Below are 144179 nucleotides of genomic sequence, written 5' to 3' on the forward strand. Positions count from 1 at the left end.
GTGATTGTTGAAATTCATATTTCTTACACAGGCACACACATGTCTGGAATTCTGAAGAATCCTTGTATAAGGCACATCTACTCTACAAACTAATATAATCCTAGATAGGAATTGGAGCAAGTGAGTCTGAAACCAGAGTTTTGACCCTTTGTGAAAACTGGTGTGCACCAAAGAAGTAGATTTTCAAAAATCCCTGTTAATTTTGGAAGAGAGACTGTCATAAGAGCATGGTTGAAAGTGTCACAGTCAGACAGAGACCCATTACAGAGAGAGATGGACATGGAAAGACTGCAACTTCAAAATATCGAGCCACTGAAAGCATTGAATCTCTTCTTAAATATGGAATGCCATATCATCTGGGATGAGAAGAATGGAGATCTGGGGCATAAAGGGAGTGTTTTTGCTTTGAAGGGGGGGATTATACCCCATAATTAGGCAAGGAAAAGATCTTAAAGCTAGGAGTCAGGACATTAAAATGGGTTTGGGAGATCTGTGGATATCCACATAGGGACCAAAAAGTAGAAAACCTTTGACTTTTTCTGCCTGAGGCAACAAACAAAGGTGACCACACCTTAGAGACCCAGTGACTCTCGGGAGGAAGAGGGAATGGTAAGAGGTTGGGTTGGTGTTTCACCTAAGACTTCTCTCTGCCTTTAGGTAAAGACTTGTCCACTGCCTGAAGCCATTTCAACATTTGGGGCTGAACAAGTTGGGTAGGATAGTAGTAAGTGAGGTCAGTAATGTTGGGTATAAGGAGAGCATCCTGAAAAAACAAATAGTGATTCTCTTTTAGGAAAACATGAGTACTCCACTAGGATTTAGGTCCAACCTACATGCTCTTGGGAGCCTAGTATTCTGAAGAAACAAATTCCAGATGTTAACTTTGTTCCTATGTTCTGGGAAGGGAAGTTGTATGGGGTGCATTAAGATGTTAGCAAATGTCATTTATAGGGATGCAAAGCTTTATGGGGGGACAAGTGAAGCAGGGCAGCACACACAAACACACACACACCAGGAAAGAAAACAGATGAAGAGCCTTGGCAGACTAGACTGGGGTGGTCAGCGTTGCAGGGTGGTGCTGGAGGAGTATGCATGGATCATGATATGCGAGGTCAGTGGGCCGTGTGATGAGAACAGACTTGAAGGGACCACATAGAGAAAAGCAGTGGAGCCCTGAGATGCTGTCTGGCTTCTGCCATGTGAACACGATTGAGGGCATGGTAGTCCAGTCGATGTCTGCCCATCCCCACCTAAGTGACCTGTGCCAGCAGCTTGTGCAGAGGAGCAATGTTTTTCTAGTGGATGTCTGGTGAGGAGCTTCATCAATAGCTGATGTAATGGGCTATGAGAATGCCTGTTCAGCTCTGTCTGAAACCCCCAGTATAAATCTCTCCCTTTTAAGGATCCAGACACTTACCAGTCCAACTCTCCAACCTCATCTACAGAATACAAACAAAAATGGACATTTAAGTCCTTGATACCCAGGGGATGGGGAACGTAGGTGAGCAAATCCCCATATCGTTACTTGGGTGACTGAAGGGAAACAACTTGAGATTCTTCCCCAGAGATGGGACATGTGGAAGCATGGACACGTGTACCACTGTTAGATGAGCAACATCTGATGTCACTTCCCTATCCTATAACTCACATTGCCATTTTAGTGAAACTCAATTAATATTCTACTTAAGTTTGCTTTTCCCCAAATATGAGTGTCACCAAAATTTTTATCATTTGCATTTCTCTTTGACACTATAGTCCACATTACCTTCATGATCTAAGTATCAGCAAATGTTATCTAGAGTTCATAGGTGTTGCTAAAACTCTACACTTTCCTCTCCTACAGTCAGGCTTGAGGTGGGATTGGTAAGTTCTCTCTAAAAGACCAGGTAGACTGCTTCTTGACAGGGCTTGTCCTGATTGGAATGATTCAGAAGTATAGGCAGAAAGTCAAAGGTTTTGTAATTATTAGCAATTTATAAATATTTAACATAATACCATATCAGATATAGATTTACTTTGCTGTTTTAAAAGTGCTTTCAACTGCAAGTCTAGAAATACATTCAGCCCAACTCTGGAAAATTTACATTGAAGACATTAGAGCAGATAGCTTGGCAGTTGCTTAATGTAAGTCCTGTCTTGGGCCGGGAAGGGAGAAAACCCAGGCTTTCTGGTATGATCCAATATAGAAAGGCAAGTGGAAATCTTTTCTGAGTGATTCCACAGGGGACTCACTTTCTCTGTGCATGTTCGAGTGTCCTGTGGTAACCTCTTAGGCTGGTGATGAAAACATTAGGGAAATGCTGAGTTTGGAAAATGCCAGAGGTTCTCCATATCCATTTGTTTTGCTGTTTAAGTAGAATAAACAATTTGGATGCTATTAGAGGTAACTGGCTTGCCAATTTCAATTTGTCAGAATTAATCTGTTTTGAGTTATATGAACACACACAAATATAAACTTGTCAGAAATATTTTTAACTAGTTTAAAAATTAATTAACCAATTTTAACTAATATTTTAAGCTTAAAGTCCCCCAAGAGTTAATGTAAACCTTCAAATTAGGTCTTAAGCAAAGTGTAAAGGAAAATCTCAGTGAAGTCTCAAACCAGAAGATATAATTTTTTAAGTCTCCAAACTCTCCTGGATTTACAAGCATTTGAAAAAAGGAATGACCTTTTGGGAGTTACCACCTGAGGCACGACTATTCTCATATTTCATCTCGCTTGTGTTTTAGACATGGTAGAGCAGATTTGGTAAAGTATAAAAGGAACTAAATGTTTTAAATTTTTGCATGAAAATTTTTTGAGGGAGTAGGGGGTATTTGTACTTTTAAGACTGCTTTCAGATTTCTGTCAAATGTAGCTTCATGACTATAGAGAGAAATGAACAAGACTGGAAAATGAGAAGTGAGACCCTATTAACTTAGTGGTAAACTACTCTCTATCCCCATGTTAGGGCACATTGGCTGCTAGCAACAGAGATCAACTCTTTCCAACTTGAGCATATGAGGACTTTGTTGGAGGCATTCTGGATAGTGAACAGATGCCAAAGAATTGCTGAATCACTGTGCTGCTGGAAGGAGAGCTCCAGGGAACTGTCAGGAATTCACTGACAATCATGTCTTCTTCGGACTCTGCCCCTGGAAACACTCAGCCCTAATGGCGTCCATCTGTTCTTCATCCTGCTATAGATAGATGCAGTCTCCCGGGAAAGTCCAATTGGTCTAGCCTGGGTCACATGCCCTCCCTTCAGGCCCCTTGAGACAGACAGGAGCAGAGGGATGGGAAGAGGTATGGTCCTCTGAAGGAAAAGCTGGGGCTGTTACTGAGAGAAGATGGGAAGGGAGTCCTGTGGCAAAGTAGAACCATCAAATGGAATTTTATTTCCTGCTGCCCCTTGAGCCATATCACACCAAGTCAACACAAATGCAGTAGAAAGACCATATTAAGATTAACAATCTACTTCTTAGACATGTTTTTAGGGTTCTTTTTCTGATGTTTTTGTATGGATTCTCAGTGAAAAATTCTGGAAGAAAAGGCACTGAGCTGATAAAAAGGGATAGATTAGGAAAGTTCAATGGTCAAAGCAGACTGTCAAACACATTCCTCATTGTTAGTAGAATTTTTTTTTTTTAAAGTCCAGTTTACATTCAGACAGAGCTGAACAGGCATTCCTATAGCCCATTACATCAGCTACTGATGAAGCTCCTCACCAGACATCCACTAGGAAAACAGCTGCCATTGCTCCTCTATTCTATTTTCTCCCATAATTATAATAATAATGTGCTGTATAATTCATGCAGATTCTTGGTAAATCTTAATAAGAGTAACTGGAAACCAGTGCAATCAGTGTTCTAAATATACTCACCTTGACATTGGGAATTACCATGCATTTAAATGTAATGACATAAACTGTTCCTATCTGATTATAGTAACATAATGAGATGGTTTCCATATCGGATATGCATTTAATTAAAAGAATGTGTCAATGATGAGCATATAGGAAATGATTTAATTAATGATAAACATTGACTTTATAAATAACTTTATTTTTAATATTCCCATCCCTTCTCCCCTCTATCCAGAGTTCTGAGGTTCTCTTATGTGAAGAAAGTCTTGCCCAACATTTGTATTTCTCTTTTTTTTTTTTTTTTTTTTTGAGACACAGTCTCACTCTGTCGCCAGGCTGTAGTACAGCGGTGCGATCTCGGCTCACTGCAACCTCTGCATCCTGGGTTCAAGCAGTACTCCTGCCTCAGCCTCCCGAGTACCTGGGACTATAGGAGCACACCAACAGGCCCAGCTAGTTGTTGTATTTTTAGTAGGGACAGGGTTTCACCATGTTAGCTAGGATGGTCTCTATCTCTTGACCTCATGATCCGCCCACTTTGGCCTCCCAAAGTGCTGGGATTACAGGCGTGAGTCCCTGTGCCTGGTTGCATTTGTATTTCTTTTAGGAAAAGTTTCAACAATTTTCCTGATAAACAGGCAGATGATCATTTACTTTGATGCCAATGAAGCTTTCATTTCAGTATCCCTCACTTCTGTGGGCCTCTTCCAAGTCCCTGTAGCTAACTATATTTTTGTGGAATTTTTCTTAAAGATAATACCTCAAATTGTGTTAGCTTTAGGCCCTACAAACCTGGATTTGTCCTGCTGTAGATTTTGTACATGTAACCAACCCAGCGTCGGCTATCCTCCCTGCCACACCCCGATCGTTCAGCCTGCATCAGCCCAGATTTGGAACCTTGTACATTCAGTGGTTTTGTTAAGAAATCCAATAAACAGTTAGGATTTTGCAAGGTCATTTTTTCCCTTTTAAAATATTTTGTGAATATATGGTGGAGAATGGGTTAGGAATCATGTAGACATGGGAGACCTACCTTATAAAACATAGAACATTTAGAAAAAATATCATGTTAGACACATATGTCCACTGAACTTCTTTCTTAGCCTCACTTCTACCCAGATTCTCACTCTTCTTCTTTTGGTCTCTTGCTCTCCTTTCTCTGGATCCTCCTCCTGACTTTTCCCTGAGGTCTCCAAGCTCCTTTGCCTTCTGTTACGCAGTGTGATATGACTCCTACCCCTGGCTTGCTTGCTTGCTTGCTTGTCCACAATAGGACCTGGGGACATTTAACTGGCCTCTGATCCTTAGAAAGTGCTTTAATAAAAAATTTTTAATAAGTTTATTCTCCAATCATTGAAGTGCCTTAAATATCACTAACATGACTCTTCAAACTATTTTGTTTTCTAAAAATGTGCAGTGCTTCAATTCACAATTGCAAGGATATGGAATCAACCTAAGTGCCTATCAACCAACAAGTGGATAAATAAAATATGATATATGTGTATATATATAACGGAATACTACTCAGCCATAAAAAGGAATGAAATAATGTCTTTTGTAGCAACCTGAATGGAGCTGGAGGTCATTCTTCTAAGTGAAAGAACTCAGGAATAGGAAAGTAAATATCATATGTTCTTACTTATAAGTGAGAGCTAAGCTATGAGGATACAAAGGCATAAGAATGATGTAATGGACTTTGGGGACTCAGGGTGGGAGGACAGGCTGGGAGGGGGATGAGGGATAAAAGACTACATATGGGGGCTAGGTGCGGTGGCTCACGCCTGTAATCCCAGCACTTTGGGAGGCCGAGGCAGGTGGATCATGAGGTCAGGAGTTCGAGACCAGCCTGACCAATACGGTGAAATCCTATTTCTACTAAAAATATAAAATTAGCCAGTCATGGTGGTGCACACCTGTAGTCCCAGCTACTTGGGAGGCTGAGGCAGGAGAATTGTTTGAACCTGGGAGGCAGAGGTTGTAGTGAGCCGAGACCACACCACTGCACTCCAGCCTGGGAGACAGAGCAAGACTCTGTCTCAAAAAAAGAAAAAAAAAATGACTATAGTGTATACTGCTTGGGTGACGAGTGCACTAAAATCTCAGAAATCACCATTAAAGAACTTAGCCATGTAACCAAAAAACACCGGTACACCAAAAACTATTGAGATAAAAATAAATGTTAATAAAAAATAAAAATAAATAAAAGTGTGCAATTCTTGCACCAAGGATAATTTTAGAAATTGAAATATTCTCAACCTCCATATTTTCACAAGCATGATTTCATGTTTGAACTGTATGTAATTTAAAAACATTTGGAATTGCATAATTTTCTGCCAGGTTACTGTCATGTGTCATCGTCTAGACTAGGAGTAGTAGCACATAGTAGAGGTTCAATATATGAATGTTGAATGCTTATTGATGAAATTACTATTTATATAAGAGGTGGCATATTGGTATCCATATTTAACATGACTTGATATAAGAAGCTGCAGGAAACACACACACTGACTGGGCCCTTCCCCAGAGGGCTTACAGAGTCTCTATAGATTGGAAGAACAAAGAAATGGAAAGAAAATAAAACCAAACCAAATTAATGTATCTATTTACAATTTAAATGATTCATAATGAGGACATTTTGAACTAATTTCAACTATTGACATTTGTGTGCCTTCATAATATAAACAATGCTTTACAGGCTTTGAATTTTCACAAAAGGAAACATTCTTTTTTTTAAGGTTCATTTTCTTTATTATTAAAAAAAAAAAACAAACTCAGAAATCAATAATGGAAACTTCAAGACCATGATAGATAATGTGCAAAAATCATTACCAGAAAATCATAAAAGATACATTCTTTTTCTGTGAAAAATAATTTCACTTTTCAGACACCATTTAAAAAGATATTGCACCCAAGAAAAGACAGCGATGAATATGTAAAATGACAAAGAATGGATTTTATGATATAGAAAAGAGCTAACAAGGGCTTTTTGTTCCTTTCAAATATTCTGAATCCTACTGAATATTATCATACAGGGAAAAGCAATTTTCAAAATAGCAACTGAAGAAATAAAGTATTTTTAGGGCTCTGAAATGGTTTCTACTTCCTAGGACTCCTTGCTTGTACCAAATTGTAATTTATATTTCCCTTTGATTAGTGCCAATTCTTTTCTCAAAAAGGAGACGTATTTTCTGATTCAACCCAAGTGTCCCCTTGCTGCCATCTGTTATTATTGTCTATCCTTGGAGTTGACTTGTACCAATTTTTTGATTCAGATAGTAAGAAAGCAGTAGTCAGGGGAAAAGTTTCTGGCTGATGTGCCAGCATATCCTATCAGGTATTTCTTAGGTTTTGTCACAGTGCCACTTGACTAGGATGAAGAGGATAACAGCCACGGAGGTGTTATCATCATGCTGCTGGAAGGCTGAGAGTCCCTCACTGAGTAGGTTGAAGGGATGTGTAAATGAACCAACTTGGTATTTTAGTGGAGCTCTTACTATCAACCATTTCCTCAAATAAGCTTTAAAAACGATAGTTACATCAACTCTTACAGCCCAATATCTTTATTTCTAAGAGAAAACATTCAACCAGAATTTTCCATGGTAAGTCATAACTTGGGAACACGGTTCAGCGTATCTTATAAGGCACAAAATTTAATAGAATAAAATAGAGATTAAATTTTAACATTTTAAAACATGTTTTTATTTTGCTTGTTCCCGTGACTCTATGTCCTGTAACCCCATCTCCTGTTCCCTCTCAATCAGTTTAGTTATCACACATTTTCTTAGCGCCAGACATAAACTGAAAAATCTAAACCTAAAATATTTTTATGGGCAGATTGACAGGAACTGCATTTCATATTAGGAGACATTGTTAGTTTGGGACAATATGTTCTTTTAAAAAGTACAAATGGCTAAGGACTTCTGTCAAAATTCATTTTGAAAATTAGAAAGTAAATAAGGCAAACGTAAGAAAAATTTCCCTTTAGCTTTTTTTTCTCTGTTATTACAATATATATTTTTAAATGACAGCAGCCTCCATTTGTCGCTTCACCTATTGATGTAACCATAGTGGTATCATTGATTTCCAATTTTCAGGCAATGTTTTTCTTGCTGTTGGAAGCCCAAGTCTATTCATTTATTATTGTGTGTACTCAGGGGAGGGAGATGAGCCCATTGATCTAGTGGTGCACCAGCTGGTAAATATTTAATGTTTATTCCCATCATTAAAATTATTTTAGGTTGGGATATTGACAGTTATTCACATGCACAGATTGGTATAGCCTGCAATATATAACATACTCTTCTGTCGGTTATAGTTCATTGCAGCTTTGCAGATTGGCTTACTTGCTGTGTAGTAGTTTTGCAGCGTTATTTTCCACATGGTTGTCCTATTGTTTAGATTTGAATTTCAGTTAAGCTTGATGTCTTCTGGTGGATGTAAAAGACACTTCATCCCTACACTTGAACATTGTTACAAGTTTAACATCCTCGAATGTACTTAAGAATCATCAACCTTTATAATAATCCTAACACCTATGTTTTCTCATGTTATTTCTTACTAGAGATCCTTTGCTGCACCAAGAGAAATTCTGCTTTCACATTTTCATCATGCAATGAGTACTTTGCTTCTTGCCATGCTAGTTATTTACATTTAAACCTTCACTTTTATTTTGGGATCCTTCGTGGTCTGCCCAGCCTCAGTCTTGGAAGCCATTGTCATCTTCCCAGGTGTCATATACCTGCTGGTCCTTGCAGGGGATCATGAAGGCCCAGACATATCTGAGACAGTTCTTCTAGAAACCCATTTCCTGCTGGGTTGGCTCTGATCAGCTCAAATTTTGACATCAAGGTCACAGGGCTTTTTGATCCTTGCATTGATTCTTGCCTTTTTTTCTTGGATTTGACACTTGGCTTCTATCTTTTGGGCCTTTGAGCTTCCTTTTTTCCCCAAAGGTTTTTGGTCTGGCTGTCCCCCTGGCTCTGAGTAGTCACAGCTTCTTTTGTTTCTCATCCAGGCCTAACGTATCCAGTCCTGATCCTAGCCAAGTACTTGATCATCAACCCAGTTGAGTCAGACCAGCAGCCCCTTCAAGAGGAAAAATTTCCAAATTGTTTGATCTTTTCTGTCTCCTTTACAACAAAACAGGTATAAGACTCCTGCTTTCTGGTTAGAGGCTTCAGAGGTTCTGTGCTATTATCGCAGTATTTCTAGTTCCATTTTAAAAACTGTGAATTAACTATAGCTTATTCATTAAAAATTACACATTCACTGGCTTCTCTACAGAATTAGCTCTATAATTTCTCTCATCTTTGGGGAAGCTCGTGAGAGTCTGAGATAAGTAGGATCTCTAAACAAACTTTTGACTAGTCATATTTGTGAAGTAAACAGGAAATTGGAAAATGATGAAATATTCTACCTATTATATGTTTAATTCAGGAAGTGCATTTTTTTTTTTTTTTTTTGGAGATGGAGTTTTGCTCTTGTTGCCCAGGCTGGACAATGGCGTGATCTCAGCTCACCACAACCTCCACCTCCCAGGTTCAAGCAGTTCTCCTGCCTCAGCCTCTCGAGTAGCTGGGATTACAGGAATGCACTACCACTCCTGGCTAATTTTGTATTTTTAGTAGAGATGGAGTTTCTCTATGTTGGTCAGGCTTGTCTCGAACTCCTCGCCTCAGGTGATCTGCCCACCTCGGCCTCCTAAAGTGCTGGGATTACAGGTGTGAGCCACCACACCCAGCCCCATCAAGTGCATTTTTAAAAGGGAAGTTTCTTTCTGCATAGTTCTAATAAGGGATTAATCAAATATGCTAAAAGATAATGTTTTGTTAAAAAAAAATTATGGGTGTTGAAGGAGGCAGGCTGCCTGGGTTCCACAACTGGCTTTGTGTGATTTTGGATGAATCATTCAATCTTTTGGTCTTTGGTTTCCTCATCTCTGAATGATAATGTTTTGAGGATAAAATAAAATAACATATGAAGTATTTAGCATGGGGGCCTTCTTCACATTAAGAGCTAAATAAATGTTATGATATGTATATTAGTTGACTGCTTTCATCTAAAAGTAACAAATTCTGATTCAAACTGGCTCAAACACTAAGGATTTTTTTTTCTCATGTAACAGGCAGATCAATGGTAGGGCATTGGTTACCTCCCTTAAGGGGTGGTTCAGTCCACAGCTCCATGATGTTATAGAGATTCAGGTTTTTTCCATCTGCAATCTCCAATTTTTAGTGTCAGCTTCATGCATAGGTAGTAACATGACCATAGCAGATTCTACATATGAAAAAACCCAGAAGAACAAGGGATGCTATTTGTGGACTGAATGTTTGTGTCACCCCAGAATTCATGTTAAAACCCTATTCCCCAATGTGACAGCATTGGGAGTTGGGCCTTTGGGAGGTTAGTAGGATTAGATGAAGTCATAATGGTGGAGCCCTCATAAATGGGATTAGTGCCCTTATAAGAGTCACAAGAGAGTTTATTTCCCTTCTCTGCTGTTCACTATGTGAGGATGAAATGAGAAGTTAGCAGTCTGGAGCCCGGAAGAGAACGCTTCCTCAGAAACTGACCACGCTGGCACCCTAAAACTTGGACTTCCAGCCTCCAGAACTGTAGGAAATATACTTCTGTTGTTTATAAGCCACCTGGTTTAGGATATTTTGTTATAGCAGCCTAAACTAACTAAGATATTATTCCATTTTGCAGCTTTCTCTTAAACACGGGGAGTGGGAACCCTCATGAAAACATCTTTGTACTTTTCTTTGACCATTACCGAATCAATCACTAACAAAGGAAGTGAAATTCCCCTCAGGCTCATCAGGTACATCTTCTGAATTTGAAAACGGAGTTTTTTTGTGGGTGATGGGGGATGGGGGAGTGGATATTCCAAAATTATGCAAACAACTCTGATGGCATAAGAACATCTTCAGGGCCTGGTGTTACAAGTAATTGAGTTCTCTGCACCTTTGGAGATGTATCATATTGACATCACTGAGGAAAAAGCACCAGGAAATAGGTTTTCTTTGCTAGCCATTAGGATGATTTTAAAGATCCTAATTTTTTTTTTTTTTTTTTTTTTTTTTTTTTTTTTGAGACGGAGTCTGGCTCTGCCGCCCAGGCTGGAGTGCAGTGGCCGGATCTCAGCTCACTGCAAGCCCCGCCTCCTGGGTTTACGCCATTCTCCTGCCTCAGCCTCCCAAGTAGCTGGGACTACAGGCGCCCGCCTGGTTGCCCGGCTAGTTTTTGGTAGTTTTTAGTAGAGACGGGGTTTCACCGTATTAGCCAGGATGGTCTCGATCTCCTGACCTCGTGGTCCGCCCGTCTTGGCCTAAAGATCCTAATTTTTATAGAATAAGGAAGTTAAATGTAGAAATTTTGGTAATTCTCACATTTATAATAGGATAGTAAAATACCGATTATTCAGTATCAATTTTTAAATGAAATCCTTACAACAACTTAATTTGCTTGGGCATTTCACATTCTTGTGGTTTGAGCCTTAATGTACCCATGGATGAAGGTAGGGCAAACATAAATGTGTTTATTTCACAGATGTAACCAGAGATAGAAAGGTAAAGTGATTGCACTTTATGTCACTCTTCTGACTAACCCTAACCCCAGGCCTTTTCGTTTTACCATGCACCATGTGGCTATTGTTTCCCTTGATGTTCTGTCTCTTCAACTAGGGGATATGCTCTTTAAGGCAAGGGATGTATTTTCTATGTATTCTAGTGTCTAGTATGTTCGATTTGGGAAATGTTTGTTGATTACAAATGAGTTGCTGAACTAAAACAAGATTAAAAATCTTGAGTTTGAATCTTTCCTTGACAATGATACACTTCTAGGCAAAACAATTAATCTCCTGCCTGTGTCAGTCATAGAGGGCACAAGGAAACTCGTTATCCTTATGAAGCTAAAAAAAAAAGGCAGTTTGGGTCTTAATTTCCTCTTCTTGGCTTTTCATGGCTACTTCATAGAATTTTTCACAGATTAGACTATATTTTAAGACACAAAGCCACTCGCGCACCAGAAAACCTGAGGATTATAAAGTAAGCCAAAGACAGATGTAAACAAAGCCAAAATCAAACCCAACCAAAAAAAAAAAAAAAAAAAAAAAAAAAAAAAAACACCGAAACCATTCTCTGGAAGCAAACAGAATTATCAGCTTCTAAATAGGGCTTTTTCCAGGAGAGAAGAGCACAATCAATTAGAAATTGATCGAACTAATATATGCAGTTCAGGATAAGATAACAGCACTAGAATCAGCAAAATCCACCATGATTAATTAGTCTAGGATATATGATATGGTTTGGCTCTGTGTCCTCAGGTGGGCCAAATCTCATCTCGAATTGTAATCTTCACGTGTCAGGGGAGGGAGGTGATTGAATCCTGGGGGCGGACTTCCCCCTTGCTGTTCTCGTGATAGTAAGTCTTCACGAGATCTGATGGTTTAAAAGTGTGTAGCTCTTTACTTCTGTCTCTCCTGCCACTATGAGAGGAAATTCCTTGCTTCCCCTTTGCCTTTTGCCATGACTGCAAGTTTCCTGAGACCGCCCCCCAGGTCATGCTTCCTGTAAGCTTGTGGAACTGTGAGTCAAACCTCTTTTCTTCATAAATTACTCAGGTAGTTATTTATAGCAGTATGAAAATGGACTAATAGAACATACGAGACCACTTTCTGGCATAAAAAAATAGTTTTTATTAAGTTATATTATTATAAACTAAGAAGAACTTTCTAAATGAATTAAATAGTACTGAGTTTTCTGATAGCCTCTCTTTTTGATTTGTGCTCTGTTGATTCCATTGGAAACGCCTGTATGGGTCATTTCTATCCTTGGGCTTAGTTGGGAGGATTCCTCCCTGAAAGGGCCAGGCCAGGGTGATGAGTGCAAGGCTAGAATCTAAACCCAGATGGAGAAATATGTGGCATTATTCCAGTGGTTATCTGCTTGAAGTCATTTAAAAAGCAGGCTAATTAAATTTTTTTTTTTTCTATTTTCACCTGATGAACTCTGGAACATTCCAAAATCACTTTGTATTTTACCAGTGCTTTCATAAGAAAATTAATAGGATCATCTGAATGGACTGTTACTGCAAAGGCTTTTAGAGGCAACAAAGGTCTTTATTCTGTGGTGTGTGGTTTGCGCAAATCCACAGGAAGGAAAATACATAAAAATGCATATTAGCATTTATGATATGAATGATTTCCAATATGATGATTATGGGATGATGATTCCCAATAATGTGTGAATAAACAAAATAATTTTAAAAATTCTAATTATTACAGTTGGTCATTAAATACAGCATATTTATTTTATGAATGCTATTTGTAAGCAAACGTGATTTCTTTCATCTTTGATGAATGAGAGATTTCAGAGCTATGTAAAATAGTTTTTGATGTCGCACCTATGGCTCTGGTTGTCATTTAAAAATAAGCATTTTTTAAAACCAACAAACAGGCTGGACTTGGTAGCTCACGCCTGTAATCCCAGCACTTTGGGAGGCTGAGGTGGGCGGATCACTTGAGGTCAGGAGTTCGAGAACAGCTTGGCCAACATGTCAAAACCCCGTCTCTACTAAAAAAAAAAAAAAAAAGAAAAAAGAAAAAAAGAAAAATTAGCCAGGCATGGTGGTGCTTGCCTGGAATCCCAGCTACTCAGGAGGCTGAGGCACCAGAGTCACTTGAACCTGGGAGGCAGAGCTTGCAGTGAGCTGAGATGGCACCACTGCACTCCAGCCTAGGTGACAGAGTGAGACCGTGTCTCAACAAAACAAACAACAACAAACAGGCTATTTCAGTATTATGGTAAATGTTGCACTTTTCAACAGATGCACCCCGAGTTCATGGATTATCTAGTTCCTTTATGTTCTCTCCTTTTAAAAACTGGCCTGCATTTTAGTCACTTCATCAGAGAAGTTAAAGAACGATACTACTTTCTTTCCTTTGATACTCTACTAAAAAGAGAAAAAAGAAAAAAGAAAAATTAGCCAGGCATGGTGACGCATGCCTGTAATTCCAGCTACTCGCGAGGCTGAGGTGAGAGGATCCCGTGAGCCCAGGTGTTCTCGGTTGCAGTGAGCTATGATCATGCTACCACACTCCAGCCTGGGCAGCAGAGTGAGATCCTGCCTCTTAAAAAAGTGAACTAACTGTGATGGCTAAATGGAATTACCTTGTTTAAAATATCTTTCAGACACTCATCTTGGCCTTGTCTTCTCATTTATTAAAGCCACTTCCAACCCTGAGATTCACTGAGTTTTAATGATGGGCTGAATTGTTTGTAAGCCTCTTAGCTGTTTTGGTTTAGTAAAGCATGGCAGCTCCATTTTAATTGACAGCGGCTGTATTCCAGTTAACTGCCAATGATCCTGACAAGTTACTTTTCGGCCAGTATATTTCCATAAAATATTTCTACATGCTAGGTGAAACCAGATTTGAAATTAGAGTTCAGGTAAAGAGAAAAGGCTTTTGAAAGTCCTGATATAACTGCAGATTCCTTGTTGGAAACACATTTAGCTGTAGTTTCAGCAATACTTTCTATTAATCTTATTGCTAAATTACTAAAATACTACTTAGGAAAAAGGATTAATTCATTAAATCTGACAAGTTCCGTCGATTTTAGATGGTAGGTACCTCTGTAGGCACTAGAGCGTCACTCAGTTATGTAGATCCTCAGTACTCATTGCCCTGAACTATGACAGCTAAGGGAAATTGCTGAAAGAGGCATTGGGTTCTTGTATAAGGCAGTGCGTGAAGGAATATTGTTTGCTTGTAAAATAGTTTGAATATGTCCAAGTTGTAATCTGGGGAATGGACTAAATGACTTCATGAATTTCTTCTAGACCAAAGAGTCGATGGCATTTCCCTACAATTAAGTCTAATTGACCTTAAATTTCAATATTGTGTTCAGACCCCATATGCTCCATTGCTTATTTTCATATGTAACCTAGATGCAAAATAAATCCTTTCATGCTCCTGATAGCTAAATATTGTTTTATAAGACCCTTGTTAAATCCATGCCTTATGATTTATTTTAATTTTAAGAAGCTTTTACTCATAGTCTATTTTTCTGCATCTCTTTTATCCTTCAACCAGAGTTCAAAATTATTTTTCTGCTTTTTTCAGAGTAGGTCTCAAATGCCTCTCCTCCCCTAAACTTGCATACCTAAACTCATAAAAGTACCAAGAGAACAAAGGAGGTTTCATCTCCTTATATCAGTTGGGGGCCATTGCTAGCAAAAAAGAAAAAATAGAGATGATATGGGGAGAATGGAAGGTCACTGGTCTACAGTGTTTTTCCCTGCATATTTTTTAATCAAAATTTATTTAAGTGATAACAGCTGGTCAAATGTTTTTCTAGTCTAATTCAAAGAGGATTACCTCCTAGGGTGCCCAGTCACTTTGGCAAGACAGCAATTTATTAAGCATATGTCACATTTGATTCCGTTAGCTCTCCTTTCCCAAATATCAGCTGCAAAATAATCTTTCTAGTTCCTTTTCTAACCTCTCTCCCTTCCCAATCATCTTAAAAACTTTATTCCATGTCCTAACAACCTGTCTGAAACTCTTTCAAAGTAGTCGGCCCCTGTCTGTTTGTTAGCACTCATCTCTGGGCATAATCTCTGTAACTTCTCCCCTTAGATTAGGATACGTCCTGGGAAAACGGGGCAAAAGTAAAATTCCAACACAGTTGTGTCCAGTTGATGCTGACAAGCTCTGCTATTTCAGCCTGGTCTCTGTTAGGACTATAGACGCAGCTTTAGCTAAAACGTAGCACATTGAGATAAGTTGGAAAATCCAGAATAAAGACATTCCCATTGTAATATTTTTCTTTGTATTTATAATCAAATTGTCATTAAGCTTATAGGACCACCTGGTACTATTACATCGAATAACGAATTCAGGACCGATAATGCATCCAGCTGGGAATACTTAAGAAAACTCAATTGAAAACTGATGTTTTTAATAAAAATAGATTTTGATAAATGAAAAATTGCAAGATGTAGGTTTCACTGGATGCTGGTCTAAATTAGAATAAACCATAGTTGAATATTATCACTTGAGAAATGCTTTGAATGTCTTTTGATTGTTAGCCACAGCTGAGTGTAGCAATTTTTTTCTGAACATATTTGAGAGTTTGCAAAACTGCTTACAATAGACACTTAAACAATTATATGTCTGAATTTAGTTAGTAGGACTCTGAAGTAATTATATATTTAAATCTACAGAATGCGGCTCTGGTATTTGTTAAGTTGTAAGCTTCAGCAATGTGGCGAATCTATACATTTATCTCTCTACCTATTAAGCTTGCAGTTACCTGCATGATACACTTTTTTTTCCTTGGAAGATATCTGTTTTCATTGTATCCTGAAATTTGTTTCATCTTCCTTTCATGTTTTTTCATTTAATTCAAGGACTAACTTTATTATCTCCTCTTCTCCCCGCCCACCTCCACCCCCCCCACCAACCAACAGCTACAACGTTTTCATGATGTTCTAAATCTTGCAGCACGGAATAGAATATAAATGGAATTCCAAACAAGCAAATGCATAATAATCCATCATCTTTTTCTAGGGCGGACAGATGTCAAAGGAAGTTTATGCTTTGCTTTCAGGGTTTTTACATTCACATATTATTTTCACTGAGGCATTTAAAATACTTTATTAAGTTTTAGTGTTTTCTGAGGATCTTCTTATTTTATATAAACTGATATGTTGAGTAAGCAAAATATCTTTCTGTAGTTCTGCTATTGGGCTATTCCAAAGAAATATGTTCTTTTCTCAGGAAGGCTACACAAGTGTGCTTGATTTGTAGTTCCAGGGCCAGCAGGAGACTACTGAACATCAGTTTCAAATAAGACCAATGCCCTTATTCTACAGAAGAGCAGATATCTCTAGAAGAAAAGTGAGATAGCTAAGTTAACAGTGGAGCTTGATATACCTTCAAGTATAACATTGTTGCTTCTCATATAGGAGTTTTCCCATATTTATTGGGCACTGACTGCATGCAAAGACTGTGTAGATGACATTTTTATATGGTATACATTTCTTCTTAATTTTTATGACTTTGCAAACTTCATATACCCGTATCGTCTCTATATAATACATATAACTATGAAAAGCACATTAATAGTTACTGTTTACATACATTTTAAGAAATATTGGACCTAAGCAAACCAAACAAATAATACTAATTCACCTAAAAGAAGGACACTAACATAATTAATAGAATTTGTTATCCCAGAAGTAATGATTCCAGATAATTTGACACAATTTTCATATATATTTTCAGATAAGTTACAATGTAAAAATCAAGAGATCATAGGCTCTGATATCAGAAAGGCCCAGGTTCAAATCCCATCTCTATCATCTATTGGTTGTGACTCTTGGCCATGTTACTTGGACCTGGGGAAAATCAACATACAAATAGAAATGTGTATGATTTAGCAAGTACTCTGAGACATGGCCAGGATGCTATAAGAACATGGAGAAGGGGCCCCTAGCAAGGCCGAGAAGTGTTGGAGAAGCCATACCTGACCCTCTACAATTGAAAAGCTAACATTCAGATCTTTGGGATGATCTGAAAGATGCAGGAAAGGTCTCTTGTTCAAAAAGTATCCTTCCATTATCAACCCTTTCTCTCAGTAACATAAAGCTAGGATAGACTTGCTATTGTTATAACTTCTATGGAATCAGGCTTTCTCCATAAAATACAAACATGTCCAAAGAGTAGGCTAGTATATCCAGAACATATATCCCTGCTCTCTTCTCTCCTCTTACATGACAGGAGGGGCAGGGATTTGGGGAAATGAACAAGGATAAAGGGTTGTGCATATAATGGAACATTATCCAGTCTCAAAAAAAGGGAATTCTGCGCTTTGTGACAATACAGGTGAACTGCGAGGAATATTATGTTAGACTAATCACTGAAGGGCAAATACTGCAGGATTCAAGAGTTACCCAAAATAACCAAACACAGAGAGACACAGAGTAGGTGGTTGCCAGGGGTTGGGGGAAGGGGAAATGGGAAGTTGCTGTTAAGGGGCTTAAAGTGTCAGTTATGCAAGACGATCTAGAGACCTGTTATACATCATTGTGCCTATAGTTAGCAATACAGATTATACACTGAAAATTTTGTTGAGATCTCATGTTAAGTGTTCTTGTCAGGATAATAAGGGTTGTGAGGAAGAGGCTGGAAGGGATTTGGTGAAAGTGGTGAGCCCAGTTGTCTGGAAGGGCACTTCTCTGTAGCAGGAAGGGAGTGGGCAGTGGGTGTGGGTGAATGCTAAGGAAGAATTCCACTGAGCCAATTATTTTTCTTAGGCCCAGATGAGTTCCTGAATTATTTAAACAACAGTGTAGACAAATTTTGGTACTGTGACCATATAAAACACTGACAGTTGGAACCTGATAGTGTAGAGGAAGGGTTTTTCTTCATCTGCAGTTTCAGCTTATACATTTTATGTAAACCACCATGAGAGGGGAGTAAGCCTATCTACAAATGTGGCAGGTGCAGTAAAATAACTACTACAAAGGAATTACCTTTCATATGAATAGTTTTATGTATTTGTCAAAGCCTGAAGCCATGGTTGCCTGAGAGCTAGAATAGGAAGAGAATCTTTGGGAAAGGTCTCTAACCAATCCCAAAGCTGCAGTTTTCAATCCTGTGTCCCTTGTTACACTGGCCTGCTGACTGTGCTAGGAAATGGTAGGATTTCCCTTACATCTCCTAAGTGCACCATTGGGCAATTTGGACCACAGCATTTGGTTCAAATATCCTCTGAGGCTTCCATTTTAACCCTTGGGAAACCAAATAACTTAAGGTTTACTTCATTTCTGGTTCCCAGCTTATGTGCTTTTAATAAGGTAGATTTCCACCATATCTTGTCAACACAAAAAGTCAGTGACATGAGCAAGGCATGCGTTTGGAGTAGTTTTTAGTATATTTATTTTTAAATATAGGTATGCACATTAAATATGACCCAGAAAAACATAATATCTTCAGGTGCTTTGTATGTCAAATGTTATCAGATGTTTGAAGACAAATGAGTAATAATTAAAGATGAATTTAAAAGTTGTTTTATACAGAATAAGTGAGATTTCTTTTTTTTTTTTTTGAGATGGAGTCTCACTCTGTTGCCCAGGCTGGAGTGCAGTGGCGCAATCTTGGCTCACTGCAAGCTCCACCTCCCAGGTTCACGCCATTCTCCTGCCTCAGCCTCCTGAGTAGCTGGGACTACAGGTGCCTGCCATTGTGCCCAGCTAATTTTTTTTTTATTTTTAGTAGAGACAGGGTTTCACTGTGGTCTCTATCTCCTGACCTCGTGATCTGCCTGTCTCAGCCTCCCAAAGTGCTGGGATTACAGGTGTGAGCCACTGTGACCGGCCAGTGAGAATTCTTAAATAGCTAAATAGGGAAACAGATTGACAGTTATTAAAATATGAAGAGTATTTTAACTCAATGCCTTTAGAAAGAATACTATATGCAGTTAGACATATGTTTATAGAAATACAATAGAGAGTAGATATAATTCTAAACTTCGTGAATTTTTTAGTGAGTTAACACTAAAAATGAAAACAAAATAACCTTTAAAACTTTAATTTTTATTTGTTTTTATTTAAGGCTTAAGCATTTCAAAAAATCCTTTTAAAGAATTCATATTTGTGAGGAACAATTCAAAGCAGAATGTCAACTCAAGATTTAAAAGGAGAAAACATCTTTATGTACAACAGCAATGAAAATCATCACTGATCCAGATATAATGAAGGCTATAAAGAATACAAGCAAGAAGTGATTAGATGTTGTTAGGCAGAGTAGCTATGATGACAACCAAACATTCGCAAGAAAATTGATAAGCTGCAAATTTAGGAATTTCAGAAGTGATGCTGAAGTTTGCATTTGACTGGCCTTCTGAAGGCCAAGGCTGAAGCTAATTAGCAGATTTTGGAAAATTCTGTGGCTGAATTTGAGCTACTGTACATCTCCACATTTGGAGGGAATAAGGACTGCCTTAGACAGTAGCATATCATTAGAATGAATAATGGTAAGTCATATGATAAGTGTGTGCCTGCCATTCAGAGTGAGTGTGAACAGTGCTAACACAGGAACCCATCAAAGCCACTTGTAGGACAGAACATTACTATACCCAGGTACACAGAGGCAAAGACTCAACATACTTCGGGACAAAAGGTCTTGGTTTTCTTTGATGCCACAAAGTAATTACCTAGGTAAACATCAGGGTCTTAGCTTCCGCAGTGTGATTTACCATACTCCAAACATAAATGTTTTCTTAACATTATTTCCCTTACCTGTTCTAATAGACTGAAGTCATCAAAATCTAGACAGATCTCCAAGTCATTTTGGCAGGAAGAAAGGAAAGAATGGAAGATAGTATTGTCTGAAGAGGACGAAAGATCCTATGAAAACCTCTTTGAGGTTGAAAGAGATAGGGTTTCCAACCCACATTTACCTTCTTTCATTAATTTCTTCCATTTGGTTAAGGAGAAAATGATCTAAAATAGCAATGTGTGGAAAACTAGATACGTTGCAAACACATATTAGACACCACTGGGATTGCCTCTGTGTTGGAGATCCTTGTTTCTATGATCTTATTGAATCATTAGTGTAAGCTGGCCAGTAAATTCTGCAGTTGGAAATTCTCTACTGTTGGATGAAAGAAGCAGGAAACGTGAGCTGGGCGGTAGTAATTGGGGTTTGCAGAATATTTTCTATACTACTACTGACAAAGGAGATGGGATAGATGAACCACACTATAGATGAGTATTTTAAAAATATTTTTCATCTTTTTTGAGATAACCAAATAAAAATTATAGTCAAGATACACAGAATGATATTTTGAAATACATACACATTGTGAAATGAATGATGACTGCATTCAAGTGAATTAATGTATTTATCACTTACATTGTTATCTTTTTGTGATAAGAATACATAAGATCTGCCTGGCAAGGTGGCTCATGCCTGTAATCTCTGTACTTTGGGAAGCCGAAATGGGCAGATCACCTGAGGTCAGGAGTTCTAGACAAGCCTGGCCGACATGGCAAAACCCCATCTCTACTTAAAAAAAATAGCTGGGCATGGTGGTGCACCCCGGTAATCCCAGCTACTTGGGAGGCTGAGGTAGGAGAATCACTCTGAACCCAGGAGGCAGAGGTTGCAGTGAGCCAAGATCATGCCACTGCACTCCAGCCTGGGTGACAGAGTGAGACTCCATTTAAGAAAAAAAAAAGATATACTTTCAGCAAACTTCAAGTGTACAATATTAAGTATAGTAATAAAGCTGTACATTAGGTCTCCAGAACTTATTCATTTTGTGACTATATATTTACACCCTTTAACCAACATCTCCTCATTCTTTACTCCCCTCACCCCTAGGACCCTTCTATTCTGTTTCTATGAGTTTAATTTTTAGAGAGTCTACAGCCAAGTAAATTCGTGCAGTATTTATCTTGCAGTATCTGACTTGTTTCACTTAATGTCTTCTGGATTCATTCATATTGTCACAAATGGCAGGGTTACCTTTTTCAAGGCTGAAATAATCTACTATATATAATTTTAGATTGAGGCTGGTGCAATAAGCTCTGCATATGGCTAAAGCCCTTTAGTTATATCTTCTTGCAGGCATGTATATCAGGACAGTTAGCACCACTTGTGTCTTTAGCAAGGTAGGGCAAAGTTATTAGTGTGAGCCATATCATTCCCTAGATATAATCAACTCCAGGTCTACTGCCATGGCTTCTGTCAGATCTTAGTTGAAGATGTTGGGGACCATGACTTTTCAAATGCCCTGTTCGCTCTTTAAGTGCTTGACAGAACTTTAGGAGGAGCAGTAACTTTGGTGGCTGGCCTGGGTTGGAGCTGGGAAACCTATGATGGCAGGTCTTTTCTTCAGGCCACAATTTATGGAGCTGAGCCAAAAGGCTGCATCTAGGATGGAAAACAATGAATAGCAAGACTGTCCAGTAGCATTTTCATCCAAAGTCAATATTCAGAGACAGGAATCCAAGCATGAAGCCACAAATACTTATTGCATCCCCATGTGCTAGGTATACTAGGCACTGGGGATATATAAGTGGACAAAACCTGACAAAAGTCACTCCGTCATGGAGGGTACAGTAGGCCTGAAGGGGTCTCTGAGCTGGACCTGTAATCTCAGCTGCTTTGCATAGTACATTTGAGGCCCTGGGCACAGCACCTTGGGATTACAAGGTCTGATCGATGACTGTGCCACATTTTCTCTTGCTCCGAGAAGTGTGAACCTAGTTTTCCCTGTTTTGAATACTTTTACCCATTCCCTTCCTCCACCATGGATACCAATTTCCTGGATAACTCCTACTTATTTATTCTAAGTCATTTGGCACTTCTCCTGGGAAGTTGTTCCCAATTCCCAGGCCTAGGTAATATGTCTATTCCAAGTGCTTCCAATACTTACCATCGTTAACATACAAAACACATTGAATTATAATTTCCTGCTTACTTTCTATGTTACACGTAAACCTGTAGCTCATTAAGGGGAGGGATTCTGTAATGTTACCAATATTTCTCCAGACCCTAGTGCAGTGACTGGAACATGGACTCTAAAATATTTGTAGAATATGGGAGTAGTTGACAATATATGGGACGAGCAACCATTGATCAACCAATTGGGACAGAGAAATGTACTGTACTAAATTATTCTGAGTTAACCAGGTGAAGTCTGTTTACCTATCTGTCTGTTTTTATAGCCAAACTTGGAAGCCACAAAGTTTATTTATAAGAAACATAAAGGATTGTTTCAGATGTATCTGGTAATCTGGCAAATTGTATTTTGTAAATATGGCTTCACCAATATATATCCCATCCCATATGCTTGTCAAATAATATGACATTGACAATGTTGTCTCCTCATTAAAACTGAATACACATTTGGAACTGCCTTGACCAATAGGACGTGGTAGAAGTGATGCTGCGTGACTTTCAAGTCCAGGTTGTAATTAGGCAGTATGGATTCCTCTTTTTTCCTCTTAACTTGCTTACTTTTAGAACACAGCCACCAGGCTGTGTGGAAGCCCAAACCACGTGGTGAGGCCATATGTGTGTGTTCTGGCCCATAGCCCCAGCTCGGACCTCAGCTGACAGCTGGACTCAAATGATTTCAACAAGCCTTCAGCGAGCAGCCTTTGGATGATTCTAGGCACAAGATTTTAAGCCTTCCAGCTGAGGTCCAAACATAATGAAGTACAGACAAGCTGCTCTGTGGTCCCAGTATGAATTCCTGACTCACTGATATCATGGAGATACAATAAATGACTATTGTTTTCAGCCACTACATTTTGGAGTGATTTTATGCAGCAATAGCTAATAATACAAGCAGGAAAGTAATTTTCCCAGCTTTCATATTCGTGATGCTGGCTTTCTCACTGTAGTTAGAACATACTTCATAAACCAGTCAATACTTGTTATAAACAAAACAAATTTGTATAAAAGAAGGGAATACTGTAGAAATGGTAATTTAAAAAAAGAAGTGACTGAAAATTAATGTAAATTAAAACTATAAAGATTAATAATAAAAGTTTAAAAGTTTTAAAAACTAGACTATAATAGAATTATAAAAGTTTGGACTAATATAAGTAAAATGAATTAAAATTGTTAAAATGGGAAATCCACTTCCTGTTTCAGCATGTCCTTCCTTCATTTTTTCCTTTTCTTTCCTTTTTTCTTTCTTTCCTTCCTTCTGATAAATAACCAATTTGCAAAAAATTCTGTCCTTATAAAAAAAATACATGAAAATATGCTCAATTTTACTTGCAATTAAATATTCAAATTAAAATTCTATGTATAAGTACATATATGTGCACACATATAATTAGTATATTTTATACTGAAGCCCACAATTTATTCAGATCCCCTTTGTTTTTACCTAATATCCTATTTCTGTTCTAGAAGTTCACAGGATTCCACATTACATTAATTGTCATGTCTCCTTATGCGTCTCATACTATGGCACATTTTCAGACTTTCCTTGTTTTTGATGACCTTGACAGTTTTGAGGAGTACTGTTCAGGTAATTTTAGAAAGTCTCACAATTGAGATTTTGTTGTTGTTTTTCTTATGATTAAATTAAGGTTATGAGTTTTGGGGAAGAATACCAAAGTGGCAAAGTGCCATTCTCATCACATCACATTGATGGTAACGTGGCTTATTCCTGCTGATGCTAGGCTTGATGAGGACTAACAAGACATCATGTTGGATGTCACAGATTATTGAAAGATTTCTCCACTGTAAAGTTATTTTCCCCACTTTCCACATTACTCTTTGCAATGAAGTCACTGTGAGCCCACACTTATGGGACGTTATACTCTACCTCCTTGAGAGCTATATATCTGTATCAATTTGAGCCTTTTTAAAATTAAAAAGTCTAAGGATTTATTTAGTTGTATATATTTATTATGTACAGCATGATATGCTCCCATTTATTTAATCATTTATTTGTGAGTTCTTTCTTTCCTCTTTAATTGAGCATTTCATATGATCCCATTTTATCTCTTTTTTAGTGTGACAATTATACTTTAAAAAAATTTAGTGGCTGTCCTTGAGTTTATAGTATACATCTTAAAGTAATATACATTTATTTTCAAATAAGCCTATAGCACATCACAGGTAGTGCAAGTAATTTATGATGGACTATTTCCAATTCTACCCTATGATCCCTTGTGACAATATTGTTGTCATTCATTTCATTCAATACATCGTGACTGTATTTTTAATAGTCAACCATTTTTTGGGTTAATTAAATAAGAACAGTTTAAAAAATTATTCTAACTCTGTATGAGTCAAGATTCAACCAGAAAAAACAACAGTAGAAGATACAGAACTTTTTTTGTAAGGAATTGGCTTATGCAAAAAAAGCTGGCTAGACAATCCCCAAATCTGTAGGACAAGCTGTCGGAAAGGGCAGGCTGGAACTTTGGCTGCTAAATTTGAAGCTGCAACTGCTGTCCACAGGTAGAATTTCTATTTTAGGAAAAGCTTGACTCTACTCTTAAGAATTTTTAACTGACTGGATTAAGCCCATTTGAATTATCTGGTATAACCTCCCTTACTTAAAGTCAACTGATTATAAACTGTGATCACTTCTGCAAAACGCCTTTACAGCAGTACCTTATTTTTTATTTTTCCATAAGTTCTTGGGGTACAGGGATATTTGGTTACATGAATACGTTCTTTAGTGGCGATTTGTGAGATCCTGGTACACCCATCACCCAAGCAGCATACACTGCACCATATATGTTATCTTTTATCCCTTGCCCCCCTCTCACTTTACCCCCCAAATCCCCAAAGTCCATTGTATCGTTCTTATGCCTTTGTGTCCTCATCGCTTAGCTCCCACATATCAGTGAGAACATGCGATGTTCGGTTTTCCATCCTGTGTTACTTCACTTAGAATAATAGTCTCCAGTCTCATCCAGGTCATTGCAAATGCTGTTAATTCATTCCTTTTTATGGATGATCAGTATTCCATCATATATATCTCACAGTTTCTTTATCCACTTGTTGATTGATGGCCGTTTACCTCAAGATCAGCATTTGATTAAATAACTGAACTGTAGCTAGCTAAGTGGATGCGTAAAACTGACCATCATGCCTCCATTTATTTCTTCTCTGATACTTTCTTAATGTAGATCCAAGCTTCTCACCAATGTTATTTTCCTTCAGCCTAAAGTTTTAAAAACATTTCTTAAAGGGAACTTCTCTTGGCGATGCTTTCCATGCTTTTTTTGTTTGTTTTTGTTTGTTTTTGTTTTTGGCAACATTCTTATTTCTCTTTCAATTCTAATAATTTTGATGTGCATACAATTCCACATTGGCGGGAGTTTGTGCTTATTTCACTTTTTCTTTTTTTCTTATATGGTTTTTGGCAAGAAGTGTACTGTAACTCCTATTTTTGTCTGTCTAAAGGTAAGGTGTCCCCACATGCCCCACACCAGTCTGGCTTCTTTAAAGATTTTCTTTGTCCTTGATTTTCTGCAGTTTAAATATGACATACCCAGGGATGGGTTTTGTTTGTATGTATTTTACTTGGTGTTTTCTGAACTTCCTAAATCTGTGGTGTGATGTCTGTCATTAATTTTGGGAAGTTCTTGGCCATTTTTATTTCTGTTAAAAGATAAACTTAGGCACATTAAAATTTTAAAGAGTTTATTTGTGCATTCAGCAATTCATGAGTTGGGCAGTGCAAGGCACAAGTACTTCAGGGCTCCACTGAGGGGCCTCAAGGGGAAACTTTTGTTTCCAGAAGAAAGATTAAAAAAGAATTTGACTGGTTTTAAAATTGGAAGTCCTTAGAGGTTAGTTGGTGATTTCTGATTGGTCAAGTCTAGCTGGAAACCATTATTCTTAGCAAACTATCACAAGAACAGAAAACCAAACCAAACACCGCATGTTCTCACTCATAGGTGGGAACTGAACAATGAGATCGCTTGGACTCGGGAAGGGGAACATCACACATCGGGGCCTATCATGGGGAGGGGGGAGGGGGGAGGGATTGCATTGGGAGTTATACCTGATATAAATGACGAATTGATGGGTGCTGACGAGTTGATGGGTGCAGCACACCAACATGGCACAAGTATACATATGTAACAAACCTGCACGTTACGCACATGTACCCTAGAACTTAAAGTATAATAATTAAAAAAGAAAAAAAGAGAGGAAAGTAGAAAAAGTTTTACTTTCTTGCAGCAACACAGACTAGGGAAACTTATCTTTATTCACTTTGCTATGTATTTTTAATGTATTGGAAGAGCTGTTACTCTACTTTGAAAATTATAGAATTTACTATTTTTTTTACTATTTATTTTTACTTTATTTTACTATATTACTACTATTTTATACTATATTTACTATATTTTTTACTATACTTACTAATTTACTATATTTACTACTATTTTTTACTATATTTTTACTATTACTTAATTCATTCAACAAGTATTTATTAGGTTACTATTGAATTATGTGAAGGAAAAAGGCATAAGAAAACATGATCCCTGCAGGAAGAAAGGGTAAGATATTGGTGGCAATGACTGTAAAATACGCCATTCTGATAGGTATATATTATATCATTTCAATTTCTGTTTACCTGATCGCTAATGATGTGCAATATATTTTCATGTGCTTATTTTCCATTTGTATATCTTCTTGAATAATCTCTCTTCATGTCTTTACTTATTTATTAAAGATAGTTTGTTTCACACTGTTAAAAAAAAAAAGTCAGAGGTTTCTGATTGGTTAAGCATCAATTTTGTTTGACAGTTTTGTTTCTATGTTAGGAAAGTTTCTATTGATCTATCTTCAAGTCCACTAATTCTTTAGCTGTGTCCAGTCTACTGATGAACTTATCAGTGGCATTATTTGTTAGTGTTTTTGATTTGTTAGTATTTCCATTTGATTCCATTTCTCTGCTTACCTAATCCTTCTATCCTTGCTTGTCGTTTACTTTTTCTATGGAGCCCTTAATAAACTAGTCATACTTAGTTCTTTAATTTTCTGCCTAATATTTTAATTTAATTTATTTTTTATTTTACTTTTATTTTGTTTTCATTTATTTTTTGAGATGGAGTCTCTGTCGCCCAGGCTGGAGTGCAGTGGCACAATCTCAGCTCACTGCAACCTCCACCCCTCCAGGTTTAAGCAATTCTCTGCCTCAGCCTCCAGAGTAGCTGGGATTACAGGTGCGTGCCACAATGCCCGTCTAATTTTTTTGTATTTTTAGTAGAGGTGGAGTTTCACCATCTCGGCCAGGCGGGTCTTGAACTCCTGACCTCATGATCCACCCGCCTCGGCCTCCCAAAGTGCTGGGACTACAGGCACCTGCCACCACGCCTGGCTAACTTTTTGTATTTTCAGTAGAGATGGGGTTTCACTGTGTTAGCCAGGTTGGTCTCCATCTCCTGACCTTGTGATCCGCTGGCCTCGGCCTCCCAAAGTGCTAGGATTACAGATGTGAGCCACCACGTCCGGCCACTGCCTAATATTTTAAAACTCTTTGTTTTATCTGAGTCAGCTGACTGTTTGGCACAATGTAGCCACTCAAGTCTTAGTGAAAAGAGTAAATGAATGAATACCAAAATAAATAAGGATTACAGAAAGCTCAATTATTGAGGTTCAAAGGTATAGACGTTTTAAAAACACATTAAATATGTTTAGTAAAACAAGTTAAAAAATGGATGGTAACATACTGTGATAGGTTGAATAACGCCTCTCAAGATATTCAGATCCTTATCTCAAAACTGTGAATGTTATCTCAAGATATTCAGATCCTTATCTCTTAAAACTGAATGTTATCTCATGTAAAAACTAGACTTTTCAGATGTGATTTAGTTAAGGACTTTGAGAAGGGGAAGTTATCCTGGATTATCCTGGAGGACCTTAAATGTAATCACAAGTGTTCTTACAGAAGGGAAGCAGTACAAAGAAGGCAATGTGACCACTGGAGTAGGATTCTATGCTGCTGGTTTTGAAGATAAAAGATGGGGCCAGGATGCAAGAAATGCAGCTCTAGAAGCTGGAAAAGGCAAGTACATTAATCTTCCTCTAGCGTACAGTACTGCCAACACTTGGTTTGGTCTAGTGAAAACATTTCCGACTTGTGATCTCCAGAAGCATGATGGAATAAATACCTGTTCAGGCTACCAAATTTGTGTTAATTTATGACAGAGGTCATAGGGAACTAATACACACTGTGAAGTCCTTAACAGATATGTGAGTTGGCCCTGGCTTTCTACAGACTTGAAGACCCCTGTTGGAATGGAAGCTGTCTTGGTGGTGGAACCCCACATAAAGGGAGAGGATAGGATAGAATCCCATCGGTGCCATCTCTTCTCAGTCATTGCCTCACTAACAACTTTAACTACATGCCAGAACATCTGTTTTCAGTGGAGTTTACCTGCCAACTAATGAGAGATTACTAGGCAAAAAAGAATGATTCATGTCTCTCTGGCTGTGTAACTTCAAAGTCTCCAAGGTTGAGCCTCTTGGCAAGCCACAGCACTGAATACTCAACAAACGTTTAGAATGAAATGAAAATTGTCTTAGATAAATTGGCCAAAAAAATCCTGAATATGAACAAAAATAGAAAAGTAAACCTTTGAAAGTATAAAAAAGGTTAAAGAGGCCAAAAACATGCCAGCATATACAGAATGCTACTGATTCGTTCTTTTTTTTTTAGAAATAAGAAACTAAAACAGATGTGTCTCCAAGTTGACTTGACATTTTTGAAGTAGTTTCTCGAAATAGAAAAAACCTAAAGGAATAGAAAAAATCTAAAATTAAACTGATAGAACATAAATAAAACAATAAATTTTGAGGATTAAAGAATATCAGGTAAATATACCATTAAAGACATTAATAAGGAGTCCATATAAGTAATTCTTATATTTCAAAGACTGTAAATGTCTATAGTACATACCACTCTACTAAGTGCAACCTATGAAAGACCCCTATTTTATTTCAGTGAGTCACTAAAATACCTTCATCAAAAATACACTGTTGGGCCACTAAATTCCTTTTTTAATATCTACCCTAGCAATCACAAGTCTGCTCCAGTGATTTACAATGTACAAATCATTACACGCCATCCTTTCAAGTCAGTAAACATTCGTTATCTACTATGTAGTGGGCACTACTGAAGTTTCTGTCTCCAAAGAGTTCCATGAATTTGAGGATTTGCGGACATAATCTGATCTATCATCATTACTTATTAATTTTCACATTCTTATTACCTTAAAGCAAATGGGTCAAATTGAAAAGATGATTCTGTTTTCAAAGGATGCCCCTAAGCAGGTGACTGAAAACATTTCACCACAATTTGGTATTTTTTTTTTTTTTTTTTTTTGGTTTATGCACATATTTCTTAACAGTCAGTATTAGGAGCAATTTTCATTCTCAAGTTTCCTATTTTGTACTGAATAAAAATTTAAGGATAACTTAACCATTATATAAACATAATGGGTCTACATGCCTTCCCCTTTATATTTTAGCTTTAAAAATTATTTATTAAATTTTATTTTAAAATTATATAAATTTTGTTTTTAGAGACAGGGTCTTGCTCTGTTACCCAGGCTGGAGCGCAGTAGCACACCAGTGAGCACAGCTCACTGTAACCTCAAACTTCTGGGTTCAAGCAGTCTTCTTGCCTCAGCCTCCTTAGTAGTTGGGCATGGGCTCAGGCCACCATGCCTGGCTGATTTTTTGTTTTATTTATTTATTTATTTATTTATTTATTTATTTATTTTGTAGTGATGGGGTCTCACTATGTTGTCAAGACTGGTTTCAAACTTCTGGCCTCAAGCAATCCTCTAGCTTCGGCTTCCCAAAATGCTGAGATGACAGATGTGAGCAACTGTGCTGGTCTTACTTTAGCTTTTATCTGATATACATCCCTTATGTGTCAATTCATGCTGTTCTCTTTTTCTTGTTATTAATTTAACTTTTACCACACTAGTTGGTTTTTGCTAAAAATCACTAAACTGGATCAAGATAGGGAATTTGTGTCACATAAAAATGAGAGTGTAATGGGGATGGTGTGGCCTCATTATGTGAATTAATTGCAATGGCATCTGACTTTTTTTTTAACTAGTTCATAGCAAGAAAGATTATAATTCAGAGTGTGTAATAATTGCTGAAGTGAAATTACATGTAATAAACTTCCTTGGCCCATTGTCCCTTAAGAATTTCAGTCCTAGCAGCCAGATCATCTTTGTTCCTGTGGAACTGGTAGGGACACAGCAGAGGCCCTGGGCATTTGGCAAGCTCAGGTAGAGGCTCGTGGTCAGGCCAGCTGTGCTGCTTGGTCTTCTCTAACCTTGGCCTAGTTAATTGGGCTTTCATCTTTTAGTTTCAAGAAGTGAGCCTTGGTCTTACCTGTCCATATTATTTTACATTTGGGGATCCTGCTAGGATCCCAATTCCTTCATGACTAAAGTTTCCCTGTATTCTTGGTAATCTTCTCAGGTTTGGACTCCACTTCTGTCTGCAAAGTCCAGGTATCAGGACCAGATGGACTTTAGTTCTTTGTTATCTGACTTTACTGCTTAGTTTATTCCATTTTCTTTATCCCCACCTGGTACCAGAGCTACCCAAAGTCTGCCAGGAAATATTCTCTAAGAACTGACTCTTGGCTGTTCATATCACTCATTGTTTGAGCAACTCTTGACTTTTCTCTATAGATTGTGGTTAAGGACCTTTCCTCGTTACCTACTATACCTATCCCATTGCCAAGCCTCAAGGACAACATCAACTGCTTTTTCTATATCCATAAGTAAATGACAGAGAAAACCTTGAAAAATATTTGTTTTCTTTAAATTTGGTATATTACTTCATGAAAGAAATGTATACTTGTATCAAACACATTATGTAGTAAAAAGTGAATGGCCCACCTTCTGTATCCTCTCATATTACCCCTTAAAGAAACCAGAGTTAACTGTGTACCAGGAGTAGTTAGTTATCAACCCCACTGCCATGTTAGAATCGGCAGAATTTAAAAATAAGGATAACTAGGTCGGGTGCAGTGACTCAGTCCTATAATCCCAGAACTTTGGGAGGCCGAGGTGGGTGGATCACTTGAGGTCAGGAGTTTGAGAGCAGCCTGACCAACATGGTGAAACCTTGTCTCTACTGAAAATATAAAAAAATAAGCTGAGCATGGTGGCGCACACCTGTAGTCCCTGCTACTCTGGAGGCTGAGGCAGGAGAACGGCTTGAACCAGGAGGTGGAGGTTGCAGTGAGCAGAAGTCACGCCACTGCACTCCAGCCTGAGTGACAGAGTGAAACTCGGTCTCAAAAAGTAATAATTAGTCTCTGCTTGGTGGTGTTTAACAACCAGTTGTGTGAGGGTAGGGGAAAGAGGAAGGGTCTAGCTTGTAGCAATTGTTGGTTACTCATAACTACTCCCATTATGAACAATTTCAAGCAACCAACATGAAATTGTGAAGTTAACTGGCTGATTGAATTTTTGAAAATCTTACAATTGCTTCTTCTGAACCTGAATGAGCTAGCTTTTGTAGACAGCTGCCTCCAGCCCCATCTCATCCCATCCCATCCCACTGTAAATGAATCAGAATCTCTGGGCATCAGTTCAAGGTAAATCTTTCTCATGTAGAGCTCTTGTAAGGCCATATTAGGAACCTGGGTTTGTAACTTGTCTCTGTCACTTAATATCTGTAACTTTGGGAAGCTTACTACACCTTAATTTTCTCCAAGGATAACATGGTGGTCTTAATTGTCCCTATTTCACAGGGTCATTACAAGATTAAATGAGTTGATGTAAGGCCTGGCATGTTAGCTATTACTAGTTTGTCAGAGCTCAGTTTCTTCCTTATAACTAGGCTGCTTAAAGAAGACTACTTAAACTTGAATAGTAATTCTTGGTTATTGAGTTATTCAAAGCAGCTTAAGGATCTGTGTTGCAAAGAATTTAAGATGAGCCTAGATTAAGAATTGAGACTGAGGTCAAATAAGAATTCCAGTTAAAATGAGAACTAAAATTCACAGGACATTGAATTTCTTTCCTTGCTCCAGGCTGGGATGAAAAGGTTAGGGAACATTTGTTCAGCTTGAAACGTTTCCTATGGACTTACCCCAATATTGTGAAACTAGTTAAAAAATGCATGCTGCTTTGGCTGTGCACATCACACAAAGGGGCACATTCCTTTAAAGAAACTCACCTCCACAGAGTAATAACAGGCTTGGGCTTTGAATACTGAAAGCATAAACCACTGCCTTGAAATGAATTTCTAAAAAAGAGCTTAAGGGTTCGGATCCACTTCTCATATCATTAAAATACTTGCTCTCTTAAGGAAACCTTGTCCACTTTAACGCATAGAAATTTAGAGCTTGAAGGCACCTTAGAGATCATTCCTTATTCACTTAACGGGAAACAAACTGTTGCTAGGTAGGTCTGGGGTTTAATAAGAAAGTTCTGAACAAGCCTCTGGCATTTCCTCAAATGTTTATAGGTTCTCAATTTTTCCCTTTTCAACTGAGCCTTCTAATGGATTTTTCAACTTTTGTGGAAAGTCCTGTTAACCACACTTTGCCAGGTCACTCTAAACAAAGGGAGAGCTATTAAACAAGAAGATAAAGGAACCATAATAGGAGTTATTTCTAAGTAATAGCATTGGATCAGTTCAGAAATAAGTCCCTTTGCAGCAACAAGTATTGGCAAACATGTGGGATTCAACTCCAAACCAAGTTGTGGTCAGTGTTAAGCAATAATGAAAGGTCTAACTTTCACAGATAATCCACATTCCCACAGCTCTTTGCTTCTGGAAAACTGTTTACAGTGGAAGAAGTAAGATACCAGTAAGGTACAATTACCGTGGAGGCTGCCCCATAGAGTAGCAATTATGTTCCCAGCTTTGAGCATTTTCCTCTGTGGTTCAGAAATCTGGAATTCGTCTTTTAAAAACACGTTTTGAAATTTGACAGATGACATGAGATGTCAAAGAGGAAAGAGAAAGGAGCCCGTATTTTTTTGAAGTTCTTTTTTCACACAAGACACAGTAAGTAGTGGTTTCCATATGTTTTCCCATGGAGCTTCATGACAACTGTAAAGTTGGGTGTCATAATGTGGTTGAGTCTTAGGATGAATGTTTACCAAAATAGTTTTGTGCATCTCTATCTGACTCCAAACCTCTCGGTCAATCTTAGACACATGCTGCTTATGGAAGTCAAGGACTAATGCAGTATTGTTGTAAGGGCATTGACCTGTTTAGGTGTCTTTGTGTATTCTTCTAAAGCTCCACTGAGAGTAGAAACACTGTTATTCATCTTTACATCTATGACCAAGGATTGCCCCCGGTGCATAGAGGAAAACTCTTGCTCTGCAATAACGAGAAAGATTTCAACATTAACATATGATTATATAATTATAGACCCTACCAGACTTTCCATGATTAGATTTTCACATGCCTTTTAATAGGAAATTAAGTAGGACTTAACATACTACTTCATTTTGGCACTTAGTAGTTGCTAAGGAAGCATTAGTTTTCTTCTCCCACTGAAAATGGTCCAGTAGTCCCATAGAGAGTTGTTTTTGGATAAACAAAGAAATGGACCTTTCTACTGTTAAAACTTGAAACTTGCATTTGTATTATCTGAGTTCCTTCCTCAGGAAAGAACCTTCAGGCCTCTCAAAGTATCAAAGAACTGAAACTCACCAGATCAGGGTACCAGATGCCTCCTTGTTCCTCATTAGTTCCTGCTTTCTTACACGTTACTACATTTCTTTCCTGCTGTATAAACCCCTAGTTTTAGTCAGAGATGAATTTCAGGCTGAGCTCCCATCTCAGCTGTAGTAACTGAATAAAGTCTTCTCACTTGGCAATACTCATTGTCTAAATGATTGGTTTTCTGTGCAGCGAGCAGCAGGACTTACACTAAACTCACCAGTTTTTTTTGGTAACACACACAATCCTGGAAGTGGAAGAAGAGTTTGTGTGAGGAGGAGGCATGTTGAAGTAGTTTGTGTTTGGGGGTTCTCGAGTATACATGGAGGTTTAGGTTTACTACAATGGAAATAATTCAATGAGTGTCAAATGCCAATGTCTTAGGAATCAAATGTGCTAATGAAGATTGATATCTGTCATTTAAGTACCACGTATCATTTTCTTTATGAAAAAACTCACTGAATCTCAAATAATTTACAATGAACTTTCAGACCAACACTAGTCCATATGTTATCTGAACTATACAGGACTCATAACTTCAAGTATTTTCAGTTAAATATGCTGAAATGTTTTAAGAAGTTAAAAGTTTTCTGAAAAAGTCCTAATTTTATTTTTTGTTCACTAATATTCATCAGGTGATGTTTTCATGGTACAAGTTTACATAAGAAATCTTATCTATCGTGTTGAACAATTAGTAAGGTTTCAGTTGGGAAGCATACTGCAAGATAACAGTCTGAATGATGTCTGAAAACATTGCATCTTGTGTGAGAAGCCGGTCTGGTGAACTTGCCCTTATATATACCTAATCTTAAATACATGCTCAAAAAACAGGTAGAAAGTTCCTGCCCAAAGATGTTTCAGTTTTTAAAAAGGCATGAAGTAACCAGTCAAGGGCCTAAAACAAAGACTTAGTTTCTTCCACAGCAAGAACCTAGGTTGTGTGTTTCACAGGTCAGGCTGAAATAGGAAGTCTGTAGAAGGCAGGTCCCACCTCAGAGTTTCAGCTGGGGAGATTTTAGACCCACAGAGAAGCTAGAAAATATACACAGGGAAGGTTCCCACTGACACCCCTTTGAAGCTGCAGGGATTTCTTTACAGCATGTGAAGCTGGAAAACCTCTTTCTGTGAAGTGCCAACATAGAATATTGGGACTTAACTGAACTCAGACGGAACCAGAACACTTACCTTTTTCTTCCCACTCAGTTCTGCCAGACAGAACTCTTGGTGTTCTAAGTATGGGTTGAAGTGGCTAAATGTAGCCTCTGGATGATGAGAAAACTATAGATTTCCTTTTGGATGACCAAGATGTGGGAAAGGAGCTATTGGAGTTATTTAAAACAAAAATAAAACTCCAACAAAAACCCCAAATCAGGAGAAAAGAAATCAACCAGCTGACCTTGAAAACCCCTGTGAAAGTCTGCCTAGTCAGACTTTGTGATTCTATTTAAAATCTTGTTTCTGCCCTGTCTTAATAGGCTTAGACTCTTTTTACTATCTTTTATTTCTGTTTTTGACAGATTTCATGTTCCTAAGCTTTTGCTGTCGTTTTATTTGTGTTAATATCTGTTATTGTTTGGGGGTGAACAGCAGGAGATGCTTTTGGGCTCCCTGAACACGTAGTGATTGATTCTGGTTCTAGATTCTAAAGTGAATTCCAGCAACCATATGGATGTTTAGAGATGAGAGTGAGAAATTAGTCTCTAAGAATGGGAGGAACTGGCCGGTGGGAACAGTCACGGGGAAGAGGTCTTGGGACAGGCAAAGAAGTTGGAGATTAGATTAGGTATATATACCTCAAGGCATGCCTAAGTGAGCTAGATTTCCTAGCCTATGGAAAAGTTAAGAGTAGCTACCATGGCCTTCAGGTTCATGGAAGAAGGAAAAAGAAATAAAAAAACCCAAGCAGAGCAGAGTAGGCATACCTGATTAAATTAACCCCTTGGTTTCAATGCTAACCTACTTCTACCCCACCCCCCAATACCATGATGTTTCAGTGCCTGCAACATGTGGGCACTGAAATATTTGTTGAAATAAAATGCTGCACTGGTGTGAGCGTGTTGTTGAAATTGAGCTATAACCTCTGAAAGGAAAATCAAGACCTTGGATAAAGACAGGAAGAGAATATGATGTGACTTCTCCCATTTCTTCTAAACATAACGTGATTTTACTTACCTTCCTTTATAAACGTGGAGGCTTTTCTCAGACTATAATTGGATATTCTTTTATTTAAGGTATGATTGGAAATGTAAGCTCTGAAGATGGAAATGTAGTTGAGGAAATGTTCCCAAGGGTGGGTACAAAGGAAGTCCCCAAAGTATTTATACAGCAGTTTATCAGACATGGATGCTAAGTGTTTAGAAACAGGTGGTACCTGCAGCTGACTAAAACGTGTAGTCAATAAATTAAAAACCGGGTGGGGGTGGTACAGAAAGTGGTTTTACAGGTGTCAGAAAAGCAAAAGGCATGCCAGATTTAATGGCACTTGATTTTATTCTAGTTGGGTAATCTCAAGACTTATTGGTGAAAACATTTGGGCAACCTATATACTGTTTATATACCTATAAATGTTTAATATATAATATTAAACATTTCTCAGTAATTATCTAACAGAGTTGATAGGATCACTGCAGTTATTTCTGTAGCTGTTGTGATAAGAACATTGATTTTTTTCACTATCATAATTTTAGAATATAATAGTTACTTCCTTTTCCCAGGAAAATAAAATACTCTTTAAAAATTCAAACCTAAGAACTGTATTGATGAAAGGTATTTATGTGCATTAAAAATTAATTTCAGAGTTTTTTAAAATAGCAAATCTCCTTTGTGTATTTAAAGTGGCATTTCTATTGTACAAATATTCAGAAAGATCTTAATTTGTCCAGAAATGCTACAAATATTTGCTTGCAGCTTTTTCAAAGGATTTATATTACAGAGGTAGAATTATAGAGAGGAATGACAACTTAGTAGCTATGAGATCTTAAACATATTTAACTGCTCTGACCTAATTTGTAAAAGGAGGAAGCTGAGATACACATTTCTAACAGTTTCCAGTTAATCTACCCTATAGGTGTATAATTCCACTACATATGAGACAGTTTTCCTAATAACAAAATTCTCATTGTATTATTGTGCAGGCATATTTCTATTTACTAGAAAATTAGCCAAAGAGCAGAAGCTTATTTACCTGATTGTTACCCATTCTCCCCTTTCTCTGTTTGCTGTTTCTGTAGCAGTCATACTGTTGTGCAACGAGGAGAAACTAGCAGAGCTATTACAGAATTCTTCCAGGTTTTCTCTTGCTCCAACAGCACAGTTGCAAGTAACAGTCGTTTTAAATGCTTCCTCCCACTCCACTCTCCAATTCAAACACCTTCATTTCTCCTAAAAGGAAAACAACCAGTCAGCTTAAGAAAAAAAAACCTACTCCCTAACAAATTATGAGAACCAACTTACGTAGCAAAATATTTTATAATCATTTAACCAATCTAACAAAAGAATTAAAGTGTATGCATGACCAGAGCATGCTGTGCTTTATTTTCCCACTTATGGTGCCCACGAGTATGGGTGTTCATTCTTTTTTTTTTTTTTTTGAGACGGAGTCTGGCTCTGTCGCCGGGACTGGAGTGCAGTGGCCGGATCTCAGCTCACTGCAAGCTCCGCCTCCCGGGTTTACGCCATTCTCTTGCCTCAGCCTCCCGAGTAGCTGGGACTACAGGCGCCCGCCACCTCGCCCGGCTAGTTTTTGTATTTTTAGTAGAGACGGGGTTTCACCGTGTTAGCCAGGATGGTCTCGATCTCCTGACCTCGTGATCCGCCCGTCTCGGCCTCCCAAAGTGCTGGGATTACAGGCTTGAGCCACCGCGCCCGGCCGGGTGTTCATTCTTATTATTGACTGTTCTTAGTAACTATGCAATATGTTTACTTCTCTAGTTTTCAGAGGAGGAAGTTTTTTTAGCACAATTTTAGTCCAACACGTACTCCTCTACAATTCATGTGGTTTGTCAAAAAAAGTTAATATTGCTGGAAGAAAGAATGAATGCCAACACAAAAACATGGTTTTCAGTGTCTGGAGTACTGGCCCTCCTCTTTGTCCATCTGGCAAAGCCACGTTTTCTTCAGCACTCTGCTCCAAAGGTTTAGCCCCAGGTGGCTGGTTACTTTTTAGTGTTTTAAAATGTACTTTTGCACACCTACCTCTAGGGATTCAGTATATATTACATTCTAAGATTATCTCACCCACTTTAATTTTTTGATTTTCATCTCTGTCTCCTACACTTGTCTGAATTTGTAGGGGGATTCAGTACCATGAGTAGGTGAATAAGTGAATTCTTTCCCATGAATGCAAGGGAAGGAAATAACTATGAGAAGGAATTTGCAGAGATTTTTTTTTTCCCCCAAGAATGAATGAGGACATGGTACTAACAAGAGAGACAGAGAAGGAATAGAAAGAGGACAAAAGGAAATCCAGGAAAGAAGATTGATAGAGAAGTTAGAGAAAGGGTTTATATTAGAATGTACGTCAAGTTAATAGGGTTAAATACCCATTTTCAGATGAGATCAGATGTGTTAAGGGTGGTATGGCCATAGATGAAAAGTGTATTTTCAATCAATAAGTATTCTATAAAAAGTAGTTTAGTACAATAATTAAGAAATATGTGTTCATTGTAATTGGTAAAACAATGCAGAGATGTATTTAAAAGATATTTTTTCCTCGTTCCTCTATTCCCAGTTGTTCCAAACTAATATTAAATGTACGTTGGATGTTAAAACTTGTATGACTTTCTCAGCGCTTATGCAAGCAAACATATATACATATAGAGGTATCGTTTGCTCTTTTACAAAAATTTAATTGTACTATACCCATTCATGGGCAGATTAGCAACACATCATGGACATCCTGCAGAAGACTAGATAGTGATCTAAGTCTTTTCCTTTCCTTCCTTTTCCCTTTATTTTTCTCATCCCTTTCTTTTCTTTTCCTTTGTTCAAAGTTTACATCTGTAGAATGGATACTCCACAATCTATTTCTGTATCAATGATAATCATTTGCTTCTAGAGGTTTTTTCTTTTTCTTTTGTCTCTGCAAAAATGTTGCAATAGTCATCCCATTACACACAGGTGCTTTTGTATGTATGGGATGGATTCTCCAAAGTGAAATTGCCTGGCCAAAAGGTATGTATATTCTGAATGTTAACAATGACCAGATCTCTTAATGTTAGCTTATTATGAGAAGCTTAGGCAACTTGTAGCTCCAGAAATAAAATTGAAGTGCCCATTTTCCCGCATCTTCATCAGTTCCAAATGTCATAAATCTTTTTGGTTTTGCTGATGTGGGTGAAAAATGCTATTTTATTTTTATGTCTCTGCACAATGAGGCTAAGCATCTTTTCATATTTATTGACCAACTGAATTTTATCTTCTGTAAAAAACCATTTCGTCCATTTTTCTTTCATTGTTTCATTTTTTTTCCTAATTGGAGGCATTCTTTTTGCTTACTATATGTAGTGAACTTTGGTCATATCCAAATGTTTTCATAGTTAATCATTTTTATTTTGACTTTGTTTATAGTGAATTTCCCATATAGTGTTTTAATTTTATGACGTCAAAATATGTCTCTTAAAATTTATGGCTTGAGACAATTCTTTTTCGCATAGGAAGTTTTTCTCTGCCTCAAGATTGTGAAAACATCTTAATTTTCTAATTTTTATAAACCTATAAAATATTTTTGCATTTAAATTTTATCCATCTGGGATTCATTTTGGCATATGGTGTGAGGTAGATGATCTAGCTTGTTTTCTTCTATACAGATAGCCAACTATGTCAGGATCATTTATTAATAAACCAATTATTTCCCACTGAATCAAAATGCCATTTTTGTGGATTTATTTCTGAATTCTATTTTGTTCCATAAATCTACTTGTCTGTTTTTGTGTTGGTGCCAGAGTGTTTTGATTAAAGTGACTTTGTAGTAAATTTAAATATCTCATAAGGTATATAATCCCCTTACCACTTTTCTTTGTTCATAATTTTCTATCATATACACTTTTTATTTTTATTTTTTTTAACAAGAGAAAAGAATACAAGTTTATTTAGTGTAAGTTTTGCAAGACATGGGAGCCTTCATAAAGCAAAGAAGACCCAAAGAAATGATGTATGGTTAATTTTTAAAAATATTACTATTTCCCTTTTTTAAAAAATGTCAACTTTTAATTTCAAAGGATACATGTGCAGGATTGTTACGTGGATGTATTGTGTGACACTGAGGGTACAAATGAGCCTGTCAGCCGGGTACTTAGCATAGTACTCAATAGGTAGTTTTCAAGCCCTTGCCTCCCTCCTCTGTAGCCCCCCTCTAGTAGATCACAAGATCTGTTGTTCCTATCTTTATATCCATGTGTACTCAATGCTTAACTCCCACTTATAAGTGAGAACATGCAGTATTTGGTTTTGTTTCTTTATCAATTTGTTTAGGATAATGGTCTCCAGCTGCATCCAAGAAAGGATAATTTCATTCTTTTTTTATGGTTGAATAGTATTCCATAGATAGAAAGTTTTTAAATCTCATCAACTTTAATACAATTTTATTCATTTTTCTTAAAAACAACAGAATCATCATTGAAATTGTATAAAATTAAGAAATTAATATTGGTTGAATTGAATTTTTGACAAAGCTACTATTTTTGTTTTCCCGAGATGGAGTCTTGCTCTGTCACCCATGCTAGAGTGCGGTGGTGCAATCTCAGCTCACTATAACGTTTGTCTCCTGAGTTTAAGCAGTTCTCCTGCCTCAGCCTCTGGAGTGGCTGGGATTACAGGTGCGTACCACCACACCCACCTATTTTTTGTATTTTTAGTAGAGATGGGGTTTTACTATGTTGGCCAGGCTGGTCTCCAACTCCTGACCTCGTGATCCACCTGTCTCGGCCTCCCAAAGTGCTAGGATTACAGGCATGAGCCACTGCGCCCGGCCGCTTCTACTTGTTATAAGCATTTTTTTGGACATTTGTGCATTCATTAGAATATTTTTTTCTTAAATGACTTTCTAATATTCCCCTCAATTTTTAAATTGTTTTAGTTTTTATTATAGTTTTAATTTTTATTATGAAGGACATTATACATATAAATCATAATTTTTAATTTTTGTCATTCTGGTGGGTTAATAGTGATACTGATTTATGATCTTAGCTTGCATTTCCTTGCTTACTATTGGGGCTGGGCAGTTTTCATAACTTTTTTGGCCAGGTTATAATCTTTTTTTGGTGAAATGATTGTTCAAGTCTATTGTATTGTCTTTTCAACATTGATTTGTAGTAGCTCTGTAGTCTGTGTATGAGTCTTTTGCTGGTTATAAATGTTGCAGATACTGTCTCCAATTCTGTAACTTGCTTCTTGTTCTTTTTTTGTCAATATAGGTATTTCAATAGAGTCTTGATTTCATTATAATCTAGCTTATGATTCTCTTAATTTTGTTTTGTTTCTTTTTGTTTTTGTTTTGAGACAGAGTTTTGCTCTGTCACCCAGGCTGGAGTGCAGTGGCACGATCTCTGCTCCCTGCAACCTCCGCCTCTTGATTAAGTGATTCTCCTGTCTCAGCCTCCCAAGTAGCTGGGACTACAGGCATGTGCCACCACACCCAGCTAAGTTTTGTATTTTTTAGTAGAGACGGTTTCACCATGTTGGTCAGGCTGGTCTCGAACTCCTGACCCCAAGTGATTCACCCGCCTCGGCCTCCCAAGGTGCTGGGATTACAGGTGTGAGCCACCGTGCCTGGCCTCATTCTTTTTTGCTATCAGCAGAACTTTTTATGTTCTGTTGAAACTACTTCAAGGTCCTGAAGAATTATGCAAACATTCTCGTCTAGGAATTTTGGTGTTTCTCATTGAAATCTTCAATCCACCTAAAATTTTTAAAATATTATGTAGGGACCTAGTTTCTTTTCTTTTTTCTTTTTTTTCTAATTATCCATCTGGTTGACCTAGAATCACTTATTGAAGGCCTCTCCTTTCCCCCGTGCTCTGGACTTGTTACTTGGTTGTATTGGTCTACTTGTCTAAACTTCAGGCAATGACATACCATTTTAGTTGTTGTACCTGTGTATCTAGCTAAGTATTAATAACTCCACTTTGTTCTTCTTCTTCTTGGTCTTTTGCCTTTTATATGGTGTTTAGATTTCCAATTTCTACTGGGGGGAACAAAACCCTCCACACAAAAAAACCATACTGTAGAAGCTTCCCTCTCTTTGCTGAGGGAACATTTGGAAGAAAACTTGGTTCTGCCTTTCAGTCTTTTCTCAAAATAGAGGACACAATGTCCTTTAAAAATATGACTCAGGGCCGGGCATGGTGGCTCATGCCTGTAATCTTAGCACTTTGGGAGGCTGAGGCGGGTGGATTGCCTGAGCTCAGGAGTTTGAGACCAGCCTGGGCAACATGGTGAAACCCCGTCTCTATTAAAATACAAAAAATTGGCCTGGCATGGCAGTGTGTGCCTGTAGTCCCAGCTAGTTGGGAGGCTGAGGCAGGAGAATTACTTGAACCTGAGAGGCAGAGGTTTTGTGGTGAGCGGAAGTCGCACCATTACACTCCAGCCTGGGCAACACAGTAAGACTATGTATCAAAAAAAAAAAAAAAAAAAAAAAAAACAGAAAAGAAAAAAACCCCTCAGATCATGTGATATACTTGACTTTATACTTTCTTTGATATTTACCATTCACTTTCCCTCTCCATTTCCTTACTTTTGTTGGCTTGGTAAAATTTTTCTTTTCATTTCATTGTCAGTTTGAAGGTTCTATTATACTTTTACATTTTCAAAAAATGTATAAACCCATGTAACCACTATCACAATATAGTGAACATTTCCATCACCCCAAAAACCTCTTCATGTTTCTTTGCATTTGAGCTCCTGATTCCTGGGCCTTAGGCAAGCACTAATTTGTTATCTGTCACTATAAATTAGTTTTGTATACTATGAAGTTTTATATAAATCCTTTGGCATACGGTCTTTTGGTTCTAGTTTATTTTGCTTAGCGTAATTATTTTGATATGAGGTTATCTTGTTACATGTATCAATAGTTCTTTCTCTTTAATTGTGGAGTGGTATCCCATTGTAAGTATACACCACAAATGGTTTATTCTTTAATCTTGACGAACATTAGAATTTCTCCATCTTTTGGCTATTATGAATAAAGCTTCATGAACATTTATGTCAAACCTTTTATTTTTTGAGAGGGAGTCTCGCTCTGTCTCCCAGGCTAGAGTGCAGTGGCGCAATCTCGGCTCACTGCAAGCTCCGCCTCCCGGGTTCCCGCCATTCTCCTGCCTCAACCTCCCGAGTAGCTGGGGCCACAGGCGCCCGCCACCTCGCCCGGCTAATGTTTTGTATTTTTAGTAGAGACGGGGTTTCACCGTGTTAGCCAGGATGGTCTCAACCACTTGACCTCGTGATTCGCCCGCCTCGGCCTCCCAAAGTGCTGGGATTATAGGCGTGAGCCACCGTGCCCGGCCCACATACTTGTAAATAACCAGATCTTGTGAGAATTCTATCTTGAAACAGCACTGGGGGATGGTGCTAAACCATTGGAAACTACCCCCAGGATTCCCTCACCTCCCACCAGGACCCGCCTCTAACCAGAGATTTGGACAGGGACACAAATTCAAAGTATATCATTGGATGTTCCATTTGGAGTTGATTTTTGTGTACAATGTGAAGTAAACATCAAAATTCATTTTAATCTCACACCGATATGAGTACTCTTTGTTGAAAAAATGATTTTTTCCCCGATTACATGACCTTGGTCCTTTGTGAACAAAAAAACCAATGAAACAAACCCAAACTGAGCACATATATGTGGGATTCTCTGTTGTGTTCCATTTATTTATAGGTCTATATACAACTTCCACACTGTCTTGACAACTGTAGCTTTACATAGTAAGTCTTGAAATTAGGTTTTGTAGGTTGTTACTATGAGATTAAAATACATACAGATAGATCATGGTAATGTTGAAATCATTTTGTTGTCCCCCTCAGGAATATATGTGGTTCACCTCACAATTAATTCAGTCGTGGACATTGTTACTGGTCACTGAGAGACTGAAATGTGTGGGTGGGCTAGTTCTGCTGGTGGCATTTAGTGCCTGGATACAGATAGTCATACATTCAACTTCTTTTATTGCAGCCATTATCCCACTGGATTTTTGAATTTGGGAACTAAAATTCATATCTAAAAATGTTGTTTCTCAGTATCTAAAGGGATTAGATAGGATTTCTGTTGTAGTAAATGCATTGACTTTGTAGCTATATTCTTCAACACCATCCAGAAAGATGGTGATACTAGGCAGCATTTTGCCTACAAGCCTTATATAGATTTAAGTGTTCTCAACATGACAGACAACCTTACTGCAAACTGCCTTGCACACATTATTTTTTCTGATTTGAAAAAAGCGGATTGCTAAAATTAGATTTTGAAGACTAAATTATTTATGTTTGTAGAACACCTAGTTATCAAAATCATTTTTGATGTGTGGGCTCTTGCTCACGTTTTCTCAAATAAGTATGGTTGCCAATTTATACTGACTTCTGGTTCCCCTCTGTGTTGTGGCATTTATGGTTGGTTCCTTTCCAGATCTAAGACCCAGACAAAATGAGGCACTTATATGTAGCTCTCATACATTGTAAGTAATTGGGGGAAAGAATTACCATACATTATTTGTTTACTAATTTCTGCCTGTCTTCATTAGCCTGGCTTCTTAATTTTCATTAAACTCATCCTGATTTCATTAGGACTCTGTCTATTTGCTTACTGAGATGCCTTATAATTTATATGAAGGTGGTTTTCTATAATCTGTTATTAGAATGGTCTGTTTCCTTTAAATTAATTGCCATCTCACTGTTATGAGCACCATCTGTGGAGTCAGGAGGTCTGGGTTTTTGACCCTGTTCTGCTTCTAACTAGCTGTGTAACCTTGTAAAAAACATTTCCTCTTTCTGGGATTCAGTTTCCTCATTTGTTTGAGGAACTTGGTCTTGATGATCCTTGAGATCCTTCATAGCTTCAATATCTCAGGATTATAAATGAATTAAAGTTCTTCATTAGAAATTTCAGTCTCAATGAACTGAAATGGATTATATGTGGCTGTTTGGTTTTTATACCAAATTTGTTCTGATTGGGTATATCATACAAATTATGTCAAATAGGTTAAAGATTCCAAGGTCAGTACAAGTATAACAGCCAGCTTCATAGATGGCAAATGATGCCTATGTTGTGTCAGTAAAGGAAGAAGAAATTCCTGCACTTGTATTAAAACACTGCCACTATGTTTATTGCCTACCTAGAGTAAAACAAACTATTTTGTCACATTACTGTTTCCCAGATGAGAATGTTTTGCAGTGTGCTTTCGGAAACTGAGGAAATTATTTTTCTGGTTTCTGACAAGTCTTTCAATAGTCTTCTGTTGACTCAAGAAATCATTGCCTTAGAGTCAATAACCCTCATATCCACTAGAAATATTCATCTTACATTTTAGAACTCCTTTGGAATAAGTTTTATGTAGGCGGAGTAACTGAATCGTCATGCATGCTGCCAGTTTCGCAAGCAAAATTGTCCATGATAGAGAAAAAAGTGTTTATAGCCTCCCAGTGTCTTCCCTTTACATAAGAAGCTTTCAAATAAAATGTTTCCATGAGCCTCCTGGGAGTTTGGATCCTTTTTACAGAATGTCACAACTGAGAATAATTGAAACTACACCTTCTTTGGTGAGGCAAGCACCCATTTTCAATTTGCTAGCATGAACCCTTGGTTCCCTTTCTGTGTGACTTTCACTTTAAACATCCTATATTTAAAAAGGAAAGAAAAGAAAAGCTCATTTCTCTATAGCTACAGTCCCATTTCTCTCCTCTCCTTGGAAACAAAATTTTTTGAAAATTTTTTTCACATTTTGTATTCTCTCCCCAACTCACTCTATTTGGACTTTTATCCCGTCAACTAAACTGAGGTGATTACTCTCAAAATCATTAAATGACCTCTGGGTTGCCAACACAGTGTTCTTGACTGCTCAGCATCATTCAGCCTTGGAGTATTCCTGGGCCTATTTTTTTTTTTTTTTTTTTTGTCTATGTATTCTCTCCTGGTAATTTCATCCAGTTTTGTATTGTTGAGTACAACACATATGCCAATGACTCTCAAGTCTGTATTTTGAGTCCTGATAGTTCCCCAGAGTTCCAGACTTACATATCCAATACTTACTGGAAATTTCTACATAGATGTCTAATTGGCAATTTCAACTTAACAAAGCCAAAATAGAAATTTTATTCCTGCACATCCGAACTCCCATGATTAGTCTTTCTCATTCTAGTAAATGACATCATTCTCCTTCTAGTTGCTCAAGTTAAAAATCTAGGAGTTATTCCTAAGCTTGTGCTTTTTCTTGTTACATCTTGTTCCTCAATGAGTTCTGTTGATTATACTTCAAATACACTGACTGCCAGGTGCAGTGGCTCATACCTATAATCCCAGCACTTGGGTAGGCTGAGGTGGGCAGATCACTTGAGGTCAGGAGTTTGAGACTAGCCTGGCCAACATGGTGAAACCCTAGCTCTACTAAAAATATAAAAATTAACCAGGTGTGATAGTGCACACTTGTACTCCCAGCTACTTGGAAGGCTGCAGCAGGAGGATCGCTTGAGTTTGGGAGGCGGAGGTTGCAGTGAGCAGAGATTGTGCCACTGCATTCTAGCCTGGGTGACAGAGCAAGACTCTGTCTCCAAACAAAACAAAAAACAAAAAACCAAATATACTGACTACATTTATCTTCATTTCCTTCTCTACCCTCCTAGTCCAAGTTGCCATGATTTTCATTTGACCTACTGCAATAGCGTCCTTGTCTCCTTTTATTTTTGTCCTCCGACTTGGTCAACTGTCCTTTGGTTATCTGATCTTCTGCTCAACACTGAACCAGGAACTAAATTTCCCAAACTCTTGCCCTTCTAGATAGATTCAGCCGAAAAAGGGCATTGGTGGAAGACTGCTTCCTGTGATGTCTTGTATACCAGTTGCATTTTTTTTTTTCCTGTGGCTCCAGCACCTGCTACCATTCCCACCTTCTGTAGACCTAAGTCTATTAGAAAGCCCTTGCCAAGATAATGCCAAGTGGATGACTCCAGCTTCCTGACCCTGCTCACATATTACCTCCTTCCTCTTAGAAGTATTAGTTGCTATTGTGAGTCTCACGTTGCTTCATTACACCCTGTTTGAACTCTTAAATCTTCGATTGTGTATCTCATTCCTAGTATTAATTCTCCTTTGTTTAAAAGATGCAAAGTTATAGCTATATTTTTTAAATTTAACTTTTACTTAAAGTTCAAGGGTACATGTACAGGTTTGTTACACAGGTAAACTCATGTCATGGAGATTTGGCATACAGATTATTTCACCACCCAGGTACTAAGCATAGTACCCCATAGGTCTTCTTTCTGAACTTCTCCCTCTTTGCACTCTCCACCCTCAAATAGGCACCAGTGTCTGTTTTTTCCGTCTTTGTGTCCATGAATTCTCATCATTTAGCTCTGCCTTATAAGTAAGAACATGTAATATTTGTTTTTCTGTTCCTGCATTAGTTTGCTTACAACAATGGCCTCTAGCTCCATCCGTGTTGCCACAAAGGACATGATCATATTCTTTTTATGGCTGCATAGTATTCCATGGTGTATATATACACATTTTATTTTTGAGACAGAGTCTAGTTCTGTTGCCCAGGCTGGAATGCAGTGGCGTGATCTCGGCTCACTGCAACCTTCGCCTCCCAGGTTCACGCAATTCTTCCGTCTCAGCCTCCTGCATACCTGGAACTACCCTCATCCCCCACCACACCTGGCTAACTTTTGTATTTTCGGTAGAGATGGGGTTTCACCATGTTGGCCAGGCTGGTCTCAAACTCCTGACCACAAGCGATCTGCCCGCCTCAGCCTCCCAAAGTGCTGGGATTACAGGTATGAGCCACTGCACCTGGCCATAGACACATTTTCTTTATCCATGCTACCATTGAAGAGCATTTAGATTGATTCCATGTCTTTGCTATTGTGAATAGTGCTGCAGTGAACATATGTGTACATGTGTCTTTATGGTAGAACAATTTATATTCATTTGGGCATATGACCAATAATGGGATTGCTGGGCAAAATGCTAGTTAGGATTTTAGTTCTTTGAGGAATTGCCACATTGCTTTCCACAATGGCTTAACTAATTTACACTCCTGCCAACAATGTATACGTGTTTCCTTGTCCCTGACCTCACGGTCTGTTATTTTTTGACTTTTCAGTAATAGCCACTGTGACTGGTGTGACTGGCCAAGATTGTGCCACTGCACTTCAACCTGGTGACAGAGTAAGACTCTGTCTCAGAAAAGGTAAACTAAAAGTCAAAATATTGGAGTACTAAGTACAATGTATAAGAATATTTTAGCCTAATATGAAAGAAGATAAAATACTAGGGTCAAGTTTACATCTGTTTGCATGCTGAGCCATGAGCATACTCTTATGCTCTTCATACCTGAGTGGAAAGGAGGTTAAACAGAGTGACTGCCACTTTCATAGGAGAATTCTACTTCTGGTAATGGCCGATAAAATAATTCAGTCCAACCCTACCACTGAGAATAGTTAGAAAACTTGGAAAGAAAAGGAAGACATCTGCTTGAAAGCATCGGTGAGCTCGCAGGGCAGTAAAGAATTATGGGGTCAAGATCTAGAATAAGAAGACATCCAGACGGGAAAGCTCAGCACTCGGATCAGTTTCCCAGCCAAGGATATCTGTTGATTCCAAGGGAGGCAGTAGAGAGCCTGAGAAACATAGCAGAACTTTTGATAGCTCCGTGGGACCGAAGGGACAAGACTGTCATCAAAGTAAGGGTGAATAAGAAGTAGTCTGAAAATGTATTTATATGTAGGATCTATAAAGAGCTACAAATCAATAACGACAGTGAAATAGAAAGCAAAATACTTAAACAGTTATATCACCAAAGAGGATGTTCAAAATGAGTAATATTACCCAACCAGCAGAAAGGGTAAAATCAAGGAGAATGAGAATACCAAGTGTTGGTGAGGACATGGAGGGAATGGAACTCCCATATGGTTGGTGGATCTGTAAACTGATATGACTTTGGCACAAAGTTTACCATTATCTTTCAAAATGGACGTCACGCAACTCCAAAAGGTAGATATGCATGTGCCTGTATATGAAGAGATAGGCACAAAAATATTTATACCAGTATTATGTGTTACTTCAAATATTTCTTCTGCTTCTTTCTCTGAGGAGTCCAGTTATGTGTATGTTAAATCTTTTTATATTGTTTCATAGTCCTTGGATATTCTCTTGTTGTTTTTTCATTATATTGATATATCTGAAAGCTAACTGATTCTTTCACTGGCCATATCCAGTGACTCATGAGTCCATTGAAGGCATCCTTCATTTCTGTTAGTGTTTTGGACATGTAGCATTTCCTTTGGATTCTTTACTGGTTTCAGTCCCTCTGATTATATTACCTTTGTGTTATTTCATTTACTTTTTTCATGTCTACTTTTTTCTATCAGAGCCCTTAAATAGCTATTTTAAATTCTCTATGTGATAATTTTAACATCCGTGTCGTATCTCTGGTTCCGGTAATTGCTTTGTTTCTACAGATTGTTTTTTTCTTACCATTTTTTGTGCCTTGCAATTTTATTTATTGTTGAGACGGCATCTTGCTCTGTCACCAGGCTGGAGTGCAGTGGCACGATCTCGGCTCACTGCAACCTCTGCCTCCTAGGTTACTGCCATTCTCCTGCCTCAGCCTCCCGAGTAGCTGGGACTACAGACGCCCACCACCTCACCACCACCACACCCAGCAATTATTTTTTTTTTTTTTCCAGTAGAGATGGGGTTTCACCATGTTAGTCAGGATGGTTTCTGTCTTCTGAACTCGTGATCTGCCCGCTTCAGCCTCCCAAAGTGCTGGGATTACAGGCGTGAGCCACCGTGCCCGGCTATAATTTTTTATTGAATGTTGGACATTTATATCAGTTATAGGAATTGAGGTAACTAGGCGTTTAGTGTGAGATTTGTATTAATCTTTGTAGAAGTTGGGCTGTGTTTAATGTTTGCTCTGGCTATAGGTGCTAGAGGCTTCAATTGCCTCTAGTTTTTGTTTTCGTCTCCTTTCTTGACTTCAGGCTTTCCTAATTACTCCTGCTCAAAAAGAGTCAGTTTTTTGCAGATTCTTCAACTGTAATGCACTGTTACACTCGTGCCCTGTTGGTGTGGTGGTAAAATGTGGGGGTGGGGAAACATTGTACCATCTTCCAATTAAATCCCAGATTTGTAGTGGGCCTGTGTCTCGTGACTGTGAACTTCATAAGTATTTCTGCAGTGATAGGGCCTTTCTACCTCTTTACCCTCTACTCCTTTCTCTGGATGTAGCATTCACAGTCTACTTCATTGAGGCTGTGATCCCTGTTGAGTACACCCCTGCCAAGTCAGGTGAGACAGGAGGAGGAAGGCTGTACAGGGAAGAGTGTGTAGGAATGCCTTTTCTCCAGCTGGGAGAGGGCTCTAGCAATGTTCTTTCCCCTGGACAGACGGCTTTTGCTGTGGAAAGGTCTCTGGGTGTATTTCTCAGTGATTACTCTTTCCCTCCTCCCTACCAGAACCACAAGGGGACCATTCTGAAATCCTTACCATGAGAACCTAGTGAGATTCCTGGAGGAAACTGTGGGAGGCCTAAAATATTTCTTACTCCCAGGTTAATCCACACTCAGTCTCCACCAATTTGGCAAAATTGCCATTTGGTTGCACTTACCAATGTATGGCTCTAGTGGATTCTATTCTAAGTAAGCTAATCTCAGTTGTGCTTTTTTGGGCGCTCTTATCTCTCCAAATCTTGGGCTGGTATTTTACTCTGGAACCTCTGTGTTCTGCTGGGTCTAAGAAAGGTTGTTGATTTTTGGTGTGTCCAGCTTTTTTCTTTTCTTTCTTTTTTTGAGACCGGGTCTCTGTCATCTAGGCTAAAGTGCAGTGGTACCATCACAACTCACTGTGGCCTTGACCTCCGGGGCTCAAGCAGTCCTTCCACCTCAGCCTTCCAAGTAGCTGGGACCACAGGCATGTGCCACCACACCCAGCTAATTTTTTGTATTTTTTTGCAGAGACAGAGTTTCGCCATGTTGCTGAGGTTGGTCTCAAACTCCTGAATTCAAGCTATCCTCCCTCCTTGGCTTCCCAAAGTGTTGGGATTACAGGCGTGAGCCACCATGCCAGGCCTCCGCTTTCACTTGTGTAAAAATGAAAGTGACAGCTTTCAAGCTCTTTACCCATTGAAGCTGAAAGCAGACCTCCATATAGTATTTGTAATAGCCTGAACTTAATGAATCTAAATGTGCTTCACAATAGAGGCAATAAATAGAATGGAATAATATACAGCAATAAAAATAAGCACATAAAGGATTGATCTCACAATAATAATATTAAACTGCAAAAACAAAAGAAGAAAAAAATCACAAAGGGAAAACTATGGAAGAGTATTAGAAGCGTGGATATAAGTTACCTTTCTGGAGGAAGAAGGAGGTAGCTATTGGGGAAGACCATGAGGAATATTTTGTTTCTTAATGTTGGTAGTGATTATGTAGGTTTTCACTTTGTGATATTTCCTGGAGCACAATTTTCTGTTAGTGTGTTATATTCATGAGAAAAAATTGTTTGCAAGAAGTGACTGCCATACTTTGGGTCATATACATTTTCTAAAATAGAGATCACTAGGAAGATAATCTTTTCTACCATATATAGTAAAGTTTTGGTTAAACACTGAACTTTCTCATTGAATACTTGGTATTTACACATAAAATCAAAGCCTACACCTTAGAAAATCAGTAGTGCTTCCATTAACAGGACACTATACATATTCTGAGTCCTTGGGAGAACCAGTTTGGATTCCCTGGTCATGCACTAGAATGGAGTAGTAATGTTTGACAAGCTTGTCCTGCCTGATGACCCACAGAAGTGACTGGTTCCTTCCCAACTAGCCCATTGAGAAAGGCTTTTTGGTCAGAGGCAGATCCCTGGGCCCTGAACCCACAGAATTTATGATCATGATTGAATACTGCGTTTCTCATAGAGAATGATGCATTGTTCAATGTAGGGAAAATGTTTAGCAGAGATTCATGCAGAAGGAGAGGGGCAGTGTTGTTCAGTGCTAGAAAAGTTGTAGAAAGAAGAACAATCCATATTTAGATAGAAAATGAAAAGATTGGAGATCAAAAGGGAACTCAGAAGTCCTGTCTCAGAAAAAGTCCACTCTGTTTACTATAGGAGCTTACATGGCTGCAGGGAAACCTCAAATCCTTTTTGGAGAGGTAGGGTGGAGTTACAGTGAGGTATGGGGATGTGCAAGACAATGCTCAGACCTCAGCATTTTGGTTCAAAATAAGAAAGGTAACTAAGAACAAATTGCTTTGATTAAAACATTATATTTGGCAAATGAATCAGCTGTGCAAGTGGTAGGTCATTTAAGGAGAAACAGTTTCTTAATGTATTAGCCATAGATGAGTTACTTATGTGTAATCCAGAGTCGTCATTAGGGTTTCATTCACAAAGCTATTTTGGACACCTTGGAGCTATCTAAAGTCCTCCTGGTACTTGAACTACATAGTTCTTTCTAACTTGTGGTGATGGAACCCCTGAAGAATTTGGGAGCCTTTTCCGTGTCTATACTTGGATTTGCTGGGAGTGAGTAATAGCAACAGTTCAACCAAACAGAAGTCCTTTAAGGAAGTTGAGAAAAAAAATACCCTAAGGCAAGGAAGAACCACTGGATCTTACTCCTGTCTCAAGAGCAAAGAGAAGTGTGGTCTGAGGAGGGAATGTCGAGGGGACTTAGAACAAAGGGTCTTTGAACAAGTTCTTTAAAGACGAATAGCATCAGCATCATAGGCAGAACTTCTTGGAATGTCCTTCAAGATCACACACCCACTAATGCCTGGAATCTGTGGATGTGATGAGAAACCACTTCTTTGATGTGTTGTGTTATATGGTATATCAGTTTTCTAGGGCTGCTGTAACAAAGCACCACAAACTAGATAGCTTCAAACAACAGAAATTTATTGCTTTATAATTCTGGAGGCAAGATACCTGAAATCAAGATGTTGGCAGGGCCATGCTCCCTCTGAGAATCTGGGTAGAATCCTTCCTTGCCTCTTCCTAGCTTCTGATGATGGCAGGCAGTACTTGGCATTCCCTGGCTTGCAATCACAGCCGTCCAATCTCTGCCTCTGTCTTTACATGGGGTTCTTGCTGAGTATCTTCACATCATCTTCCTTCTCTGTGTCTGTGTCCAAATTTCCACTTTTTATAAGGACACCTGTTATTTTGGATTAGAGCCCACCCTTATGACATCATTTTCAATTTGGTTCCTTCTTAAAGAGCCAATTACCAAATGAAGTCACATTGAGAAGTACTGGGAGTTAGAACTTGAACAAATATTTTTTGGGGGGATACAATTCAGCCCATAGCATATGACACAGTTGACTTTAAAAAGGGAGATTATCCAGGTGGGCCTAATATAATCACATGAACCTTTAAGGACAAACTTCTCTGGCTGGTAGCAAAAGAGGAAGTCAGAGATTCGATGTGTGAGTGGGATTGGAGGTGTGTGCTGTTGTTGGCTTGAAGATAGGCCATGAGCCAAGGAATATGGGCAGCCTCTAGGAGATGAGCGTGGACTTTGGTTGACAGTCAGCAAAGAAAGGGACCTCAGACCCACAGCTGCAAGGAAATGAGGTCTGCGAACAACGTGATTTTGAGAGTGAATTCTTCTTCTTCTGAGCCTTCAGATAAGAGTCCAGTCCAAACAACAACGTGATTTCTACCTCTGCAGAAAACTCAGTTGAGTCCATGTGGGCTTTTGACTCTTGACATAATTAATGTTGTTTTAAGACACTATGTTTGTGGCAATTTTAAATATAGCAGTAGGGAATGACTACGGAAACGCATAGAGTAAGTAGCCTCTTCTCCAGAGTTGATACTAAGGATTCAGAACCCTATAAGAGCTGCTGACACAGTCAGATTTGGGGACAGACTATGACTAACAGTAGAAACAGATTCTGATGGTTGCTGAGAGCTAAGAAACAATTCAAGAACTTTATGTGCTGTTAATGGGCGCCTGAAGCCACACTTGAGCCTAGCTAAAGGCTGCTTCCTGGTGGTGCCAGAATAAACATATGGACAGGAGCTGTCAGTGAAGCAATGGATATTGGCTGTAGAAACCTTTTTAATTGGAAACTTCTAGCCTCTTACATTATTATTCCTAGAAATAGGGGATTGCCACAGATTAAATATAACTCCTGACAACCAAGCTGCAGTTTAGGGCAAAATTGAGGAGTCAGTGGGGGAATTTGAGTGTCAATTAGGAAGGAGAGAAGAAGCTCTGTCACAGGAACTAGGCCCACACAGTAAGGCTGAAACATAAGCCTGTAGTTTGAGGGAATAGAGACCTTAAGGGTTTACTTGGGACAAGCTGGATAGCATCCAGGTTGCAGCCTGAGTAAGGGTGGGGCTAAAGCTCCTATACATGGCAGGGCTCATTCATCAACTATGGGCTAGGGTTGAGACCAGCAGCTTGGAAATATCCAATATTCACCCTTGGGTGGGAGCTTGAACATGTAGGAACTGACCTGAGGTGGTTAGAGGCCCGGAAATCCTGAATAAAATCGTATATTACTGTAGAATTTTAAAATCACACCTAATACTCATATTCTCAGTTTTATAGGGAAAGATTTGGGCCTGGAAAAAGAATACATATGTGCTTATTTCCTTAAATCTTTCATCTCATTTCTAAATCAGTATTTTCCCAGAATTTTGTGTATTTCTGTCACTTAGTAAAATAAAATCTAGAATGAGTAACTGCTTAAATAAAAAGTGAAGGTTACATACTCTATTGTGAAATAGAATGTGGCTTTTTATTTATATTCCGTTTAAAATTATGTGCCAGTAATCATGCAGTAAACATGATGTGAGGGAAATAACCTGCTAAGAACTGCTTCGTCTCAGCTTCTATAATTCTTTCCCTTTGACTGGAGTCATCGGCACCCTCAGTACAGTGATCCAGGGCTCAGCACCTGGGCACAGCCTGACCAAGTTGGGTTTAAGGGCTGCTGGGTCAGCATCAAGTCACTGTTGCTGCTCAGCTGGCCCTGTTCTTGGTCGCCCAGAATCTGCACCTAGACTCTGCACCAGCCCACCTCACTACACAAGTTTAGGTCCTGTGTCTTCCCCATCCAGCTTCAATCATTCAACCCAGCCTGTGTTCTTCCTGGGAGTCTGGCCAGGCTGTGGTGACTGATCTTTACTCTGAATCTCTCTAGTCCTCAGTATCTGTAGTGATTCAACACCTAACATAAGTTGACTTGTCTCTCTCTCTCTCTCTCTCTCTCTCTGTGTGTGTGTGTGTGTGTGTGTGTGTATGTGTGTGTATGTGTATGTATCTAAATCCATTGACATTTTAGAGCTATGAGAGATCTAAGCAAGCGTATATAACCTAATCTCCTCATTTTCAGAATATAAAATAAGAGATGAACTATTTGGCTAAAATCATATCAAGGAAGAGCCAGAACTAGAATCTTATCAAACCAATCTCCTGGCCTTCTGCTATTCTTGTTGCACAGTGATGCCATAGTGATTTTGCAAGTGTCAGTTCCCCAAGGGTCAAGAACCTATCTTTGTTTCCTTTCAGGATACCTGTCTCTATCATAGATAGTCCATGTTGATATCATTGATGAGAAAGCTCACAGATGGGCATCTTAACCATTAAAGGTCATAATAATTATCACTACCCTTCTTTACAACAGTGAAGATTGATATCAGTTACACAAATTACTGTTACCTTTACTGACTTGGTATAGATACTGTCTATGCTTCAGCTTTTCTGCAAGTAAAATGGGAACCAATCCTATAGTAAAACCCCATAGAAGTAGTGAGTTTGACAGAAGAATAACACTAGCCAAAATACATTCTTTAAACATAGCAGAGATACCTAAAATATTACATATCATTCAATTTTATCTTCAATTTTATTGAGAAGAAAGACATACTTGAAAGATTAACATAAGTACTAGAGATTTGCAAATGGGTAGAATTTTTTGTTAGATTGACTCTGAGGCATTTTGACCATACGTTTACTGATGAATATCGTACAAAACAATGTGCATGTCAAATGTTTCCTTAACATGTCAGTAATGTAAAACATACACTGCTACTTGCTATAGTCTGGTAATGAGAATTAATAATTTAAGTAAAACTATATTTAACTGTCATATTTCAAATTGCTGGTGTTCATTGATTAGAAAAGTTATTTCGTGGGTACAATTGTTGAAGATAAAAAAGTAATCATTGACAGGCATATTTACTTAAAGGCATTTGTGTTACCTGGGCCTGAACTGAATTTTCTGGTAAGTCATTAGTGACTGTTCTGCATGAAGGAACAGAATTTTGATCAAGTCTTATTTTTCCTTTTGCATTTTAAAGATGACTACTATTGTAACACAGGTTACTATAGGAAACACATTAAGGAGTTGTTCAACATACTTTACTGAATTTGGCAAACTACATTCAGATGTTAACATACTTATTTGTGATATTTCTGCTGATTCATCAGTTGGGTCATAGAAGGAAAGACTGAAAGAAAATTGCAGTAATAAGCAGTAATCAAAAAGTAAAAAGCATGGGACCAGGTATGGTGGCTCATGCCTGTAATCCCAGCACGTCAGGAGGCCGAGGTGGGTGGATCATGAGGTCAGGAGTTCGAGACCAGCCTGGCTAATGTGATGAAACCAAATTTCTACTAAAAATGTAAAAATTAGCTGGGTATGGTGGCGGATGCTTGTAATCCCAGCTACTTGGGAGGCTGAGGCAGGAGAATCACTTGAACCCAGAAGGCGGAGGTTGCAGAGACACGAGGTTGCACCATTGCATTCCAGCCTGGGCAACAGAGCAAGACTCTGTCTTAAAATTCCGGTGTTTGATAGGAGTAGAATATAATCTGTGGAATGTCCTACAAGGTCCTAGGTGTGTCTAATGTAGAGTTTGGAGTCACAGGCTTGAGAAGCATGGAGGAGATTCTGGCACAGATTTCTCAGCAATTCAGACAACGAGTGAGCAGTCATCAGAAGTAGTGATGGCCACTCCCCAGCTCAGCCCCCAACAAGAAAACCTCATCCACTGGCGAGTTTAGCAGTGATGCCGGGCAGGGAGTTTTCTCTGTACTGATGTTCAGTCTATTCTAAACCAATGCAATTTTAAATTTTTTCTGGAATTAGCATAATCACTGTATCATTTTTTTTATGGTATGTTAACTTGTATGTAAGAAAGCACAAAAATAAGACAACACACTTAAATGTGATGGTATTTGATTTGAAAATATCTGGCGGGTATGTAGGAAATGAGTAAAGTTGTTGTGGGGGACTAGAGAATAAGATATAAGGAGACACGGGAGTAAGCATTTCTTGATACACTTTTTATAGTTTGGTTTTTAATGATTTAAAAATTACATGATTGTAAATAAATTACTCTCAGAAAACAACTCTTATTTAAAAATAGGCATTGTTAAAAATAAGCACATGACTTCCTCGGGGAAAAACAAGTGAAATGTGCCAGTTCTCGGCAGTTGACTCTCAACACCCTCTTTTCTTCCTTCTTCGCCACTCTCAAAGCTGGCGCAGAAAATATGGACAAAGACTCTGAGATCTGACAGAGCCCCCTCTCTTACCAGCTAGGTCATTTAAAGTCAACTTCTGAGTAGAATTAAACATCCTGCAGGGAGCATCAGCAGTCTCTTAGAAAGTATATGCCCTTTCAGATCTGTGGCCAGTAAACATAGCCAGAGTCAGGCTGCTTCCCAGACCAGACTATGTAGGCAGAATCTTCTCTTAACCCTGGCCAGGGAGGGTGTGAAGCAGCTTTTCCTTGAAGCGATGCAGGGCTTGCTATTATGTGCAGCATGATGCCAGGAAAATAAAACCTGAAGCATAAACATGTTTTGAAAATAGACTGCAATCGTACATAATGAACCATAAAAGAACATGGATTTCTTTTTTTTTTTTATTTTTTTTTTATTAACTTTGTTTCATGGTACTTTGTATTTTCATTTTATTTTTTTATTTTTTTTATTTTTTAGTTTTTATTATACTTTAAGTTCTAGGGTACATGTGCATAACGTGCAGGTTTGTTACATATGTATATTTGTGCCATGTTGGTGTGCTGCACCCATCACCTCGTCAGCACCTATCAATTCATCATTTATATCATGTATAACTCCCCAATGCAATCCCTCCCCCCTCCCCCCTCCCCATGATAGGCCCCGGTGTGTGATGTTCCCCTTCCCAAGTCCAAGTGATCTCATTGTTCAGTTCCCACCTATGAGTGAGAACATGCGGTGTTTGGTTTTCTCTTCTTGTGATAGTTTGCTAAGAATGATGGTTTCCAGCTGCATCCACGTCCCTACAAAGGACGCAAACTCATCCTTTTTTATGGCTGCATAGTATTCCATGGTGTATATGTGCCACATTTTCTTTCTTTTTTTTTTTTATTATTAAAATAGTTTTAATTTTATTTATTTATTTATTTAGAGATGGAGTCTTACTCTGTCGCCCAGGCTGGAGTGTAGTGCGCAATTTCGGCTCACTGCAACCTCCGCCTCCCAGATTCAAGCGATTCTCCTGCCTCAGCCTCATGAGTAGCTGAGATTACACGCACCCGCCACCATGCCCAGCTAATTTTTGTATTTTTTTGTTTGTTTGTTTTATTTATTTATTTATTTTTATTGTACTTTAAGTTCTAGGGTACATGTGCATAACGTGCAGGTTTGTTACATATGTATACTTATGCCATGTTGGTGTGCTGCACCCATCAACTCGTCAGCACCCATCAATTCATCATTTATATCATGTATAACTCCCCAATGCAATCCCTCCCTCCTCCCCCCTCCCCATGATAGGCCCCAGTGTGTGATGTTCCCCTTCCCGAGTCCAAGTGATCTCATTGTTCAGTTCCCACCTATGAGTGAGAACATGCGGTGTTTGGTTTTCTGTTCTTGTGATAGTTTGCTAAGAATGATGGTTTCCAGCTGCATCCATGTCCCTACAAAGGACGCAAACTCATCCTTTTTTATGGCTGCATAGTATTCCATGGTGTATATGTGCCACATTTTCTTAATCCAGTCTGTCACAGATGGACATTTGGGTTGATTCCAAGTCTTTGCTATTGTGAATAGTGCCGCAATAAACATATGTGTGCATGTGTCTTTGTAGTAGAATAATTTATAATCCTTTGGGTATATACCCAGTAGTGGGATGGCTGGGTCATATGGTACATCTAGTTCTAGATCCTTGAGGAATTGCCATACTGTTTTCCATAATGGTTGAACTAGTTTACAATCCCACCAACAGTGTAAAAGTGTTCCTCTTTCTCCACATCCTCTCCAACACCTGTTGTTTCCTGACTTCTTAATGATTGCCATTCTAACTGGTGTGAGATGGCATCTCATTGTGGTTTTGATTTGCATTTCTCTGATGGCGAGTGATGATGAGCATTTTTTCATGTGTCTGTTGGCTGTATGAATGTCTTCTTTTGAGAAATGTCTGTTCATATCCTTTGCCCACTTTTTGATGGGGTTGTTTGTTTTTTTCTTGTATATTTGTTTGAGTTCTTTGTAGATTCTGGATATTAGCCCTTTGTCAGATGAGTAGGTTGCAAAAATGTTCTCCCATTCTGTAGGTTGCCTGTTCACTCTGATGGTAGTTTCTTTTGCTGTGCAAAAGCTCTTTAGTTTAATTAGATCCCATTTGTCAATTTTGGCTTTTGCTGCCGTTGCTTTTGGTGTTTTAGACATGAAGTCCTTGCCCATGACTATGTCCTGAATGGTACTACTTAGAGTTTCTTCTAGGGTTTTTATGGTATTAGGTCTAACATTTAAGTCTCTAATCCATCTTGAATTAATCTTCGTATAAGGGGTAAGGAAAGGATCCAGTTTCAGCTTTCTACTTATGGCTAGCCAATTTTCCCAGCACCATTTATTAAATAGGGAATCCTTTCCCCATTTCTTGTTTCTCTCAGGTTTGTCAAAGATCAGATGGCTGTAGATGTGTGGTATTATTTCTGAGGACTCTGTTCTGTTCCATTGGTCTATATCTCTGTTTTGGTACCAGTACCATGCTGTTTTGGTTACTGTAGCCTTGTAGTATAGTTTGAAGTCAGGTAGCATGACGCCTCTAGCTTTGTCCTTTTGACTTAGGATTGTCTTGGCAATGTGGGCTCTTTTTCGGTTCCATATGAACTTTAAAGCAGTTTTTTCCAATTCTGTGAAGAAACTCATTGGTAGCTTGATGGGGATGGCATTGAATCTATAAATAACCTTGGGCAGTATGGCCATTTTCACAATATTGATTCTTCCTATCCATGAACATGGTATGTTCTTCCATTTGTTTGTGTCCTCTTTGATTTCACTGAGCAGTGGTTTGTAGTTCTCCTTGAAGAGGTCCTTTACAACCCTTGTAAGCTGGATTCCTAGGTATTTTATTCTCTTTGAAGCAATTGTGAATGGAAGTTCATTCCTGATTTGGCTCTCTGTTTGTCTGTTACTGGTGTATAAGAATGCTTGTGATTATTGCACATTAATTTTGTATCCTGAGACTTTGCTGAAGTTGCTTATCAGCTTAAGGAGCTTTTGGGCTGAGACAATGGGGTTTTCTAAATATACAATTATGTCATCTGCAAACAGGGACAATTTGACTTCATCTTTTCCTAACTGGATACCCTTGATTTCTTTCTCTTGCCTGATTGCCCTAGCCAGAACTTCCAACACTATGTTGAATAGGAGTGGTGAGAGAGGGCATCCCGGTCTTGTGCCAGTTTTCAAAGGGAATTTTTCCAGTTTTTGCCCATTCAGTATGATATTAGCTGTGGGTTTGTCATAAATAGCTCTTATTATTTTGAGGCACATTCCATCAATACCGAATTTCTTGAGCGTTTTTAGCATGAAGGGCTGTTGAATTTTGTCAAAAGCCTTTTCTGCATCTATTGAGATAATCATGTGGTTCTTGTCTTTGGTTCTGTTTCTATGCTGGATTACGTTTATTGATTTGTGAATGTTGAACCAGCCTTGCATCCCAGGGATGAAGCCCACTTGATCATGGTGGATAAGCTTTTTGATGTGCTGCTGAATCCGGTTTGCCAGTATTTTATTGAGGATTTTTGCATCAATGTTCATCAGGGATATTGGTCTAAAGTTCTCTTTTTTTGTTGTGTCTCTGCCAGGCTTTGGTATCAGGATGATGTTGGCCTCATAAAATGAGTTAGGGAGGATTCCCTCTTTTTCTATTGATTGGAATAGTTTCAGAAGGAATGGTACCAGCTCCTCCTTGTACCTCTGGTAGAATTCAGCTGTGAATCCATCTGGTCCTGGACTTTCTTTGGTTGGTAGGCTATTAATTATTGCCTCAATTTCAGAGCCTGCTATTGGTCTATTCAGGGATTCAACTTCTTCCTGGTTTAGTCTTGGAAGAGTATACGTGTCCAGGAAATTATCCATTTCTTCTAGATTTTCTAGTTGATTTGCGTAGAGGTGTTTATAGCATTCTCTGATGGTAGTTTGTATTTCTGTGGGGTCCGTGGTGGTATCCCCTTTATCATTTTTTATTGCATCTATTTGATTCCTCTCTCTTTTCTTCTTTATTAGTCTTGCTAGCGGTCTGTCAATTTTGTTGATCTTTTCAAAAAACCAACTCCTGGATTCATTGATTTTTTTGGAGGGTTTTTTGTGTCTCTATCTCCTTCAGTTCTGCTCTGATCTTAGTTATTTCTTGCCTTCTGCTAGCTTTTGAATGTGTTTGCTCTTGCCTCTCTAGTTCTTTTAATTGTGATGTTAGAGTGTCAATTTTAGATCTTTCCTGCTTTCTCTTGTGGGCATTTAGTGCTATAAATTTCCCTCTACACACTGCTTTAAATGTGTCCCAGAGATTCTGGTATGTTGTATCTTTGTTCTCATTGGTTGAGGACAAACATTTTTAAGTTTTCATTTTTTAGATTGCCCATATGAGAAATTTCTTGTTTAATTTATAAATTTGGTAGAACTATTAAATGACATAACATACCAAGTTATAGAGTAAACTCTCCTGTTTGAGATGAAAAGAGAAGTCTGTGGACTGAAAGTGACCCATTTAAAGGATGTTGTTGCTTGAACTAGTTCCTGGAAATCTTCCAAGGCTCCTTTTGGGCCCTGTCTTGGCAACAATATTGCTGGGATTTTTCTCTCAAGTTGTCTTCCTACCATAGAAAGCCCTTCTTCTCATCCTTAATTCCTTTCCAATAAGGTGAATGTTTGCTTATGCTTCTCATAGTTGACCTCCCTTTTTTCCACTCTCATTGCATTTATGGACAGTTTCCCACTGCTTCATACTTTGCTGATATCTAATCATTCCATGTTTGTGAGTTTTGCTTCCCAAGTTAAGTCTGTATTCTTACAAACAGGGGCTTGACTCTTAAAGTTTTTATTTTCCTTACACGAGAGGTTCTCAAACAGCAGATTCATCTACTCAACTTAAATTCTTAAAATTTGACACAAATTTTTAGAAGTTCAAAAACATACTTTAAAAATAAAGCCACGGAGACACTAAGATTGTTTGATGGGATGGCAGGTGGAGCATGACATGGATAAATTGGCAAGCCACAACTTTGCAGTACCTAGTACACCTAACTGGGCACAAACGGGAATGAGATGTTCAGTTGGTAACTTGTTTGTGATAGTCTTGGTTGTTTTGCTTTCTAAATATAATTTATTAATTGTCTTAAAAAAAAAAAAAACTTCTGTTAACTTAGTTTCTTCCTTCAAAATGAAAAAAGAAGAAAAAAATTTCCAACTAAATCTTACTTGAAAGACTTTGTGGAGGAGGCCAATATAGTCTACGATGCTAAATAGAATAATTGATAACAGATGGCCAGCTAAGCGCTACCAGCTGTAATCATAAAGACAAAGAGAACTTTCATGGTCAAGGTTAGGGTCTTGAGCATACTTTTGATGTGAATGGAAGCTTTGTGAGGCTATGAAATAAGAATACAGTGGAATACTACACCAACCGAATGATGCCAAATGCTGAGAAAACTAAAAACTATGCTCATTTTTTTTATTTAAAAAAGTACCTTATATTCCTTACAATAAATCCTTCCTTTATTTTCTACTTCTTATTTATAGATGAAATAATTTACACAATTAGGGAGAAGAACCACTTTCTTTACTAATTATAAGATGATTGATGGCCAGAGTTAAAGCACAATTATCTGTGGAAGCATAATTTGTTCTCAAAGTAATGACGTGGTGTATGAGTAAATTACTTTATAAGTTTATTTTGATGCAATATTTACTTCTGAAAGCCATGTTAGTGATGAAGTTAAAGATTAAAATTGATAGATACTCGATTTACCAAATTGTATAATCAGAGTTGGAAGAAATTTTTAAAAAGTACTTTAAGGACATTTAAAAAATGTACCTGATGGTACCTAGTGTACCATCAGACAGATGTTTACTCCATGTTTTCAGTCAGAGTAGAAATATCTATAAAGGCTTTGAAGTTTTCCAGTATTTGACAAGAGCTGTGGTTTCAGTGTTACTAGTATTTATGCTGCAACTATCCCTGAATTTGGTATTTCTTCGTCCCACCCTTAGTATTGATGTGGGAGAAAGTCAAAAGGAAAAATGGTTGTGCTTATCTTCCTACTAAAGATAGTGTTCTGTCTTTCTCCTTCAGTTTATTGAAACTCTTTTTTACAGTATAATATAATAACCATAATATACATTGTGGTTCCTTGAAATGTCATAATGTTAAATAATAGCAAATAGTTACATAGAGCTTGTGTCAGGTGGTGGTATCAGTACTTTAAATATGCTAACTCATAGGATCCTCAAGCCAGCTCTCTGAAATAGGCACTGTCATAATCTCCATTTTACAGATGAGGCACTAAGGCAGAGAGAGAGTGTAAAGAACTGGCCCAGGTTGGCACAGCTAGCAAGGATGTGGCAGGATGCAAACCCAGGCAGTCCCGCTCCACAGTTAACTATGTTGCCTCCTATTCAAGGTTTCCTCTATCTCTAAATTCCCCTGTCTAGTCATTTTTTTTTCCAGTTCTTCTGTTGCTTAGGGTCTTGGTATCGCTTCAAACTGTTGATTCTACTTTTTGGATACCCCATTGGCTTCTGTGACTAGGAAGTCTCCTGGTTCTCCTGTTTGTCTGTTTTCTTGAGTGGATTTTACTGTGTTGCTTACATTTTTGTGCCCTGTTTTTGTATATTAAAACTCTGTCCTCATTCTTATTTTTTCTACTCTCATTCCTTTGGAAATCTTTTCATCAATCACAGCTTTATTTTTATTTTTTATTATTATTTTTGAGATGGAGTCTTGCTCTGTCACCCAGGCTGGAGTGCAGTGACATGATCTTGGCTCACTGCAGGCTCCGCCTCCCAGGTTCATGCCATTCTCCTGCCTCAGCCTCCCGAGTAGCTGGGACTACAGGCACCTGCCACCACGCCCGGCTAATTTTTTTTGTATTTTTAGTAGAGATGGGGTTTCACCATATTAGCCAGGATGGTGTCGATCTCCTGACCTCATGATCCGCCCACCTCGGCCTCCCAATCACAGCTTTATTTTCATGGTTCTCATGTATCAGTCACCATTTCCAACCTCTGCCTGGGCTGTTTGCTGCATGTGTCTTTTCTGAAATGTTTCATAGATACTTTAAAGACCACAGGGCCCCGAACCAATTAACCCCACCATGTCTTGCTGCCTCCCAGATCTGCTCTCTGTCTGTATCTCACTTCACTTAATGGTACCACCTTCCTTCCACCCACTTGGAATAGGCACTATTGAATCTCTCCTCAAAGTTCTTTTCCCCCGTGACTTCCTGGAGACAGTCCTAAGGAATTCAAGAGAGCAATACCAGTTTTAGAAAGGGGTACCATGCTCATGGATAGGAAGAATCAATATCGTGAAAATGGCCATACTGCCCAAGGTTATTTATAGATTCAATGCCGTCCCCATCAAGCTACCAATGAGTTTCTTCACAGAATTGGAAAAAACTGCTTTAAAGTTCATATGGAACCAAAAAAGAGCCTACATTGCCAAGACAATCCTAAGTCAAAAGGACAAAGCTGGAGGCGTCACGCTACCTGACTTCAAACTATACTACAAGGCTACAGTAACCAAAACAGCATGGTACTGGTACCAAAACAGAGATATAGACCAATGGAACAGAACAGAGTCCTCAGAAATAATACCACACATCTACAGCCATCTGATCTTTGACAAACGTGAGAGAAACAAGAAATGGGGAAAGGATTCCCTATTTAATAAATGGTGCTGGGAAAATTGGCTAGCCATAAGTAGAAAGCTGAAACTGGATCCTTTCCTTACCCCTTATACGAAGATTAATTCAAGATGGATTAGAGACTTAAATGTTAGACCTAATACCATAAGAACCCTAGAAGAAACTCTAGGTAGTACCATTCAGGACATAGGCATGGGCAAGGACTTCATGTCTAAAACACCAAAAGCAACGGCAGCAAAAGCCAAAATTGACAAATGGGATCTAATTAAACTAAAGAGCTTTTGCACAGCAAAAGAAACTACCATCAGAGTGAACAGGCAACCTACAGAATGGGAGAACATTTTTGCAACCTACTCATCTGACAAAGGGCTAATATCCAGAATCTACAAAGAACTCAAACAAATATACAAGAAAAAAACAAACAACCCCATCAAAAAGTGGGCAAAGGATATGAACAGACATTTCTCAAAAGAAGACATTCATACAGCCAACAGACACAAGAAAAAATGCTCATCATCACTCGCCATCAGAGAAACGCAAATCAAAACCACAATGAGATGCCATCTCACACCAGTTAGAATGGCAATCATTAAAAAATCAGGAAACAACAGGTGTTGGAGAGGATGTGGAGAAATAGAGAGGATGTGGAGAAAGAGGAACACTTTTACACTGTTGGTGGGATTGTAAACTAGTTCAACCATTATGGAAAACAGTATGGCAATTCCTCAAGGATCTAGAACTAGATGTACCATATGACCCAGCCATCCCACTACTGGGTATATACCCAAAGGATTATAAATTATTCTACTACAAAGACACATGCACACATATGTTTATTGCGGCACTATTCACAATAGCAAAGACTTGGAATCAACCCAAATGTCCATCTGTGACAGACTGGATTAAGAAAATGTGGCACATATACACCATGGAATACTATGCAGCCATAAAAAAGGATGAGTTTGCGTCCTTTGTAGGGACATGGATGCAGCTGGAAACCATCATTCTTAGCAAACTATCACAAGAACAGAAAACCAAACACCGCATGTTCTCACTCATAGGTGGGAACTGAACAATGAGATCACTTGGACTCGGGAAGGGGAACATCACACACTGGGGCCTATCATGGGGAGGAGGGAGGGGGGAGGGATTGCATTGGGGAGTTATACATGATATAAATGATGAATTGATGGGTGCTGACGAGTTGATGGGTGCAGCACACCAACAAGTCATAAGTATACATATGTAACAAACCTGCACGTTGTGCACATGTACCCTAGTACTTAAAGTATAATAAAAAAATAAATAAATAAATAAAATAAAAAAAAGAAAGGGATAGGGATGTGCATGTTCTTGGCATGTTAGTAGAATGATGACTAACCTGGAGAGATAAAGGATAAAGCAAGGAAAGAAGGGATTGGAAGAGGATGATAAAGTTTGTATTTGGTGTTATTTGGTGACCTTTGAAGGGAAGTGTTGGTTCTGAGAGGCCAACATGTGTCATTGGCTCTTCATCAATAGGCTTCTTATCTTTAAGGCCACCTAACCTTGGTAAATATATTGAAGTGAGACAGGATGTTCAGTTTTCATCCTCATAGCTCCAAGACCTCAGCATTATCAGTACTTCTAAACACATCACGATCTCAGAGATGAACTGACACCAGTCACAACACCATCGGTCAGTCATGGAAACTAGAAGCAGAAATTAAGGCTGGAGGGGAGGAGGGCATTCCTTTCTGGTGATTATGCCCCCTATTTATTCAGGACACTACCTCAAGAATAGAGTCACTTGGAAAGCCCTTCCAGTCATCAGAGTACCTTGTGAGCCTGAAGAGAGAGGAAGGATAGAAGAAGGTAGCCTGGAAGTGAGGAGGGTGATTTCCTGCAACTCCCTTCCCTACGAGAAGCTACAAGAGCTGATGAGTTGCCACTTCTTTTGGAACAATCTGGTGAACAGCACCAACCTCTCCTGCACCATGTCAAACACACCTGCCAGAGGCTCCTTTTGACTTCTGGTCCATACCTTCATCCTTGCCATTTCCTTACAGGCACACACGCCTAGGTAGGTTAATATTATTGGTAAGCTAGGGACAAGGAGACAGTTTTTTAGGATACAGGAAGTACTCCATTTCGTCTTATTGTAAGACCAAGTCTTTCCTCAATTTAGGGAGGTGGGATTTAGGCAAATAAATAAAGTCTTATTGAGTCAGAATAGGCAAGAACTTTATCTTGAACAGAGAATCTATACTCTTCGATTAGGTCCATGAACTGACCTTAGCAGAGGCCTCCAGCTGAGGGTACAGTGCAGATTTTGCAGGTGTCAGATGTAACAGTGCAGTTTGGGGAGAGTCATAAGTATCTGGGGAGTTGAATAAATGGGAAGAACCTGGTCAGGGGATGCTCTGGTTTCTCTTTCCTTTTTATTCATTAAATAGGAGGATAAACCATATAATCTAGACAGGAAGGGAGAGATTTTCTTTTCCTCCTACTTGGCTGAGACAAAGGAAAAAGGAATGACCCAGGGGAACAGTCCTGTGAAATCCTCTTTAGACGCTTAGATACTGGGCAAGATTTGAAAGTTTCCTGGGCTTTTCTACTTCAAGATGGTTGCTTTTTATTTTGGTTGAACTGGAGTAAGAAAATGTGTTTTCTGAAAATGCTCAACTTATCAGTTCTTTGCCTGTTACTTCATTTTATTTTGTAAGGAAGCTGACTTGCTAGAAAATTGAACAAGTCTCCTCACCTCACCAAACAGACAAAAAAAATGTAGATATCATAGATTGGTGTCCTCTCAGTGATTTTTGCTGCCCTTGAATGCTTTAGGGGCTTATGTCATGAAGGTGGAAGACAGGTCATACCTCTGTGATGGAAAATATTTTGATGTGTTATTTCTTTTTGCTTTATTTTCTCTTTGTTTTGGTTTCTTCACTATGGTTATTTTACACATAGTCTGTTTTCTAAATTAAGACTTGGCAATTTGTCAAGGAAAAGAAACCATAAACTGCTAAAGAAAGGGAGAGGGGAGGAAATAGAACTAGTAAAACATAGAAATCTGAACATATGGTGACCACATTTTCTGGGTGAAAAATCAGTACACATGGTCTGGGAACTGTCTATCTGGGGCAATACCACCAAATATTTCACATGAGTAGTGTCCCTGACAACTTGGCACATGCAGTTTCTAGTCCCATACAGACCTTAGAATAAGGAATCTCTGTGGACACCTCCCATTGCCAGCTGCAGAGGGCGTAACTGCATCCCTGGAAAGGATTCAACTCTTCAGCTTTGCTCACAAGGGAATATTAGCAGAGAAGGTACACGTGTCCCCATTCTTGTGAAAGCGTCAGCCAACTTTGAATATCAAAGTCTCTACCAATATTCAGATGTTTGAATGGACTGGAGTTGCTAACGTAAACTCTTCAGGAGAGCACCCACAGGGTCACAAAGAGCTCGAAACTGCATATCCGATTTCATACCAACCTTACTATGCATTAAAAAGTTAATTAAAATCAGGCTTCATTCTTACTTGAATCACTTTTATTTGAAAGAAATTAACATAGAGCTATATACTTAAAAATAGGTAAATAGGGAAGAGGGGGATTTTTAGGACTGTGAAACTACCGTTTGATGCTATAATGATGGATACATTTGTCCAGACCCATAGATTGTACAACACCAAGAATGAACCCTAATGAAACTGTGGACTTTGGGTGATGATGATGTGTCAATGTAGGTTCATCAATAGTAACAAATGTAGCACCCTGGTGGGGATGTTGATAATGGGGGAAGCTATACTTGTGTGGGGACAGCGGAGATATGGGAAATCTCTGTACTTTAAATTTGGCTATGAGCCTAAAACTGTTCTAAAAAATGAAAGTCTTTATTACAAATAAAAGTATGTTTTTCTACAAGCAGAGTTCTTCACTACTATATGTTCTTAGCTCCTTTCATGCTTGTATGTGTTTGTGTGCCTTTTATATTCCAGTGTTTGGGAACATTTTTGTGACAATAAAAATTTCCAAAAGAATTGTCTTGTAGAAGTGTTCTTCCTCTATTTTAATTTGCATGACAACTTCAACTTTTACCCTGTTCATATTGGAAAAGACTAGAGTGATACTGAATGATTAAGAATTGTGTTTTAGATTGTCTGTCTCTATATGAATGCCACATGCTCATATTTGACATGATTACAAGCTATTCAATACATAAAAACATAGAACACTATGAAGATGGGAGGCTTAGGTTTCGTGAATATGAAGAAAAACATTTTTTGGTATGTATTCTTTTAAACTTTCATCTGGAGCTTATTTCTGAAACAATATTTTGGCTTTGATGTTTTAATAGGCCTGGAAGTCATTTTGGAAGTGCTAGTTTCCTCATCCATTTTCCTGAATCCGTCAGAACACTAATGAAAAGTAAAAGGCAACATTGGTCTCGTGGTATGAAAAAGGCCCCTTTTGTTCATTGATTCCTGTCTTTCATTCTTCAGTCCCTCTCTATAGGTAAGCTAACATCCTATCTCTGCCAGTTCAAGTTATTAGAAGGCGAAAAGAAACATTAGTGGTAATAAGACTTACAAATGGTTCCAAGCTGAAGCCAGAAATTATAAATGACATATTGGTCTCCAGGGTGAGGAATTCATTTAACTCAACCCCAAAGAACTGAAATAATAGGAAGAGAAAAATGTAATTCCCATACAATAAGCTGCCTTTGTGCTTAAATAAGAAATTCTACATGCTCCCTTCACCTCCACCCCACTACTCATGTCTCCAGATTTCTGCATCATGGAAATTCCTGCTGAAATTTGGGCTTCCAGCCTCAAATACAACCACAAGCTGTACTTCCTGCCAGAAAGTAAATTGGTAGGTTGCAGTGTTCCGTCTCCATTTATTACCAAGTAAATGGATTTGGTGAGTCCTGTTTTGTTAAGTAGCAATGTCTGGCTATGTCTCGAGAACACTGTTTACTACATTCTAACAGCTGTGCTTAAAAATAAACAATGGTTTCTTCCTAATAAAGAGCTTCCAAAATGCTTTTCCCAGGTATCAGCACATATTGTACTCACTTTAGACATTCTCCATAAAAGTGCTAGGACACAGAATCTCTTGATTTTATTTCTCCTTTGCTGCTCTTTGTGTTGCAGTCTCATGAAGTTCCTAAGGTAAAAATGGGCCTTCTCATCGACTCACGGTGGACTTACACATACAAAGAACTTTGAGAATCTTGGATAAATGTCATAAAGTCCAAACTAGTAATGTGGCTAAAGAGCTGAATGCACCTGTGTAGGACCATGCTGAAGAGGGTTCTAGAGTCAGGCTGCCTTTGTGTGCATCTTGGCTCTGTCAGTAACATTACCTGTGCATCTTGGGGGAAGTTATTTAACTTCTCTTTTTCAAATTCCTCAGCTGTAAACTGGGAGCATGAGTGGTACTTGCCTAATAAGAATAGCAAAAGTACCACGTGAGATACGCACGTAAGATTTTTAGAATAGTTTTTTTGTCAGTGTTAGTTTAAAAATGCCCATCTTCCCTCTTGCTGCTACCTCTCTTTCTCTTTATTCTCTTCCTTACCCATGTTTTCTGGGTCGTTATACTCCTGACTGTGCAGATCCAATGTATTCATGATAACAGTGCTGTATTCTCTGGACCTACCCTTTTTCTTGCACACAATTGACAACCTTGTCACGTGGGTCCTCCATGTAGGACACAATGAAATCATTTATATTAAGATGTTTAATGACTGAAAATGTCTATGCATGTTATTTTAACAGAACACAAGGTCTTAATTCAAAAGGATTGAGCTCCAAGACAGGATATAGCCCCACTGGTGGTTAGCACCAGCATATTTTTGACATCTTTCAAGTCATAAATAGAAGAGTGTGACCTGATTAAAGGGCTACTAATTGGTTTCCTTGCCCATTTAAAACTTACCATCCTCATCTAAATGAGAACCTTTATTTACACACCTTCTTTGGCATTTTACAGAGATTATCTCAATCCTAAAAGTATCTGCAAGGTAGGTGCTACTATTGACCTTTTACAGATAAAAGAACTAAAGCTCAGAGAAACGATTTTCTGAAAGGCATGTGAGAGGTAAGAATTTGAGATTTGAGCCTGGGTTGTGATCCAGGTCCGTCTGTCTCTGAAAGCAGTGCTGTAATCACTGTACATGGCCATATAGAAATAGGATCAGCCACCTGGTTTATGTCATTCCTTCTCCTGGTGTCAGCCAGGGGACAGCAGGCTCAATGACTGCCACTTCCTGTGACTACCTCAGTTCCTAGCACAGTGCTTTAACATAGCAGGGTCCCCGCTACATATTTGTGGGAGTAGTAAGTGGATGTGTGAATCCCTATCTCAACTTTGTACCTTCCTCAAGGAATGCATTGTGACCAGTGACTGTTGGCTGAATTTAACTGTTGAAATGGCTTTAGAAGGATTAGGGATGTAAACTACCACCTCCACTCTGCACAAATCATTTTAGCACATTAAGTCAAAAAGAAAAACAGATAATCTGAATTACATCATATGTACCTTACTCAGAGCTGCCTGCTGTTGAAAACAGTATCTAACATTTATATTATTAATTTGGTCAACAAGAACTAGTTTTTTTTTTTTTAACTGTAGGATTTAAATGATCTCACTTAGGCGGTCCCCACTGTTAAAATTAACTGACCTGTATGAGATCCTTAACTTTTTTCTTTTTTCTATTACCTACCTAACGACAGATGCTCCAGCCTACCTATTTCAGTATTACTGTCTTCTGAGTGTGGTCTTACTTGCATCAATTTCATCATGGTGCGGGGAAATGTATTTCTCATTGCACAGTAAGGCTGTTGCAAGTTGAATGGTGAAACCCTGTAACTGCTTGCTGTGCTGAAAATGAGTCTCATGGTGTCCTATATTTTACTGCCCTATGAACCAAATTACTGAGGAATAATGAAAGTAACAATAACTAGAAGCGTAGACCCAATATCACTACAGATTCCTGCTCCAAATATTAGCTTTCTGTTTTTAAATAAAGGGATGTCATGTGGTGCATAAGTAAGGAATTCTTTTTGGTACTTTGGGCTTTCTATTTTTTAAGTCAAAAGCATGATATTGATGATAAAATACAGTACATAGCTGAGACTTTCAAAGGGGAGTGCTGCTGTGTCTCTCTTGAGTGACTGACTTCTAACTTCAAAGTAACAAAAATAACCACTAACTAAAACTCAAGGGCACAGAATGAAGATTTTATACCCTAGCATAATTATAAAAAATAAAGCTCATATCTGGGATTCAAATGAATTGCAAAAGTAAAACAAAGCCAGTGTTATCTATTAGAATTCAAAAATAGTTTTGTCACTCTGAGTTAAAATTGCACAAGAAGCAACTGATATATGCAATTGCTTGGGGATATGCAGAAACACCCAACCAAATTAAAAAACTGTTAATTACATTGTTATGAATTTGTATGATATTTTGTTTCTTAGGTTTGTTTTCTTTCAGGAACTTGGTTGTGTTCCCAATGAAACAATTCTAAAGCCTTTTTAGCAAGTTAGCCTGGTGTGTGTGTGTATATATATAAAACATATTAAAATTGCTCCAAAAAAGGTGATTAAAGTCAAATAGATCTACAACCAGCCAGTAAAGGTTGACACACTAAAACTGTATTTTCTTTTTTCTGAGATACAGAGAAAAAATTGCCATAACTTATGTTTTACTCAAGAATAAAGAAAAAAATGCTTACTTTCCTTGTCTTTGCTTTTGTGCATTGCTGATTGTGCTGATACACAAATAACTTTTCATATATTGATTTTCTGTTGAAATAAGAATCTGCCAGATGCTCCAAAATGAATGGGCAGGGTCTTAATATCTATAAATAGGGCTGGTACCAATTCAGAGAAACTTCAGTTTTCAAGCTGCAAGTGTTACATGGGAGGAAGTGGGTCTACACTGTAGGCTAGGGATTGATGGTGCCTGAGGTTTTATAAGCACTCTGGACAGTGACTCCGCTGACCTAGGCATCCCTGAGGTGAGGACACACCATCCAGGGGCAATGGATCTGTCACTAATGTGACCACTTAGGCCATCTAGATGCTGAGTTTTGTCCATCTTAATACAACATTGCCAAAAGGAAACTACAATGTAAAGAATATGATATCATCAGAATAAAACCTAGGTTGAGCCTAGCTAGTATAATCTCCAAAGAGAAGGATTCAGCATCATGTGCCCTAACTTTTCTTGGTAATATTACAGCCCTCTCACTTCCGTTTCTATTACCATGACGCATATAGTCTTGGTTTTGTCATAGTACAGCAGAGGTATTCTAAACATTTCAAAAACAATTTTAATGCTAAATGTAAGCAAGCATCTATAAAATACAGATGTTATAGACAGAAAACTACAATCTGTATGTACAGTATTAGCATTTTCTTGTAATAGTAACCTGATTTTCACTCCTAAAAGAGCATCTTAGACAGATTTCTTATTTCCTAGCTTTCCAATTGCATCTCACTTCTTGTTTCTAGAAAATGCCTTTATTCACAAGGTTAAGAAATATGTTTTCACTCTGCTCTTCTCCTGAGGTCATCCAATTCTTTCTAACTTTTAATCTGAGGATAAAAATTCTTCTGGGCCTTTGCCCCAGAAGAATGCCAGAACAGGATTCATTTATTGGTGAAAATTGACTCTAAGAAGTGGTTTGGTCCATAGAGCCACAAAATAATCCCTTCAACTAGCATCATAGCCATATGTGTCAATTAGGTTGCTTTTGTTCACAAGTAACAGAAACCTGATTTAACTGGCTAAAACACAGAGGAAATAAATAGAGTCTCTTAGTGGAAGCAGGGAAGGCACCAGGATTGGTTGATCCAATAACTCAAAGATGTCAAAAAGGATTTAGTTTTTGTCCACCTCTTTGTCTGCCATTCACATTGCAAACTTCATACTAAAGCCGGATCCCTGAAAATAATAATAATGCTGCCAGTAACAAATGAAGCTACTGGCTTTCTCAACCATTCTGACAGGAGAGAGAGAAAGCATTTCTTTCTGTGACTCTTACTACAGAGAAGCCTCTGAAATCGTCCCCTGATGTCTCATTGACCTGATTTGAATCACATGCTTACTCCTGAACTGATGTCTGTTTCCTGGGAAATGCCATGAGCTGTGGGTCTATGCCTGGTTTCTTGATGCTTATGTGGGTAAAGAAATTTTCATGATTGGCATGGACTACTTAGTTTCCCTCCAGGAATGGAGTCAATCCCCTTTCATGACGAACAATGAGAAGTGGTAGAATCAATATTGGATGGTCAATCAAATGTGTATCTTCCCATAAAAAATTAATTTCCCACAAAGTCCAATTGAAAGGCTACCCCATTATGCTCTATCTTTTCAAATGACAACTGTCTGGAATTTCTTCACAAGGGGCCCAGTAGGCATTATAAATAATGATGAAGATGGTGTGGAAACATCTTCAGTCTTAGGCCTATCTTGGAACTCTGAGAATCCTCTATTATATCTGCAGGAGAATGAAAACGCTCTCGTTTTTACACACATATTTACCTGTGGGATAGATCTCAAGCTATTTATGTGTTTAGCTTTAGTTAATTACAGATATGGGGAGTGGTTCTGTTGTACCCCCTACCCCTTTATCAGGTCTCTTGCTTCCCATGTTCATACAGCTCTGGAGTTTAGGAGTTCTTTGGAACAAAGGGATTTTTATATAGAAGTGAATTTGATAGAGATAAAGCAAAGGCATGGGGCTTCAATGGATGTCACTTATGCTGGCTGTCAATAACTAGTGATCAGTGCTAGCTGCTGTCAAAGGTAGATCCTCACTGACCACCGGTAGGGGGAAGACAGTTGGTGTAGCTGGGTTTTCTTTTTTTTTTTTTTTTTTGGTTCAGACATCACTCACATGAGTAGAGACTGAATAGTTTATAAACTCTAACTCTGTATCCATTGTGCTCCTGGGTGTTAGCAATGGCCTGGACTGCTGGATGAATGGCTTCAATCTACACAGTTTCTTCACAGTGGGACCTCTTGTCCCAAGCTCCACCAGTTATCATATGTTTATTTTTGAATCCTCAGCACAGCCCAATGAATCCCTTTTAGGCTTTTGCTCATCAGTTGTTCCTCCAAATCAATTGATTATTCCCTGAGGTGTTTCTTTCTTACCTTAAGAAAAGACTCCTAACTTTCGGTTATATGTGCATGTTGACGAAGCGATTTATTTAACCTGTTTCAGAAAATCTAGCCATTTTCTGTGCCTTTAGTTTCAAGTTAGTCTTACTATTCCTCTCTGAAAATTACATGCTCTCAGAGCCCTGAGGACTGAAATATTTTTTATAAGATGAAATAGTAAATCAACATGGTACCATGGGTCATTTATTTTACATTATGGCTTTGAGCCAACTAGGTAGTAGATTAGATGACTCTTGGAGAATCTTTTTTAACTTTGCTGAGGTAAACATCTTATATAAACTTGCTTTGAGTTTTAGAGGATTTTTGGAAATCAAAAACATTCTATGCCTAATTTAAAGAATAGTCTAATTTTATTTGACATATCCTAGTTTCTAAGACATTATTGATGCACTTTTAATTAACAATATTTTATATATGCAATATACCAATAATTACTTAGTGTTTCAAGGCTTCTAGAGATTATAGAGTATTTTCTTATTTTTATCTCAATTATCTTCAGCCTGTGATGGCAGGTGGTATTATGTCTATTTTATAGAAAGTTTAAACAAGAAACTGAAGGTCATGGAAGGTGGTAGAACTGTTGCTTGGACAAAGATAATCCAACTTCTAAACCCACACTCTTTCTAGGACCAAGCTACTGGTATTTACCACTGGGAAAGGCCCCATATTAAAATCTATGATTTTCCTTAGCCTCTACGAACACTTTCTCTTATTGCCTTGGAAAGAATCTACAGAAACTAAGAAAACATTTAGATAAATTTGAATAAAGTGAAAAAAAAGATATTGCCATCTCAATACTAAGGGAGAATGCTAAATGGGATTTTGCTTTTTGGAAAAGATTCCCACTGTTACAAAATATACAACCTGTTGACTCAGGAAGTTATCTATCTCATTTTTGTTAAACAACAACATTACTTTTTTTAAAAAAAATTTAGGCTAATTAATTTCTAAGAGAATTCAAATGTTAATCTTTTCCAAAAACATGACAGTGGAGACTGAGACATGCCCAGAAATCATGTTTTACCAGCTATCTGGGCATCCCTGAATGTAATCATGTTGATACATAAAATCAGCCATCACAGATGTGTTGTATTATTGTTTCCAATCACTCATTTCTTCCCCGTAGGATATCAAGTATCATTACCCTTGCCATGATTCCAAGTAGATGTTTCTTATTTGTCCTATAGTCAGGATGGACTATGTGACGTTCTTTGGCCAGTAGAATGGAGTAGGTGTGATGTATGCCCTTCCAATCAGCAACTTAAATGTTCTTTGTGGTTTGATCCAGCCTTTTGCTCTTGCTGTCTTCTAGGAGAACAGGATATGTAGATGGAGCTACCCATTAAACCAACATCCCAAGAAGGAGAGGACACATGGAACAGACCCAGGCAGAGTCTCGGCAGACCTGCAGACCTGCAGACCCTTAGGTAAAAAATAAATGCTTGTTGAGTAAGCCTCTGCAGTTTTCAGGGCTACAAAATTAAAAAAATTATTACTATACAAAATTTGGCTAACAATATCTGATTTCTCAGCTGGACTGCCCTACAGGGTCAGAAACTGGGAAGGGCTTGAAATGCAAGAGGTACTTGTGGAAGACTGTTGACCAAAAGACCAAAGATGACAATGGGACTGATGAACATTTCACATATAGGAATTCTTGGGGCCTCAGGGGCTTCCAACCTGAACCTCAAGGGCAAGTCCAGATCAAAGGGACAATGATTAGGTTAGATCCAGTCTGAATATATACTTTGAAATGGCATAGATTATTTTTGGTTTTGAATGCATGAGTAGCCAGGTTCTCACAAAGGCAGGTACAAATATGATCCACACATTAGTGGGCTTTGGTCTATAAATCAAATGGCTTAAGTTAACTTAGATACTGAGATCAAGTTAACAAGATTCTGTTAAGATACTTGATAACTCAAGCTAAGATACTTGATAACTTAATTATCTAATACTTGTTAACTCTATCATCTCAGATACTTAGGTCAAGATAACCCAGATACTTGAACAGATCATTAATCTCTCTCCTCATCTTCATTTTTTTTTTTTTTTCTTTTTTGAGACGGAGTCTCGCTCTGCCGCCCAGGCTGGAGTGCAGTGGCCTGATCTCAGCTCACTGCAAGCTCTGCCTCCCGGGTTCATGCCATTCTCCTGCCTCAGCCTCCCGAGTAGCTGGGACTACAGGCGCCCGCCACCTCACCCGGCTACTTTTTTGTATGTTTTAGTAGAGACGGGGTTTCACCGTGTTAGCCAGGATGGTCTCGATCTGCTGACCTCGTGATCCGCCCGTCTCGGCCTCCCAAAGTGCTGGGATTACAGGCTTGAGCCACTGCGCCCGGTCTCATCTTCATTTTTATTACCCATAAATTGGAGGGGCAAAAAGCTGGATAAAAGTTGGATTACCCATTCTCAAAAGTCTCCTTTTTCGGTGCAATTATTCCCTGATTATCTTTACATTTTTTTCTTTAGCTTTTTGCATTCGTACATAGTTTAGATGTACCCATAGAAAGAACCAAGTCATTACACAGAAGGCTCCTGCACAAAAACACCATTTCAACTAGAGTAAAGAACCTTAGGTTGCACAGTAAACAGAACCATCAACAGCTCAAGCGTGTTTATTTGGTCTTTGCCAAGACAGGAGTGCATCTGGACCATTAAGCATCTTGGCTGTGTAAGCTGCTTTCTCAGCTTTCTCCTTTGCCATTTGGTCCCTGCATGCAACTCTCAACCCTCAACTCTATGGCTGCTTTGCCCTAGCCCTGGCAAGGTCAATTAGTAACCTACCCTTCACTGCTGCTTGCAGCTACTTCCACTCAGAAAGGAAGGTATAAAGACTGTGCGTTTGACTTCTTTGTGTTACTGGTGAACAGGGCAGTTAGTCCCTCAGTGTCCAGAGGCCTCCAGTTGTACATGGAGACTCAGAGAACCGTGGAGCTGGAATTAAGCTTACCCAGTTCAATTTAGAGATGAGATTTAGCCCAGCGTGGTGGCCAGCATTTTGAGAGGCTGAGGCAGGCGGATTGCTTGAGCTCAGGAATTTGAGACTAGCCTTTGAGACAATCAATAGAAAAATTAGCCAGGCATGGTGGTGCATGCCTGTAGTCCCAGCTACTTGAGAGGCTGAGGTGGGAGGGTGGCTTGAGCCTGGAAGGGTGAAGGTTGCAGTGAGCTGAGATTATGCCAGTGCATTCCAACCTGGGTGACAAAGTCAGATCCTGTCTCAAAAATAAATACAAAAAACAACCCCTGCCACCCCAGAGATTTAGGCTTACTCAACCCAGTCCCAAAGCTGACTAGTGGTGTAAAGTGAAGCTTGAGGAATCTGAAGAAAAATAGACTATATAATAAGATGCAAGAGTGAGCCCTAAATTGTATTAGATTAGAAGCAAAATGTTGGATAGTTTGGCTCCAGTTTCCTCAATTCTTACCCTTATCTGTCTTTAAACACGTAATTTTGGTCAGATCTTTAGCCAGCAATTCATATTTAAAAGGGCCATTGCATATAATTAGCTCTTAGCCACAGTTAAAACAGACAGAAAAAAATAAAAACAAACAAAAAAGCTGCTGGGTTTATGAGGATCACAGGGAAACTTGAACCCCCTAAACTTTAGCTACTGTTGTTATAAATTATGTATTATAATTCTTGCTTTTATAGTCTTTAAAATATTCAGACAAAAGACTCTAAAGGGACAAAGTAATTAAGATTGTCAGTCATGACAAAAAAGTTTAAATCAATGTTCTATATGTGTTGTCTTTCATATTACATTATCCTTAGTTCTTATTCTCCCTGTTGCAGACACAGGAAATTAGTTAAAAGACACAGTGACAGTGGGATAAAAGGATCCAAAAACCTAGTCTTTTTTCAACATGTTATGCGTTTTCATGTATTGCCTCATTTAAATTTTTTTTGTTGTTGATTTTTTTTTTTTTTTTTTGAGACAGAGTCTCACTCTCACCCAGGCTGGAGTGCAGTGGCGCCATCTCAGCTCACTGCAAGCTCTGCCTCCTGGGTTCATGCCATTCTCCTGTCTCACCCTCCTGGGTAGCTGAGACTACAGGTGCCCACCACCACGCCCGACTAATTTTTTGTACTTTTAGTAGAGATGGGGTTTCACCGTGTTAGCCAGGATGGTCTGATCTCCTGACCTTGTGATTCTCCCACCTCGGCCTCTCAAAGTGCTGAGATTACAGGTGGGAGCCACGGCGCCCAGCCGCCTCGTTCATATTTCTAATAAACCCCTCTAAAGAAAAAAGTAAGGAAACTGAGGCTCAGAGAGAATAAGTTTCCCAAGATCACACACAACTCGGACTTAAATGTAGACCTTTTTAACTCCAAAACCTGCCCTCAGGATAGGCTGGTTTCTTTTCTTTTTTTTTCGTTTTTAAGTTCTGGGATACATGTGCAGAACATGTAGGTTTGTTTTGTTACATAGGTATACACATGCCTTGTTGGTTTGCTGCACCTATCAACCCATCATCTAGGTTTTAAGCCCCATATGCATTAACTATTTGTCCTGATGCTCTCCCTTGCTTGCTCCCACCACCCCCGGCCCCGGCAGACAGGCTCTGGTGTGTGTTGTTCCCCTCACTGTCTGCATGTGTTCTCATTGTTCAGCTCCCACTTATGAGTGAGAACTGATAAGTATGGTGTTTGGTTTTCTGTTCCTGCGTTTTCTGAGGAGGATGGCTTTGTCCATGGCCCTGCAAACGACGTGATCTCATTCCTTTTATGGCTGTATAGTATTTCATGATATATATGTACCACATTTTTTTATCTGATTTATCATTGATGGGCATTTGGGTTGGTTCCAAATCTTTGCTATTGTGAATAGTGCTGCAATAAACATGCGTGTGTAGGTATCTTTATAGTAGAATGGTTTACAACCCTTTGGGTATATGCCCAGTAATGGGATTGCTGGGTCAAATGGTATTTCTGCTTCTAGATCCTTGAGGAATTGCCACACTGTCTTTCACAATGGTTGAACTAATTTAAATTCCCAACAACAGTGCTAAAGTGTTCCTAGTTGATTTCTTTTCTTACTTTGTGCATGTATTTTAAAAGTCAATGCTATGTTATCTTACATTGCCAAAGGAACTTTGCAGATGTGAGCAAGTTAAGGACATTGGGATAGGAAGATTATTTTTGATTATCTGGATGGATAAAGTATAATCACATAGGTCTTTGAGAAGGAAGCAGGAGGACCTCCATCAGAGTGGGAGATGTAACAATGGAAACAGGAGTAGGAGAGTGGGAGAGGGAGAAGAGGAGAAAGAGGGAGAAAGGAGGCCTCACTGCTGGATTTGAAGATGAAGTAAAGCTCCATGAGCCCAGGAATGCCAGATGGCTTCTAGAAGCTGGGAAAGGCAAGGAAATGGATTATTTCCTGGCGTCTTCAGAAAGAACTCAGCCCTACAGGCACCTTGATTATAAGTCTTCTGACCTCTACACCTGTTAGCTAATACATTTGTGTTGTTTTAAGCTACTAGGTTGGTATTAATTTGTTACAGCAGCATACAAGATGCAAAAATATGATATGAAAACCAGAAAACATAAAAAAGGATAGACTTGACTACATAAAAAATTTGTTTCTGATATGACTTCCATTTCACACACCTGCTGAAGGGCAAGTGAAAACTATGGAAGGTCATATGAAAGGCAAAAAAAGGTTAATGATATATAAAGCATACTAAAATCAATATAAAAACCCCATTCAATAGAAAATGAGCAAAAAATAAATAGGCAGTATCAGAAGAAATACAAATAAACAGACAAATGTGTTTTGCCAAGAAATGAAAATTAAAACATTAAAATAACCCTTTTTAAATCTGGCAAGCTAATGATGATTTGTTAAATATCCAGTGCTGGGCAGAGTGTAGAATACGATTGTCATGAACCCTAGGTGAAGTATAATTTGGTTAAAGCTTTTTGGAAAGCAGTTTGACAATTATGATTTGAACGGTAAGTATACATACCCTTTGACGTAGCAATTTCATTTCTAGGATTTTGTTCTTTAGGAATGTGACTGCAGTGCACAAAGGTATACATCTAAGAGTGCTCATAGAAGCATTGTACAGAAGAAATGCAAATACTTACAGTGGGTATTAACAGGAGATTGATTGAATGGCATTTGCTATATCCAAATCATGGACTACTAGGCTGCCTTTTAAAACATTGAGGTGGGTAAGAACAAACATTTATTGTATAATATATCAATAAGCAACCAAACCAGATTATAAAATTATATGCACATTTTGATTCTATTATAAAAATAAGTATATATGCTCGGTATGCATTTATGTTTGTGAATTATATGCACATACAATTTGTATCAGTGTATGCATATGAAAAATTTGGTAGAATTTAAAAGCAAACTTAACAGGAAAGGCTGAGATTATAGGAGAGTTTTATGTTCTGCTTTATTCATTTTTCTAGCACTTGAAATTTTTTTTTACAGCATATGCTTTTAAATGCAGGAATTAAAAAGTCCTATAAAATTGTGAAAATATATTATGGTAGATGCTTAATGACTCATAAGTGACTCTTAGTGGGGCACTGTGGAGAATATTTTTCTCTGGGTAACAAATGACCAATCTAATTACCTGTGGAAGAAAGAATATAGCAATTATTTTTGCAGAGTAGACAACAAATAACTACTTTTTGAGTGAATAAAGGACTAGAGACATATTGATATGTCTGGGTAGCTAAGCATACAGAGGCTGTATAAATTTTTCATAGGATCTGGCAATCTTATTTATCTGATGCTACCTTAGGAAAGAACTGCTCAAGTATCTCTGGCCATTTCTTTCTCTCTTCTTGCAATTCCTCAAGCTGTCCTCAGTGTCTTGACACCATGGAATCTTTATATCATACGTGCTATAAACATAACTTATTAGGGAACTCAAGAACAGTGTTTTATGTTGATTAGGAATGAATTATTTCAAGAAGAAATTCCAGAGGAAATGGTCTCTGGAGTGCAATATTGTGAATTATGTCAACCAAGTGGCAGCAACTAAATCAAGTAAGATCTTGAAAGGTGTTTAAAGACTTATCATTTTGAATGTGATTATGTTTAATTATACAGCACTATTTAAAAATATCAATCTTGACAGGTTTTAAAAAATTTTGGCCATTAGTTACATCATAAATGTCAGTGAGCTTGAACATTCATATAATCAATTTCAAATAGGCAAATAGAACCAGGGGATTACTGAAGTTTGCTTATATCTGCAGATTGCTTAAAAAGATCAGGACTTACAGTTGAGGCTTTCAAACTATTATTTATTCGCATGTTCCTGAGAGTTCCTTTTTTGTCACATTTGTTGGGACAAGGTATAGACACCTGGTCCATTCAATTTCTCTGCCTAGGGACATTGGAACTGGATTCAGGAATGGTCATTTCTTCACTTCATACAAGTAGAACTGTCACACATGAAGACAGGGTGGTGGTGGATAGAGAGTAGAGAAAGCCTGTCGGTAGGGGAAAGAGAAAGAGAAGAATGAGGGGGGGAAGAAAATGGAGGATTAGAACGACGAAGAGGAGGAGAAATACACAAGGAAGAGAAGAAGGAAGAAGAGCTGGAAAGGGAGAGGAAGAAAATGTGGAAGGAAGGAAGAGGAGGAGAAGAGGTGGAGAAAGCAGATAAATGCAGAAAGGAGCACAGACAGAATACAGTAAGATAAAAGCTACCTAAGTTTCTGAGGGATTCATAGTTCCACTTCCTTCCTGGGTCAAGATTATATTTGTATAACCAGTTCTCCCTTTTCCTTAAGCTACCTTGGTGTGATTTCTACTGCCTACAAGCAAAGAGTACTAATTAGCACAAGAGAGGAAGTAGAAGTAGAAGTGCCTTTATCCAGTATTATTTCAAATAAGCCAGTGAATCAAATATTGGACTCTGGAGCTGAATAACTGTGAGTCTGCTACCCTTAGGCTCAGCATATTTTGGTTATTTTATTCTAACTCTGGAGTTTCCACTGGAAGCAGGGCGCAGGGGGCTGCATTTGAGGAAATCACATTATCACGCAGGTAGTTTGTCTTTTCCTTCTTTCCCTTCTGACCACAAATATACACACACAGTATATTGGAAATAGAAGGAACCTTGGAAATCATCTGGTGCAGCCCCCTAGTTTAACAGATAAGAAAACAGAGACTCTAAGAGATAGAGGTTCATATTCAAGGTTATGTGATAAATTAGTAGCAAAACCATGACCAGAACCTTCCAACATCAGACTCCTCCCTGTGTTCTGCCTGCCTAAGTGAACATCTGTGTTGGGCCACAGCCAAGGAAAAAACAGTGCTGTGGGGAGATGGTGATAAATGTTACGAAAAACAGCAATTTTCATCAACTCTCATCTTCTTGGGAGATGGCTTAGAGTTCTTTTCCTTGCAGAACTTTCAGCCTTGCTCCCACAGCAGGAATAGCGCTCAACTTCTCAGCCTGTATTTCCAGGGTCAGTATACTAAATAAGATGAAAGCCCTGAGCTTAATTGGAACTTCTTTTGTAAAACAGGATGGAAGGGTCATTGAAATGTCAAAACATTTTCCAGTGATCTGGGCAACTTACCTTTCCCTAAAGCAATTGCCAAATTTTTCAGCATGACATTTGCATTGTGGAAGAGCTTACAGGGAATTAGAAATCACACCAGGCCAAGCTTTCATCCTCTGCAATGATAGAGATATAGAATTCCCACTAAGGTTTTGCACACATTTTTGTTCTTTAAATTGTTTTTTGGCTATCGACGTGGCTTCCAAGCTATTTCATGAACTATACTTTTCCTACGTAGAATTTGCTGCCAATAAATAACCCCAGAATTTAAATTTCAACAATTTAATGAGACAAATTTATTAATTTTAAAGAAGTCAAATGAATGTTTACTCTCAAACTTAATAAACAACAAGTCCATATTCATGGAGATGTCTTAATATTGATTTATACATACTATTCATTTTGTTATTTTCAATTAGTAGTAGCTAGTATGTACTTTTAATTACTCATGATATTTTGTATATTAAAAAAGGATGATACATTTAGCTGGAGTCTTTTATTTTGGTATTTGAAAATTCAGGGCTGTGCTATTTTGAGATTTGAAGTTTAGCCTGTGCTATTGTTTGAATGTGTCTCCTAAAGTTCATGTGCTGAAAACTTAATTCCCAATGCAACAGTGTTGAGATGTGATTCTTTTAAGAGATGATTCACTCATGAGGGCTCTGCCCTGATGAATGGATTGATGCCATTATTGCCAGAGTGGATTAGATGGGAGTATTTTCCTAGTAAAAGGAAAAGTTCAGCCCCCTTCCTCTCTTACTCTGATACTCTCTTGCTTCTCTGCCTTCTGCCATGGAATGACATGGTAAGAAGGCCCTCCTCAGATGCTGGCACCTTGATTTGGGACTTCCTGACCTCCAGAACTGTAAGAAATAAATTTATTTTCCTTATAAATTACCCAGTCTGTGGTATTCTGTTACAGCAGCACAAAACAGACTAAGACATCTTAATAATTTTTTATGATTAAAGTATATTTACAGCATTTACAAGGTATTAGGAAACACAATTACAATATTTACCTACCATTAATTGAATATTCTTGTTACTTGACATACATTCTCCTATTTTCTTGTCAGAGCAACCCCATAAGATAGGCATTATCATTCATGATTACCTTCTTTTTACAGTTGAGACAACAGAGTCCCAGAAAGATTGAGAAATTTCAGACCACACAACTACTCTTCAGGTGGGTTGGAAAGTAATCCCAAAGTGTTGTTCACTAAGGGTTGTGCCTTTTTCTCTGCCAAGATGCAGCCAACAACCACTCAGCTGCATTTTATTCATTAATTAACTTATTTACCAAACATTTTTCAAGTCTCACATACATTTAGCCGACAGGCTCTGGCAGTGCAGAGATGAATAAAATCCAGACCCTTCTCTGGAGGTGGAAGGTAAAGATGGTTATACGTGGAAACAGATGATTACCAAACAATGCGGCCACTACTGTCCCAAAACTATGTATACAAAGCCAACCATTATAAGAAACACGTTAGTTATAAATTTTACTTATTTCTCCACTGAAGTCATTTTATTGGCATTCTTCAAGTTCCTTTATGTAAGTCAAAAAGGAGAGCTATTCATTTAAAAGCTTCAGTACTTCAGATTACAATAATTCAGGCTAGGCAGCTGTCAAGTTGTCCTGTACTAGTTAGGTTTTACCTTATTTGTTTACTCTAGTGATTCTGGGCTAGGGACCTTGTAAATGATAAAGCAAGCCAAGCTGACATTCCAACCAAGAGATAACTTACATCCAGAGTATAAGTCAAGAGATCTTTCTTCTCTTCCAAAAAGCCAGGGAAGCAGTACTTTTGCTACATCAGTATTCTACCATATGGGTTAGTCTTGCAAACATTTTTCTCTGAAACCCCTTAAGAAAGGTATGATTTTGAAAGCAAACATTTTCTTCAGGTTATAGTTTTTTCAAGAAACATTTGTTTAGTTACTTTCGGGTAGTCAATAAGGCACTCCATTTCTAGCTTTCAAGTGCTGCTAAAAGCATTGGTATATTCAAGGGATAAACATTTATTTGAAGAAAACCTGTTTTATTATAAATCATTTCAACATCTATACATGGGAGATAAGAGCTACTTATCACAGGGCTTTAAATAGGTTCAAATGAGATAATGTAGGCAAAATATTTTGCAAACTCTATCAGATAAATATTGTAGCTCTTATAATAGTAAACTTATGTGCTCCAAAACACATAGTTATAAATTACAAAGTATGTGGTTTTGGTAGACTAAAAAATTTTATTTTTGAAATATATTCTAATTGATTAGATATCTCAGTGGTATGAATGACTTCCTGTAGCATATTTGTTTGATAAGTTCAGGTGTCAAACTTATGTGTTTTAAAGCACATCCATTGCAATGAAAGAATGTTTTACCTAATAATTCTGATTCACTCTAACTAGAAGACATCTTGATAAATGCATATTTGGCCTTTCTAGAACCCCAGTGTATTTCAGACTCTGACAATGAAAACAAGTTAAAGCTTTTAGCACAGCCCCATTAAATGTCTAAAAGCTTTTTAAAACCAAGTCTTTAATTTTCTGCAAAGCTAGACCCCTGGCTATGAGAATGACATTGATCAGCAGTGTTATCATCCTTGAACTGTCATACTGTACTTCAATCCCATTACAATTTGGTACAGAAAGTAATCAGAATCAAATGATTAAATCTGAACTTTGGCTGCTGTCAAAGTTTCAAGTGGCCACATAAAAAGAGACAAGCCTATGTTGTCAGCACCTAGAACTACAGCATAAATGTGTTGAAGGAGTGGGTAATTAATGATCTTGTGTAGATTAGAGCACTGAGTACAGAGTGGTTCATGATGGGTCTTTATTTCTGGATAGAGCTGGCTGGTGTTAGCAAAAGTTTCTACTGGAGCTGGGCATTGCCTCTGGGAATATGTCCATACTTCCTCTTAATTCCAGTTATTATTTCCGAAGGCTATAAAACAAGAGTCAATTTTGTGTAGGTCTCCTGGGAAAAGAAAGAAAAACACCCACTGGGCAATTGGTATTATAAAATGATCATACAAACTGTATTTGAGAATGATACGAGAAAAATAGGAGGCAGAGGAAACCTATTCTTCCGTTTCCAGATAAATGGCAGAGTCTGACAATAAAATTTTATTGTTGATGAAGTTAGAGTGCTTTGATATAACAGTTTCAAGAGAGGTATAGAATGCCACAGATGAATTCTTTAAACCCCAGGCACCATCTATGAAAATATATTGGGGGCAGGCATTGATAGAAGGCAGAGAGGACACTGGTCTTGAACTCAAAGTTAGGTTCGAGGATGAGCACTACTACCACTCATCCAGCAAAAGTGATTTTGCTTCCAAACTTTTTTTGAGATTTTCATTTTGTTATCACATTATTTTTAAATTTCACAAATCTCCTTTTTTCTCTCAATATTCTTAGGTTTATAACCTTCTGTTCCTATTTTATGGATTAAGTTTACTGCATTACCTCTCTGAGGGTTTCAGTTATTGCTCATTCAAAGTTCCTACCTGCTTACTACATTGTTTGTTTCCTTTGAAGTTTTTTTTGTTTTTGCTTTTTATATCTCTTAGATTCTCTTTCACATTAGATACTTTTCTCAAATGACTTGGGATTCTTGGCTTCTATTCGTTTTAAAGAATGAGGCAATAAAATGTTAGTCAATTACTGTGTATAAATGGAAAAGCCATATCAATGAATAGCCTATCAAAAATGCCCTCTCCACCCACCCCCAGTTGCTAGCAGGTGTAAGTCTTTCCTTGGTTTAGTCAGTTTACTCTTTGAAAGGTATAAGCCTTTATACCAGCATTCTGGAGAAGTGAGCAGGAATTTCACCATTTACTGAATGCCTGTATTTTCAATATAGCACACCAACCCTCAGCTCTGCCTAAGGGTTGAGTCCAGAATCTTTTGATTCAGTCTTTTCAGAGAGTAAACCTCTGAATTCTGTTGATTTTGGAGAGATTTCTGAGGTTCTTAATGCAGTTTTTTGTTTTGTTTTGTTTTAGATAGTCTTGCCCTGTCACCCAGACTGGAGTGCAGTGCCCCAGTATGGGCTCACTGCAAGCTCTGCCTCCCGTGTTCAGGTGATTCTCATGCCTCAGCCTCTGGAGTAGCTGGAACTACAGGCACCTGCCACCACACCCAGCTAAGTTTTTGTGTTTTTGGTAGAGATGGGTTTTCACCATGTTGGCCAGGCTAGTCTTGAACTCCTGACCTCAAGTGATCTGCCCACCTCGACCTCCCAAAGTGCTGGGATTACAGGTGTGAGCCACTGCGCCTGGCCTCTCAATGCATTTTGTTCCAATTTTCAATCAATTCCTTATTTTTATAACCAATTTGTTATCCCACTCTGTTATAGGAGGTGTCCCCAATTCCCGAGCTTTTCTGTGGATCAGATTGGTTTCCCTCCACAGCTGGCAGTAAGGTCACCTTTCTCAGGTCTACTTGTTAGTCACTTCTTATCTACTAGCTTTGTAGTTTGCTAAGTTGTTTTGCTGTTGTCTTCTTCTCTGTTCTTTTTCTTTGGGGGTTTATGCCCTTAAAAAAATCTGCTGTCATCTAGTGGGGTTTGGGGAAGGAAATAACAAACATACATGTTCCATCTGCCATGTGTAACTGGTTTCTGTGTTTTATTCTATAGTGTTGCTTTTTTAAAAATCTGGTTGTAAAAGTAATGTATATTATTGTAGGCAATTTTTAATTAAATTATAAATTATAATAAAAATAATTCAGAAGCCCATTTTCTTAGGGCAATTAACATTTTGTTATTTCCTGAAGTCATCTTTTTTGGCTAGAAGTAAGTTTTACATAGTTGAGACGATTTTTTTTCTCATTTGTTTTATTTTTTAATCAACACTATATGGGTTTTCCATGTTATTAAAACAATTTGTAAATACTATTTTTATAAACTCCATTATGTTGATTTCAGTATACTGCCATTTATTTAGCTATGTGTCTATTATTGGACATTTGGAATATTTACCTTTTTTATCTTCTTAAATGAAAAAAAAAGGTAATGAAAATCTGTATATAAAGCCTTTTTATTTTGTATTTTGAAATATTTCCTGACAGAGCAGGAACATCGTCATCTTGGGCAAACACCATCACCAGTTCCAGCTCCCTTTCTAGCCTCATGCATTTCAAGGAAATCACTTCTCTTCTAACTACAAGCAAACAGAAAGAGAGGAAAGTATAACACAGATAAGACAGCTCGGGCACAGAGGGAAATAGGAGGAAAGTCTCTTGGGTAACTGTCAAACTTCACTCTCATACAATGGGCCCTGCTAAAACAGTGGGCCTTAATAAGCACATTCCTTTCCTTTCAGGTGCACTAAGATAGAGAAGCTAAAAGCAAATTCAAGGGACATGCCTGCAGCTGCAGAAAGATGTATGGAAACAGACACAAAACTCTCCCTCCTAGATAAGCACAACAGAGAGACACAGAAGGAGTCCCAGCCTCTGATAAACTCTCCCACTCTGAACCCCTAAAAACTCGTAGTCTGTAAGCGAGTGTGGCTCTGACCTAACTCGGCCAGAAGTTCCTTTCAGGTTTATTTAAAATAAACTTGTCCTTGTTGACTGTAAAGCCACCCTTCATGTTTCTCTCCTCTTTCTTTAATTCTTAACACTTCCAAAGACTAAATTCCAGGAAGTGAAATTACTGAGCCAAAAAGTAAGAACTCTATTAAGGCCGTTAATATATATTAAAGCAAGTATTATATATTTCAACATTTTTTGGAAATGAACTCAGCAGCAGAGTAGTTACTTAGCTATTCCTAATTATGTAGCATTCTCTTGTCTCCTACCATATCATTGAGAAGCCAAATGGCAGCTAATAGCCATTGTCTGGCTTTACCTCTTCCCCTGTTCTCATGGCCAAGTCTACCTCTGACATTTGCAGGACCTTAGATAAAAAAATAAATGCAGACTGCAGTCTATAGATCTCCCACCTCCATTTGTTAAACCTGGCTCTGGCCTGGAGTACATAGGTGCAAATGGTCCCAACAGTTCGTCCAAGTGAATCTATAACTTACGTACCCACATCTTGCACATTTCTCAGGGCTTGGGGTGTCCACAATGTAGTCTACCTTTGGGAGAAAAGACTTGAGCCAGGGAATTTTAAGATTTCAGTCCTCAGAATACTGTTTGGGATGGAAGGTGGAGGTCATGAGCTCTAGGTAGGCCCTTCTTGTCTCATGGAGTCTGCCTTAGGGGGAGGGGTACAGCAATAGACCATTGTCGTTTCTCCAAAGTGCAGGACTCATATTGGGGGCCCTTGTAGCCTACGTCTAAAGGCAGTATTACTTACAGCCTTTGCTAAGCTGTACTTTGAAAATGGAATAATGGGACTAATCAGCCATGAGAATGAAGTAGCAGTCTGCCTTTTCTCCAAACATGGTCCAATTTAGCATGGGATTATAGGCAATGGGTGTGGGGAGGAAAAGGAACAGAGTAGTATCTTGTTCTTTTTCTCAAGCGAAAATAGATTGATAATCTAACACCACTATATCCAGTTCTCTATGTGAGTGAAAAGTAGACTCCACTAAATATAGCATTGTAGTAGCTTGGTGATATGGTTTGGCTGTGTTCCCACCCAAATCTCATCTTGTAATTGTAACTCCCACAATTCTTATGTGTCATGGGAGAAACCTGGTGGGAGGTAATAGAATCATGTGGGTGGGTCTTTTCTGTGCTGTTCTCATGATAGTTCTGTGTGTTATCCCTCATGATAGTTCCATAAGGGATAAACAATCAAGAGATCTGATGGTTTTCAAAAAGAGAGTTTCCCTGCACAAGTTCTCTCTCTTTGCTGCCTCCATTCATGTAAGATGTGATTTGCCCCTCTGCCTTCTGACATGGTTGTAAGGTCTCCCCAGCCACATGGAACTGTAAGTCCATTAAACATCTTTTTCTTTCTAGTCTCGGGTATGTCTTTATCAGCAGCCTGAAAATGAACTAATACAGTTGGCCACCCAAAGATATTAAATCCCAGTACCTGGGACTTGTAAATGGTACTTTATTTAGAGAAAGAATCTTTGCTGGTGCAAGTAAGTTAAGGATTCTTAGATGGGGAGATTATCTTGGATTATCTGGGTGGTTCCCAAATGCCATCACAAATTTTCTTAAAAGGGGCAAAAAGAGATAATACGGACACATAGAGGAGAAGGTGATATGAAGACAGAGCAGAGAGAGAGATGCAGCCATAAGCTAAGAAATGCTAATAGCTGCTGGAAGCTGCAACAGCCACAGAACATTCTCCCTAGAGCCTCCAGACAGTGTAGCCCTGCTGACACTTTGATTATGGACTTCTGCCTCCATAACTGTGAGGGAATAACTTTCTGTTGTTTTAAGCCACCCAGTTTATGGCAGCCATGGGAAACTAATGCAAGAACTATTAAATGAAAACTGGTTATCACCTTCCTTCAACCCCTAATACATGAGTTTCAAAAAACAGTGGAATTCTTAGGTCATGTTTTGTCTGGTCAAGGATTTTTGCAGAACAACAGGTAAAAAATTTAAATATCTTGAGTATGTGTCACTCAGGACAAGGATACCATAATTCCTGGGATTGTTGCATATTACCAGATATCAGTCCCTAATTTCTATTCCCCTAAGCAACATAATGCAAAGAAAAGACTCTAGAGTTTTGAAATTAGACCTTGGCTTAACTCTTAGCTCTACTGCTTACTAGTTTTGTGATCTTGGGCATATTATCTAACCTCTTACCTTGCAACATGGAAACAAACTTATCCTTGTCCCATTGTCACAGACACTTTATTAGGAACCATGTATTCTTCATGAAGATCTCCACTGATCAAGTCCAAGCTTCATATATGTGTTCCTTTAATGCAGTCCAGGGCCTCATAAACTCTAGGAACTCAGTAAAGATTATAGGATGAAAAATATGTTTTTTCATTTTTTTTCAATTTTTGGATTATTTGATTCATATTAGAATTTGATAGCTTAACATAGTTCTTTAAACCAAGGGAATAACTCTTTAATGGTAGAAACTTAAACATTATAGATAGCTAGTAAGGATAATTTTTAGACAGAATAGCATTTTGTGTGTGTCTTTCAGGAACAATCTATCCATAAACCGGCCCTTTTATGATTATTTGTTTCATTAGGTACACACACACACATCCACACACACACACATACACAGGGGAGAGGACAAAAGGATTGCAGTTATTAAAATAATAAAGGATTTATCCTTTTATATTATTATTGCAGTCTGGAAGGGTTTACATTTAGAGCAAGTTTCATTTCCCTTTCTGTGAGAGAGAAATAAATTGAAAACCATGAGGGATAAACAATACCTATTATAGATCTTAAAGAGTGGAGTTGTGAACACTAAAATTTCCATTAACGGCAGCAGACAATCCCCAGCTTATCAAATGGGATGGAGGCCAACATTCACAGCTACTTTTTGAGACTTTGCAGAAGCAGCCTGTCTAAGGCATCAGTCTTAATCTCTATTTATTTTGGGGGATATGCTCCTTTTGGCTTAGTTTGGAATTAAAATACTTATCACTAAACATTTTCAAATGCTCACTTTTAAACTTAATCTGTCTCTTAACATTTTATCACTGCTTTTGGAGGATCTGTAGGAGGTGGTGTTGAATTGCAAAATGATCGTAGTGACAATAGCTCTTGCTACTATAGAAAAATTATGAGTGATAAGAAATGAATTCCCTGATGTGTGGACCAGATGTGTTGCTGCTGGGAGGTCAAACAGCTGATTTCCTTTGTTTCTTTGCTGTTCTGTGGCAAAGGGAAGATGATAAACAGGTAGATTCAGAAATGGAAAGCATCAAGAAACTGGAACTTGGTGTTCAAGTGGCTAGACGGTTATACAAAGTGGAATACCTCTTTTAAGAAATGAAATTTTGGCTGAGACAATAGGAGTGGAACAAAGTCTGTGGTGTTCTGATAGACGTCTAGCAGCCACTCTTTGGAAAAAGAGATTTTTTTTTTTTCTTTCTGGAAGTATTTGCTGATAATGTTTGTTCAGTAAATACTCCCAGGATGGCGGATTCTAAGCTTCCAGTGTAATGTCAACTGGCTCACAGAATTTCTGAAACTTTAACATTTGGCTCTGGCAGCTGGTACAAGCTGGATTCAGCCCACCATTGGAAGGGTACATGCTGAAATAGGCTGTTGTTTTTTCCTGCTAGAATCCTCCAGTGCAAATGAAAGTGGTTTAGTGGAATAGGTAAAGTCTACTAGCATAGCATCTTGGGGCATATTTGTACATTGGGAGGTCAGGAAACTGTGGCACTGTTTCTGGTCTGTCTTTGACCTCACACCTGAGTTGTAGGTAGTAGCATTTTGGGCATGTGTCGGTGTGGGTGCAAGGTTATTTTTGTGAATTTCATGGACCATCTAAATGGCTCTGAGTACTAACCAGGATAGCCTCATGAGGCATGTGTCTTTTGTGGACAGTGACCAAGTATATTTTGTTCTGTCCTTCTAGAACCAGGTACAAGCGTCTTTTTTGCCTCTAGGGACACCAGGAAATGCTCATATTTGCCCTATTGTTGTTAAGCGTTTGTTCAAGGGTAACATAAGAGTGCATCTAGCTGCTGTGGGGCTGTAGACCTATACCTATACTGGTTTCTGCGTCTAGATCTACTTACAGAACGCATTCCCCCTTATTATGCTACTTTTGTTTCTGAGAAAGGACATTTATATGGCAATTGGTGAACAAATGAGGAAATGTGACTGCCAGATACACTGAAATTCTGAGTTTCTCAATTACTCCGGGTAGCAGAAAAAGGTCTTAACACATCTTCAAGGGACACCATATTTCTTGGGGTAATTCCTCCATTCCTTGGAGGTGCCAAAAATTAACCACATGTGTTAGCTACTATAATTGACTATAGCTGAGACTCACTAGAGAAACAGGGAAGGAAAGAGGTCATTAGAGCTGTTATTTTCCTGTATTGAATGGTCTAGACTGCTATTTTTGAGTTCTCAATTTTGATAGTGAACAGCTGAACTGGGTTAGAGTTGGTAATGCTAAGGAAAAGGGGTGAACAAGCTCTTTAGTTTCCACAAGACCTTCACGAACATTAAACATACAGCCAAGCCTACTTTGCTTATTAAATATGTCTTTTATTGGGCCAAATAAAATGTTCAATTAGATGATCTCCTAAAATATCTAGGAATTCTAGGATGTCTTTATTCTGGACAACTGCCCTTAGAACTGACATCAGCTCTTGAAAGATATTTCTCAGGCTTGGCCTGGATGAAAAGCTGCCACAGAGGATTAAGATCTTAGACCAGACGGGTGCGGTAAGGTTAAAAAAAAAAAAATACTACCTAGGCATGTTAGTATTTGTCCAGGAAAACAATACAGGAGCCCCTTCATTAATTTCTGAAAGATTTTTAGTACATACTGCTGGCCAGATAGCACTGAAAGACATGGAACATTGCTAAGAGTATCTGGGAGGACATCTCCCTCCCATGATCTTCTGAGAATGAAGGAATGTGGAGGTCCAGCTCTGAGATATCTACAACTTGTGGAGGTGAATGACATTCGTCTCTTTGAAGTCTTCGTGATCTCAGGTTTTAGGCTTTACAGGGAAGAATACCTGGCTTGACTGAAATGTAGGCACCAGGAGATATTGTGGTTGCCATGTGATTTGAGGGCAAGCTCCATGTCTAACACCTCCTTGAAGGTAGGGTGTTGTATTTAGTATACATGTGGTCATCTGTGCAGTGAATGCTGGAAAAATTATTACCCAGCAAAATATAGCATAGACCTTGAGGAAGTCTAAGAGGTAAATGACAGATGATCCCACGCTGTTGACTTTGTTTTTTATGGGACTATGTGAGGAGATTCCAGGGGGTGGTTCATTCTCCCCAGAGGAAGGAATTCTTTCATCAGAGTATACTCAAAGGAGATGGCTTGATAGGCAGTTGAGACCCCGACTAGGGCCTGGTTCTCTAAGTTGCCTAATCCCTCAGAGTCCATCAGTGCCTTCTAGTAGAGGCATTATACCTCTCTTGTTAATTCCATGGCTGAGAGCTGAAATGCAGTGGAGCTGCAGCGCAGGGGTCAGCCTATCTGCCCCTCCTTCCAGGTGGAGTTTCTGTTGGGAGGATAGGTACCTGCAGAGTGACCTGTCACCAAATACATGTATAGCCACCTGGCCTGGTTGATCCTACTTACTGGGGCCAACTTGATATGGATGCAACTGCATGTAGTTTAGGTTAAGAATATGTTAATGTGTTCAACTGGGCCTCTATCTGGATCAAAACTTTAGTTGAAAAAAACTGGGGAGAAAGTGGGAGAATGAAACAATGGGAAGCTTAGAATTTCATGAGCATTCCACAATTAACACTTCCTTGAAGACTTCTTTAAATAGAGTTGTAAGAGTGAGTGTGTTTCTTACCATCCAGCTTCCCGGTGATGGGACACCAGTGGCTTGATCAACCAGCAGTCTCCACTAATTCATCCCACTTTTATGGAAAGTAATTTGTTTTTCTGCATAAGGATAAGGCTAAGTGCAAACTGATGGGCTTCAGGGAAGTCTGTGTCCCCTGACAGGTGTGGGGCTAAGATTTGATGTGTTTGGATGACCCAGGAACATAGAGTTTAGTGTCTATACAAAGAGAAACACATTAAGAGGAAAGAGTTCGGTGGAATCACAGCATGGTTGTCTGGGATGGGGAGAAGTAACCACAGTGGCTCTGGGGAGAATATTTGCAAATGCAGAGCTAGTATCTCTCATGGTTACCAGCAGCTAGACTAACCAGTGTCAGGGGTGGGCATTTGACTTATGTGAACAGAGAGCACAATGTGCTGTGTCGTCTTATGGAAGCTGTGCTACTCTGTGGCAGCCGTGACAGGAAGGCTCTGGTTTGTAGTTCTGATGGGGGGACACTGGAAGGCCGAATTCAGAAGTTGTTCCCTGGAGGCTGTTGAATTACAGATGTGAAATATCAAGCCCAAACCAGCTGTCATCTTAAGGTAGTTGATTTAAGGTTGGAGAGAGGGAGTCAAGTAGTGAGCCAATATGGAAGTAGAGAAACCAGGAAGGTGAGGCTTTGTGTAGTGGAGTAAAGGAACAAAAATGTCTTTGGAATTGTCCTGGAAAGGGCCAGATAGTAGAGGATTTTGGCTTTGAAGCTGTACAGTCTCTGTCCCAAGTTGTGGCATAAAAGCAGCCATAGACAATATGTAAACAAATGGCCATGGCCATGTTACAATAAAACATTACAAAAATAGGGGGATTGGATTGATCCCACAGGTCACGATTTGCTGAACCCTGTTTTGACATAGTTTGCCAAAGTGCAAACAGCTGGAGGGGGCTTCTAAATAGGTCCTTCATAGGTTTGCATGGCCGTGTTGGTTTATATAAAGGGCACTGAGAAGGATCTGTTGGGTGGCATATCATGCCTGTTTCTTTTCTTTTCTTTTTTTTTTGAGATGGAGTCTCACTCTGTTTCCCAGGCTGGAGTGCAGTGGTGCGATCTCGGCTCACTGCAACCTCCATCCACTGGGTTCAAGTGATTCTCCTGCCTCAGCTTCCTGAGTAGCTAGGATTACAAGTGTGTGCCACTATGCCTGGCTGATTTTTGTATTTTTAGTAGAGATGGGATTTCACCATGTTGGTCAGGCTGGTCTCAAACTCCTGACCTCGTGATCCGCCTGCCTTGGCCTCCCAAAGTGCTGGGATTACAGGCATGAGCCACTGTGCCCAGCCCATGCCTGTTTCTTTATTGACTTTATTTTAGGTTTTAGTACCTTTCATGACACTAATGAGAGCAGAAGATTTTAAGAAATGACAACTGATGGTCAATGTTAAATATAAAATTCTTTCTGTATTTAAATTCTCTTATGAGAAGTATGACAACTTGTGTAAGAAGGTAAAACACGTTTAAAATAACTTCATTTGTTTTAATTTTAGAAGAAATAACTGATTTTTTTCCTTTAGACATTTTCCTCTTTTCTAAAACGTGGGAAATAAACCGTATGCACTTCTGATGAAAAGGAACACTTTACTTTTTATCTTTTTTTTGGAGATTTTTACTAGCAGTAGCTATTAGGTACATTCTTGACAAGTGATATAGACACAGGCTACCAACTCCTACAATTTCTAACAGAAAATGTCTTCCCACAAGCTCAGCCAAAGGGCAAAATTGTCATATTTTGGATGTATGACACCTTTCAAATATTTGGATCAGGGTTAGACAATTGACTAAAGTGACTGTATGAGTTTTCCAGGACTGCTGTAAGAAAGGACTATAAACTACATGGCTTAAGACAAACAACAGAAATGTATTTCTTCTCTGTTCTGGAGACTAGAGGTGCACAGGTAAGGTGCTGGCAGGGAGTCTTTAGGGGAGGATCCTTCCTTACATCTTCCCCAAGCATTCTTTGGCTTGTGGATGTATGACTCCGGTCTCTGCCTCTGTCTTCCCACAGCCATCTTCCCTCTGTGCCTGTGTCTAACTTTCTGGCTTCTTGTAAGGATACCCATCATAATGGATTAAGGGTCCACCCTAATGACCTCATCTTAATTACATCAGCAAAGTCCCTATTTCCAAATAAGATCGCATTCACAGGTATTGGGGGTTAGGACTTCAATATATGTTTTTGTGGCACAGAATTCATTCAATAATACTGACCAAAGATTTATGAATCAAGACTAGACATAAAATAATGAATTGAGCTAACCACATTCCTTGTCTTGGGAATCTGAATTGAAAACAAAAAAGGAATTGTCTTTTTGAAGGGATGTTATAGATCAGGACTGTGGCTTATCCAAAATCATGTGCAAACTGAAATTATAAGGGAGCAGAAAAGCTATAAAGAGGTGGAGAAAGGAAAGAGAGATATACACAGAAACAGAGATGAAGAAAGGCAAATGAAAAGAGAAAGAAGAGTTTGCATAGTACCTCAGTTCTTCAACTGAGCATCCTTACATTCAACTTCCTTTTCCCCCGGATGAGATAACTGCAGTGGCTTTTTATTACTTGAAAACAAAAGAACAAAACCCTAACAAGTGGTTCCTGGTCCAGAAGACTCAGGGAGGTAGGTTTAAGTAGAGAAGTAAGAAAAGGGAAAGAAGCAATCAGGGAACAGAAACTGCCAGCTCCTTTATTTCCTATTTTGTTTCTCTTTTGCTGCTAGTCTTGGCTCTCTGCCATACATTCTCATAGGCAGCATTTCTTGGTAAAATCACATTGACCTTCAAATCCAGCTAGTGCAAAGGTTGTGGAAAAGTGCTTATTAATACTACATTTCTTTATTAACTCATACATCTTTCATTCTCCTGGGCTTAGCTAGACCAATAGATAGAGTAAGTACACACACACACACACACACACACACAGAGATACATGCACATTCCGTCTTTTTTGCTTCTCAGATTTACTCTCCAGACTTGACTAAAATTTCCCTTTCAATTTGTATAATATGAATTCTGTTGGGCCAATAAAAGACAAGGTGGTATAAAAACCAAACTTTACACATCTCCTAATAAACATGCCAACAACTTTTATATGGAAAGCATTGTCTCAGATGTGCCCTAGACTTGCTATTTAGAGTGGAGAACCCAGCTTCAGGCTCAGGACATACTCTTCCCTACAACTGGAGACTGGTGTCACCTCTAAAGTATCTGCAGACATTAATTATTAAGTTCAATATTAATATCAGTGGTAATGTTAATATTTTCAACACTCTCATGTAATATTCCATAGAGATAGCAAAATAAATTGCAGGTAGCCTCAGCATGTGGTTAAATATTGAATATCTAATAGCCAAGAATGTGGCTTTAATATTTGTTATATTAAAGTTTTCTATGTCAAACTCCAGAAAACCTAAACAAAATACGAATAATTTTAGTTCTCTTTAACGCATTTGCTTTTTAGCACCTTCAAACCTACTCATAAGTGGGAAACATCTTTTTATCTTAAGAGTTTTGGGGATGGAAATTTTCACCCTTGTTTTCTGAAGATAATACCTTTATTCTGGTTTGTGACATTCATATTAAAGTAGTAGGGCCAAGTTGAATTGTAAAATGTGTTTGCAACTTTTGACTTTGCCAAGGAGTTTCTAACCAAATGCTTTTATCTCTCAGTATTTAACAATAGCTACTTCAGGTGGAAGGGTGTTCCATTTCATTGAGAAGGCTTTTACCAATTGCCAGAGTTTCTTTTATGTGAACCTTGACATATCTCACTAGCTTGGTTGTAAAAATTTTTACAATCATGTTATCTGTCGGCATCTGAGAATGATGCATGAACATTGTCAAGGAGAGGATACATCTTGGAGAACAAACTATATTATGCCGTTGCCTGGCACATTTAAAGCAGAAGTGCTTTATTTTAACTCAAGAAAGAGAGTTTATGTGTTTGATAAATTTGAATTATGTGACAAAAATTCTAACACTATGAGTAGTTGTCTCTCATATTCTTGAAAAATTTACTTTAATTAGACATTATCACATAAGAAAAAAAAATACAGAATCATCCAGAAGCATATGACTGAAATCAATTGAAAATGAGTATGCCAGTATTTGTCTTCTTTTTTATAATTTTTTTATTCCTTATAAATCTAGGTTTTCATGCATTGTTATGTTACCATTTATTAACTTCAACTTTATCCTTGTGTTTAAAAGCAAACCAATTGCACAATAAAGCCCATACTTTTCTTTCAGTTTTACTTAAAAGAGATGGGAAATAAAAACTAGGTTGTGGTAATTACCATTGCAGAAACTCTTTTTGTTGTTTTCTTTTTTTGTGCAGATTTGATGCATTATGAAGGAAAGGATAATTGCTGCATAATTAAATTTGCTCTCTCAGGTGCCACTGTCAATTTATTTTGTCTTATATTTTTAAAAGTTGGTAGACAACATATCCTGTGCTTGCTTTTGGAAAACCAAGCTTGGATCATAAATCTAGTACTAAACCTTTCATTGCAGAACTCAAGCACTCTAAGCTTTTTTGTTATTTTCCTTTCATTTTGGGGAAAAAACTGAAATCTCTAATAAACAGACGAGCCCAGATTCTGAAGGCAGACTATCTTATTTCAAATCTTGGCTCTACCACTTATTAGCTTTATGACCATGGGTAAAGGTATATAATCTGTCTCCATTTTGGTTTCCTCATGTGTAAAATGAAATAATAATGTTATATTTCTCATAAGGTTAAAAGAATGCCTGGTATAAGTTAGTGTTATGTAAGTGTTTGCTCTTTCTGTATTTCATGATGCATAGACAACCTGTTTCTCATGGCACATGTTTGATCATGTACACTTACCTGGTAAGCTCATCTGTCATCTGTTCCCCACAGAGACACTATGTGGCACAGCACAGAATATAACATGAATGACACCACCTGGGACACAGCATTGTACTTTGCATGAATGATGTCTTCTGGTGTTGTGTAATTTTTAGGCCCCGATCCATCTGCTCCTGTTTTATACCTAACATAGCAGACCATGAAGCATTTGGCAGAACTTCCTAATTATAGTCAGAAGAAGAATTTACTGTGCATTCTAGAAGAGGAGAGAAAATAAATCTTCTATTGTAGAAGAAAATAAGTGAAATAAACATATCTATAGTGATGTGACCAAATTGGTCTGAGCAATTTAGCCCATTTAATATTCTGTAATTCATCCAAAATAGAGAGATTATTCTGGGGAGAGCTCAGGACTATAGTTTGTACTGCTCAGGTGAGGTAAAGCATGCATAGGAATTGGTATTATTAAATGTTTTGGTTCCATTATCACTGCAATGTTTCCATTGGGTGTTCCCCAATGGATGTTGCTTTCAGAAGTGTGTCTTTTATAGACTAAAAAGGCATAAGATATTTTCTTTTTCTATAATTTAGGACTTTGACTATGTGCTCCGGAGTAATGAAGTCAGTCATGGTATTAGCATTTCAGAGCTCACCCATAGATACCAGTACTCAAGAGACATTGATAGTCGGACTAAATTCAAAGAAACACTTTGAACTTTAAGTATGAGAATTTGTATTTATTTTTCTGTTTCAAAACGATAACCACTTGCTGCCTTGCCAGAGTCTTGTTTCTTCCAGTCAAAATAATACAGCTCCTAAAAATTCATTTTCTCAACTAAGAAGCAGAATATTAGGAGCAAATGTTCTTTTCTATTTCTTTAGTTTCTGTTTGTTCCTCAAGTTGATCACCAAATCCTGAGGATAAAGAAATTTACTTCAATCATCATATATATAGCATGAGGCCCATTTAGGAATCTTCTAGTCCATAATCCAATCACATTATCCTCCCTTTCTGGCTGAAAAAAGACTGTTGTCAACTGTACAGAGAAGATATCTGAAATTTCCTTTTTATAACTTCACATTAATAATGATCATTTGCAGAAATAGACAATGTTCAAAAGATGAAGTGCTTCTCCATATTTCCTCAAATGATTATGAAATTACTATGTGCAAATGTTGATAAAGACTTTAATTAGCACCTTAAGATTTCACATAGAGATCTGTAAATATATGATAGGTTGAAATTTGAAAAGTATGTTTTTTGAAATGCTTCCCATGCAGAATATTTTTAATTGAGGTCTAACACCTCATTCTGACTACATTAATTCTAGGAGCTTCTGTAACCCTATATCTTAGTTTTGACTATTGCTTTCTGCCTACAATCTTCTTACCATTTTTCCAGTAATCTTACTCTTCATTTGCTTGTCATTTCTGTCACTGACTGACCATGGCTTATCTTTGTGATTCTGATTTCTTTTTTCTTGCCATTCATTTCAGCAACACTTTAAAATACCAAATGTCCTCAACTTTCTGCCATATTTTCCCATTAAATCAATTATTTAATTTTGTTTCACAACTTAAATATTCAACATTTTTTGCTCTCAGATTGCTGGAGAAAGTCATGCTGATTAGGTGCTCCAAAAAATGTATGACTTATAATGTTTTATGGGTTCTCAGCATACCCTGCTAGCTAGTTGCTATGGTTGATAGTCATATTCCTCATAGCTGCCATTCCAAAAATTGTTTCTCTATCTTCAGACCTGGAAACCCATCCACAGATCTTTCTTTCATCCTAAGATGAGGAAAACTATCTGCAAAAGCAAACAGAAAGTCTAATGTATTTCCCAACTCCTATTCCCTCAGGTATTTCCCATCTTACATTTTCTCTGTATTTTTATCTGTCATCTTATTCTTTGTTCTCATACATTCTTAATTTTTTTAAATTATACTTCAAGTTCTGGGATACAAGTGCAGAACACGCAGATTTGTTACATAGGTATATGTGTGCCATGGTGGTTTGCTGCACCCATCAACCCGTCATCTACAATAGGTATTTCTCCAGTGCTATTCCTCTCCTATCCCCCACCCACTGACAGGCCCTGGTGTGTGATGTTCCCCTCCCTGTGTCCCTGTGTTCTCATTTTTCAGCTTCCACTTATGAGTGAGAACAGGCAGTGTTTGGTTTTCTGTTCTTGTGTTAGTTTGCTGAGAATGATGGTTTACAGCTTCATCCATGTGCCTGCAAATGACATGAACTCATTCTTTTTTATGGCTGTATGGTATCCCATTGTGTATATGTGCCACATTTTCTTTATCCGGTCTATCATTGATGGGCATTTGGATTGGTTCCAAGTCTTTGCTATTGTGAACAGTGCCACAATAAACATGTGTGTGCATGTGTCTTTATAGTAGAATGGTTTATAATCCTTTGGATATATACCCAGTAATGGGATTGCTGGGTCAAATGGTATTTCTGGTTCTAGATTCTTGAGGAGTTGCCACACTGTCTTCCACAATGGTTGAACTAATTTATACTCCCACCAACAGTATAAAAGCATTATTGTTTCTCTACATGCTCTCCAGCATCTGTTGTTTCCTGACTTTTTAATGATCGCCATCCTAACTGGTGTGAGAGGGCATCTCATTGTGGTTTTGATTTGCATTTCTCTAATGACCAGTGATGATCTTTTTTTCATATGTTTGTCAGCCACATAAATGTCTTCTTTTGAGAAGTGTCTGTTCATATCCTTCACCCACTTTTTGATTTTATTTTTTTCTTGTAAATTTAAGTTTCTTGTAGACTCTGGATATTAGCCCTTTGTCAGATGGATAGATTGCAAAAATTTTCTCCCATTCTGTAGGTTGCCTGTTCACTCTGATGGTAGTTTCTTTTGCTGTGCAGAAGTTATTTAGTTTAATTAGATCCCATTTGTGAATTTTGGCTTTTGTTGCCATTGCTTTTGGTGTGTTAGTCATGAAATCTTTGCCTATCCCTATGTCCTGAATGGTATTGCCTAGGTTTTCTTCTAGGGTTTTTATGGTTTTAGGTCTTACGTTTAAGTGTTTAATTCATCTTGAGTTAATTTTTGTATAAGGTATAAGGAAGGGGTCCAATTTCAGTTTTCTGCATATGGCTAGCCATTTCCCAACACCATTGATTAAATAGGGAATCCATTCCCCCTTGCTTGTTTTTGTCAGGTTTGTCAAAGATCAGACGGCTGTAGATGTGTGATGTTATATCTGAGGCCTCTGTTCTATTCCATTGTTCTATATATCTGTTTTGGTACGAGTACCATGCTGTTTTGGTTACTGTAGCCTTGTAGTATAGTTTGAGGTCAGGTAGCATGATGCCTCCAAATTTGTTCTTTTTTCATAGGACTGTCTTGGCTATGCAGGCTCTTTTTTGGTTCCATATGAAATTTAAAGTAGTTTTTGAACTGCATGGTGGTTGGAAGTGCTCCTCGCAATGTTTGCTTTGCAAATATTTACTCATTGATTTAACATACTACCACTATCAACTGCTGTCACTAACTGATTCACCAAAACTTGGTTAAATAATTATCTTAAGGGAACAACAGATACCATGGTCTACTTGAGGGTAGAGTTTGTGAGGAAAGAGAAGATAAAAAAATTACCTATTGGGCACTATGCTTATTACTTGAGTGATGAAATAATCTGTACACCAAACCCCTGTGCTACACAATTTGGCTCTGTAACAAACCTGAACATGTGCTCTGAACCTAAAGTAAAAGTTAAAATTATCTTGTTTTTACTAATCTATTTTAAGTGTATGTATAGTTCACATTTATTACAGTGTTTAATATTAGAAGCATATTGAGTCTATAGAGTTTGGTGATGTTTTCGTGATCAGAAATACGCTGGAAGAATGTAACTCTTTTTGATATCAATTAGCCTATGGTAAAATTGGTTTTGTTATACACACTTTCACTTAAAGTTGTAGTTTTCAAGAGCCTCCTGAGGATGTTAAGTGAGGACTTACTCTATGTTTAAGTGCTTATTGTCTATCTCTACAAACAAGAATATAAACCCTTTAAGGACAGGGACTTTCTCTGACCGGTGCCTCACATTATACCCTGTATGTCTTGGCTTGTACACAGTTGGCACTCGTAATTATTCATTGAGTAACTATGTAATCACTTAATTTAATAGCCCCTTCTCAAACCTCATTCTCCTTTAATTTTCAGACACTCTGACAATGATTTTGTTTAATATTAATGTTATTGATTCAGTATATTCTTTGCTATCATCTTTGTTGTCTTTCATTTTCCACCACCATATCCACTCAGTCACCAATTTCTTGTTCTGCAAACTTTCATACATATTTTCTACTCCATTTTCATGTCAGCATTTGTAACTGGAAAATTCCAGCACCACTAGAGAGTCTCCTAGCCTCCTCCCATGCCTCTTGTCTGATCCATCCTGCATTGACTTACCAGTATTATCTTCATTGGAAGCAAAGATCTGTCACACAACTCCCAGTGGCATCTGTTGCTTATCCTCTAGAATTGTAGGCATTCTATGGTTTGGCTCCAATTACTTTTTATTGCCTTATGCCTTATTAATTTTCTACATAATTTTTATGCTGCAGTTAAACATTTTCAAAACACACTCTTCAGATTTCATAGATATAAACAACAATGTAAGTAAATAAGTAAATATAAATATAAATGCATTCCTTATCCAGTTCTTCTGGAATTTCTTCTACCCTTAGCTGTCTAACCTATTGGTCAAGACTTAATTTAAATACTGCCTCTTTCCTTGAGCTCTGTTGGAACATCCCAAATGGAAGCGACCTCTTTCTCCTTTAAATTCTTACATCACTTGCATTCCTTTTGTGTCATGCTTCATGTTACCTATTTTTATTAAGCATATTTGTATTTTTCTCTTGCTTACTAAATTATATATATTTTTGAACACAGAAATATGATTATTATATCTTTTTATGTCCTTAGTGCTTAGCAAATCATCCTTCTTCAGATTTGAGACATAATTTACATGCAATGAAATCCATTTTAAGTGTAGTTTGATGAATTTTGGTAATTGTATAGTTATCACATCACAATCAAGAGAGAATATTTCTATTACTGTAAAAAGTTTCCATATGCATTTTTGAAATTTATCCACTTCCCTGGGATTAGATGATTACAGATCTTTCTGGAAATATGGTTTTGCCTTTTCCAGCATTTATACAAATAGAAACATACAGTTTATAGTTTTTTGTATTTGACTGATTTCATTTTGCATAATGTTTTTGAAATTCATCCATGGTGTTTTATGTTTTGATTAATGTCATGTGGTAATAGTGTCTTTTGTTGCTGAGTATAAATATACCACAATTTATTCACAAGCTAATGGATATTTTGGTTGTTTCCACTTTTTATCTATTGCAAATATAGCTGCCCTGAACATCCATCTACAAGTTTTGGTATGAACACCTGCTTTTATTTCTGCTGAGTATCTGGGAATGCAATAGCTAAGTCATATAGTGGATGTGTGTAAACCTTTAAGAAATCTAAGACTGGGCTTGGGATCAGTGGCTCACGCCTGTAATCCCAGCACTTTGGGAATCTGAGGCGGGCGGATCACTTGAGGCCAGGAGTTTGAGACCAACCTGCCCAACATGGCAAAACCCTGTCTCTACTAAAAATACAAAAATTACCTGGGCATGGTGGCATGTGCCTGTAGTCCCAGCTACACGGGAGGCTGAGGCACAAGAATTGCTTGAACCTGGGAGGTAGAGGTTGCAGTGAGCTGAGATCGCACCACTGCACTCCAGCCTGGACAATAGAGTGAGATTGTCTCAAAAAATAACTAACAAAACAAAAGAAACCTTAGAAGCCTTAAGACCATTTTAAGAAGTTATGGAGAAAGCTTAACAAAGCATGGTGCCTCTAGGGGCCAAATAGATGCATGTGCATTTTTGACATGTAGAATCAGAAGAAGGTACCAAGGAGAAGCAGGAGGCTAAGGGTAGATAGTACAATAAAACTTCATCACCCCTTGTTCATTCTGGACCCAAGCCAAGCTCTGGAACCCATTGACTATAAGGCAGCCTAACTCCTAGGAGGAATGTAAACACAACTCGCTAGAAATTGTAAAGTGTAATGATTTTCCCAGTCCTTCCCACCAAAATCTACACCATTGACTCAGGTGACTGCACACAGAACACGTAAATACTCAGACATTTCAAGAACTACTGAACACAGGCAGGAGTTGAATTTGACACTTGGGGAACCAGTGCATCCTCATGGCTCCCCTGCTAATGTGGTAGCTTATGGGGGAGGGCAGGCAATAAATGGAGTTCTGACTAAAACCCAGTTTCCAGTGGATTCATTGAGTCCATGAATCTACTCCCCAGTCATTTCCTAAAAGTGCAATCAGAATGGTCACACTTAGTAGTTGGAATAATCCATTCACTGGGACTTTGGCCTGTTGGGTAAGAGATAATATAGTGAGACAGGCCAAATAGAAGCCTTTGAAACTGACCCACCCATACTGGTGAATACAGGCATGGAAAAAGATGTAGTAGTGAGAGTACAGCAGAGATTAGTGGGGCTGTGGTCTCCATCATTTTCTTATCTCCTTTAATTTGCCAGTCTGCCCCCACCCCCAGATATTAATGAATCCTGAAGAATAACTGTAGATGACTGTGAGCTCAACCATATAGTAACCCCAGTTGCAGCTATTGTGCCAAATATACAGCCTCAGCTACATGATACTGGGGCATTAAATTGTTGAATGAATTTTTTGTATTTTGATAAGAAAAGGATCAAAAATAGTTAATGTTTACATGGAATGGACAAAAGTACTTGCTAACAGGTTTGCTCTACCTAAGGCCATGTTAACTAAGTTTTCCACTCATAATAGGGTGTGAAGAGATCTGGATAGTTTGGGTAGCCCACAGAACTTCACATTAATTTACTAGATCAATGACATGAGACTAATTGGGCAGTATGAGAGCAAGGGGTGGCTAATGTGATAGAAACCTACATCTGAACCCAATCTATCCTTCTTTCTTGGTCTCAACACAGGTCTTCCTCTCCTCTTTTTAGGGCTAATTCATTTACTTACTCAGGAATCTTGTGCTATTGATTATGCTTTCTTTGCTTATATAGTAAACATCTTCCTCTCAAGTATATCTTTCTAATCAATTTTTGAAGCTCTCTATTAAATCAAGAGCCAGAAATTCTCTCTGTACCCCAAGTCCCAACTAGTTATTGCACTTTTCTTCGTAGCATTTTGAGAGGGTTTTCTATACTTGTTACCATTCCTTTATCCTGCCCCATCCCATAATCAATTTCTTAAAATTTAGTGTCAATCCCCATTACGTAATGAGAAAAGAAAGGCCATTTTAAGGTCAATAATTACCTCCATGTTGCCAAATTGCATATTTTTTAGTCAATCTCACTTGGTTTTTCAGCAGCATTTGATAATATATACCAACTCTGCAATCCTCTTGAGCTCCAGATTCGTATAACCAATAGCCTACTTGACATTTTTACTTGGATGATTCAAAGTCACCTTGAACTCAAATTATTCAGACTCAAAGTCATACTCTAGCTGGCACATCTAGTCTTTTCTTCCAGTGGTCCCTGTCTCAGTAGCTCCAGAAACTCAGGAGTTAACGTTCCCATTTCCACCTTTCTCATTCCCAGTATCTCATCTAGTCCCTAGGGAGATTCTTTTATCCTCCTGGTGCTTTTCAAATTTGTCCCTTTCTCTTCTCTACTGTCCCTCCCCTGGTTCAAGCCACCTTGTCTCTCACCTACATGATTGTAATAGCTTCTAAGGGATGCTGTCTTATTCCCAGTTGTACTCTTCCAGTTTTGAATCTGCAGTCAGTGATTTTCTTTTTTCTCTAAACAGAACCCTGATCAAGTCACCCCTTCCATAGAACACTTTCATAAAATAAGAACTGAAATATTTAATGTGGGCAAACGTGCCCTACATGATCGGTCCTCACTTTTCTTCATGTTCCACATGAATCTTCTACAATTCCCTCATCTTGCATTTTCCACATAGGTAACTCTTGCCATTCAATCACCAGCTACACAGGGAAGCCTTCTCTGGCCACCTCAGTCACATCTCCCTATTAAATTCTCTCAATACATGTATAGCATTCTTTTTTTTTTTTTTTTTTAGGACAAATTCGACTACAGGTTACTCTCTGGCAAACACAGGATAAGCACTTTAAATAACACAATACTCTTAATAATCCTATACAAGGAATAATTTTAAGGTGTCCATTTTACCTATCAGCAAACTGGGTACAGTGAGGTGAAGTAACTTGCTCAGAGTCATACCCCCAGTCCATGGCAGTCGGGATCAACCCCAGGCATCTAACTCAGAGTCCAGACTTTTAACTATCTCACTTATGCTGCCTCTAGTCTCTCAATGAGGTTTATCATTGCTAAAATGTGCATTTGTGAGATTGTTCATGAATGTCTATTCCCTCACTGCAAGAAAGATAGTCTGTTTTGCTCACTACTATGGTGCATATTACAACCAGTAATGAAAGCATGAAAACAATGGAGAGAATTAAATACCAGACCATGTACTGACATGACTGCATTTTAAATGTTGAGTTCCCCTCACATGTGTGCTCTACCTTGGAATTTCATATTGCTAGGTTAAATTAGCATTGGGCAGAAGAGTTTGAAATAAGCAATGAATATTTTCATAGCCTTATAACTTAATAAATTAAGAGTCTGGAGTAGAGAGATCAGCATTTCAGAAATGTTATAAAAAGTATTCACTTTTTATTCATATTGAAAGTTTCATGAACCAGAAATCATTTTTCCTTCCTCCAATTAATTATGAATTCAGACTGCTTGTCAAGCTAAAGCCAAGGGATAGTAAGAGAAGATAGCATTTTCGTGATTATAGAATAACACTTGCTCATTACATGAAATTTAAAAATGTAGAAGATTGTTAAGAAGAAATTAAGAATCAACCACTGGTTAATTTACCAGGGAAAGAAAAAAACAAACATAATATTTTGGTGCATAAATCCTTTAACACCTGTATACATAAATAAATAATATTTACATATACATATTTGCCAAATAGAAATGTGTATATATGTGTGTGTATAAGTGTGCATACTTTCAAAATCAGCATGTTATTTTAAACGAGCAATTGTAACTTAACCTTACATTAGAAGCATATTTCCCCATTGTCTTTCAAAAACATGATATTTAATGATGAAATAATATTAATATTATGGATACGCTATAATTTATGTTACCATTTTTCTTTTCTTAATTTTAGTGTTTTCTTTTACATAATAATTCAATGTTCTTTTATGTATAAATCACTGTCCACCTGTCTAAAATTTTCCTCATGATAGAGTTCCCCAAAGTGGAAAGTGGATCAGAAAGAATGAACTTTGAAGTCTGTTGATTCATATTGCCTGATTGCTTTCCAGAAAAGTTATAGGTAATTAAACACTCAGAAGTATTCAAGGATGCCTGGCTTGTTATATCTCTGCCAGCGTTAAATATTGATTGTGGAAACAAAATCTTTGATGGTCAAAAACTTTGATAACTCTGTGTTAATGTTTGGAAAACAGACATTCTGTGTATTTTTTTCTTTTTCTCTTTTTTTTTTTTTTTTGTTGTTGTTGTTGTTGAGACGGTCTCACTCTGTCACCCAGGCTGGAGTACAGTGGCATGATCTCGGCTCGCTGCAACCTCTGTCTCCTGGTTTCAAGACATTCCTGTGCCTCAGCCTCTGAATAGCTGGGATTATAGGCGCGCACCACCACGCTCGGCTAATTTTTTGTATTTTTAGTAGAGACAGGGTTTTGCCATGTTGCCCAGGCTGGTCTCAAACTCCTGAGCTCAGGCAATCTGCCCACCTCAGCTTCCCAAAGTGCTAGGAATATGCGCATGAGCTAATGTGCCCGGCCAAATGGACATTCTTATACTTTGTCAATGTGTGTAAAAAATGCTACAAGCTTCCTGTAAGGGAAATTTGAAAATTTCTGCTAAAACTTAAAATTGTCTCCTTTTTGATAGCAATTTAAGTTGCAGGAATGATACCTGAGGATATATTGATGCTTAATATCAAAGTTGTATATAGAAAAATATTCATGGCCACCTTATTGACAATAATAAAAGGTTGTAAGCAAAACAACTGTTCCTCTGAAAGAGGTTGATCATATAAACATGGCATGGCCATACCACAGACTACTGGATCAATTAGAGCTCTGTGTGTTGAAAATAACAAATATAACAAAAAATGGCTTACACTATATGAAAATAGATTGATAACTTGAAAGTTCAGAGGGTAGAGTGGACTTTAGAGTAGTCCTTAACTCTTTGTTTGTCACTGTACCCGAAGACCGAGTTTCTTTGCTCTTCCGTTAGTAGTGTCTGTCACAAGTCTGGTTCCACTTGTGACTGCAAGATGTAGATTGACTTAAGTTACATAACCCTTATTATGTTGAAGAAGACTCTTCTATTCTTAATCTTCTTTAAAGTATTAGCAATAGGCTGGCATGGTGGCTCATTCCTGTAATTCTAGCACTTTGAAAGGACGAAGCGGGAGGATCACTTGAGTTCAGCAGTTCGAGGCCAGCCTAAACAACATAGTGAGACCTTATCTCTACAAATAATAATAATACGTTTAATATTATCAAATGTTTTTCTGGCATTTATTGAAATCATATTTTTAACACACAATCTCTTAATGTAATATTCTACATATTAATATTCATCAAATGAATACTAAAATCAACATTGCATTTCTGGTGAGAAGAAATCTTGTGGCTGGGCGCGGTGGCTCAAGTCTGTAATCCCAGCACTTTGGGAGGCCGAGACGGGCGGATCACGAGGTCAGTAGATCGAGACCATCCTGGCTAACACGGTGAAACCCCATCTCTACTAAAAAAATACAAAAAACTAGCCGGGCGAGGTGGCGGGCATCTGTAGTCCCAGCTACTCGGGAGGCTGAGGCAGGAGAATGGCATGAACCCAGGAGGCGGAGATTGCAGTGAGCTGAGATCCGCCACTGCACCCCAGTCTGGGCAACAGAGCGAGACTCCGTCTCAAAAAAAAAAAAAAAAAAAGAAATTTTGTTTGCATAGGTAAATAATTCGATATACTACAGTTCTTATGCAATTTTTAAGAAAAGTACACAAACTTATACAAATAGGAAATTAGTATATTTACATAGTGTTCAGATCTTTTATCAGTATAGAAGTTTTGTTATCTGCTTTTACTTCAAAGATAGGACCAACTGTTACAGAGAATAGAAATTTAAACACTCTTTAAATGACAAAAATTAGAAGGAAAATAATGAAGCAAAACTTTCATGTCTCAGGCTTATGAAAAAGCGGAAGGGGTCACTGTGTAACATTGCTTCCAGAAGGCTCAGTGTCATGCTAGAAAGAGCCTGGGACCTAAGGTTGGAGACACCTACAGAGACCAAGCCTTGACCCCACTACTAACAATCTTTTTGAGCTTACAAGTATTTTATCTAAGATTTTTGCACTTATTAGTAAAACTGGTTTTTAGGTTTCTTTTGTGTATGTATGCTCACAGGACTTTATGTTAAACTTTTATTAGCACATTTTTCTCTTTATTGAATATTTAAATTCATAGTTTTACTCATTCACTTAGCAGTCTTATTTGTACATAAATCCTTGATGACATTTCCAAGTCCTTCGTTGGTTACTAGTTTATTGTTTTTTTTTTTTGTTTGTTTTTGTTTTTTTTGTTTTTTTTTTTTTAAAAAAACCTTCCTCTTATTTTTGGTAATTTTTATTACACAATTGTAATGTGGTCGTGTATACTAGACTAGTTATTTTCAAAGTATAGTCCAATACATTTTTAGGACACTGCAAGGTAAAAATTATTTTCATAGTAAAATGAAGATATTTGCCTTTTCATTCTCATTTTCTTCTGAGTACATGGTATTTTCCAGAAAATAAATAATGCATAATGATATTACTACTCTGACAGCTAGTGAAAACTGTGTTCGTGTATTCTTGTGTTTAAAATTTTTCTTAGTTTTAATTTTTAATATGCTAAGTATTGATAGAGATAGCTCACCTACACAGAAGCACTTCGAGCTTTTGAAATACATTTTAAGTGTTAAAAGGAGTCCTGAGAGAAAAAGTTTGAGAATGAAAGACCTATCTAGACATTGTCCATTTTTTTTCAAGTGCAAAGTTTTTACATAATGACTATAAAAATATTTCTTTACTGTTAGTGTTCTTTCTGTAGGTATCTATATCTCCCTTATTTATGTTTCACACATTTAAAATTTAGATATGCCAGAAGTCTGTCCATTTAATTGATTTCACTTTTTGCCTTACCATAGCCATAACCCTAATCCTATTCTGAATTATTTAATTTTTAGAGTTTTTGTATCTTTTCTAAGAATCTCAAGTTTAATAGTTCATTAAATTTTATTTATTGTTTAACATGAAAACATTTAAAGCTATACTTCAGGGCAAAAGATTTTGGCCTAAACATGTAAAACAAGCCAACCTAATGTTCATGTGCTACAGCAATAGAAATAGAAATGTCTTAGACATAAAAAGCCTCAGAAACAATATCCACTTGTGTTTCTTTGAAAAAGTATTTGAAGGGTGGGCGCGGGGGCTCATGCCTGTAATCCCAGCACTTTGGGAGGCCGAGGCGAGCGGATCACGAGGTCAGGAGATCGAGACCATCCTGGCTAACACGGTGAAACCCCATCTCTACTAAAAATACAAAAAAATTAGCTGGGCGGGGTGGTGGGCACCTGTAGTCCCAGCTACTTGGGAGGCTGAGGCAGGAGAATGGAGTGAACCTGGGAGGTGGAGCTTGCAGTGAGCTGAGATTGTGCCACTGCACTCCAGCCCGGGAGACAGAGCAAGACTCCGTCTCAAAAAAAAAAAAAAAAAAGTATTTGAAGACCTATTAAAGTCAATCCAAAATTTTATCAAAATAAAAATGTCAGTAGTAAGAAAGTATTATTATTATTTTTGAGACAGAGTCTCACTCTGTTGCCCAGTCTGGAGTGGAGGGGCACTGGTCTCGGCTCACTGCAACTTCCACCTCCTGGATTCAGGTGATTCTCATGTCTCAGCCTCCCGAGTAGCTGGGATTACAGGCACACACCACCACACCCGGGTAATTTTAGTATTTTTAGTACAGACAGGGTTTTACCATGTTGGCCAGACTGGTCTCAGACTCCTAACCTCCAGTTATCTGCCCATGTAGGTCTGCTGAGATTGTAGGTCTGAGGCACCGCACCCAGCCCAGAAAGTAGTATTATAAAAATTAAGTGATATTATTCATAGCAACTACCTAAACAGAGATTTAGTCAATAAAATGGATATAAATATGTATATTTACTAAATCCTTAGCTTTCTGATGATGTTTCTTTTAATATATATATTTAAACAATTTATTGAGTAAAATAGGCTTAAGCCACAACATTTTCCTCTTCGAATTTCTTTAGATCATGCACATTAGTATCCTACTGCTGCTGTAACAAGTTACCACACACTTAGTGGCTCAAAACAACACAGATTTATTATCCTACAGTTCAGGATATCAGCAGTCTGAAATCAATTTCACTGGCCTAAAATAAATGGGTGTTACTATATTTGGTTCCTTCGAGAGTCCCTAGTGGAGAATTCATTTCCTTTTCCAGTTGATAGGGAACATCTATCTACATTCCTTGGCTCATGCCTCCTTCCCCCAGCTTCAAAGCCAGTACAATAGCATCTTCTTTTCTCTCTGATTCTTCCATCATTTCTCTGACCCTGATCCTGTTCCCTCTTTTAAGGACCTTTATAATTATATTGGGTCCAGCTGGATAATCTAGGGTAATCTGCTCTCCTCAAAATCCTCAGTTTACCACACCTCTGTGGTTCCCTTTACCTTGTAAGTTTGCATAATCACAGATTGTGGGCCTTATGATGTGGCCATCTTTGGTTGTTGGGGAGGGGGTACATTATTCAGTCTGCTACATTGTTCCCAATTATTCTGATACTTAGTATTCCAGAGGGGAAAAAAAAGATGAAGTCAACCTTATTTTCATTTTATTAAATATTTAGTTGTTTTAAAAGCAGTATAAAAATGTTCTTCTATTTTTATTTTTCAAAATTTTTGAAATAATATGGTAGTGGATTTCACTGGTAAATGTATTGGACCCAGTTCTTCCTCCCTTTGCCAGAAAACTTTGCAGTCCCTGCTTCAGTGGGGCATGTACTTCTGAGCCCCTTGTCTTTAGTCTTGGCCAGCTGACTTGTGCCTCAGACTCATTTCATTACTCCCACTTGCCCTGATCTACCCACATGTACCAGGCTTAAGTCACATGCACATATAACATTTCTTTAGCCTTGAAGATTAATTCTCCCTCTTGGGATACATTCCTTTTATCCTCCAGGTCACTTTCTCAGGGTCACCTTCCCTGACATATAGACAAAATTTTACTGCCTAGCAGCTTTTCACTGCTGTTCAGTCTCTTTAAGCCAATGGCTGAGACACAAGACTCCTGTGTTCGACTGTTCTTGGAAACATAACTCATTCAGCAAATATTTATTGTGCATTCACTAAATAGTACTTTCGACTACTCTTAATCCCAGCAAAATGTCCCATCTCCCCAAAACAGCCCCTGTTGACTGAAGTGGTAGGATCTGCTCAGGCAGTCTGGCAGCTGTATCTGGAAATCTGTTTTCTACCTATATATGTACTCACACTTATCTGGAGCATATACCTGTAGTTCTTTTTTTGAGTCTGGTACTACAGATCATAGCAAAGACTCCACAATTTAATGAGTTATTCTATACCCTGCTTTCATTTTAATGTAATCCTTCGTCTCCCCCATTATGTATGTATATGATTAGGATTAATTTACTATTTGCTTTAGATTTTTGTAGACTCAGAACTGCTGAGGTTATGCCTAGGTAGACAACCTTGACAGGAGTTGGGGCTTACTAGCAATATGGACAATCAGGATCCTAGGGCATCTGACGCATAAATAAACAAGATAGTTTCTCAACAATTTATATAGAATTTTGCCTTCAGTAAATACGCTTCATGCCGAAAGGCCCTCTGGGACCACTTTGTGGTACACCAGGATTGACTGATGAGCCCGAGAGCCAGTGCTCATTGGAGAAAGCTGACTATGTCATTCCGCATCTCATTTCCCACCTGCCAGGCAGAATGCGATGGCCTGGATGACAGCTGACACCATGAGATTCCATTTCTTTGCACAATGAGGGCACAGAACTGCTCAGTTTGACTGGGAGAGGCTTTGTTTCTAATGATTCTTTTGAAAAGGAGAGAGCCTTCAAACTGTCACAGAATTCTGCTTTCTAGTTATGGTCTCCCTGTGACCTTGAGCTCAGCCGTGTATCCGTTTCTTTGACACTAAGGACATCGTGTGTTCTTCTGTAGACCACCCCTTCTTCCCCATCCTGGACAAGAGGGGAGTATAAATGACTTCTTTCTCAGTTAAATTCCTGACGATAAAGATGCCTCCTGGCACCATCGGCATCCTCCCTTTCTCCCTCCTTTGTGCTCCTGTTCCTTGAGGCATATCTCTTCCCCCTTATCGAGAAGGGTTACAAGATTCAACATGTTTATACAACTTGTGGGTGATTGATCTTCCTAGAAACCTCTCTTTGTGACAGTCTACAGTAACCTCTTACCTAGCATAAACTCAGATTACATTGATCACATGCCATGATCACATGCCAATCACAAAGCTTGTGATTTTGGGCACATTAAGCTGACAACTTTGTTGGCCTCAAGATGTGCTATAGCAATGAATGTTCTTTCTTAAAACTAGCATGACACTAGACTGAAGCTCCACAAGATAGACACTGTATATTTTGCTCACAGCTATATCCTTAGCAAACCATGAATTCTTTTGACCATGGTAAATTTTGAATAATGAATGAGTGAATGGTCTCCTTGACATCCTCTGCAAAGACTTCTAATTTTCTACTGCTGCTCTTTTCTGCCTTCCTCAATGTTTTATGTCAAGTGAAGTGAAAGTAGAAAGAATGGGTTATGTATGGTTGGTAAGCAGGTCTTCTCAGGTGTTTTCTGGCATCTCTCTTAAATACCCTTTGCCCTGAAAGTGCTCTGGCACCAGTGAATTTGGCATTGTGACATCTTCTTGCCCTTCTTTTGCTTACTCTTTGGGTCTGTATTTTACAAACATCTAGCTTTGAAGTATTAGAATTTCAATTTGAATTAAATTAAACAAAAATGTCTCTTTTGTCTGGGGGAAGCTTCTTTTGCTGTGTCCTTTCTGGAGGAACTTTCTCCCCAGTGTGTGGAAAATAGCTGCCAATATTTCATAGGCATTTCATGCCTCTCATCTCAGAATCTCTGTCCCAAAGTGGTGTATGGAAAATCATGGGGGAGACTCAGGTTGGCTTGGCTTGGATCACACACCTACCCATGGACTACCCATGGTGGCCAGAGAACCAAAGTATTGATATGATAAATTCTTTCTAGTGAGAAAATTAAATGGCACTCTAAGTCAGTCAATACATTTTTTTAGGAAAGTGGGGGCTTCTATGCAGTGTCTGATAGTATAGTAAGAGAAGGTAGTGATTATTTCCTGACATACCTATGAAGACCAAGTTTGCCTTAAGTTACATTGTCCTTTACATTACTGAACCCAGGCCAGGCACGGTGGCTCATGCCTGTAATCCCAGCACTTTGGGAGGCCGAGGTGGGCGGATCGCCTGAGGTCAGGAGTTTGAGACCAGCCTGGCCAACATGGTGAAACCCAGTCTCTACCAATTAGCCAAGCGTGGTGGCACACACCTGTAATCTCAGCTACTCAGGAGGCTGAGGTAGGAGAATTGCTTAAATCTGGGAGGCGGAGGTTGCAGTGAGCCAGGATCTCACCATTGCACTCTAGCATGGGGCAACAAGAGCAAAACTCTGGCCAAAATAAAATAAAATAAAATAAAATAAAATAAAATAACTCACTGAACCCAGCTATAATAGCTATTCTTTAAATTATTATCTACTAATGCTAACATCTGGCTCATCTTGGAGTCAATTTCTATGGATTATCTTTTGACAATGGGTCACATTTTCTCATTGTGTTAGTCCATTTTGCATTGCTGTAAAGGAATACCTAAGACTGGGTAATTTATAAGTAAAAAGTTTATTTGGCTCATGGTCTGTGGGCTATAAAAGCATGGCACCCACATATGCTTGGCTTCCCGTGAGGCCTCAGGAGACTTAATGGTGGAAGGTGACGGGAGAGCAGACATGTCACATGGAGCGAGAGAGAGCAAGAGAGAGAAGGAGGAGGTGCCAGTCTCTTTTAAATAACCAGATTTCACGTGAACTCATCAAATGAGAACTTACTCATTACCACAAGGACAGCACCAAGACATTCATAAGGGATCTGCCCCCGTGCCCCAAACATTTCCCACTAGGCCCACCTCCAACATTGGAGGTAACATTTCAGCATGAGATTTTGAAGGAACAAAACATCCAAACCATACCACACATTTTGTAATATATCTACTAATTTTGTATTATATAGTGGACATAGTGAACATTGTGTTAAGAGTCTCTGAATTCCACTGTATTCTTCCAAAGACCATTGATTTTATTGTATTAGCAGGCAATTAAATGAATGAACTAAACCTGAAAACTTTGTATCTTAGGCAGCAACTCTAATTTGGTTTAGTTCTTTTCTCCTTTGCTTGACTGTCTTATGCATGCATGCTTCAGGGATCAACCAGAGATTTGGGCATAATTTATTTTAAAAATTTAGAATTTCCCTTTTTAAGTTATCTCCTTTCTAGGATTCCACCACTCTCATTCTATTGGCTGTAATTATCCCGAATTTTGTCCTAGAGTTCTTTAGGCTAGAAAGACTGGCTTTTCTATAAGAGTTTTAGATGTCCTTCATCTCAGTGGGGACCTCTGTTAGTCTGCATTTAAATCAAACCCCCAGTCAAACAAATTGATTATTAAACATTTTTAATGTGCTCTCTTTGAGTTTGTAAAAAGAGGCACCTTTTTACAAAGAGAAGTCGAAAGTGGGGAGACAGGAGCTCAGAACTGTGTCAACAGTTCTGTGACCTCCAGAAAGTCACCTAGTCCATCTGACATATGGTTTCCTCATTTGGAAAATAAGGTATCTGCCTCAAAGATCTTTAACACTAATGTATCTCCCAGTTCTAACATTCTGTGATTTTCATGGTGGGATGACTTTGAGAAAATGAAGACCAGCCGCCATTCCCCTTTTTTAAAAAACAGCTTTCAGGCCGGGCGCGGTGGCTCAAGCCTGTAATCCCAGCACTTTGGGAGGCCGAGACAGGCGGATCATGAGGTCAGGAGATCAAGAGCATCCTGGCTAACATGGTGAAACCCCGTCTCTACTAAAAAATACAAAAAACTAGCAGGGCGAGGTGGTGGGCGCCTGTAGTCCCAGCTACTCGGGAGGCTGAGGCAGGAGAATGGCGTAAACCCGGGAGGCAGAGCTTGCAGTGAGCTGAGATCCGGCCACTGCACTCCAGCCCAGGCAACAGAGCGAGACTCCGTCTCAAAAAACAAAATCAAACAAAAAATAAACAGCTTGCATTGTGGTATAACTGGCATACGAAAAAATTGCACAGACTTAAAGTACTAATATACAATGTGATAGATTTTGATGTATATATTGAAATCATCACCACAACCAAGATGGTTAGCATATCAATCACCTCCAAATTAACTTGTGTCCCTTTGTGATCCCTTCCTTTTCCTCCTCCCTTAATCTCCTTCTCCGCAAACAGCAACTACTAATCTGCTTTTGGTTACTACAAATTAGTATGTAGTGGCATCTTATTGTGGTCTTTATTTGCATTACACTAATGTCTAATGATGTTGAGTATCTTTCTGTGGACTTATTGGCCATTTATATACCTTCTTTGATAAGGTGTCTTTGAAATATTTTGCCCATTTATTGGATGGTTTTCTTATTATTGGGTTTTGAAAGTTTAAAGACTATTCTGTCTTTTATCAGACATATGCATTGCAACTATTTTCATTCAGTTTGTATCTTTTTTCATTTTCTTAACAGCGTCCTTTGGAGAGCAGATGTTATGTGGAGCTTGAATTTCTGACCCACAAAATTGTAAGACCCTATAAAATGGTGTGGGGCTTAAGTCATCGAGTTTTAGTGTAGTTTATTATATAGCAGTACATTTTCAGAATGTAAACCATGCAATCTTGAATTAGGTGAGGAATGAAGAAGAGAGGGAATGGAAAGTGGAGTAAGGCAACTGATCTAATGATTAAAGCTGCTGCTTTCCTCACCCGATGCATCCACCCCTTTGGGAAGTTGGGCCATTCCTCAAATACTTCAGATCCTGAAGAAAGAGATGAAAATGTAGCTGCTTCTCTACATAAATGAGTCTCCCCTCTCTTCTAAGTTACCTGTTTTGGAAAGTGGAAGATTGCTAACCAAGAGGGCAGATCCCTCAGACTCCTCTGAAGTTGGTGAGTGTATGTCAGGGAGCATTGTAGTGTCATGGTCTCTGCCAAAACTTTGAAATGGGATGGGATTTCTGCCATTGCTCCAGGAAGTCCAGCCTCTAATGAGTCCTCTCCTTTTCCTCACCAGGGCCTTAAGCTATTTCTATCTATATATCTGTTAAAATATTCTTTTTTTTTTTTTTTTTTTATTATACTTTAAGTTCTAGGGTACATGTGCATAACGTGCAGGTTTGTTACATATGTATACTTATGCCATGTTGGTGTGCTGCACCCATCAACTCGTCAGCACCCATCAATTCATCATTTATATCATGTATAACTCCCCGATGCAATCCCTCCCTCCTCCCCCCTCCCCCCTCCCCATGATAGGCCCCAGTGCGTGATGTTCCCCTTCCCGAGTCCAAGTGATCTCATTGTTCAGTTCCCACCAATGAGTGAGAACATGCGGTGTTTGGTTTTCTGTTCTTGTGATAGTTTGCTAAGAATGATGGTTTCCAGCTGCATCCATGTCCCTACAAAGGACGCAAACTCATCCTTTTTTATGGCTGCATAGTATTCCATGGTGTATATGTGCCACATTTTCTTAATCCAGTCTGTCACAGATGGACATTTGGGTTGATTCCAAGTCTTTACTATTGTGAATAGTGCCGCAATAAACATACGTGTACATGTGTCTTTGTAGTAGAATAATTTATAATCCTTTGGGTATATACCCAGTAGTGGGATGGCTGGGTCATATGGTACATCTAGTTCTAGATCCTTGAGGAATTGCCATACTGTTTTCCATAATGGTTGAACTAGTTTACAATCCCACCAACAGTGTAAAAGTGTTCCTATTTCTCCACATCCTCTCCAACACCTGTTGTTTCCTGACTTCTTAATGATTGCCATTCTAACTGGTGTGAGATGGTATCTCATTGTGGTTTTGATTTGCATTTCTCTGATGGCGAGTGATGATGAGCATTTTTTCATGTGTCTGTTGGCTGTATGAATATCTTCTTTTGAGAAATGTCTGTTCATATCCTTTGCCCACTTTTTGATGAGGTTGTTTGTTTTTTTTCTTGTATATTTGTTTGAGTTCTTTGTAGATTCTGGATATCAGCCCTTTGTCAGATGAGTAGGTTGCAAAAATTTTCTCCCATTCTGTAGGTTGCCTGTTCACTCTGATGGTAGTTTCTTTTGCTGTGCAAAAGCTCTTTAGTTTAATTAGATCCCATTTGTCAATTTTTGCTTTTGCTGCCGTTGCTTTTGGTGTTTTAGACATGAAGTCCTTGCCCATGCCTATGTCCTGAATGGTACTACCTAGATTTTCTTCTAGGGTTTTTATGGTATTAGGTCTAACATTTAAGTCTCTAATCCATCTTGAATTAATCTTCATATAAGGGGTAAGGAAAGGATCCAGTTTCAGCTTTCTACTTATGGCTAGCCAGTTTTCCCAGCACCATTTATTAAATAGGGAATCCTTTCCCCATTTCTTGTTTCTCTCAGGTTTGTCAAAGATCAGATGGCTGTAGATGTGCGGTATTACTTCTGAGGACTCTGTTCTGTTCCATTGGTCTATATCTCTGTTTTGGTACCAGTACCATGCTGTTTTGGTTACTGTAGCCTTGTAGTATAGTTTGAAGTCAGGTAGCATGACGCCTCCAGCTTTGTCCTTTTGACTTAGGATTGTCTTGGCAATGCAGGCTCTTTTTTGGTTCCATATGAACTTTAAAGCAGTTTTTTCCAATTCTGTGAAGAAACTCATTGGTAGCTTGATGGGGATGGCATTGAATCTATAAATAACCTTGGGGAGTATGGCCATTTTCATGATATTGATTCTTCCTATCCATGAGCATGGTATGTTCTTCCATTTGTTTGTGTCCTCTTTGATTTCACTGAGCAGTGGTTTGTAGTTCTCCTTGAAGAGGTCCTTTACATCCCTTGTAAGCTGGATTCCTAGGTATTTTATTCTCTTTGAAGCAATTGTGAATGGAAGTTCATTCCTGATTTGGCTCTCTGCTTGTCTGTTACTGGTGTATAAGAATGCTTGTGATTTTTGCACATTAATTTTGTATCCTGAGACTTTGCTGAAGTTGCTTATCAGCTTAAGGAGATTTTGGGCTGAGACGATGGGGTTTTCTAAATATACAATTATGTCATCTGCAAACAGGGACAATTTGACTTCTTCTTTTCCTAACTGGATACCCTTGATTTCTTTCTCTTGCCTGATTGCCCTAGCCAGAACTTCCAACACTATGTTGAATAGGAGTGGTGAGAGAGGGCATCCCGGTCTTGTGCCAGTTTTCAAAGGGAATTTTTCCAGTTTTTGCCCATTCAGTATGATATTAGCTGTGGGTTTGTCATAAATAGCTCTTATTATTTTGAGGTACGTTCCATCAATACCGAATTTATTGAGCGTTTTTAGCATGAAGGGCTGTTGAATTTTGTCAAAAGCCTTTTCTGCATCTATTGAGACAATCATGTGGTTCTTGTCTTTGGTTCTGTTTATATGCTGGATTACGTTTATTGGTTTGCGAATGTTGAACCAGCCTTGCATCCCAGGGATGAAGCCCACTTGATCATGGTGGATAAGCTTTTTGATGTGCTGCTGAATCCGGTTTGCCAGTATTTTATTGAGAATTTTTGCATCAATGTTCATCAGGGATATTGGTCTAAAATTCTCTTTTTTTGTTGTGTCTCTGCCAGGCTTTGGTATCAGGATGATGTTGGCCTCATAAAATGAGTTAGGGAGGATTCCCAAAGAATCCAGTATCATGTATCTTTTAAGGTGGTCTTAGTTTTGCTTTTTTTTCCATTTCTTATCCTGTGCTAATTATTTTCTATAAAGATTTATCTTCTGTGGAGAATTCCATGGAATACCTTTCATTCATTCATTTAAGTTTTCATTCACTTATCCTACAAGTATTGTCTGTATGGACAGTGGGGAACAAGTTGTAGTCCCTGCCTTCAGGAAGCTTGTAGAGTAATTTCATAGCCATTTTGGGCAGCTGTGGGTATAGGGATGGGGTCTTCCTAGATATCTTTTGTCTGTCTGCCCAAGTCCTCGGTAAAACATTCTCAATTAACATAGGCCACTCCTAATAAGAGCATATGGGTATGAGTACTGCTGAGGGTCTTCCAGTTGAGAAGCAGAAGTGTCATGTTGTTCTTCTACAGAGGAAGTAGCGGAGGGAGTGTTAACTTTCTATGTAAACGATATTCTCAGACTACAGTTGAAGGACAGTTGCTTTGCTCACAGAAATACCTCTGGTACGTCAAGATGATAGGTTTGGAAATCCTGAAATATCTTCCTTTTTTCTGACAGTGAAATTTGAAAGTGAATATTTTGATGTAATTAGAGTGTTGGTTGGTGCTTGTAGGATGTGAGTTTCAAGAACTAGCTCGATTTACTGTATAAACAAAAATTGTAGTGAACAAAGTTGTTAGCAAAGTTCTTTTTGCTTCAAAATACAGAATAACACATCACACAAGAAAATGGAGGTCTCTAAGCAGAACAAAATCCAAGTGTCTTCTTTCTGCCCTGAAGTCACAAAGCCACATATGATGGCAAGAACAGTTCTCAAAGCCCAGACTGTCACAGTGAAACGCCAGACTCTTTCCCCCTTCAGCTGAAAAAGCCTGTTAATGCTTTATGTTTTTGCTTGCAATTGTCTAAAAAATAATTTGGGGGCAATAAAGTTAGAACAGCTAAATTATTTGAAGAACCTGAAATGTTTTCGATTATATAAGCATGCAATTAAAATTACTTGGAGCATTTTTAAATATAAGATGCCATACATATTCATTGTAAATCCTAAAAATACAGATAAAGATTATTTTACTGAACCATCAGCTATTAATATTTTGTCCCATGGTTTTTCAGTCTTTTTCCTTTATTTGCTTTTATGTGTTGTTTTAATTGCATAAAGAATATAAAATTAAATTCAAGACATAAAAAACCAGAAAGATAGTATAAGAGGAGTAAGTGGGCTGGGTGCAGTGGCTCATGCCTGTAATCCTGGCACTTTGGGAGGTCAAGGTGGGCAGATCACCTGAGGTCAGGAGTTCCAGGCCAGCCTGTCCAACATGGTGAAACCCTGTCTCTACTAAAAATACAAAAAGTAGCCGGGCATGGTGGCATGTGCTTGTAATCCCAGCTACTCTGGAGGCTGAGGCAGGAGAATCACCTTCTGAACCCAGGAGGTGGAGTTTGCAGTGAGCCAAGATTTTGCCACTGCACTCCAGCCTGGCAACAGAGAGAGACCCCTTCTCAAAAAAAAAAAAAAAAAGTGTCTTCATTCAGACAACCACTATCATGAGTTTGTTGTCAAGCACCCTCCATTTTTTACTATGCTTACAGAATTTATTTACCAAAAAATGGGATTATACTCTACATTCTTCTTTATGACCTAACATTTATCTAATCATATATATTTTATAAGATCTTTTACATCATCATTTCACAGTTTTAATGGAATGGACATAGAGATTTAATTACATAGGCCCTTATTAATGATATTTAGATTGGTTCCAAGATCATCCACTTAGTATATGAGTATTTATGTATCTCCATAATTGGTTCCTTGGGATAAATTTATAGAGAGAAATGTTGGATCAAATATTTTAACTTTTAAGGCTTCTCTTGAGATTGAAAAATGTGCCCACCAGAAGAGTTTTATAAATTTATATTTCTAGCTGCAAAGTATGAAAAAAGCCTCTTTTCTTTACAGTTAGTTGTCAATGTTGAGTGTTATGTTTTTGATCTTCTGTGATTCTAAAAATAGTATGTTATGATTGTAATTTATATTTCTTTGATTGCTAGTAGACTATAAGTATGCAATTTTATAGGAAACAATAAAATGAATGCTTTTAGCATAATACTCAGGGCTTAGCTGGATAACTTATTTAAGTGATACAAAGTGGAAGAGTTACTGTTTAGCATTCTTTAAGATGAAATGGGATGTGTGGCAAAAATTAATCAGAGATTCCATGTCAACAGCCTGACTCCATGCTTATTTCCCATAACAACTGGCAACAGAATGAGAGGTGCTGGGAGCCGACTGAAGCAAGGAAACCCTTTGTGGTGCAGTGTTGTATTTGAACTGGGAGAATTTTTGGCCTTGGGTTCTCTGGTGTTTTGACTTTCTAACTGACTAGACAGCAGGACAACCTCTTTAAATCCTTTTCTTGTTTTAGGAAAATGGCACCAACCAAATTTGGAGTTAATTTTGCAATTGGACTTAATTTTGAAAAACCATTATTTCTCCTCTGCCTAACTCAGTAATTCTCAACCACAGACTGAACATTCAACTCACCTGTGGGGCTTTTCCAACAATTTAGTCTGCTCACCCTCTCTGTTCCCTTTGTTAATAAAAGCGGACCCACTCGCTTGTTGCTTGCAGTTCAATTAACAACAGCAGGGTTTTGTAGAAAGAGAGTGACTTTATTTCAGACCTAGCAGAGGGAAAGTAGTAGTATAGGCTCCTGTCTTGAAGATACCATTTTGGCTTTGGGGTAGAAAGCTGGGGCTTTTAAAGGGAGGGTTGGCATGAACAGCATGCAGGGGAGGGTACAAAGAGGTGAGGGGTCTGTGTGACTGGCTTCCAATGTCTTATCTATCAGGCGGTCTGGCTGGTGTCATAGTAGGCAGAGCTAGGCTGTAAACTGAGCCAATCTCCCGGTGGGAGAGAGTTCCAGAAGCACCTGGTTTGCTTCAAAATTCAGTTTCTGGAACTTCTAAGCACACAGTTAGTTAAGCTTGCCCATGTAGGCAGTGTCTGTTGGAGATAAGGTATAGGTTATAATTGCATTCCCAAAGAGCTAAGTAGGAGTTGGGGTAAAAGGAAAAGGGGGAAAAATATTTAATTCCCTTCTACAAATTGAGTACTCAGTTATACCCTTAAGCCAATTAAATGAGAATCTCTAGACAGTGGGACGTGGACATGGTAGTGTTTTACTGAAAACTCCGTAATACGACTCGACTATGCATCCAGGCTAGAGAACCACTGGAGTGATTTATTTCCATCCTTTGTTATCACAGGAACGACTTCTCTTCACATATTCCCCCTCCCTGTGTACACATGTCTTTTCTCCAGCCAGTTCTAAGCTGGATTTCATTGAGAAGAATCAAAACAACAATAAGAGGAAACAACATATAGGTTTCTTAGGCACTTAAACCTCACAGTGATAAATGCCAAACGGATGCCTTCTTGTTTAATAAGTACTCCATCTTGTAAGAGACAGTTCATTTTGTTCAATGCATAAAATCAATTTCAAATATGTATTTGCTCTAACAAAGAAATCATTCACTTAGCTGCAAGTATGTGAGTCTAAAGGTTCATCCAGAGGACTGGGAATGGATAGTGGTGTTGGGAAGCAGCCTGCGAGGCTGGAGAAAGCTTCCTGTGAGGAGCTCTGTCGTGACCTCTGGCAACTGGTCCACAATCTCAGATCTAGCTCCTTTGTTTTCTTGCTGACACCTAAGCTATAAAAATCAACAATCCTGTGGCTAGTCTGACCCATGGCTCTGACTCTCCAATCTATTTCTCCTCAGGTTGGCTCTGATGTAGGTCTCTCTAGCTTCCCTCTAGACTCTCAGTGCTCATTTAAAATGTTTGTCTTTCTCCCATGGTTCTGATCAGAAAAGAGTATCCACAAGCCAGAAAGGAAGTCTGCTCCCCTAGCAACAACAGTCTGCTTTTTCTATGGTCTTCTCCAGTTCCCTCTTTGGAAAGCTTCCCCATTCTCTAGAACAGTGGCCAAGAGACAGCATTTGATATACAAAGCCAATGTTTAGTATTCAAACAGTGCTATCCCAGAAGAAAAGTTCTTCTCAGCACTTTAAAATTCTTTGACTCTTTTCTGTTTCAATACTTGTGACTCTGCTTCCACTTGCTGCTGGGGGAAACAGGAATGTGGTGTAAAGAAAATGAAATAGTGGTCAAATACCTGCAGGCACTCAGGAGACTTTAGCAAGTCATACCTCTCCGAGCTTTAACATACTCATCAGTAAAGTCCATAATAATTGCTGCATTGCTGGTTCCATAGAGTTGCAAATGAGATGACATATGGGAATATGATTTGAAAACAGTGAGGTGATAAACACTTCAATTTATAAACAATAAAATGCACAGACCTAAAGTTCAGTACATTTTAACAAATACATACACCTGTATAACTAACACCTAAAGCAAGATGCACAAGCTTACCTGTGGAAAACTCCCCCTTGATCTTTTCCAGTTAGTCCATACTGTACCTTTTCCAACCACCACAGGCAACCACTATTCTGATTTCTAGGACCATTGATTCAGTTTTCCTGTCTTTCAATTTTATTTAAATGGGATTATATACTAGGTATTCTTTATATTTGACTTTTTTCTCTAATGTTATGTTTGTGAGATACATCCATGTTTTGTGTACCATTTCTTTTACTGCTGATGAGTAATTTATGGTATGAATGTATCATGCTTTGTTCATCCGTATTCCTGTTAATGAATATCTGTGTTATTTTTCACTTTAGCTATTATGAGTAAATTGACTATGAATATTATTGTACATATTATTTTGTGGATATGTACTTTTTTGACACTTTTTTCTTGAGTATGTACTCAAAGTAGAACTCCTAGGTAATAGGGTAGGTGTTTGTAAGAAACTGCTAAACTGATTTCCAAAATAGTTGTATGAGAATTCAGGTTGTTCCACATTCTTGCCAATCTCTTTCATTTCTTTAATTTCAACCATGCTAGTGGATTTCAATATAATTTTAATTTGCATTTCCCTGATACTAATTGTCTTGTCATATGATTAGTGGTCATTTGTATATATTCTTTGGTGAAGTGTTAAATCTTTGCTTATTTTTTTTTTTTTGATTTCTTATTTAATTTTATTTCTATTATGATCAGAAAACATACTTTATAAAGTTTCAATTTAATACCTTTTCTTCATGTTTTCTGTAAGTCTTTTTTTTTCTTTTTTTAAATTTTGTATTATTTTTTTTTCTTTTTTTTTTTTCTTTTTTTAAATTTTGTATTATTTTTTTTTATTTTTTTTTTATTTTTTTTTTATTTTTTATTTTTTATTTTTTATTTATTTTTTTTTCATGGAGTTTGTATTTTTTTTTTTTTTTTTTTTTTTATTATACTTTAAGTTCTAGGATACATGTGCATAACGTGCAGGTTTGTTACATATGTATACTTATGCCATGTTGGTGTGCTGCACCCATCAACTCGTCAGCACCCATCAATTCATCATTTATATCTTGTGTAACTCCCCAATGCAAGCCCTCCCTCCTCCCCCCTCCCCCCTCCCCATGATAGGCCCCAGTGCGTGATGTTCCCCTTCCCGAGTCCAAGTGATCTCATTGTTCAGTTCCCACCTATGAGTGAGAACATGCGGTGTTTGGTTTTCTGTTCTTGTGATAGTTTGCTAAGAATGATGGTTTCCAGCTGCATCCATGTCCCTACAAAGGACGCAAACTCATCCTTTTTTATGGCTGCATAGTATTCCATGGTGTATATGTGCCACATTTTCTTAATCCAGTCTGTCACAGATGGACATTTGGGTTGATTCCAAGTCTTTGCTATTGTGAATAGTGCCACAATAAACATACGTGTACATGTGTCTTTGTAGTAGAATAATTTATAATCCTTTGGGTATATACCCAGTAGTGGGATGGCTGGGTCATATGGTACATCTAGTTCTAGATCCTTGAGGAATTGCCATACTGTTTTCCATAATGGTTGAACTAGTTTACAATCCCACCAACAGTGTAAAAGTGTTCCTATTTCTCCACATCCTCTCCAACACCTGTTGTTTCCTGACTTCTTAATGATTGCCATTCTAACTGGTGTGAGATGGTATCTCATTGTGGTTTTGATTTGCATTTCTCTGATGGCCAGTGATGATGAGCATTTTTTCATGTGTCTGTTGGCTGTATGAATATCTTCTTTTGAGAAATGTCTGTTCATATCCTTTCCCCACTTTTTGATGGGGTTGTTTGTTTTTTTCTCGTATATTTGTTTGAGTTCTTTGTAGATTCTGGATATCAGCCCTTTGTCAGATGAGTAGGTTGCAAAAATTTTCTCCCATTCTGTAGGTTGCCTGTTCACTCTGATGGTAGTTTCTTTTGCTGTGCAAAAGCTCTTTAGTTTAATTAGATCCCATTTGTCAATTTTTGCTTTTGCTGCCGTTGCTTTTGGTGTTTTAGACATGAAGTCCTTGCCCATGCCTATGTCCTGAATGGTACTACCTAGATTTTCTTCTAGGGTTTTCATGGTATTAGGTCTAACATTTAAGTCTCTAATCCATCTTGAATTAATCTTCGTATAAGGGGTAAGGAAAGGATCCAGTTTCAGCTTTCTACTTATGGCTAGCCAATTTTCCCAGCACCATTTATTAAATAGGGAATCCTTTCCCCATTTCTTGTTTCTCTCAGATTTGTCAAAGATCAGATGGCTGTAGATGTGTGGTATTATTTCTGAGGACTCTGTTCTGTTCCATTGATCTATATCTCTGTTTTGGTACCAGTACCATGCTGTTTTGGTGACTGTAGCCTTGTAGTATAGTTTGAAGTCAGGTAGCGTGACGCCTCCAGCTTTGTCCTTTTGACTTAGGATTGTCTTGGCAATGTGGGCCCTTTTTTGGTTCCATATGAACTTTAAAGCAGTTTTTTCCAATTCTGTGAAGAAACTCATTGGTAGCTTGATGGGGATGGCATTGAATCTGTAAATAACCTTGGGGAGTATGGCCATTTTCACGATATTGATTCTTCCTATCCATGAGCATGGTATGTTCTTCCATTTGTTTGTGTCCTCTTTGATTTCACTGAGCAGTGGTTTGTAGTTCTCCTTGAAGAGGTCCTTTACATCCCTTGTAAGCTGGATTCCTAGGTATTTTATTCTCTTTGAAGCAATTGTGAATGGAAGTTCATTCCTGATTTGGCTCTCTGCTTGTCTGTTACTGGTGTATAAGAATGCTTGTGATTTTTGCACATTAATTTTGTATCCTGAGACTTTGCTGAAGTTGCTTATCAGCTTAAGGAGATTTTGGGCTGAGACGATGGGGTTTTCTAAATATACAATCATGTCATCTGCAAACAGGGACCATTTGACTTCTTCTTTTCCTAACTGGATACCCTTGATTTCTTTCTCTTGCCTGATTGCCCTAGCTAGAACTTCCAACACTATGTTGAATAGGAGTGGTGAGAGAGGGCATCCCTGTCTTGTGCCAGTTTTCAAAGGGAATTTTTCCAGTTTTTGCCCATTCAGTATGATATTAGCTGTGGGTTTGTCATAAATAGCTCTTATTATTTTGAGGTACGTTCCATCAATACCGAATTTATTGAGCGTTTTTAGCATGAAGGGCTGTTGAATTTTGTCAAAAGCCTTTTCTGCATCTATTGAGACAATCATGTGGTTCTTGTCTTTGGTTCTGTTTATATGCTGGATTACGTTTATTGATTTGCGAATGTTGAACCAGCCTTGCATCCCAGGGATGAAGCCCACTTGATCATGGTGGATAAGCTTTTTGATGTGCTGCTGAATCCGGTTTGCCAGTATTTTATTGAGAATTTTTGCATCAATGTTCACCAGGGATATTGGTCTAAAATTCTCTTTTTTTGATGTGTCTCTGCCAGGCTTTGGTATCAGGATGATGTTGGCCTCATAAAATGAGTTAGGGAGGATTCCCTCTTTTTCTATTGATTGGAATAGTTTCAGAAGGAATGGTACCAGCTCCTCCTTGTACCTCTGGTAGAATTCAGCTGTGAATCCATCTGGTCCTGGACTTTTTTTGGTGGGTAGGCTATTAATTGTTGCCTCAATTTCAGAGCCTGCTATTGGTCTATTCAGGGATTCAACTTCTTCCTGGTTTAGTCTTGGGAGAGTGTAAGTGTCCAGGAAATTATCCATTTCTTCTAGATTTTCTAGTTGATTTGCGTAGAGGCGTTTATAGTATTCTCTGATGGTAGTTTGTATTTCTGTGGGGTCAGTGGTGATATCCCCTTTATCATTTTTTATTGCATCTATTTGATTCCTCTCTCTTTTCTTCTTTATTAGCCTTGCTAGTGGTCTGTCAATTTTGTTGATCTTTTCAAAAAACCAACTCCTGGATTCATTGATTTTTTGGAGGGTTTTTTGTGTCTCTATCTCCTTCAGTTCGGCTCTGATCTTAGTTATTTCTTGCCTTCTGCTAGCTTTTGAATGTGTTTGCTCTTGCCTCTCTAGTTCTTTTAATTGTGATGTTAGAGTGTCAATTTTAGATCTTTCCTGCTTTCTCTTGTGGGCATTTAGTGCTATAAATTTCCCTCTACATACTGCTTTAAATGTGTCCCAGAGATTCTGGTATGTTGTATCTTTGTTCTCATTGGTTTCAAAGAACATCTTTATTTCTGCTTTCATTTCGTTATGTACCCAGTAGTCATTCAGGAGCAGGTTGTTCAGTTTCCATGTAGTTGAGCGGTTTTGATTGAGTTTCTTAGTCCTGAGTTCTAGTTTGATTGCACTGTGGTCTGAGAGACAGTTTGTTATAATTTCTGTTCTTTTACATTTGCTGAGGAGTGCTTTACTTCCAATTATGTGGTCAATTTTGGAATAAGTGTGATGTGGTGCTGAGAAGAATGTATATTCTGTTGATTTGGGGTGGAGAGTTCTATAGATGTCTATTAGGTCCGCTTGGTGCAGAGATGAGTTCAATTCCTGGATATCCTTGTTAACTTTCTGTCTCGTTGATCTGTCTAATGTTGACAGCGGAGTGTTGAAGTCTCCCATTATTATTGTATGGGAGTCTAAGTCTCTTTGTAAGTCTCTGAGGACTTGCTTTATGAATCTGGGTGCTCCTGTATTGGGTGCATATATATTTAGGAGAGTTAGCTCTTCCTGTTGAATTGATCCCTTTACCATTATGTAATGGCCTTCTTTGTCTCTTTTGATCTTTGATGGTTTAAAGTCTGTTTTATCAGAGACAAGGATTGCAACCCCTGCTTTTTTTTGTTCTCCATTTGCTTGGTAGATCTTCCTCCATCCCTTTATTTTGAGCCTATGTATGTCTCTGCATGTGAGATGGGTCTCCTGAATACAGCAGACTGATGGGTCTTGACTCTTTATCCAGTTTGCCAGTCTGTGTCTTTTAATTGGAGCATTTAGTCCATTAACATTTAAGGTTAATATTGTTATGTGTGAACTTGATCCTGCCATTATGATATTAACTGGTTATTTTGCTCGTTAGTCGATGCAGTTTCTTCCTAGCCTCGATGGTCTTTACATTTTGGCATGTTTTTGCAATGGCTGGTACCGGTTGTTCCTTTCCATGTTTAGGGCTTCCTTCAGGGTCTCTTGTAAGGCAGGCCTGGTGGTGACAAAATCTCTAAGCATTTGCTTATCTGTAAAGGATTTTATTTCTCCTTCACTTATGAAACTTAGTTTGGCTGGATATGAAATTCTGGGTTTAAAATTCTTTTCTTTAAGAACGTTGAATATTGGCTCCCACTCTCTTCTGGCTTGTAGAGTTTCTGCCGAGAGATCTGCTGTTAGTCTGATGGGCTTCCCTTTGTGGGTAACCCGACCTTTCTCTCTGGCTGCCCTTAAGATTTTTTCCTTCATTTCCACTTTGGTGAATCTGGCAATTATGTGTCTTGGAGTTGCTCTTCTGGAGGAGTATCTTTGTGGCGTTCTCTGTATTTCCTGAATTTGAATGTTGTCCTGCCCTACTAGGTTGGGGAAGTTCTCCTGGATGATATCCTGAAGAGTGTTTTCCAACTTGGTTCCATTTTCCCCCTCACTTTCAGGCACCCCAATCAGACGTAGATTTGGTCTTTTTACGTAATCCCATACTTCTTGCAGGCTTTGCTCATTTCTTTTTCTTCTTTTTTCTTTTGGTTTCACTTCTCGCTTCATTTCATTCATTTGATCTTCAATCGCTGATACTCTTTCTTCCAGTTGATCGAGTCGGTTACTGAAGCTTGTGCATTTGTCACGTATTTCTCGTGTCATGGTTTTCATCTCTGTCATTTCGTTTATGATCTTCTCTGCATTAATGAGTCTAGCTGTCAATTCTTCCACTCTTTTTTCAAGATTTTTAGTTTCTTTGCGCTGGGTACGTAATTCCTCCTTTAGCTCTGATAAGCTTGATGGACTGAAGCCTTCTTCTCTCCTCTCGTCCAAGTCATTCTCTGACCAGCTTTGATCCGTTGCTGGCGATGGGCTGCGCTCCTTCGCAGGGGGAGATGCGCTCTTATTTTTTGAATTTCCAGCTTTTCTGCCCTGCTTCTTCCCCATCTTTGTGGTTTTATCTGTCTCTGGTCTTTGATGATGGTGACGTACTGATGGGGTTTTGGTATAGGTGTCCTTCCTGTTTGATAGTTTTCCTTCTGACAGTCAGAAGGACTGTCTGTTGGTCTGTTGGAGATTGCTTGAGGTCCACTTCAGACCCTGTTTGCCTGGGTATCAGCAGCAGAGGTTGCCGAAGATAGAATATTGCTGAACAGCGAGTGTACCTGTCTGATTCTTCCTTTGGAAGTTTCCTCTCAGGGGTGTACTCCACCCTGTGAGGTGTGGGGTGTCAGACTGCCCCTAGTGGGGGATTTCTCCCAGCTAGGCTACGCAGGGGTCAGAGACACACCTGAGCAGGCAGTCTGTCCGTTCTCAGATCTCAACCTCCGCGTTGGGAGATCCACGGCTCTCCCCAAAGCTGTCAGACAGAGTCGTTCGCGTCTGCACCGGCTCCTGCTACTTCCCCTGTTGGTCTTCAGCTGTGCGCTGTCCCCAGAGGTGGAGACTACAGAGACAGGCAGGCTTCCTTGAGCTGCTGTGAGCTCCACCCAGTTCGAGCTTCCCAGCGGCTTTGTTTACCTACTTAAGCCTCAGCAATGGCGGGCGCCCCTCCCCCAGCCTCGCTGCTGCCTTGTGGATAGATCGCTGCAGACTGCTGTGTTAGCAGTGAGGGAGGCTTCGTGGGCGTGGGACCCTCCCGGCCAAGATTGGGATATATTCTCCTGGTGTGCCTGTATGCTTACAGCGCAGTATTGGGGTGGGAGTTACCCGATTTTCCAGGTGTTGTGTGTCTCAGTTCCCCTGGCTAGGAAAACGGATCCCCTTCCCCCTTGCGCTTCCAGGTGAGGCGATGCCTCGCCCTGCTTCAGCTCTCGCTGGTCAGGCTGCAGCAGCTGACCAGCACCGATTGTCCGGCACTCCCTAGTGAGATGACCCCAGTACCTCAGTTGAAAATGCAGAAATCACCGGTCTTCTGTGTCACTCGCGCTGGGAGTTGGAGACTGGAGCTGTTCCTATTTGGCCATCTTGCTCCGCCCCCTCTTTGCTTATTTTTAAAAATAGATTACTACTGATTTGTAGGAGATCTTCATATATTTTGAATACAATTGTGTTATGACATATATGCATTATGAATATTTCATACTATGGCTTGTTTCTTCGTTTTTTAAAATTATTTTGAGTAGGAAACATTTGAAATTTTGGCAAAGTCTAATTTATTTTTTCCTTTCTGGTTGGTGATTTTCATGTCTTATATAAGAAATATTTGCTTAAACCAAGTCCACAAAAAATATTTCCCTAGGTTTCCTATTTCACCGCTGCCCAAAAACTTGATATATGTTGTGCTTTGGTCTGGGTTTCTTCATATTTCCTTTTCTTGATGTTCATGGAGACTCTTGTATTTAATGAGTTTATAGTTTTCATCAAATTTGACAGATATCAGTTGTTTCTTCAGATTTTTTTCTGCCTTCTCTTATTTTCTAGGAAAGCTATATGTATGTTACGGGGACTGATGTTGTCTCAGAGTTCACTGATGCTCTATTCATTATTTTCTTCAGTCTTTTTACTTTCAAGTTTCATTTTGTATAATTTCTATTGCTATATCTTCCAGCTCACTAAATTTTTCTTCTGCAATATTTAATCTTCTGTAAATGCCATTCATTGTATTTTTTTTCTCAGATGTTGTATTTTTTATGTTTAGAGGTTAGAAATTGGTCTTTAAAAAATATCTTCCATGTCTTTTCTCATCATGCTCTAGTTTTTTCCTATGATAGAATATATCTATAATCACTCTTTTAATGTCCTTTTAAAAAATTATATCATTTGCATCATTTCTGAGTTCATTTTTGTTGCCTGATTTTTATCCTCTTTATGGGTTTTAATTTTCAGCTTCTTTGCATGCCTACTAAATTTTTATTGGGTATCAGACATTTTGAATTTTACGTTGTAAGCGTGTTAGCTTTTTTGGTATTTTTGAAAATAATTTTTACCCCGGTTCACAATTAAGCTTACCTGAAGCTAGTTTGATCACTATGAGGCTTGTTTTAAGGTTTGTCCGGTAGATCTACAACAGCCTTTAGTTTAGGTCTTTACTACATGCTTTGTGTGTTAGGAAGCCTTCTACTTTGTTTTGGGGAAACAAACTTTTTCTAACTCTGAATGAACTCCAGGATTTTTGTTTCTGCTCCTTTCTGGTAGTCGTTTCTCCAGTTTTGCTAGTTTCATCATATGAGTGCTCTGATTAGTATTCTGCCAAACACCTGACAGGAGTCCTCTCTGAAGTAATCTACTTTTCAGTATTTCTCCTCACCAATTCTACCTTCCTTGAGGGCTTCCCAGACCTTCCAACTATCTTCTTAAAGATCTTCCAACTATCTTTCAACTTAGTGAAACTTATGGGCTCTGTCTAGGAATTGCAATACATATCCTCACTATGTCACACACTGTCTTAAATTAATATTACACTACTTCATTTATAATATAAAAACCTTATGAAAATGTAATACTGTTCCCCAAGTTTTTGTGTTATCATGGTCATATATTTAGTCTCTACATGTGATATAAATCCTGTATAACTGTCAAATATCTACTAAAGAAATTTAAATAATACAGTTTTTACATTACATATTGACTATTTCTAACACTCTTTATTTTTTCCCTGTATTTTCAAGTTTTCATGTGATACCATTTTCTTTCAGCGTAAGATTTCCCTGAGCATTTCTTCTAGAGGGAGTCTTCTGTAAATCGATCCTTTTCAACTTCTTTTAACATAAAGTGTCTTCATTTTGTCTTCATTTGTGAAGAGTATTTTTCGATAGATATATGCAATCCTAGGGACATACTGTTTTTTACATTAAAAATTCATTCCATTATTTTCCCGCTTCTACATTTCCTGGTAAGTTAGCTTCCTTTCTTATCATTGGGCTCCTCTTTAAAACGTATACTTTTCTTCTCTCAGGTTACTTTAGATTTATTCTTTATGTTTTGTTTTCAAACATTGTACTATGTTGTGAAATGGGTGTAATTTTCTTTGAATGTATCTGGCTTGGGTTTTGCTGATCTTGAGTCTGTGGGCTGATTTTTCTACACCACCAAAATTGGGGAAAAATGACATTTATTTCTTCAATTTTTTTATAACTCTTTTAATTATTTTTTTCTCTTCTGAGTCTGTGCTGACCAGTAATAGTTCTTCCAAGAGTTGAGTTAAACTTATTCTGGCTACAGTTTAAATTAGACTGAATTATCCTCTGGTTAACATAACCCACAACTCCCATATTTCTTGATGATGAGGGATTGAGCTCACTCTGTCACCCAGGCTGGAGTGCAGTGGCATGATCTCGGCTTACTGCGACCTCTGCCTCCCTGCTTAAAGCAGTTCCCCTGCCTTAGCCTCCTGAGTAGCTGGGATTACAGGCACACACCACTATGTCTAATTTTTTCGTATTTTTAGTAGAGACAGGGTTTCACCATGTTGGCCAGACTAGTCTCGAACTCCTGACCTCAGGTAATCCGCCCACCTCGGCCTCCCAGAGTGCTGGGATTACAGGCAAGAGCCACCATGCCCAGCCAAAAATAGATTCAAGCAGATCTCTAGAGCTTATTCATCTTGAGTAACTTAATATTTATGCCCATTAATTAGTAACTCCCCATTTGTCCCTCCACCCAACCCCTGGCAACCACTATTCTACTCTTTGATTTTATGCATTTGACTGCATTAGAACCCTCATATAAGTGTAATCATACAATATGTCTTTCTGTAACTGACTTATTCCACTTAGCATATTGTCCTCTAGGTTCATCCCTGTTGTCACATATTGCAGAATTTCCTTCTTTTTAAAGGATGATTACCATTTCACTGTTCGTATATACCACATTTTCTTTATCAATTCACCTTTAGATGGATATTTAGGTTGTTTTTACATCTTGGCTATTGTGAATAGCAATGAACATGGTTGTGTTAATATCTCTCCAAGATCTTGATTTCATTCTTTTGGATAAATACTCAGTAGTGGGATTGCAGAATAATACGGTAGTTCTATTTTTAATTTCTTGAAGAACCTCTTTACTGTTTTCCATAGTGGCTGCATCATTTTGTCTTCCCAGTAACAAAGTGTAAGAGTTCTGATTCTCCACATCTTCACCAACGTTTGTTGTCTGTTCTGTTCTTTTCTTTTTGTTTTGATAATAACTATCCTAACAGGTATGAGGTGATATCTCATTGTGGTTTTGATGTTCATTTCTCTGAAAACTAGTGATGTTGGGCAATTTTTTTCTTATTCATGTTGGCTGTTTGTATGTCTTCTTTGGACAAATGTCTGTTCAAGTCCTTAGCCCATGTTAAAATTGGGTTATTTGCTATTGAGTTGAAGGAATTGCTTACATATTTTGGAGATTAACCACTTATTAAATAAATGGTTTGCAAATATTTCCCCCCAATTTCTAGGTTGCCTTTTCACTCTGTCCATTTTGTCCTTTGCTGTGCCGAAGCTTTTTAGTTTAATGTAGTCCCACTGTTAATTTTTGCTTCTGTTGTCTGTGCTTTTGGTGTCATGTTCATGAAATCATTGCCAAGAATAATGCCATGAAGCATTTTCTCTGTTTTCTTCTAGAGTTTTATAGTTTTACATCTTAAGTCTTTAATCCATTTTGAGTTGATTATTTTTGTGTGGTATAAGCGTACAATTTTATTATTCTGTATGTGAATATCCAGTTTTTCCAACATCATTTGTTGAAGAGACCCTCCTTTTCCCATTGGGCGTTCTTAGCGCCCTGACTCACATTGTTTTCAAAGCTTCCTATTTTTTAGGTCCCTTGACCTAAAAAACTTTTATGGCTGTTCCATTTCTTTACCCATCTTCATCCAATCTGTTGTTTAATTCAGGTGTAGATGCTGCTGTGACTGTCAGCTTGATTATGAAGGCTTTCCTCTCTTGAAATTTAGTTTATCATGTCTTCCTTTCATCTACCTCTACTTTATAACCCCATAGAGAAGTATGACATTTTATTTAATCTTTTTATGTTTTTATCATGAGAGTGAAATCTATTTGCATTATTTTATGCCATTACTAGAAGCAGAAGCCTTATTAAATATATTTAAATTACTCCAATTATTTCCAAGAATTCATCCAACTTTGGCTCCCTATTGCTGGTAGACTTCAAAAGGGATTGAAAATGTATAAAGAAATCCTGAATGTCTAACACTTCCACTAAAAGAATGTTGCCTTTTTCTAATTAAGTGTGGACATTTTTTAAGTATAAAGAGAGAGAAAAATAAAACCTGTACAGCCATCTCATTATATAAAAGTTATATTTTAGAACTATTTAGCTTTAATTTACTTTTCCATAAGACTTAATATTCACTGCCGTATTTTACTTTCAATCCACTGTAGTATGCTCTGGGATCTTTTACATCCTCACTTCCTTAAGATGACTAATTTTGATATTCATAGAATCCATCCACCACATTTTATATTATTTCCTTTTGTCAATTGTGAGGATAATCTCAAAGGTTCACCTGAAGTGCATTAAATTGTTTAATTTGCTAAGCCATTTCCCTTTTTTCTAAGCTAATATTCTGAGGGAAAATAAAATTACAGTTCTGATGGAGACTACAGAACCAATCAAACCAATAAGAATAAGAGCTGATTCTTACTCAGTTCAGTTATTAGGACCTAGGAAGCAAAATAGTCATTTTGTTTTACTGGTTGTTAGTGTTCCTGTTCTCTGGCCTCCTTTATCCATTCAATAAACACTGAGCCCTCTTTTCAGGCCCCATTCTCATTAGGCATAGAGATACAATAAAGAGTAAAAACACAGTCCCTCCCTTCAATGCGTCCACCATCCACTGAGCAGAATGACAAGAAGTTATGTAATTAAAACACCCAATACCAAATTCCAAACAATAGGTTTTCTTAGAAGGTAGAACATTAATACAGCAGGCATAAGTAACAGTTCTGGCAGGGCAGATGGGACCTGTCTTAGATATATGGAGACTTTGTATCAGAGCAAAAAGCAACAGACTGCCAAAGACCCACATTCTCACTGTGCCTTAAAACATTCAATCAGAATCATCTCAGCCTGTGACCCATCTCATAATTCTCTTTGTTTGAAGTTTCTTGTTTGGGAAGAAGGAGAAGGAACATATCAGTTTCTGAGCAGGGTCCATGTCTGCTTTTGTTTGCAGAGCGAATCACTTCACTTAGATTTTTGCAAAACTTCACAAAAATACAAGGTCAACCACGATGCTCCAGAAGCCTTAACAAATAAAATATTTTGTTACTTTAATTTTTTGGATAGATGAACTTCTTTCTTGTTTCCAATCTTAACAGCTAAAAATCCATCAAATTACATTAGTTTGTTTCCTCAGTAAACACAATTGAGAACAAATACAAGAACAGAATTCTAAATACTAATTCTAATCACTAATTTTTTTTCAGACTTTAATGTTAATACAAGTCACTTGAGTACCCTGTTAAAATGTACTTTACAATTCAGTAGGTTTGGGATATGGTCCAATATTCTGAATTTCTGACAAGATCCTGCAAGCTGTTGATACTGCTGGTCCAATTGCCACCTTTGAGTAGCAAGGTAATAAAATTCTTCCTTGATGACAGAGTCCTGGCAGTCCTAGAAAGTCATTTTTGTGGGTACATCTGTATTTATCACTTCATGTCATTATCATTTATCACTTTTCTTATACATTCATAGCCTTGGAATGCCAAAGGTGAAGGGAACCTTGAGAAATAAGATTAAAAGTTGTAGGTTCTGGTAGGTTGCTTTTAGTAATGGGCCCAATTCTTCTACCCCCATATATTTGAATACTGCGCTGTGTAGCTTCATTGTGCCTCCTGTATCAGCCATGTGACTTGCTTTGCTTAATGGGATATTAGATAACGGCACAAGCAGGGGCTTGAAGAGTACTCTTGTCCTTGGGTTTGCCTTTGCTTGTTTCTTTGTTCCTCAGTTCAGCCTTCTGAAGAATGAGAAAGGCACCTGGCTTTATTGCCTTGCTGCCCTGGCCAGTAGTCAGCAGACCACCCAAGATGTGACTGAGCCCAGTCAACACTGGAAAAACTGCTGAACTCAACCCTGCCCAACTTGTTGACTTGTAAATTCATCAGCTAGATAAATAAATACCTATCGTTTTAAGGCTAAATACCTATTGTTTAATGGTGTTTGGAATGATTTACTATACAGAACTATTGGGGCAATAGATAGTGGATAATCTTTTTTTGATGGAGGAAGAATTTGCATAAAGGCAGGCATAGGGGTACCAAAATCCTCATCCAATATACCTTTTCTCCCCAACACCCTAGAGCCTTTTTTTATTTTTTCCTTTTCCCATTACTACTTTTGTCTGCCTAAACTTGGTTGCCAAACTTCATCTAGAGTCAGAAAAAGAAATGTGTTTAAATCCTAGTAGTGGGGCTTATTAACTCAGGACCATTGAACCCCTCTAGTTTCAATGTAATCAGTAGTACTGCTTATCGCATAGGGTTATTGTTAGAAGTGAACTCAGAAAATATAAGTGAAGTGCTCAGCATGGTGCCTCACCCATAGTAAATGCACAATAAATGGTAGACACTAAGAAAAAAATTGGCCATAACAATTAAGGTTTTAGCAAAACAGGTTAATGCTAATTATACCTCCCTAGTAAAGGCTAACTACTAGATAATTAATTTATAAGGCAAATACAGTACATGTATTAAAGACTATTACAAGCCAGTATTTTGTGAGATACCAAGGAAGAGAAAGATATGAGTAATACACAATGGAGTTGCTCCGTTTTACCTTTCTGAGACTTAAGACAAAAAAAGACATAGGTTATTAGAACACATTACTCAGTAGAATGTATTCTTTTTTAATAACAAAACCAGAAATAGAGGAGCAACAGAGCTTGTTATCAATTTCATGTCAATTTTGGCCTATTTAATCTCGCTTGGTCTCTGGTATTTAATTGTCTAGTAAACTATCTCTGCATTAAACTTACTTTATGAAAAAATTATTATTTCAGTTTTACCTTAATTTCACATTATGATGATTTAAAAGAAAAAAAAAATCAGAGATGGGCCAGGCGCGGTGGCTCAAGCCTGTAATCCCAGCACTTTGGGAGGCCGAGATGGGTGGATCATGAGGTCAGGAGATTGAGACCATCCTGGCTAACCCAGTGAAACCCCGTCTCTACGGGAGAATGGCGTGAACCTGGGAGGCGGAGCTTGCAGAGAGCTGAGATCCGGCCACTGCACTCCAGCCTGGGCGACAGAGCGAGACTCCGTCTCAAAAAAAAAAAAAAAAAAAAAAAAAAAAAAAAAAAAAATCAGAGATGACAGACAGTATTCAAGACACTGTTTAAGAAGCTTTGTTTGTAATAGGTTGAGTTCCTGCCAGAATATGCTATTCAAATAGTTGCATAACATCTCTGAAGGACCAAAATATCTTACCTTTATGGGTAACAATTTTATTTGTAACATTGATTCCATAAACTTATTCTCTGAGTCTGGGCTAATAAGTCTTTCTCTAAAGAATCTTAAATATTTTTCTAAAAGTTAATTTTATATGTAAAATTCTACTCTTGGCAGCTGCATCAATTTTACCATGACTGTTTTCCTTAAATTGAACTGTATCTTATTTTAGTCAAAAAAACAGAACAATTCGCTATTCAAAATACAATTTGGAAGATTTTTTAACTTCATAAGTAACATAGACTTCCAGGGATTTTGGTTTGTAGTGAGGAAAGCAAGATGATTTAAATGACACCCACTTCATATTACTAGAATCGATTTTCCTGTGTGCCCCTTCTACCCTGTGACCTTTATTTCTGCTTTCTTATTTTGCAGACTGTTGGACACTGTACATTTCATGGTTTGGAAAAGACAATTATTTATCTGTTATTCCTTCATTAATAAATAAAAGAATCTTAGAGGGGAAACAAGTTACTTTTAGAAATAGTAAAAGTGTCTATATGGTTAAAATTATGGAGAGCTCTGTCTTGAACTGACTTTGTTGATATATATCGGGAGTTTCCAGAACAACAAAGTTTAGTATGAACTGGCTGGGTGCGGTGGCTCACGCCTATAAACCCAACACTTCAGGAGGCTGAGGCAGGTGGATCACAAGGTCAGGAGTTTGAGACCAGCCTGGCCAATATGAGGAAACCCCGTCTTTACTAAAAATACAAAAACTAGCTGGGCATGGTGCCGTGCACCTGTAGTCCCAGCTGCTTGGGAGGCTGAGGCAGGAGTATCTCCTGAACCCTGGAGGCAGCGGTTGCAGTGAACCGAGACTGTGCCACTGCACTCCAGGGTGGGTGATAGAACAAGACTCTGTCTCAAAAAAAAAAAAAAAAAAGTATAAACCAAGAGAGATGGAAAGCAGTGTGATGTTTTATTTATTATTTTCTCTTTAGGACAACTCATTCAGATACTAAGATCCTGGAGGGATGAGAAGCAGGAGAGGTGTATGCTTGACTTGACATGAATGGCATGCACCTAGGCATTTCAAGCTCATAAGTTGGGCACTTAGTCTGCTCTACTGCTGGTCATGTCAGCATTGTCTGCGGTATGGAAAATGCGAGTCTTCTCTTGGGTGTTAGGTTTGGGTAGACAGAGGAAAAGATAGTGAGTTTGGACTGTATATATATTGCTCCCAGTAGTACATAAAGAACAATGTTCTGGGAGGTCAAGCAACAATAATAAATAATGGAATGTAAAATGCAAATATGGAGAGAAGATTTTTCTGCTAGGCTTTAATCTTGAAGGGTTTTTAAAGCCTTTTAAAATTATGTGGCTTTCTACAGTCTTGAGCAAGAATGACAAATAGCCTAATTGTCAATACACTATGCACAGAAGGAAGATGGGGCATGGTAAATAAATAGTTGCAACTTAATAAGAAACAAGACAGAAACAAAATAAAATGAAACTTCATATAGGAAAAGAAGCTACAAAGTAGAATGCTGTTTTCTTAGCTTGAGCTAAGGCTATATCAAACAGCTATTAATAATTAATTTTTTTTGTAAAATAGATATAGGCCTTTCATATAACTCACATTAAATGCAAGATGCTCTTTATTAGATAGCTATAGCACTGGCAATAGTTACAGTTCATAAAAATAAAATTTTAAAAAGGCATTCTCCAAAGTTTTTCTTAACTTTTTCTTTTGGCTTTTTACATATTTGTTGAAATATGTTGAGAGTACATAAATATGTTGAGAGTACATAAATTCTATTCTTTTCTTAGTTTTCTACTTATGGAACCCAAAGTTTTGATAGTCTAGGTGGATTAATTCTCATAATTACAAATTTCATTACGCTTGATGACTAATTTTTTGGCAAACATTGGAATTCTGATCTCTTAAGAATCAGACTGGGCACAATGGTGCATGCCTGTAATCCCAGCGCTTTGGGAGGCCAAGGCAAGTGGATCACTTGAGCCGGGGAGTTCGAGGCCAGCTTGGGCAACATGGCAAAACCCTGTCTCTATGATAAAAGAAAAAATAGCTCAGTGTGGTAGCACATGCTTGTAGTCCAAGCTTCTTGGGAGGCTGAGGTAGGAGAATTGCTTGAGCCTAGGGGACTGAGGATGTTGTGAGCCGTGGATACGTCACAGCTCCCCAGACCCAGACAGTGAGACCTTGTCTCAAAAAATAAAAATAAAGAATCAGACATGTGGATCCTATACAAGAAAAGGTATGAAGATGTAAATAATACAGCCTTAGGCTGCTACATTGAGAAGTGTACTGGAACATGCTACAGATACAGATATCCAGAAATAGAAAAAGTTTCAGAGAAGGGCAAATGGAGAAAGAAGTCATTCTTAAAATCAAAGTAAATGACAGTGGCATTTCCCCAAATATATTGTAAGAAGCAATCTCCTTAGTAATAGACTTAATGAGGACTTTGCTCTTCAAAGTCTGAACTTTGATCAATTCCAGAGAGACTTGGAATTTTCTTTGTTTGGTGATAAGGGAAAAGAAGTATGAGTGTAGTTGTTTCAGTG

The 144179-nt window shown here is 38.2% G+C and overlaps 1 long non-coding RNA gene across 1 annotated transcript; it reads left to right on the plus strand.

Moving 5' to 3' along the window:
- The first annotated feature begins 12336 nt into the window (after window positions 1-12336).
- Window positions 12337-81754, plus strand: LOC115894595. The gene is made up of 4 exons (XR_004054730.1): window positions 12337-12433; window positions 69797-69954; window positions 76952-77066; window positions 81658-81754. It is a non-coding gene; the product is annotated as an uncharacterized LOC115894595 (long non-coding RNA).
- The last annotated feature ends 62425 nt before the right edge of the window (window positions 81755-144179 follow it).

Source organism: Rhinopithecus roxellana, chromosome 18, assembly GCF_007565055.1.
Source record: "Rhinopithecus roxellana isolate Shanxi Qingling chromosome 18, ASM756505v1, whole genome shotgun sequence".
In the NCBI taxonomy this organism is placed as follows: domain Eukaryota; kingdom Metazoa; phylum Chordata; class Mammalia; order Primates; family Cercopithecidae; genus Rhinopithecus; species Rhinopithecus roxellana.